A 144,179-nucleotide genomic window follows, 5' to 3' on the forward strand; every position below is an offset into this window, starting at 1 on the left:
GTCCAGTATCTAATGTGACATTCAATGAAGCAAGGACATGTGAGCCATGGTCCAGAGAAAAACAGTACAGTTAAGGAGAAGGTGAAGGTTAGGCTTACAGCTGGGGTTTGTGTTTGTTTGGTTAGGGTTAGGGGTAGGGTGAGGATTAAAGTTGGGGTTAGGGTTAGGGGTAGGGTGAGGATTACAGTTGGGGTTAGGGATAGGGGTAAAGTCAGGATTAGAATTAGAGTGGATATGCGGCTTAGGTGAGCTTGACAGTGAGTGTGAGGTTTAAGGCGAGGTTAAGGGTTAGGGTTTTAGTTTGTGCTAGGATTAGGTTGAGGGGTACTGTAAAGAAGCAATAGCTGATGTCCCCTTTTATACTCTAGTCCTGAAACAACTGAGAAAAGGTAAAATGGTAAAGCAAGTAGAGAACATCTCACTGTTAATAATGAAAGGTGATGCGTTGGATGATGCCTTGTTCCTGTGGTCAGCTGTTCTTGCTAGCACTCTCCTCCAGAGTTAGACAGACTTACTGTAGCAGACGCCATTGTTCAGCTGAAGCTGTGCTTGACCATATGGGAGCACAGTGATGACTCTCTGCCTCCCTGCTAGCAACACCTCTGTGCTTTCCTGTTTTATGGCATCTGAAGCCTCCGAAGCTTAGCCTGTCATTTCACAGGTGTAGCCCCAAAAGCAGGGGGTTTTAACACCTCAGGGCAACCTTCCACCAATGGGCAATAGGCAACAGCACATCAATGCTTCCAACTTCTGTGCTAGAGAGACAATTCTGAGGTGGATACTATATTGTGCTTTTAGGGTCTCATAGGATTTAGCCCCCGTTACTCTCAGTGGTGGGTAGCCCAGTAATTCTCCATCACCTTTCCTTTTCGTCCTTGTCTGACTACCCATACTTCCTTATTTTGGCTTCATGGGGTCAACTGCTGGCACTCATGTCTTTAAAAAATTTTTATTTTTGGCACTCATATCTCTGCCTCAGTCATGCAACTTTGTCAAAAATCACTGTGGCATAAAATGTAGGTCTATTTCAGTGTACATCGATCCATGTGTCTGTCCTTCTGCCTATACCCCACATGGTCATGATTGCTATAGCCATACACTAAGACTTAACAATGGGAAGAGTAATTCCTCCCAATTTGTTATTTTCAAGATTATTTTAGTTAGTCTTCAGCTGATACCTTTACATATAAATTTTAGAGTAATATTGTCTGTCTCTATAAAAAGCCTTCCTGAGATATACATAGGATTGTGTTAGACCTCTTTGTTATTTTGGGGAGAATTGACCTTAATATATTCAGAATTCCAATCCATGAACACGGTATATCTTTCCATTTATTTATATTCTTTGATTTATTTTACTGTCCTTTGTAGTTGTCAGCAGACAAGTTCTATACATATCTTGTTGAATTACACTATAAGTATTTCATTTTTGAGCAGTGATTGTAAGTGATGTCACATTTTTAATTTTGAAGTCCACATGTTCATTGCTAGTATACAGAAATTGTGTGTGTGTGTGTGTGTGTGTGTGTGTGTGTGTGTGTGTGTGTGTGTTAGTCTTGTATTCTGTGATCTTGCTAAATTCACTTATTAGTTCTAGGAATGTTTTTTATAGATGCATTGGGATTTTCTACATAGACAATCATGTCACCTTCAAATAGAAATACTTTTGTTTTCCCCCTCTGATTTATATGCCTCTTTTTCCCGTTTCTTGCTCTATTGCACTGGTTAGACCTTCCAGCTCTATGTAGAATAAGAATGGTAAGAGTGAACATCCTTGCATTTTCCTTAACTTTAAGAAAAATACTCGGTTTTTCATTACTAAGTATAATGTTGGCCATAGAGGCTTTTTAAAAAAAATCATGATAGGTATTGAATTTTTGTCAAGTGCTTTCCTCGCATGAATTGATATGATGGCATAATTATTCTTCTTCAGTCTGTTAATGTAGTGGGTTATACTTACTGATATTCAAACCTGAGCCAGTCTGGCTTTTTATATGTTGCTGAATTCTATTTGCTAATATTTTGTTAAATATTTTGCATCTACATTCATGAAGATTAGTGGCCTGTAGTTTTATTTATTTAAAAAATGTTTTTGGTACTGTCTTTGTCTAGTTTTGGCATCAGGGTAATACTAGCTTAATAAAAGGAAGTGGGAGTGTTCCCTCCCCTTCTATTTTCTGGAAGAGATTGTGTAGAATTGTTGCTAATCCCTCTTTAAACATTTGGTGGAATTCTTTAGTGATACCATCTGGTACTGGAGATTACTTTTATGGAGTATTTAAATTACAAACTTAATTTCCTTAATAGTTATAGGGCTATTCACATAATCTATTTTATATTGAGTGGATTGTTTTAGTTTGTGTCTTTCAAGGAATTGGTCCATTTTACCCAGGTTTTCAAATTTATGTGTGCAGAGATGTTCTTAGTATTCCCTTATTCTTTTGATGCCGAAGGGTCTATATTAATATTCCTCTTTCAGTCATGATATTGGTACTTTGTGTCTTCTTATTTTTCCTTTGTCAATTTTATTGATCTCTTCAAAGAATTATCTTTGTTTATTAATTTTCTGTACTGATTTTATGTTTGTAATTTACTTGGTTTCTGCTCTTTCTTATTTCTTTCCTTTTCTTGGCTTTGGGGTTGCATTGTTCTTTTTCCAGGTTCTTGATATCCATTATCTCTTCGATAATTGACTTGAGACTTTTCTTTGTTTTTATATGTATGCATTTAATGCTATAAATCTCCCTCTTAGCACTGCTTTAGCTGTGTACCATACATTTTGATATGTAGTATTTTAATTTTTATTCACATCAATGTACTGTTAAATTTCCTTTGAGATTTCTTCCTTTACCCATGGATTATTTGCAAGCATATTGTTAGTTTTTTATATATGTATATATCTTATTACCTATATAACATTAATTTTATACATGTAATTATAAATTATATGTATGATCTTTAAGGGGAAAAAAGGGAGATACCATTTCTACACTTCACAGACTGGTGAAATGATACCATATCTCTGTCTACTGGTGGTATCATTTTATCAGTCTGTGTGAGGTGTAGAACATTATCTCCCTTTCTTGCCCCTTAGATATTTTCCTATTGCCTTTCTGTTACTGATTTCTGTTGGATTCATTGTGATCAGAAGATACATTCTATGTGATCTCAATTCTTTTCAATTTGTTGAGATTTGTTTTTTGACCCAGGAAGGGATCTATTTCAGTAAATGTCCAGTCTGTACTGAAAAAGAATGTGTAATCTGCTCTTTTTAGGTGAAATGTTCTAAAATGTCAACTAGATTCTGCTGATTGATGATGTTTTTGAATTCTTCTATATCATGTTGATTTTCTGTTCATTTCTACCAACTGCTGAAAGAGGGGTATGGAAATATCCACTATATTTTTGGATTGATGTATTTCTTCTTTCAGTTTTATCAGTTTTTGTTTTTCACATTTTGCATTTTTTTTTGTTTAGTTCATACGCTTTAGGATTTCTATCTCTTTTTGGTGGATTGGCCTTTTTCTCATTATGTAATGTCCCCCTCTTTCCATGATAATTTTATTTGTTCTAAAATCTACTTTATCACATATTGATATAGCCACTCCTGCTTTCTTTAAGATTAAGGTTTGCATGATATCATTTTAAAAATTACTTTTACTACTTATATTTGAAGTGATTTTCTGGTAGATAGCATACTAGATGGATCATGTTATTAATCCACTCTGCTAATCTCTGCCTTTTAATTGATATATGTATATCATTACATTTAATGTAATTATTGATATTTTAGGGATTAAGTCTGCCATTTTTTTCTGTTTTTTTCCCCCTCAGTTTTTCATCTTTGTTTTTCCCCCCCTTTTCTGTATATTACTCAAATATTTTTTAAAGTTCCATTTTGACCTTTAATGTTTTTGAGTATATGCCTTTGTGTAGATTGTTTAGTGGTTACTGTAGGTATTTTATATATATCATATATATCTTATCACCATCTACCTTAGTTGGAGGTAGACTTAGCAGTTTAGACTTCTTTAAAGGGGAACTAATATTATACAGTTGGATTATCTTTACATAGTCTGTGGTATTTGTAAGTCAGGTCTCATTGGTTCCTCTGACAGATGAGAATTCCTGGGTTCAGTGGCTTTAAGCATCTTGTCTAAGCTCACCACATTTGTTTACAGCACTAAGAAAGCAGGTAATAAAATTTTTTGAGTGGATGAGTGAGTCAGCACCAAATTTCTGATTTCTTGACTAGCAGAGGTCTGTCAGATTTCAAAGTTCCAGCCAGAGAATGTGGAGGCTCTTCTATTCTGCCAAAATTGTAGAACTTCTGCCACTTTTCACAAACAACCCTCAGGAGCCCTCGCCAAGCACAGTAGTCTAATGGAAAATCATTTACTGGTGCTCTCTCCTCTTCTGTCGATGTTTGCACTTATTTTATAAGGCCTTCAACATTTAGAAACGTGAAATACATGGTCTAATTGAGTGCTAATGTGATACCCAGGCATTTTTGCAGTGAGTGAGCTCGGGATGGGGTGCATCACCACCCCTTGACCATTCCCAAGGGAGGCAGTCTCTCTAAAGTAAATTCTAGCCCACCTGGTGTGGCTCAGTGGTTGAACATTGACCCATGAACCGGGAGGTCAGGGCATATGCCTGGGTTGCAGGCTCGATCCCCAGTGTGGGGTGTGTAGGAGGCAACTGATCAATAATTCTCTCTTATCATTGATCTCTCTCTCTCTCCTTTCCTCTCTGAAATCAATAAAAATATATTAAAAAATAAAATTATGCCAGCAAATCACTGCTCAGAGAAATCCTGTGATTTGCTCAGAATCCCCCAGCTACAAAGTAAAGCCAGGCCAACGCCCCATACTTTCTTACTCCAAATAATATATTTTATTCTTACACTTCGTTTCTGTATGTGGAGCAGTATGTCGGACATTGGAAAGGTTTTCATGAAAATATAAAAATTATTACTAAGAAAAAAGATTACATTTCAGTTTCTTGAATAATACATTTATGCTGAATACCTCGTTTCTGGCATGAGTTGAATTTCATTTTTATTGTTATTGTCAACATTGGGCTTTCTATGTATCATTTCATTAAATTCCCACAACCCTACGAGGAGGCCACTATGACTGGCCCCATAGTACAGACAGAGAAACTAAGAGTTGGAGAACTCCAGCTCAGGGAGAGAGCACCGAAGCCCAGGTAATCTGACTCAGGCATCTCATTCCTGTCCCCAACTCTCAAGGTCACACCTGCAACTGGTTCAAAGTAGAACCTCAACTAATCACCTCATTCCCCTTACTCTATGGCTCTTTCCAACCCATTTTGCTTTCCAGCACATTCCCAAAGCTGGCTTTAGCCTTCTTCTGGCTAAATAGCAGTTTAAAATCTTTAGTCCGCCAAAATGCAAAATGTGTCCCTACCTTTAATCATTTGTCCTGACCTTTCTCATTGGTTAAATGGCAGTGGTTGACATTGGACCCCACCCGATACCTCTGCACTGTTTGGACTCCGGAGAAATGCTTGCCACAGTGACAGGTGTCCTTACACCGGTTGGTGCCATGCCTCCGAGCATCACACAGCCTTCCATTTGGAAGGCACTGATTTGCAGTGCTTCCAGGCCTCCAGGCACAGATTAAATGCAATTACACAATTTATTACTGTATAATCGTTATATACCTAGGGCTTTCCAAACAATAAACCCTAAATTGCATTCCCCAAAGGTCAAAAGCAATTTTTCTTATCCTTGCGAAGTGCTTAATGAATTTGAACAGAACGGAATGCATACATATGAGGAGTAAATGAATATGGAAAAGAACTGGTTATATTTTGAAATGTGAATTGATCAAATTCCTGATTTAAAAAACTCCATCCATTCCCTGGATTTATAAGAAGTCTGCTGTAGGGAAACATCATGCTAGACCATGATGGTTTTATTGGTTTTATCAAATTTAGATCATCTAGTATAACCTGCTCATGTGTCTTAGTCAGCTTGGGCTGCTATAACAAACACCACAGACTGGATGGCATAAACAACAGACATTTATTTCTCACAGTTCTGGAGGCTGAAAATTCAATATCAAGGTGACAGCCCCAGTGATTCCTTTTTTTTTTTTTGGTTACAGATGGTCATCTTCTCGCTGTTCCCTCACCTGGGGGGGAGGGAGGCACCTGCAAATACCATCACACTGGGGGTTAGGGCTTCCATATGTTAACTTTGGGAGAACACAAACATTCAGTCCATAACACCTTGGAATAGATGAGGAAACTGAGGCCCAGGTCCTTGAAATGGCACGAAGGCAGGAGCACCAGTTAGAGACAGTTCCCCTACTCCTACGTGGAGAGCGCTGTCTCCTAGAAGGGTACAGGGATTGAAGAGAAGAATATTGAAGAAAGGCCCTATTTTGGAAAGGAAATAATGGATTCCGAATGAGATGGAATTATCCCTAGGTTTCCGCAGATCTCTAACTGGAGAATACCCTAGGGCCGTGGTCGGCAAACTGCGGCTCGTGAGCCACATGCAGCTCTTTGGCCCCTTGAGTGTGGCTCTTCCACAAAATACCACGGCCTGGGCGAGTCTATTTTGAAGAAGTGGCGCTAGAAGAAGTTTAACTTTAAAAAATTTGGCTCTCAAAAGAGATTTCAATCGTTGTCCTGTTGATATTTGGCTCTGTTGACTAATGAGTTTGCCAACGACTGCCCTAGGGCAGAAATGGAAAATATGGATCACGTGCACTAGCCATTCTCCTATCTCATGCCTTCTGCAGTCACTGCTAACATGCCCTTTGCTCTCAATCTCTATGCAGCCTCAGAATCATGTTTGCCCCAATTCTCTAGTTGCTCTTATGGAACCCTTAGAGACAAGGGGTGAAATTTGCGCCTGGGTTCCAGACTGAGTAACAAAACACTGTGTTTCTGGATCACAATTACATAAACACTTGCTTCAAATTCTTCCCTCCTGGTTCCTACTCTGGCCTTTTGCATTTGCTTTTGGATGGTCACGGTTGGCCTGTTCCCTTCACCTCATGGCCTCCCGACTTTCAGAACATCATATGCTCTTTCGTCCAGCTTTGAGGAATTAAAATATTCATTCCCTTTGGATGAGTCACTCTTCTCCTTATATCTTAAATGCTGTGATAGCAACTCTGCTCAAGTGATGGAAGTAACCCTCTCTCTCTCTTTCTTCCTCTCTCTCTTCCTCTTTCTCTCTCTGTCTTCCTCTCTTCCTCTCTCTTTCTCTCCCCCTTTGTTTCCTAGTGAATAATAAGAGGGATTAACAATCAACATATGCAACAACATAGATGAAAGAAGCAGATAAAAAATAGAGCGCATGCTATTGGACTCTATGTCTACGCAGTTCTGAAAAAATGCAAACCAGTTTATAGTGAGGAGAAGCCAGATCATGGTTTGCCTGGGACTGTGGATGGGAGTGGGGAGCACAGAAGGGGAGGGAGGAGAGGGTTATACAGGGGCACCATGAGACTTTTGGGGGCGATGGTTAAGGTCTTTATCTTCATTGTGGCGCTTCTTCCACAAGTGTATACATTTGTCAAACTTTAACGAATCGTTAGATCCTTCTAGGGTTTGCTTTTAAACTCTGTGAAGCAACACAGAGCAACATTTTATCTAGGGCTATTTTTCCCCATTACTGAGGCAAAACTATTCCAAGTATTTTACCCAATACTCCATGAAATATGAGATTTTCCACTCTGGCTACTGGGAAAAAGAATTATTCCTGGCCCCATGTCAGCCACGGAGAACGATCCCTCTACTTGCTTTTCCCGCTGGCCTCTGGTACTCTCCTCACACCCGTGTGAGGTTAGTGCTCAGCTGGAGTACTCAGCAGTACGTCAGGGGGACTGGGCCGGTCTCTGGTGCTCCATCGCTGAGCATTCTGGGCTCCTGTACTCTGTCCTCCAAACTCCAGCCACTTTGGTTTCCCCACGTTCTCAGCTCCATCGCCTCTCCTCAGTGAGACCACTGGGCTCCTTGTCCCTGTCCCAGGAGCTGGAATCTCCCTGCAGACAGGGAGCTGGGCAACTGGAGGGCTGCCTCATCACTTCCCTTCTCTCACAGATCACTGTCCTTTATTGTCTTATGTCCAATGTCTCCAAAGATGCTGTTTCATATGTAAGTTGGATTTCAGATGTTTTAGGTGACAGGGCAAGTCTGGTCCCTATTGCTCCACTTTGACCAGAAAAGGATGTCTCTTTTCCCTCTGGATTTATGAAATGAGTTGAATCATTTGATGAGGCATTCCCTTTGAGTTCTGCTCCCAGAAATTGCCTTTAATGGCACCTCTTTCTCCTTTTCTGTCCCCACCATTTAGAGAAGACAGTTTGGATATTGTACTAAAAATCTTTCTCTTAGGACTGACAATATAAGGCAGATTTCTCAAACTGGAGGCCTATAGACTAGATCTGGCACAAAGATGTGTATGTGTGTGCGTGTGCGTGTGTGTTTGTGTGTGTGTGTGTGTGTGTGTGTGTGTGCGCGCGCGCCTGCCCAGTCCTTAAAAAAATGGACTTGATGTTCAACAGTGAAGCACTGGAGTTTTCCCACGGGGGTGTGGCTTTCTGGCTTCTCTTGGAAAGTCCCAATAGCTGACATCGTTGGCTCATGTTCCACTTAGTCCCACTTGTCTAAAGTGCAGGAGCAGCTCGGCTGGTGGGGCTGTGGTTGAGTGTCAACCCAGGAACCAGGAGGTCATGGTTCAATTCCTGGTTAGGGCACATGCCCAGGTTACAGGCTCCATCCCCAATAGAGGGCATACAGGAGGCAGCCGATAGATGTTTCTCTCTCTCTCCCTTCCTCTCTCTCTAAAATAAATAAAAACATATTAGAAAATAAAAAATAAAATAAAATGCATGAGCAGCTGCCCCCTTTTGAAGGGCTACACCCTGTCCTTTTTAACGCCGGCCTCCTCGGGCGCCCACCCTCACCTCTGTTACTTGGCTGGCCCCAGGAGGCATGAGGATCTGTGGCCCCCAGTGTGGAGGTGAAGAGCCTCCGTTCTGGAGTTCCAGGGGTCCTACTCTGGCATTTTGGTGACTCGCTGCGGTACTTCTCTGTGCATGTTCTTGATGCTACAGACACACTTCTTGCTTCTTCTGTGCCCCAGGTAACGAGCCCCTGCTCCTTGCAGGTTCTTGCTTCGTTACCCACCAGGTTCTGCTTCCTTTGTGCTCCGTGCTTTGGCGTCAGAGCCCACCGCCAGCTGCTTTGCTTTCACATATCTCCCATCCAAGTTTCCTTTAGAAAGACTTTCTGATGGATTCAGTGAGTCATCATCATCCCTTTTGGGCAAGTGCTCGGCACCAAGAAAACTCAGGAAACTAGAAGCCACTAAACTTATGTTTGAAATATTTTTGTTATTGATTTTTAGAGAGAGAGGAAGGGGGGGAGAGAGAGAGATAGAGAGAGAGAGTGAGAGAGAGAGAGAGAGAGAGAGAGACATTGATGTGAGAGTAAAACATTGATTGGCTGCCTTCTGCCTGCCCCTATTTGGGAATCAAGCCCACAACCCAGGCATGTGTCCTGACCAGGAATTGTACCAGCAACCTCTTGGTGCATGGGACAATGCCCAACCAACTGAGCCACACTGGTCAGGACTCAAGTGCCCATTTTTGAGCTGATGAACTTGACTCACAGTATTACAGGTCATAAGATCAGCTTTCTTCAAAAAGATGCTGGGCTTGCCAGGTACTGAGAGCAGAACAGATTTCTCTGCGCTGCTACCTCTAGTTCACTTTGTATGCCGCCTAGGACCTCGGACGTATTCAAACAATAACTTACAGTAATGATGCTGACAACAGCAACAATAATTACTACAGTAATGACTACCCTTTGCGAAGCGCTTACTATTTTCCAGGCATCGTGTTCAGCACTTTGCACACATTGGCTCCTGTTATCTCGTTGTAACTCTCATAGTGAGGACCATTTTTTTGTTTCCATTTTAAGGATGAGGAAACACTCCCAGAGAGATTAAAGTGACTTTCCCAAGCTCACGTTAGAGTCAGGAATGAAATTCAAACCCAGACAGATCTGATTCCCAAACATTTTGCCAATAGGCACAGAGAGAAAACCAAGTGTCGACAGGGGGTGTCCCTGGGACCACACCTGTGGGGCAGGACTTAGGATGCCGTGGAGGCTCCTCCGCGGAAAGAGGGAGGCCTTTGGAACCGGAAGTGGGACAGGCACTGGGTGCAATCAAAGTGGCTCCCATGAAAGGCAGAGGTTTCGCATCATGGAAACATCACAGCTTCTGTGACCGCGGACGAGGGTCCCAGCCCTGCCATTCACTGGGTCCATGACCTTGTGAGAGTTCCTTAACCTCTGTGAACCTCAGCTTCCTTTTCTTAAAATAGAGGGAACAGTATCCTGCAGCAATAATTACTCTGGAGAGCTGTTCAGAGGGTGCAAGGAGCTAAGACATGTCAGTTTCCTGGGACATAGCGGACACTCCATACATGCTGCTAGGTTTCCTCAGTCCTGGACCTGCAATTCCTCAACTTTCCACGTCTCTGAAAAAGTTTGGAGCCAAAATAAATCTGGAGGCAAAAAATGACCCAAATGGACACGAGGCTACTTACAATCTTAGATGAGCTAGATTTGATAATGGGGTCCTGGGACATATGCAATATACATATCATATCCTGTCTCCATGGCCTGCAAAGGTCTGTATTCCTGAAAGTCCTCCGGCCTCAAGGATTTTTGGATAAGGGACCGAGGACGGGTATTTTAGTTACTATTATCCCATATCTGCTTCCTTTGTGGTTTGCTGAGTCCCTGCAGAAAGAGCTGCCTGTCTTGTTTAGTTTTCCCCCACCCCTGCACGTATGCCTGCGACGTGGTGGGAAATGGATAAATGCGTATTGATGAAATGAATGAGACGATGATAGGGTCTTGGTGATGAAGAATAAAAATGGAGTCCCAGAAAATGAGAGAGGGAAAGTATGCGTTCCTCCCCCCTCTTCTTTCCTTTGGTCTTTTAAAGGGTTCCGAGCCTCTGGAGGGGCCCCTCATTAACCGGGGAGCGGGGGGAAGGGCTGGAAGCCGCCCAGAACCTGGAGGAGGCGCTGGGGGAGTGGAGCTGGCAGCAGTGTCTGATTCTGAGCCGGAGCCCGGTTTCCTTTTTTGGAGGCCTGGCTCCCTCACAGCTGCTGCGACCAGCTCTGCAGCCAGCATGCGAGGGAAAGCTGGGAAAATCCCACAAAGTGATATTGTATCTGCTTGTGGTCAAGTCCGGACTCCAAATTTGGACAGTGGAATTTGGTGGGAAAATGGGAAATGCATCAGGGCAACAGAGGGAACCTAAGATTTATCAGTACGGCAAGCAGCTATTTCCAGAGGAGCCAGCACGTGGTGGTGATATTTCTGAGAAGGAGGAGGCGGGGGAGGGACCCACAGCTCACTGCTGAGCTGATCAACCTGTTGAAATCTCTCAACAAATGGAAACATCAGCGCTGTTCCACGATACGTTCCTGATCGCCGACACCAGGATGGACAAGGTGGCAAAGTAGGCTGATGAGTGAGAGTAGGCGAGATAGAGTGTATCCTTGGATTCTTCTTTATTCATTATTGTATTATTTTCCATACAAACGTCTGTAAACCTACTTTTGCCCCACCCTGTGTATGGACATTTAAAAAGCATGAAACCAACTGATTAGAACATAAAACTACTAGAAGCAGTCGAAGCAATTGTACTAAATGCCAAAATTGCCTGTTGCCAGGCTCCTGTTTAAAGCTATTGAGCTGTATCTCAATGAGAGTTAGAGGCCAGAAATGGCCAGCGCAGGCCAGGAAGGTGCTTAATTGCCCTCCCAGGGGGTTTTCGGTAGTGAGGCCATCTGAGACTCGAAGCGTAGAGGAACACCACCCCTCTCCGGCTCACTGATGTTGGATCTAACATGGAACCTCTCTGAACTCCCATCTTTAGTCTGGTGAATGGAGCCTCTATCACATCTTCCAACTGTTCCAGTGCAAATAGATTGTGCCTATGAAAGACCTTTGTCACATGCTATTTAGATGTGGTATTGAAGAGGGATCTAGGGAGGCCAATGTCAAAATAATTGGTCTGCAGTGTTAGAAATGTCCTCGTGGGCCATGCATCATTAAGCCAGAGGTTGCCCTCTCCACTGCTGGCTGAGTTGGGTTCACAGTGTCTAAGAACCAGGATAAGTTACGTAAAGTTCTAGAATTCTGGTTTCGATCAGAAGCTCTGGAAACACTGATCATCATTCCAACACAGACTCAGTGTCCAGAGAAAATGGGGGGAGGGACAAGGACTTTGGGGAACCCCAGAGGGCACTGCAGTGTATCTGGAAGGGATCTGGGTTCATCCTCCCTCACTCACAACATCTGCGTAGCCCATGACATTTGAGATTTTGACCTTTAAGGTGCTGGAGACCTCAGTTAAGATGCTAATGATTTTGGAGAAAGTTAAAACATCAAGTAATTATGAAGCACTAACATCCTAATTGAAATCTATTGAATAACAACAACAATAACAAAGCAAACCAAAACATACCTAGTTCTTTAGCTAGTACAGGGGCCAGCTGGGGCTAAAATGGGCTGAGAGTTGAGAATTTTTGCCAAAAGTCCGTTTAGAATTCTAAACAGTAGCTGCGGATTGCTGACTGGGCAGTGGAGAGCCCACACCATCTAGGCTTGGGCCCAACAAGAAAACATTGTATATTAGCTTCATACCAGAAACTCATTTAAGAATTGGAGGAGAATTAACACTTCAAACCTGTAGAAGCCTGTCATTTTTTGCTGCCACCTACACACACACACACACACACACACCCACACACCCCTCTGGCCTCATATCACCCACTTCTCTGTGTTTCCACCAACCACAGTGTCTTTCCCCAGCTGTCCTTGCAAAAACTCTCTACTTCAGAGCTCCTAAATTATTTCTGTCCTGGGGACCTTTTTGCTAGTTAGGCAAAGCCTGTGAACCTCTTTTGAAAATAATGTCTTTAAATGTATCGAATCTATCTAATAAAAGAGCAACATGCTAATTGACCGTACCTTCACGACACCCACCAGCCAATCAGGAGTGAGTATGCAAATTAACCCAACAAAGAATGGTGGGTTAATTTGCATACACAGGCGCCAAGTGGCTGGGGGCAAGGTGGGATGCTTGCATCATCACCATGGCAACAATGCAGGTGTTCCGCACCACCCAGCTGCTCCAGGCCTCTAGGCAGTGTGGGAAGGCAGAAAGGCAGCTCTGGCCAGAGCGAAGGTGGTGCCAGCAGCCAGAGGAAGGAAGGCCCATTCTTGCATGAATCTTCGTGCATTGGGCCTCTAGTAATATATATTCTAATAAATGAGAAATAATATGTATCATGATACATGCTATCCTATGGACCATATTATTCCACATGTATGCTCAAATTCAAAATAAAACCAATTATATTTAAATACAGTCATCAAAATATCTTAAAAAAGCATTTGTGTTACAGGTATGTGTGGGCTTCTTTATTAACACACCCAATAACAAGACCTAGTAGCAAGTTTAACAACTACCATAATTCCGAAGTGGTAATGGGTATAAATGGCATTGTGTGGTATTTGCAGCATGGGAATGTGATATGAAAATATCTGTGATTTCCACAGATGACAGCTACAGTTACTGTTCATAGTTCTGTGGTTGGTTGCTTACATTCAAACTTGAAGGAAATGCCAAATTTCAGAGAGCGATGCATGCAAATGAAGAGGACCTTGTATTCCCAGCCAAGTACACAGAACCTGCCCCTCCCACCTCCCCCTCCCCCCGCCCAAATGCTCTTTCTCAATTCTTGCCTTCTGTCTAAGAAGTAAACCATTGGTTTTAGGGTTAGTGTTTGTGCCTTGCTCCATTTCTACACGTATGACCTGGGCCATGAAACTTGACTGTGCCTGGTTTTCTTAACTCTTAACTGGTAACAACAAGGCCATCATTGGTGCTATTGTTCTGATACAGTCTCCGCATCCTGACCCCATCCTCTCTATGGAGTCGGGGCAGCGTCCCTTCCACCTGGTGCAGTTGGCTGGCTGCTTTGCATCTGTAGGATTTAGTGCTGGGTTCACACATCTCAAAAGTGCAGGACAGGTGTTCAACCACCTGGAAGTTCCCAGCTGGACGAGGGGCTGTGTGCTTGCATCATCTGGCTGAGTGTGGGTGGGGATCCAGCTTTACCTTAATGTGAAACTACTTCAGGGAGCCACAGAGGAGCAGCCTGGCTCTGGCTTGATGGTTTCGGCCACAGTGAGCAAGAAGAAGGCTCATTTTGCAACAGGCATCCATGAGCTGAACTGAGGATCAGAAATTCTGGGCATGCCTCGTTGTGCAGATGGTACAAAACAATTAGCATGGCATTGGCTTAGTTTAGTTCATTTTAGGCTCTCTTTTCTTTTTTCTTTCTTTGTTCTTTTTTTGTGGACTGAAGGAGGAAGGTGGTGTGTGTGTGTGTGTGTGTGTGTGTGTGTGTGTGTGTGTGTGTGTGAACTGTCCCCCCTGTTTGTGGGAGACCTGGGGTAAGAAGGCTTCATGGTATCCCTTGCAGAAATCCATCCCTGCCCCAATCTCGAGTCCCATGGAGACACCTTGTCTTAGTCACATCAGGCTGCTATAACGGAATACCACAGGCTGGGTGCTTAAACAACACATGTTTACTTCTTACAGTCTGGAGACTGAGAATCTGAGATGAGGGTGCCAGTATAGTCGGGTTCAGGTTGGAGCTCTCCTCTTGGTTTACAGACGACCGCCTTCTTGCCTTCTTGCCTTCTTCCTGTATCCTGTGGTTGTGAGACAATCCTTCTAACAAGGGCATCAATCCCATTCATGAGAACTCCACCTCCCCAGGGCCCCACCTCCAAATACCAACACATTGGGGATCAGTGCTTCAACATATGAATCCTGGGGGCATGCACACATTCAGTGCATAGCAAGCACCAGGGGAAGCTGGAGGGACTCTTTCCTTAAGGCACTCTGTGAGACACTGAGATCCAAGTGTCTTTGCTCAATGCCAGTTTCCTTATTCCTGGAAAAGAAGGCGAGGGAGGCAAGGAGTGCCAGTGGAGATTGGGTGCCGTCTGTGTTCCTGATGCATTTGTATGCATCTTCCCATTTAGTCCTCCTTCCAGCGCAGTGGAGTAGGTGTTTCTCACCCCTACTATACAGTTAGAAAACGGAGGAGATGGAAAATCACCTGTCTGCAGGTCAGTGGCAGGGGATGAGAACAGAGTGGGGTTGAGGCATTTTTTTCACCTGGGGATTCACTTATGCATGGGACGCACCTTCCGCCAGGCCCTTGAAATCTGGCAAAAGCATCGGAAGCAGCCCCCTTGTTGAGGACACAACCCCTGTCCCCTGGGGCACTGGCAGGTACAGTGGTGAGGACCCCTCCACTGGCTCCATGTCCAGCCTGACTGAGGTCACCTGCGAAGGTGAGAACACAGAGACGCCAAGTACAACAGAGATAGCCTTGTTCAAGAGCAGTGCGAGGTCCCTGCTGGGGTCTCCTGGTCACAGATGGTGACATTCTGAACGGAGCTGAAGTGCGGTGTGAGCGAGGAAGGCAGGAGAGTAAGAGATGAGTGACTACTGCCCCTTAATCTCGTCTGTGCCCAGGGACAGGGGAGGGCACCCATCACCCCTTACCTGGATGCATTACTGTTTGGTGAATTTGATAAAGGATTTAAAATTTCCCTCCAGTTACTTTGTAATAATTTTTTACCTGAAGTGGTAATTTAAGTGAGTCGATGTGCAGATGTTTATAACAGTCTTTTTAAGTCATTCAAGCCTCCTTTCCTCGTTCTCTCCCTCTTTTCTGAGCATTTCCTTCTTCTGGTCTTCCTTGTGGCTTTGCCCATTTCCTCTCCCTCCTGCAACCCGCGCTCTCCACCTTTTGCTCTCAGACTTCCTTCCATCTGAGACCCCCAGCAATCGCACACAGCGTCAGTTTGCTTCCGAGTCAGGGCAATGCAGATAAAATATGAATGGGCTTAGGAAATCGCCTTCCACTTTCATAAAAGAAAAAAAAAAAAGTAACATCGCTGCCAGGTCACCCAGAACAAGTTCCAGTTCCCAGGAGCCAGGGAAGAGTTTCCCAAGTAAAAAATCAATGGTTACGAGATTACACATTAGTCCGGGGGAGAGCGCGCGCTCTGTTTTCCCAGGGAACATCCATCTCGCTGCAGCAGTAGTGGCGCAGACAATTTGCCGCAGTGAAGTTGATCTATAACTGTTTTAATTAAACTTCTGACAGCCGGTTGAAGCCTTTTTTATTTTTTTGGATGTATCCTATCCATCTTTTCTGTCTGTGGACGGCCATGCCTGGGGAGTTTAACCTACTAGGAAGGTGTATGTTAAGGCTCTGGATGCATTAACCAACTAGGAAGGAAGGGGCATACATGATTTCTGCTTCTTTTAAGTTCTCCAAGCTCAAAGTTCCAGAAAAGAATCTCTTAATAAATGTTTGTTGAACATGGAAGTTGACAAAGATTGCTCTGGGTCTGTGGTGTGAAGAAGGCGAAATCTGAATTCAGTCCTCCTAGGTCGGTATTGGCTCATATAAGTGGTATGCTTTTGGGCAAGATACTAACACTTTCAAGCTTTCCTCCTCTCTCATTCATTCATTCATTTAAAATCCTCACCCGAGAATATTTTTCTATTGATCTTTTAGGAAGAGAGAGGGAAAGACAGAGAGAAACATCGATGTGAGAGAAACACATTGATTGGTTGCCTCCTGCAGGAGCCCTGACCAGGTCCTGGGCCAGGGAGGAGCCTGCAACCAAGGTACATGCCCTTGACCAGAATTGAACCTGGGACCCTTTGGTCTGCAGGCCAATGCTCTATCCACTGAGTAAACCGGCTAGGGCTCCTCCTCTCATTTTTAAACGAGGACAATTAATACCCAGCTTTATAGGATAGTTATGCATTTAACACCTATGTCTCTGCCATTGTTCACCAATATTTCCAGGTTGCACAGTTCATGGGCTATTCGTTGGGGACATCATTCCTCTTCATCAGCCCTGCTGGAATGATCTGAAGTAAAGGACAAAACATATGCCTTAAGGACATAACCCAGAGTTTATCAAGAGTTCGATATTAAGCCAGTATTGACTTGGAAAATTCTGGGTAACCCATCTGTCCACTTAGAATGTCTCTCATTCATTCATTCATTTAAAATCCTCACCCGAGAATATTTTTGCCACCGAACATTTTCCTTTCTCCAAGTGGGCGTGCGAGACTGATATGGGTGCCGCATGTGGGCTCAGCCTCTCCCTTCTCCTCTGTTGAACCTGTGATGTCATCAGTTGCCTTTGCCTTCACCAACCATCATCTCATTCCCCCTAGCCTCCATGCCTAGTAGCCATTATAATTTCAATTTTTACCATCTGAGACCCCATGATGCTATTGTTGTCCAAGCAAACAAGCTCCCCTAAGGATGAATTAGAGGGAGGGGACATGACTCTTTCATGGTCTTTAACTCTCTCTCTCTCTCTCTCTCTCTCTCTCTCTCTCTCTCTCTCTCTCTCTCTCATTTAGCTTCTGCCTTGGATGCAAGGTAGCTTTCTATCCCCACTGAGTCTTACATGTTTCTCTCTGTTCTTTCTATGCTTCAAGAAGAGGGCACAAAATTACACATGTGAACCAACCGTGTAACTGTGAAGCATTCTATGCTTATAAGACGGTAAAATTATTAACTCGCTGTCTCTTCATACCGATGTTCTTGGCAGGGGAGGATACAGAGGGCGATGGGAAGGGCTTAGACCAGTCTAATCACAGCAGGGAGAGTTGAAATAAAAATAATTAAGTTAGATGGCCAAGGCAAGACGGAGTGCCTTTTCCATGACAGGTTTTATGTTAGGCAGAGTGGGCACAGAGAAAACTAATCTTGGTAACTGTCCTTGAGGTGATCCAAGTTTCAAAGGGGAAACAGACACAGCACACCGTAAAAATGCAACATGAAAGGGGCTGTCCAGGGTGAGTGACATCGTGCCACGGGAAACCCAAGGGCAGAGGGACGGATGTTGCTCTAATCAGAGGTGGGTGTCCAAGTCTTCCCAGAGGAGGTGCAGGAACATAGGACTCAGGGAGATGGGAGCTGGTTTCTTGGGCTCACCACAGTGTTCCCAGCACCGAGATAGTGACTGGCACATAGCAGATGCTCATAAAAGCTTGTTGAAAGAATAAAAGACTGATTTTGAACTATGACTTGGAAAAAAGAAGATAGCAATGACAGACTTCGGGAGGACATTAGGACAAGGCATTTCTGCAGAGGGACTCAGACTTCTCCAGCACCTGCTAAGTGGGGGCTCCTCCCCTACCCTCCCAATTGCTTTCTTAAGCAACCATATCCTCACTGCAAAGAGCAGGATTTGACCCAGTGATTGGACCAGCTCTGCTTTTATCAACCAATTCCAAACACTTGATATCGCTCCTTAGCTTGAATTTCTGGAACATTTTTGGAATTGGATTCTGAGAGTTATTTGAAGAACCAGGGAGTTAACTGCCTTTCCAGGATCACCAAGGATGTTAACTTGGCACTAGCAAAAATCCCACATTCCTTGTGGTTACTATAATTCAAACTCGTGGAAGCAAGCAAAAGATTATACAACTGAAGAGAGCCAAGCTGATGGTCAGTGCACCAAATGCAGAAGTTTGATTAAGCACGGGCTGTATTTTTGGCTGTTGGAATTACAAGAAAAATTCAAATCAAATCAGCACTTAATAAAATACTTGTTGAATAAATGAATATTGCTTATGTTTTGTTGCCCTACAGTTTGGGGTATTATTATGAGAAGGAATTGTTGTATGATAGAGCGTTATCATTGGATTCTGACATGTGTGTGTAGAAGCAGGGATTGTGGAAACAATAACAGAGGATTGGCAGTTTGGAGAGGTGACTTGCAGTCCCAAATGTCCCATGGTATGACTTTGGGCTGGACCCTTATCCCGGAGGAACCTAGATTCTATCACTGTCTAAACAGGAGTTTCTTCTGGCTCAGATTTCATGATCCACCATCAACAGTTTATGACTCTTTCTTTCTATATTCCCTACCCCCAGTTTGTTCCAGCTTAGAGGTAAAGCCTGTATTTCCATTGCCTTTTGGGTACAAGGTGTCCTGATTTTTTTACCTGAAGCAGAGAATATTCTAGACACCAATGCTGGCCATTGATTCTCAGAAAGAGAAGCTTATGCTCAGCGTATCAAATCTGGATTCAGTTCCTGCTCCAAGATCATTCACATGCGCTGCTACCCAGGTCCTTCCCCACCCCCTGGGTGCCCTGGCAGAAACTGTGCAAGGTGCCAGCCCGGTCTGCATCACACTCCGACGCCTCTCTGCCTGGGTCTCACCACGCAGCTGCTGACCAAGAGAGCCCGCGAGCCTCCTAGCAGGGCTCTCGTTGGGCAGGGAGCTCCCACGGTGTGTCAGGATTCTATAACTCACCCTCCAGGAGGATCCAAAAGAGAGATAAATTGTTTGGTTGGGAGAAATGAAGCGCGGATTGATCCTATCTGTTTTAATTTAGCGCAGGATGGCTTAGGCTCCTCCAAGGAGCCGATGGGCTATTGATCTGACAAGGGGATCATCAGAGCATCAAAGCGGGGGGCGGGGAGGGCGGTGTGGAGCGCTTGGGGCGTTGCCAGGGTGGCCTTCTTGGAATGAAAGCTCCCCCTTAATTGCGCAAGCGAGCGCCTGCCTTTGCCTGCTATCAGGCCTGATTGGAGCAAGCGCTGGGGGGTCTGGACCTGGCAGAGCACGGCGTGGTGGAGCGAGGAGGCCCCGTCCTGTGCCGGGTTTGTGGGCAGAGGGATGAAACTGGCAGGGGGAGGGAGATGAGCTGAGGGGGAGGGATGTGAGGGCAGGTCCCGGGCTCCGGGCGGCCCCGTGGAAAGATGAAGATGGAAAGGGGACAGCTGGAATGAGCATCAGCTGGCAGGCCGCGAACACCCCAGGGTCGCTCTTTTCCTGCTTCCCTTTCCTTTCAGAGCCGTTCCTGCGCCCCTTCTCCACGTCTGTTTCGTTTCTGCCTCGTCTCTGCCCCCACCCTCTCCCCTCTTACCGCTGCAGGCACCCCGCGATGGGCCTGGTGACACTGGGGTTCGGAGGCGCCAGACCAGAGGTGTGTGCCGAGGCTGTGTGTCCAGCTGGGTCAGGGCCCCGGGGTGAGGGGGCCACACGGCTCCCCGCTGTGCTGAAGCTCTGTTTGGGGCTGATGGCGAGTCAGGAGCTTGCTGCTGCGGAAGCTCCCAGATGGGTCAGGCGGAGTTCCTGGGATGCCAGAGTGACTGCTGTGTCAGGGCGCCCTGACATGGACACCCAGCCAAGGCCTGAGCATCAAAGGGCAAGTGGAGACAGAGGGCCCAGAGGAAGGGCAGATGATTCAGAAAGTGACACTTGGCCTTGACTTTTGCACCCTCCCTTTGCCTGACTGGCATGACCCTGGGCTCCCTGACTCCAGGTGTGGGGGTAGGGGGTAGGGGGAGGGAGACCTCTCTCTGAGGGTAGGGATGGCCGCAGCCCCGAGAGCTCTGGGCAACTCTGAGGGGTTGGCCATCAGACTTCTAGGTTCTGGGGAACCGGCAGTGACCTTACATCCTAACTGGGAGAGAAGAGCAATAAGAAAAAAAGATTTCTTTTAAAGATACTAATACATATAAGATTGTTGATTATCATGTGAAGGTCAAAATTAATCTCTAAAATGCAGCAAAGGCCACACCCTCTGAGTACTTATTCAGGGTCCCTTCCCTTTCTAAACTGGTCTTTTCCGGTTTTTAATTCAAGTTTATGGGTGGGAAAACAGAGATAGGACTAAGCTTACACACTCAGTTTGGACTTTTCACATAGCAGAGCCTGTTTTTGCTTCCATTTTCTGTTCATTTGGAGGAAAATAGGATTTTTGATGCCCGAAATGATAATGATTTCTTTTTTTTCCATCGAAGAGAAATATGACTAGGGGAACAGCGAGGTTCTTGCCACGGTGGAAAAATAATAAAGTATATTAATAGCTGAACAAATGGATCTTGCTGGGAAATATTTTAGACTTTCAATGGTCTCACGGAGATAGAATATTCCTTGAACCTAAAAAGATTTCCTTTTTCCTTTTGGGTTTTTTTTTTTAAACAAAAAGACCCACATGCCTTTCAGTTACAACTGCCAGGTCATTTGAAGTGAAGCTGTTCAGACCCCAGTGGAACGGAGGCCCTGAGTGCTGGGGGCGCTGCAGCCCACACATGTGTCTGTCGCAAAGGCCCCTGGACTGACCCCCCACCCTGCTTCTCCTCCCTTTTTCACGTTCCTGTTCGGACTGGGGCCCAGGGCTTGTGATCTGTGGCCATAAAACAACGATTCTTACAAGAGAAAGAATGAGGACAGACTGTGTTTCATCCATGGGAGTTGACTTACTAGGGAAGGGGATTTCCTACCTCTGCTTGCAGGCTCCTTGGTCTGAGGGAAAATGCAAAGCCGGGCCTTTTGCTGCCACAGACCTGGACAGAGTTTCCTGTGTGATACAGGCATCTGGGGCAGCTGGATGCCGGGGAAAGAGATTCTGGACTCCACCGATCTGGTTTGAGTGTTGGCCCCGAGCTGTCTGACCTTGGGCAGTGCCTGGGTCTGGGGTCCGCAGAGGAATAGGACCAACACATCTAGATCCTGCTGAGAGAAGTCCTACTGTCTGCAGCTGGGAAGCTGGTTGTGTGATCAGGCCTGAGTCTGAAGGCCCGGGACCCAGGGGAGCCGATGGTGTGGGTCTCGGTGTGAGGGCAGAAGACCAGTGTCCCAGCACAAGTGGCAGGAAAGGCCACATCTTCCCTTCCTCCTTCTTTTATGTTCTACGGAGACCCTCGAAGGGTTGAATGATGCTCATCGTAATGGGGAGGCCCATCTGCTTCACTCTGTCTACCGACTCCAATGCTGACCTCACGCAGAAGCACCGTCTCAGTCACCCCAGATAGATGCTTCCCCAAGTCTCAGGGTCCCTCGGCCCCTGTCAGGTTGATACACAGAATGAGCCATCACACACAGGTTGCCTAACCTTCCTTGTCTTCCGTTTTCCCGTCTTTAATGAGGGAAGTAATAGCCCCCCATCTCTTGTGACTGTTCACAAGATGAATGACTTTACATGTAAGGGTCCAGCACATAGTAAACGTGATACGTGCTAGTTCTGAGTTACTCTGGATCTCACTTTTGTGACTCATGAAATGAGGTAAACCATGATACCTTATATAGCTCAGTTGTTTAAATGTCATGGAACAACGCACCGTTTTAGAATTAGTAGTATATTAAGTAAATGGAAACTATGTAGCCCATGTAAGTTTTTTAAATTTAAACTTTCCCATTTAGACAGTTGGATTTTTTTTTTCACTGATTTAACCAGTATTCAATTAAGTAAAACAGAAATAACCTCCAAATTGACCTTGATCTATTTTAACATGTATTGCTGGTGGTTGGTGAGATACTTCAGAAGGATTTTTATTTAAATGTGTTATGTAAAAGTCAATACAGTGCATTAAAAATTATGAAAATACAAAAAATGAACAAAACAGCACATTATTTCTTAGTAGACCTGAGAGGTAAGGAAGGCCCCTGTAGAACACTTACAGATAGACTTTAGGAATAATTCAACACAGTATAATCCAATCCTATCAACTCCTTCACTGCATATCCACTAAGCATCAGGTACTGCATTTAGCATTTAAATTTTTCTGCCCCTGAGGAAGTGTCCTAAATTTTCTGTGATTTCAAAGAAAGCTATTCCACTACGTGAATGGGGTTAGAATCATAACTTTTTAAAGTCCAAAGAGAACTCAAAGGTGAGTTCACCCAATCTTTCATGCAATTAAAAATTCTATAATATCATTTATTCATATGTCGACTTATTTGCTCATTCACCCTGCAACTCCTGAGTGAATCCTGTATGTCACAGATGGAGGAGAACAAAGGTTAAAAGGACATTGTGTTGGTCAGGAAGAGAGAGAGAGAGAGAGAGAGAGAGAGAGAGAGAGATTTTAATTGTAGAGGACGAGTCCAAAGTTGGCAAAGGAGGCAGGCAGGCTGGAGACCCAGGGAGGAGTTTTCAGTTCCAGTCCAAAAGCAGAATTCCTTCTTGCTCGGGGAGGTCAGTCTTTTCTCTTAAGACCTTCAACTGATTGGATGAGTCCCACCCACATTATGGAGGGTAACCTGCTTTACTCAAAGTCTGTTGATTTAAAATGTTGTCATCAAAAGCATAACTTCACAGGAACATCTAGAAACATGTGTGACCATATATGGGTACTGTGGTCTAGCTAACTTGACACATAAAATTAGTCATTACAGACACCATTCTTGCCCCTGACAGCCTTATCATATTGAGTGAGATACATAATGAAAACAACTTACTGCTCTGTGTAATTATTGTTTGTGATAGGAAAGTATTCCAGGTGCCTTGGAGAGTGTCAGGGAAGACGACTCAGAAAGTGATTGTGCAAATTGGATCCTGAAATTTAAGATATGTAAGGCTTGGCTTGGCAAAATTGAAAAGGGGCACAACATATGAGAAAACACAAGTACTGGAAAGGAGAAATGAACACACACACACACACACACACACACACACACCCCACTATAATCACAGTATGAAAGTCGAGGGTTATCAAAGACAGTCTGGCTATTGTGACACATCATAATTTATATTAATCATTGTATTAATCATGACAAGTTAAGAAAGCTATCTTGTCTCCCATAAAGCGCAGGTCCTGTGTATTGAACTTGCTTTATTTAAAAATATCCTTTCCCCAATGCCTAAATTTCTACCATTAGCGATACCTTCCTTTTGCTGTCCTTTTCTTCCAGTATGAATTCCATTTCAAATAATATGATGTCTTTTAATGACAACGTGCCTGACAGTGCATGAACACTACATCTAAGTCTCGTAACTGTACATATGAGATAACTTTATGTCCACATGAAAAGTCAGAAGACTGAGAATTTCAGACAGGTAATTGCTTGTCTACAGTTACGTAGGTATTAAGTGGAAAAGCCAGAATTTGAGTCTAGGATTTTCTTGCTCTGTTTTAGCTGCACCAGGGGGTTACAAGAAAGATGGCAGCTGGATCCCAGCAGTTAACTGAAAAGAGTGCAACAGGTGTGTGCGGATGCACATATACCTGTTTGGCAGGTGGGGACTACAGTGAATTGTAGAGCCAGAAGTTACCCAAAAGGGCAGGTGTTACTCAGCCCCGGCCAAATGTCCCCCTTGGGAAAAGCAGGCCCTGTGTTGCTGGCTCTCCAATTTTCAAGATAAACTGGAATTCTTTTTTTTTTCTTTTAAAATATCAATTCTCCTTATTTTTAAGTGCTGGCCCCAATACATAAAAACACCACGCAGGCCAAATAAAACACACCTAGTGGCTGGGTGGTTCCCATGAGTCACCAGTTTTTGACTTTTGATCTATAGTATTATTCCTCCCAATATGTAAATGTTTCTAACACATTAGCATTGTAGCACCTCAGAGTGCTTAAATATGTAGGAATAATATTTGTGAAGCCGAACGTGGTCTCGTATGACTTGCATCATAACCATGTGAGGCAGGCAGGGGAATGATCATCGTACTCCTATTGTCCTTGAAGAAACGCAAGCTAAAAGGAATGAGCAAGCCTGTCCTAGTACACGCACGGTGGAAGAAGGACTCATGTCCTCCAGGCCGGCGTCGTCCCCACTGTCCTATACAACTTTCTTCAACACTGTTCAGGGGGTATGAAATTTCAGATATGCAAGGAGAATGAGTGTTAGAGTCCGCTGTCAGCACTGAGCCTGTACTTAACAATGCTGTATTGTGCACTTGAATTTTTAAGTGGGTAAATCTCATGTTACTGTTTATACCACAATACAAAATTTGTTTAAGAATTAAACTAATCACTATCAAAAACACAAGAGGAAAACATCCATGGCTTTTCACAGGCTGGTGTTTGAGGAAATTAGAGAAATGGAAATGCAGAGAGAAATGGCCAAGAATCAGAACCAAGCTGGAGGTCAGGTCTTGGTTACTCTTTGATTCCCTAGAAAGGTGTGGGGTGTGGAACACCCAGACTCTAGCCTGGTGTCCAAAGTGGGCATCAATCTAGGGTCGGACAGAGTCTCCCTGCTTACCGTGATGTTGGAAAGAAACCTTAAGATTCTCTGATGATTCATTGGTTGAATACATATGCTTAACAAAGCCTCATGTCTACCTCTCCAGTCCCATCTCCTGTCACATCCTCTCTTTTCCATGCTTCAGCCATTCTGGGCTTTTTTTCAGTATTTCATGCCCTTTCCACTATTCTACCTTCTTTGCTGTTCCCACTTAAAGGTCAGTGCTTGTTGTCTTAGTTTTCATGAGTAGAGTATAATCTTCTTGTTGTGGAAGGCTTTCCATGAATTAGCTTTTCTTATTGAGGAAAACAAGTGACCTGCTTTTAAATAAAATTCAATAAGTTGCTTGGCCCAGGTCAAGTTGACCAGACTCCCTAACAGGCACGAGATATTGCCATGCTGGCTAAAACTGTGGAAGTGCAGGGTATGGGCCCAAGGAGGAGTAGAATCCATGGGTCAAGTCGAACAAAGAGTGGTGATACAATCTCTGAAGCAGACACATGTATAATTTACATGTAACTGGATGTGTCTGGCTCTCTTCCCTTCTAACAAAACATCTTCCCTGCCCTGGCTTATGATGGCTTAATTGCTCCACAAAGTCTGGTTTCTCTCGTACTTGACAAAGGTGAAATCCACACACAATGGGTCAGTTAACCCAAACTCCACCAGTATTGCACAGACTTGTGCTGTGCCTTAGGGACATTAATTCACTAAGAACAACGGGATAATAACATCTTACATTTATTCAGCACTTTTCAGCTTATAAATATCCTATATATTGATACATGCGTAAATATCCTGTCATCCTTACAAAAGCCCAGGGAATTAAGATCGTATAGACCAAGAGTGCTTAGTGGGTATTCCTGTACTCCCTACCATGAGGTGGTGTTGATTCAATCCAGGAGGAAATAGTGAAAGACTCATAGCTTCTGACCTCAAGAGCTCTTATTTATTGGTAGATATAACAGTGTAATTAAATCATTGCAAAAGAGTTCTTGGAATGAGTTCAACACACAGGGGTGCTGGGAGAACTTAGCAGAGGTGCTCCCAAGTTGTAGAGTCTTGGTTCCCAAATTGTGGTCATAGATCAGCAGCATCAACATCACCCGGGTGTTGATTGGACATGTAGACCCCCACCTACCTCATCTCCACTGAATGGGAAGCTGCCTATTAACAAAATGGCCAGGTGATTTATTTCCACATACAAGTTTGAGAAGAGTTGCTATAAAGGACACGGGGAGGGATATATACTATATAACTTTCCCATAAGGGGTGACACCTGAGGTGAATACTGAGCGATGATTGGGACCTACTCCAGGAAAAATGGTGGGCAACTGGAGGAAGGGACATGCGTTTCCAGGCAGACAGAGCTTTAATAAGAGAGACTGGAGTGGCAGCAACTTTGAACATGAGGTGAGCAGGGAAAAGTGGGAAAGGAGGCTAAGTAAGTGGATCAGCTGTGTTTGTTGTGAGTCATAGGCAGCTCTATACAATAGCAACAGATTACATTTAGGAGTCTTCAGGGCAACCTGGTGAATCATGGCTCTGGTGACTGGAAATCCATGGTGGAGGGAAGAATTTACTATATGGCTCTCTAAAGAGCCATACCCTGAGGAAGGATGCACTTCCTAGCTCTACCGTCCCTATGGTCAGAAAGCCCTACAAATTACCATTGATCCCCCAACACAGTCTGCCCATATTACACCCTCAACAGTCAAATTCATTCTTTTCCAGGATTGCTAGGGTTTGCCGTTTAAAGGCTAGTATTGAATTGATTCAAGATGGGGATTAATGGCTAACCTCATGCCTTCCCCAGAAGACCAGCTCTAATGGTGTTCTGATTTTAACAACAGTCAGTTACTGCATTTCCCTGAGTCATTCTCCCCGTCTCCTGAAGATATGGTTTGGCAGAAAATCTCTCAAGTTCCTTTGTGCACATGTCTTGGAGTCTGTAATGAGATGGGAGAAGATGGAAATTAGGATAAAACTATGGATAAAAAAGTGAAGCAAGATGATGTTACATTAAATTTATGATGTGACAGGGCAAGCTCATTTTACTATGTGAATAATGGTTAATCACTGTTTGAATCAGAGACTATTTACTAGCTGGTTCTCATAAATCAGGGTTGGGGCATAGAAATATTTATCATGAGCTAATGTCATGTGACTTTAATACAGGCAAATATTTTAATAAGATTGAAGATTCTTAGACACAATGTTTTAAATGATGGCAGACCTCAAGGCACTAAGAGAGGAACCTCAAGATACTGGAAATCAAGCAATGCCCTTTAAAAATTGAACTTTAATGATGTCCATCCTGTTTCCCCAACATGGTCCCTCTTGCTCCCTCCACCCTTTGTAGTTAAGACATTGCCAGATTTATGGCATCTGGGTCATTTTCTTGACTACTTTCTCTATTGTATACACGCTATTAAATGTAATTTATGAGAGTGAGGAATGCATTCTAAATGTGAATACTTTTACAACTAGTAGGGTGGATCAAATGAAGAAGGCTGTTTGAAGCACTAAACAGTGAACCTAGAGTATTAAGATTTAATGTCATTACCAAAAATTGCTGTGTGACCTTGATTAAGTCACTGCTCATCTCTTGTCTTCATCCATAAAATGGAAGGGACTGGGTGATCTAGCCACTCTCTGTCCCTGCCCAGACTAGTTCATCTCAAGGATGTGACTTGGTGCCATCACCCATGTACATACAAAATATACTCTTTTGTGTGTGTAGAGGGGCTTGGTTGTAAAAGGGAAAAGTGATAATGGGTCCTTACTAAAAAGACATGTGAGGTTGCGTTAAGTTTCTTGAAAGGTGGGCTTTATCCAGTGTAATATTCAAATGCTAATGGGAAAGGATCTTTCAAAATGGGATTTTATGTAAGGAGAATGCAAAGGTTAATAATGTAAGATATGCCCAGAAGAAGGCAGGGGATGGGACCCAATGTGTAAGAGGAAGGAATGGTCTTGGATAAGGGAAACTGCTCATCTATTATGACGGGAGGAGAGTTGGAGAAAGTGATATAAGGCTTCAGGACTGTGCTTAACAAAAGCTGCTGAAAGAACCATCGGAGAAGCAATGTTCTTAGAGGAGCGCTAGGTTTCCGTTAAGGAAAGCAAGTGGAGTGAATGATCTGAGAAGACATGCACCGGAGGGCAGAGTTTTCTGATCATGGGGCTGCCTTCCTAGAGGGCAGAGTAGAAGTGGAGGGGAGTAAGAAATAGAAAGTCAAGCCCTGAGGTAATGGCTCGGGTTGGAATTCAAAGGCATTGCTTTAGCTTGGAACTTTTACATAAGGAAACTGATATGAGAGGCAAGATGGTGTTATTCCTGATGGAGTATTTGTGGAGAGTGGGCCTTAGACACAGTGGATGGAGGAACTGAGTTAGTAGGCTTGAGAAGCTCTCAGTCTCAATGTCAGGGCTCATGGAAACATGAGGGCAGGTCATCCCTCTTCTGGTTTGTGGTATTTCGCCTCCTGAGATTAAAATCCTTTCAGCTTACCTGCCTTGGGATACCATATTCACCCATCTGTTCAATTGTTCAATCATTTCTAAGTAAGACTCTATAGGTCATAAGTTCATTAGATGGAAGTTACAGGAAGTTTGCCTTTAATTCAACTAAAAAAAATACCCAATAAATTTCTCCCACTCTGTTCCAGCCTCAGTGGCATTTTCAGTGTTATGGGAACAATCCAGGTTTGTTCTCTGTTTTTGGTTCCTATCATTTTTTTGTTCCCTCTGTCTGGAATGTTCTCCAAACCTGCGCATGACCTGCTCCTTCACTTAGATGACATTTTTGCTCAATGTCACCTTTTTAGAGACTTAATTGACCAGCTTATTAGAGCCCCATTATAATACTGCCTTCTCTTACAAAGCTTTGTTTTTTCTTGTAGTCTTGTCATAGCTTTTTATTGTCTGTCTCGCCCACTGGAATGTAAACTCTATGAGGTTAGGAACTTTGTTTTATGTCTTTTCTTACCCACATGCCTAGGAGAGTCCCAATGTGCAGTAAGCACTCAATAACGGTGTTGTTTTACTGCTTAGTGAATGAATGAACAAACTGGAGCTCTTTTATAATGTACTGAATTACCTCCTGTGTAGGTATCCAAGCTGTCGACTGATCATCTGTGAGAGATTTGTCAAGATGATTTTTGCATTGGGTGGGAGGTTTGGTGAGACTATGTCTTAGTTTCCTTTCCACTTTAGTCTTTTCGAATTCATCCTTTGCCTATGTATTAGAGATATTTCTTGGACAACTGGAAACAATTGTATGAATTGAAAGAAATGCTTGAGATATTGGTAATAATTTTTTTCTAAAGTCCAAGAAAGGAAATGAAGGGTTGTTCTCATCCAACACAAAAGTCATGACTTGCTCTGGCCAATGGAACACTATCAACTGTAAAGTATATAGAGACTTGCAAAGTGCTTGTGCCTTGTGGCCTGCCCTGTCTTGCTGATATTGGCAGCACTGTGACGACAGCCTCTGCCAGCAGTCAGCTACCTGCTAGACAGGTGAGTGAACTCCTCACCAGCAGACTGCCAGTGCCTTAATGAGCCCAGTCAATGCATGTGAAGCAGAGATGAGCCATCTCAGCCAAGCTCAAATGACTCAGCCCCAGAGTCATAGGTAAAAAATGGTTATTGTTTTAAGTCATTAATTTTGGGATAGTTTGTTACACAGCAAAGGCAAACCAATGCAAGTATAGAAGAGTTCATTATTTCATAAGAGTCGGGGGAGGGGGACGTGGGAAAATCCAAGGCAGAAAGGGAACCAAGAAAAAAAAAATAGTGCCTGTAAACACCAATTGTAATTGGTTTGCACAAGAACCACCCAATATTTCTCTAATGAAAAATAAATCAGTGTATCTATCATCTATCTATCTATCTATCTATCTATCTATCTACCTACCTATGTTAATTTTAGTTTAGTTTTGTTTTTGTGAAAAACTCCAGCTACTTGGTATAATAAACTAAAAACGCTTGAAATGAACTAGCAAGACTCTGGTTGGCTTGGAACTTTGCAAATTACAGGGTCCATGTCATAAATGACCATCAAGAGCATATGTAATAAAGCTAGCTGAGGTTTATTTGTAGAGGAGGTAATTACCATTTATTAAATGCCTCTCTGAGTCTGCTCAACAAAATGAGATAATTTGCTCATGTGTAAACAACTTTTTAAAGTAACAGAACTAGAATTTTATTCCCAGGAATTTTTCCATATGGGTAGTCTGGGATTTTTCCTCTCCAAGCTGTCTGCTGCACACAATCTTATAATGAAGAAGAAATTGGTTCTCCTTTGTTCCACTCTCCTTTTCTGATAGATAGATAGATAGATAGATAGATAGATGATAGATACATAGATAGATACATAGATACATAGATAGATACATAGATAGATACATAGACAGATAGATAGGCATCTACCTGGTTTTGAGTTTGACGTCATTAGCTCTACCTGAGAAAGTTATATAACCACAAAAGGCCTCATTTTGCTGAGTTTTAAAAGGAGATTGCTTTCTATATCAAATGATTTTTACCTGGCTTATACGAGAGAATGACATGTATGAAAAATACTTTGCAACCTGTGCCCTGAAGCCCAGTAGACAGATGAACTGCCTCAGCAGTTTCACCACTGGCTTCAGGTCCTTCTTCCTCCATTATCAACTCTCTGTGCCTCAGTTTCCTGATTTGCTGAGAGAAGACAATACCATACTTACCTTGTATGGTGCTTGGTTGAGCAAATGAGGTAAAGGGTATAAAGAGATTAGAACAATAACTGACATGAAATGGGCACTCAGGACATGAGGGCTGTTGTTTTGATCTTCCTCCTCCTTCCCTCCTTCTCCCACCTCTTCCCCATTAGGTACCATCACTGTCGTTATTAGACTGAAATGTGTGTTGACATGCATATATATTCACAGGGTGTTTCAGCTTCATGGGAATTTAGAAATCATGTAATAATTTCTCCCATTTTATAGAAAAACAACAACAACAAAAATTAACTTGCCTAAGGTCACATGGCTGGTCTATAGCCAAGTCTCGATGCTGAGCTTATGAATTGCTCTATTAGTTTTCAACTATTTATTTATGAAAAAAAAGAAAGAAACTTCAATGGAAGGTTAGATTTTGAAATCTACTCAGCAAATGAGGTTTCTGTTTGTGACTGGATGGCAGTGGAAATGACAAGTACCATAATGGTTACATGCCACTGTTGAAACCAGAACATAGGCCACCAAGCTTAGAAAAGGCCACATGTCAACAACCCCCTATTTTTCTCCATTCCAAGATCCAGTCTTTCAAGTTATATATCACCCCGGAAAGGCCATCTGTCTAAAATTGCTTCGGCTTGGGAAAGAGGTTTTAGGTCAGATGTATTACTCTTATTCCACTTGAACTTTATTTTTTTCCGTCTCCTCTTGAGATCTGAGACTCCGTGATCTTTGTCACAATTCATGATCCCGAGAAAATTTGAAAAATACTTACGATATAAAAACCAGGAAGCAGAACCTTTGTGTTTGTAGCTCTGGAAAATGGACAGAAGAGAAAGCTGGGGAATCTTCAGTATAGATGGGGACAGAGAGGGGTTTTTTTTGCACCCTTGTAGGGACGACTTCCCTGCCATGCTCCGAGAGCTGCCCACTCCCCAGCCCACTCGGAGAAGGTGTCCATGATGCAAGTCACACTCACTGCTTCTTATTGTCTTACTAGAGGCCCGAGGCATGAAATTCGTGCAAGAGTAGGCCTTCCTTCCCCCGGCTGCCAGCACCGGCTTCCCTCTGGACCCGGGAGCCGGGCTTCCCTCTGGCCGCTGGCAGGCACCCGGGACCAGGGCTTCCCTTGCAGCCCTGGCTTCATCCAGAAGGTCGCCTGGAAGGACGTCCGGAAGGATGTCAGATCTAATTAGCATATTATGCTTTTATTATTATAGATTTACACTTTTCTTCTCACTTCCTGCTCCCTCCAGGAAGGAAAGGCTGAGCATTATGATCAGTCTGGGGGAAAGTGTTTGGAGTAAAATTGAGATCAGAGAATAAACTCGGTGCTGGTTTAAAGCATAAACTTTGGAGTCCTTGGAGCTGGGATTCAAATCATATCCTGCTCTGCCCTGGAACTCTCCCAGCCTTAGGTTGTGCAAATCAGGGATCATAACCCAGGGTCCACTCAGCAGATTGTTGTCAGGAATATATTTTTTAAAATATATTTTTTATTGATTTTAGAAAGGGAGGGGGAGAGAGAGAGAGAAACATCAATAATGAGAGAGAATCATTGATCAGCTACCTCCTGCACACCCCCCACTGGGGATCGAGCCCTCAACCTGGGCATGTGCCCTGACTGGGAATCTAACAGTGACCTCCTGGTTCATAGGTCGATGCTCAACCACTGAGCCACACCAGCCCGGCTGTTGTCAGAAATAAAGTGAGTAATGTGCACCGTTTGAATTGCAATGACAGGTCCATGGTAAGACTACAATTTACCTACCCTTAAAGAAACAGACATTCATTCCAAAGGCACACCCAGCCATTTCTTCAGACCCAGCCAGTTCTCGGACAGTAGCCACAATGGAAGGCACTGTCATTTTTCTCTGCCGCGAAGCTGGTGGGGAGGGCAGGGGGCCAGCCCTGTATCTGCACCGGCCACTCTTTGCAATGGGGCAAGAACATTGGAAAGTGACAGATCGAGGGGAAACGGGAAGTCAGGGAGGCCTGCCATCTAAAAAAGACCTCAGAACGGACAGGGAGGAAATGGGTGTCGGCTGCGGTGCTGACTGGGGAGCCTTTTAATAGAGCCATTTTCCAGGAAAGGGCTCCAGTAGGGAAGTTCCCTGAACCCACACGGGAGCACTTCAGCAGCAGGGGTTGAGAGCAGCTCTCTCTGGCTGGCTGTGACAGCTCATGGGCAGTGTCTCTCTTGTCAGTTTCATACGGCTGCATTTCTCTGACAAGCACCAAGCCTGGCTAATGTTCATTGAGAACTTACTGTGTGGCGGGTGACTATCAAGCATTTTAAATGAATGCATTCATTGAAGATACAGTTCCTACATCTGCTCTGTCCCAGGCATTATTCTGAGTGCTGGGGACAGGGAGGGAACAAAAGAATCCTGGTTATCACAGTCCCCAGCCACCGTCAATATCTCCTACCAACTCTAGTAGTAATTCTGTTGGTTCTTTTGGGTTTACCAGGTACATAGTCATAAAACATAGAAATAATGAGAATCTTGCCTCTTTCTTTTTAAAAAAAAATATTTGTATTGATTTCAGAGAAGAAGGGAGAGGGAGAGAGAGACAGAAACATCAATGAGGGGAGAGAATCATTGATCGGCTGCCTCCTGCACACCCCCTACTGGGGATCTAGCCCACAACCCGAGCATGTGCCCTGACCGGGAATTGAATCGTGACCTCCTGGTTCACAGCTTGACGCTCAATCACTGAGCCAGGCTGGCTGGACTCTTCCTTTATTTTGAGCTTTTAATTTCCTCATTTCCTAAGTCAATCCTGTCCAATGACATTGGGGCTGAGCCGAGCTGGAGCAGTGGGTGGGGTGGCATCAAAGGGTCTTAACTGTGGGGAGAGATGGGAGGCAGAAGCTGGAATACAAGTCAAATCAGAGGACATGGGGTTTCCACTAAGATCCCAGAACCTGGAAGTGAAATGTCACATGGTTTGGGAAACATTGGATGCCTTGAAAAGTATCCCATACATGGAAGGTGTATTTGGGAAGTTGCAGAGCGGGGGGTGGGGGGGGGGATGTCTCTCTCATTTGTGGGCTGTGCGATGCATTTTGCATAATTCTACCATCAGGCTTTCCACACTATAACTGTAAACATTTTTTTCACTTGTCATTCATATTTTTTTTTTCAGACAACATCTACTCACCTGTACAGTGAACTCCTGGAGGGTAGAAATTATGTTTCCTGCTTCTCCATATCCCCCATTGCTAGCAGAGTGCCTGGAAAAGTGTAGTCGCCTGGCAAATGCTAGCTAATGAATCGCCGTTTTGCTAAATGTGTGAATGAATAGATGCATAGACAAAGCCAGGCATTTTTGTTGGATGTTGAATGAATGAACAGAGTCATAACTCCATTCAGTTTTTCATGCCTCAAAACGGAAGGACTAAATGAGGCTGAGACCTTACTTCTCCTTCCCTGGGTTCAGAGTTGAGGCAGCCAGTGGGTCAAATGAGCTGGCTTAGTTCCTCTGTCGGACTTCCTTTCTTCTTTCGGGATTGATGGTGTGGTAGAGACTTGATTTAGCAACAATGTCTCCTCTACATTTTGCTCAGGAACTACTGTTCTTTGGAGGTTGAATTCCCCACCCACCTCTTTTTTTTTTTTTTTTAAAGAAGACTGAACAGATTTGCAGATCTCCTTTCACTAGCAGTACTACCCAAAGCTGTTGGTCCTTTTTAGGGAATAACATCAACTTTATTCAAAGGCAGAGCATCAGACATGGGAATGGTGAGCCTGCTGTTTGCAAAGATTATCACATAATGATCTTGCAATTACTTGCTATCTCTGGATAGTTTACACACACACACACACACACACACACACACACACACACATACACACACATTTATATATAAATATATAAAGTTCAAGTTTAATGCTTAAATTGAGGTCTCACGAATTTCATCAAACAGTAGGTTTACCTGATTGCATTTAATTTGTCTTTTTTTTCCCCTCCAGAAGGACCAAATTATTGAGACTTTAGCACCTTGTAGATTTAGCCTCCAACTCCGAGATGGTGAATATAGGTTCTTTTTGGTATATGCCGAAAGTGGCTGACTGTGAATGGCTGTGTTATGCTATGGATGGCTGTGTTTTGAAATATACTGAGGTTGTAATCTGGGCTTCATGCAAAAAGTTCTACTGTGGTTCTGGGAAGAAGGAAGTGTGGCTCATATACTCCGTGTTTATTTATAGTCTATGTTCTAACACGTGAGGACAGGAAATGTTTCCCAACTCAGTATCACCCTCCTCCCAATCTTTTGGTCACCTCGGCCCACAACGATATCATTCTTAGAACTCCTTCAGCATGGCCTGTCTGACCCATTCAATCACAGCTTCCTAAGTCTTTTATGGATCTGGTCAAGCATGCATGTTTTGTCTTCCCACATGGATGTTATAGAAAGTGTGCATCAGTGGAAGCCTTCAATGAACTTGAAGGGACTCAGAATCTTCACTTTGCCATCTAATGCTGTATTCATTGGAGGAAGTCATTTACGCTCTCTAAGACATAGCTTTCTCCTCTGCAAAAAATAGTCACATGCCTAATCGGTTTGGCTCAGTGGATAGAGCGTCGGCCTGCAGACTGAAAGGTCCCAGGTTCGATTCTGGTCAAGGGCATGCACCTTGGTTGCAGGCACATCCCCAGTAGGGGACATGCAGGAGGCAGCTGATCGATGTTTCTCTTTCATCGATGTTTCTAACTTTCTATCCCTCTCCCTTCCTCTCTGTAAAAAAAATCAATAAAATATATTTTAAAAATAGTCACATAACTGAGAGGGTTAACGAGATAATGCAGTAGTTAGTACACAGTAGAGTCTCAAAGAATGTTGTCATGGTCACCTTGAAGGACTGTAATGACTTCCAGACTTGTAAGACAGGATTGCAATCTCTTCGAATGGCCATTGGGAACACAGAGGATACTGCTTGGTAATGGTCTTTGATTATTCCGGTTCCTTATATGAAGCCATTGGTAAGGTAATGTAGCAAATGATTGTTGGTATGTATGCTGGTTCCACTGGTGCAACTGTCCTGGTAGGAGAATGTTTTAGGTTATCTTAGCCAAGTTCCATTAAGCATTCACTACCTTAACATTTTAAAATCTGATTCTGTGCTTACTAAGCTGTCTGCTGATTCTGATTTCTGCTTTTATACAACTATAAAATAGTCTTATGATGAGGACAGGAATGTTCTGGTCACCATGACAATTATTTGTAACTGCAATTTACTAAATTGGCAAAGGTAGGACAGGCTGGTCACGAAGATGCGAACATTACAGTTTCTGTAATGATAATTTCTCATTGCATATTCATCAGTTGTCATTGTAGCAGTCTCACAAGCTAGACTAAGGCACAGCTTTCAGTACTGGCATCTTTAAAAATATAAATCTACAAAGCTGTGGACCAGACTCTGAGCTGTGGTGAATTTATTAAGGTACTAAATGCAACACTGAAGAATTTTGTAGGGCAGACTGCTGCCTTTCTCCCTTAGTGTATCCCACATAGACATTGGCAGAGTTTCCTGAGATCTTTTTCTTCTGGAATGTCTACAGGTCAAAACTCCATGAGGTCGTGGACTATGAATTTGTTGACTCTGTGTATTATTTTCTCTCTCTGGAACACATTTCTTCTATCTTCTCCCCAAGGCCTGGGAGGATGTGAGAATCAAAATTGATAATAGATTCAGTGTTCCAGGGATACTTTGGGAATACAGTGGTGAATAAGATGGACAAGTCTTGCTTTTATGAAGCTTGCATTCTAAGAGGATGGATCTGGAAGTACTTTATATTTTCAAGAATGTTCTACAAATGTCACTATTATTAGAACTCAACTCTGATGACTCAGTTTAAATATTGAATCTTTGATACCATCTCTGGCTCTCGCAGGGAAACTGAAATCCTTTTCTGTGCTTCCCCCAAACCTCAAAGTCCCTTTGAACAGGATGAGCACACTCCATGTTTTGATTATCTATTTACATGTCTCTCTTCTCCATTACTTTCTAATTTTATTAAAGACAAGAACTCTGCCTGGTTCCTATTAAATCATTGGCAGCCAGCACAGTCCCTGGAAACATAGTAGATGTTATCATATGTTTTCAGTAAAGTGTAAGGGTCAGATTTTAGTCCTATTATGGTCAATGACCCAACTATTTCCAAACCATGGCCAACTAATCACCATCTCACCTATGGGATTTTACATAAGGAACAGGCAGTATTGAAATAGTACTGAAGGAAGTTGAATAAGTACCTGATTGCCCTCAGCAGAAGGTTCTTCTGGCCAAAGCTGGAATGAAGTAGGTGACTTAGAACTGAGGCCAACGTGGGACCTATTATTGCTGTTGTCACCCACCTACTACCACTCAGATACCAAAATTCAAACCAGAAGACCAGGGCATTCAGTTGCATCCACAGAGAAAGGGACTCCAGGCCCCAAGCATATTCCCAAGTCCAAATACCCATCTGGCCAGATGGGATGAATGGAGAAGAGAATAAAGAAGAGTGAATCAGCACTGTGAGTGGCTAGCATTGCCCTCGGTCTGAGACAGGCAGCCTGAAAGAAAAGCAACTCCAAGTCTGTAATGTTAACACATCCCCCACAACTCCCGTCACCCACCAATCAATGGCTCTGACAGTCACTGGTACAATTACCAAACTTTCTTGTCAACGCTGAATCCCTCTAAAAGGACCACTTGAGATTTCTCTCGGCCTTGCCTGTTTCAGGATATTTTACCAATCCCAAGAAAGCCACAGTAGCGGCAACCGGTTCTGAGTGGGCTCCTACTAACGTCACATGCCCCAACCCACAGCCCGTCATCTCAGGCCCTGCCTGAACTCCTCTTGCCTCCTTCCCCGTGGGTTCCTTTGGAACCTGAGACTCTGTGGAACGCAAAGCGGAAGGATCATTTCTGTCTCTAACCTCTCACTGGGCTAGGATGCAGTTGTCCATACAACCTCTCTCAGCACAGTCCCAGCAGACTGATCCATCAGTTGTGCTGGACTCAAAGGGCGGCCAGCTCAGGAATGGTTTGTTGGCGCTCCCTCTTTTCCTGTCTTAAGCTTTGGGGAGCTATGGAAGAAGCAAGTCTAGCTCGGGAAGGAAAGGCTAGGTCACCCTCCCCCTAGAGTTGTTTTAATTAATTAATAATGAGACCAATATTTAATGGAGTTCCCAAACTCATCTGTACATTAGGATCAACTGGGGATCTTTAAAAAAGATCGCCTGGACTATTTCATTCCCAATCTGTGGGGATGAGATGCACCTAGGTAGTGCTACTTTTTGAAGCCCTCTAGTGATTCCAATGTGCAGATGAGCTAGAGACCACTGAGCTAAATGAACACAAAATTAAACCAAAATAAATATTCCACTGCAAGTCTTAATTAGAACATGATTGTTCAAAAAGGATGGAGAGAATATAAGTCTGTCATCTTTGCATATGATGCAAATAGAAATATACTGACCACTGACTTAAGAAAATTCTGTGGAAAGGAGGGAAGAGACATAAGTGTCTGCAGAAAGCCTTGAGCCACTGCAGAATAATGTCTGTCATCAGGTGCTTTCCCAGGGTGACCTTTGGCATAGACAAAGGAAGGGCTGATTGAGAAACATAAATGCTTTAGGGTATCTGTGGCTCTCTTTAACATTTGGAAATACCCATTTTTGACTCACCTCCTATACTTGGCATTTTAACTTTCATTAAAAATCAGTTGATAAGATCTCATAGCCAGGTCATCTGCTCTCAAGTCTCCATGGCAGCTGGCTGCTCCAAAGAAGACATTTTAAAGCTGAATGTTTAAAAAAAAAAAAAAAAAAGAGGGAGAGAGAGAGAGAAAGAAGTAGAGAGTCTGCAGATGACATTTTATATTTGTGGACAGGTAGTTCTGAGAGGAAGAAAGGTCATTTTATCCACCCTACTGCCTTTGTGAAACTCTGAGCATAGTTATAATTTGTCTGATTAATGCTTCAGATACAAAGAATGCACACTGTTCAGGGATCTCTGACTTCCTCCGTTATTGAGTTTGGAAATTAGCATGGGAGTGAAAAGAATTTGAGTTTTAAATTCAGCAGAAGCAGAGGTCAAATGTAGATATTTTCCCCCTACTTATTAGACTTGTAACTGTGCAAAAGTTAACCCAAAATTTAGTGTGTTTTTTTAGCTTGTTTGATCATTAAAAAAATGACATTGTATAAACATCCAATAGGATTGTTAGGAAGACTACTTGAATAGTGCGGCTGAATCGGTCCATTGTGTAGTTCAATTAAGCAATGGTTTGTTCCCTTGTCCCTTTGTTGTCACTCTTTTCCTCACTCCCATGCCTCATAAGAGTGAGTTGATGAACTTGCAAAGTAGTCATTGGACAATATGAACCTTGCACAACTAAATATGAAATTATGTCTTCTTTTATGTTGCTTAAAATAATGTCTCAGCTTTATAATTGTTATGTGCTATAGGATAGAGTAAAAAGAGCACAGTGCCTTTATATAGGAGGTCCCCGGGTTACGTCAGAGATCTTTTCCTATGGCACGACGTAACGTGATTTTCGCCGTAAGTGGGAACCCACCTATATAAGCACCTACATCACTCACATGGAGCACATACACAGCAGTAATGAAGTGACATGGTAAAAAATTAAATATAACAATTCCTGACCTTTACTTGTGGTAAATATATAAAAAATATAAAGCACATATGTACATATGTTGAAATGCGTAACTTTTTTTTTAATATAAATAAATGGGAGATGGCAACACAATCATGAAACAACGTACGTCGAGTCTGACGTAACCCGAGGACTGCCTGTATTTTAAATAAATGAATGAAAGAGTACGGTATTGTATTGTATTGGGACTTAGGAGATGAGGGATCAAGTTCAAGGACTACTAAGTGGTGAGACACTGACCAAGTCATTGCCTCTCTCCAGGACTCATTTTCCTGATCTGAAAGACAAGAGAGTTGCAGAAAATGATTTTGGCTATTTTGCTCACCTCTAAAATTCTGAGATTTGTTAATATGTGAGCACTATGTCCCCTCTGACCTATTCATCTATGACTATGTACCTTGTTCATTTCTCAGACAGGGTTGCATGCAACCCATCATGTATTGCAACCAGCTACTTGCTCCCAGATTGGGCATGTCCCATCTTCCATGTGGAAGGCGGTAAGAGAAGGGGTTCACAGCACAGGCTCTGGAACCAATGTGCCTCAGTATAAGGTCAGGCCCCTCACATCCCAGTGGCGTGACCTTTAGCAAGTTACTCAACCTTTCTGTGCCTCAGTTTTCTCATCTGTTCAGTGGGGTTAATAATATTAGTCTTTGCCTTCAATGGTTGTTAGAATAATTAACCAACTCAATCCTTACAAAGCACATAGCATGCTCAATAAGCGTTAAGTCTCACTCCCAAATTTTATCTTTATCCAGCAATTAGCCCAATGTCTGGTAAGTACATATTTGTTGAGTGTATGAGTGAATCATTTAAAAATATGCCTGCAGAGTATATGCCTTATGCAAAGTACGGTATGTAGTTTCTGATATGTAAGACTTGGTTAGGTAGCCAGAACTCAGGAATTCCTGGCAGTTCTGAAAACTCACGAGTTTGCAAGACATGATGGAAGCCAAGAGCATTTCATCTGACAGCTTGTCATGGTTCCATTTGGAATAAGTCAGCATATAAGGAAAAACCTTGGAATTCACACTCCTGGCTGTTCCACCCATGCTTGTTACCTTTTGGGGCTTGCCTTGATCAGAGTCTTACTGCAGTGGGGGGTTGGGGGGGAGACTGAGTGTGTCTTCATTAGGATAGGACTGTGGGCATCACTTTCCTGGGGGATACTGAGTTCCTTCTCCTCATTCCTAACCCTTTTCCCCAAGTTCATTTAGTTACATCTGCTCCACAATGTATTCAGATCGCTGGGGTCCCTTGCCAGTCTAAACATGTGGATTATGGAGGAGTTAGAAAAGTCTCTTAAAAATAACTTTATAGAGATACCATCCACATTCCATATAACTCACATATTTAAGTATACAACTCAATGAGTTTTGGTATATTCAGAGTTGTGCATCACCACAGTCAATTTTAGAACATTCTCAACTCCTCAAAGAAACCCTATCTATGCTCATTAACAGTCCCTCCCTGTTTTATGCGACAACTCTGCAATCTAATCCTATCTAATAAAAGAGTAATATGCAAATTGACCTTACCTCCACTACACCCACAAGCCACATCCACAAGCCATGCCCACCAGCCAATCAGGAGCAAATATGCAAATAAACCCAACCAAGATGGCTGCGGCCACAGAGAGCAGGAGGGAGGCTTGGGTTTCCCCAGCAATGGAGGAAGCCAAGCTTTCTGCCTGCCCTTGCCGGCCTAAGCGTCCACTCAAGGCTACAAAGTTTCAATTATAGAAGATAAATAAATCCAAACAGAAATGGCGGCAGTCACTGAGCTGGAAAGAGCAGGAGGCTAGGGTTGCCCCCGGCGATGGAGGAAGCCAAGCTTCTGAAGCCTTGGCCTGCCTTGGCCTCTGCTCCAGGCTACAAAGTTTCAATTATAGAAGATACATAAATCCCAACAGAAATGGCTGCCTGCCACGGAGCAAGCAGGAGGCTTGGCTCCACTCCAGGCTACAAAGTTTCAATTGTAGAAGATAAATAAATCCCAGATACCAGGACCTCCGCTTGGGTCGCTGGGGGGTGTGGCCAGCCTGCAAACCACCACAGGCCCCTCACCCAGGCCGCCCCACACCCCAAGGGAACCCCCACCCTGATCCGGGACACCCTTCAGGGCAAACCAGCTGGCCCCCACCCATGCACCAGGCCTCTATCCTATCTAATAAAAGAGTAATATGCAGATTGACCATCACTGCAACACAAGATGGCTGCCCCCATGTGGTCAAAGATCTTGCCCCCATGTGGACACAAGATGGCCACCACAAGATGGCCAGCAGGGGAGGGCAGTTGGGAGGGACCAGGCCTGCAAGGGAGGGCACTTGGGGGTGATCAAGCCTGCAGGGGAGGGCAGTTAGGGGTGACCAGGCCAGCAGAGGAGGGAAGTTGGGGGTGACAGGGCCTGCAGGGAAGTGCAGTTGTGGGGGGACCCAGGCCTGCAGTGGAGAGCAGTTGGGGGGGACCAGGCCTGGAGGGGAGGGCAGTTAGGAGTGACCAGGCCTGCAGGGGATGGCAGTTAGGGGTGAACAGGCTGGCAGGGGAGCAGTTAGGCATCAATCAGGCTGGCAGGGGAGTGGTTAGGGGGTGATCAGGCTGGCAGGCAGAAGCAGTTAGGGGCAATCAAGAAGGCAGGTAGGCGAGCAGTTGGGAGCCAGCAGTCCTGGATTGTGAGAGGGATGCCTGATGGGATCGGGCCTAAACAGGCAGTTGGACATCCCTCGAGGGGTCCCAGATTGGAGAGGGTGCAGGCTGGGCTGAGGGACACCCCCCCCCTCCATGCACGAATTTTGTGCACCAGGCCTCTAGTCTTTTTATAAAGTGCTCCAGGAATGTGAACCCTCAGTAAGCCCTCCAACATTTACTGAAACTCCTCTGAATGAGATGCTCGTCCAGGCTCCAGTGATGGGGAGGGGAGAGACAGGCAAGCAATCCCAGATCTCAGGGACCATATGTTCCCTACTGGGGTCTACAGATGGGCTCTACATTCAAAACAAAGCAGAACAAAACCCATGTTGGAAACAGAAGGGAGCAGGAAGACGATGGTGATATTTCTACTTGGTGCCAGGCTCTCTGCCAGATCGCTCTGCTAGTAAGTAGTGGACTGGAATCTGTCTGACCTCAGAGCCTGTGTTCTTTAAAAGAGGGCCTGACAGATACAAACTCAGCTGAGTGAGACTATTCGATGTTTCACTTTGGCCAGCTGTGAAAATCCCTGGATTTGCTGCCTCCCAAGCCAGCTGCCTCCTGAAACATTACTTCCTGTTGTTTCTAAGAAAAATATAAAGTAAACAACCCTAAGACCTTTGGTTATCCGTCGCCAATGTGAAGTCTTTTCTGCCCTGGATACAGTCAGCTTAACCAATGGCATCTCTGTTAGGGGAGCGATGGGGGTGGGATTGGGGAGAGGAGAGTCAAAGGGTAATTGCAGTGACTTACATTTCTCCTTTTCCCTGCCATAATCCCGAGGATTTAAGTTCTCCAACAAATCAAATTCGGGTTGAGTTGGGACCTTCTAACATGAAAAGCCAGGTTTAAAAATAGCTGTTCATGCTCCGATGACTGTAAACAAACAGTGGAGAACGGAGTCGAACGAAGGGCAACAGACATTACGTATCCCTGCAGGAATGCGGGATCTCGCATAAGCAGAGTAGCCTTCGTGTGTATGGGCTGTGCCTTCACTCTCTATTGCCAGCAGAGTTCTTTGGGGGAAGAATCATCATAAAACGTTAGAGCTGAAAAGGGCTTTGTAACTCATGTAGACTCGCTGCTTCATGTTAGAAATGAGGGTGCTGAGCCCCAGAGAAGGGCAGTGGTTGTATAGTTTGTTGGTGGCAGAGACAAGGGGAAAACCTAGTTCTCAAGCATCCCCAGTGATACTAAAACATATGGGAACGGCATTGGCACGCCCGTGAGCTGATTTGCTGATGACTTAAGATGCCACTGACACTGGCTCAGGGCAATGGGTATGGGATCAGGGCACCTGGACTTAAGTTTCAGTTCTGCTATTTACCACGTGGCCAATTTAATAAGTTACTTTTATGGGGGGAATCGTAGTATCTTCTGCAAGTTGTTGGAATGGTTAGGTGGGACATATAAGTAATTCTTTAAGTCACACTGGATGCCTGACAAATGTCCTATGTATTTTCTTCTGACTCTTGCTTTTCTCTTCATTGAGGATGTTTTACATGCCTTCCCACACTTCTTTGAATCATTAAATAGGAGCTTAGAGAATTTGACTTCAAGCTGTGGGATCTTGAATTTGTTCATTAGCCTCTCTGAACATCATTTTCTTTGTCCTAAGGTGAAAAACATAATAAGTAGTTTTCAATGATGTTGTGAAGATAAAAAATAATGTACATAAAGTGCCTGAAGTAGAGGGGGGTCGATGTGGAGGACAGCATCTTCTGTGTCACTCCAAACCTCTTCACCCCCTTTGATAAATTAATCTCAGAGTTTAGGGCCATAAAATAAACAACAGAAAGGATTATTTCCCCCAATGAATCATATGTGTATTATTTCTGGACGATGAGTCATACGACTATTTTTTTCCCTTGGTTTCTAGGAATATTAGAACTAAGTGTTGCACACAGCTATACAGCTATTGCAGTGGTCGGCAAACTCATTAGTCAACAGAGCCAAATACCAACAGTACAACGATTGAAATTTCTTTTGAGAGCCAAATTTTTTAAACTTAAACTTCTTCTAATGCCACTTCTTCAGAATAGACTCACCCAGGCCATGGTATTTTGTGGAAGAGCCACACTCAAGTGGCCAAAGAGCCGCATGTGGCTCGCGAGCTGCAGTTTGCCAACCACGGAGGTATTGTATCTTCCTAAATTCTCTGTATATGAATTTTTCTCTATCAGACACACACACACACACACACACACACACACTCACACACTCACACACACACACACACACACATACACACACATATTTGTACCTTGTTTGAAAATTTTCAGTCTGACTGCTTTTATTGTAAGCGACTTCAAACAACGCCTTGCCAGAACTATAGAATTAAATATGAAATTATTAGATAGATTGATAGATAGATAGATAACCATTCTGGATACCTAATTTGAAGAAAAAAGTGTAAAGTCATGATAGAAAAAAATAACCCTCATGAAAGAAGCACAGATATAATTAAAGCAAAAAGTAAGAAATGTCACGGGCTTTTCCGCAGGTGCTCTTAAAGGGGAAGTATTACAATTATGACCACTATCAATAGTGTATCAACACACGTGTATTTTGCTGTCAGTTTACTTGATAGGAAACACCCATAAAACATGAGCCCTTGCTTTTCTATTATCTGTCATCTTGGAGAGGCAGAGCTAGGATCCAGGTGAGTCCTCTGAGGTCAGAGATGGGGTCTCTCCTACTCATCCTTAGGACTCTTCCCCTAGGGCAGTGCCTACAACATGGCAGATACTCAGAAAGTATTTGTTGAATGAATTAATACTGTTGTGTGATCATTACATAGCAGACATTGTACGCATGGACATACATAGATGATCATATTTAACCTTCATAACAATCTTTTGAATCAAGAATTCATAAGAATTACTTCCTTTTATAAATGAAGAAACTGAAGCACAGAGGTTAACTAACTTGGTGGTAGTGTGTGGCAGAGTCCATGCTCTCAGCCCAGCGTAGGATGAAGGAATAAATAAATAATTCATTTCCCCTGTGCCGCCAGGTATAGGTCGAGAATACAGAGGGGTCAGGATCAACTGGACCAATACCAGTTGGTTACAAAGAGTTACTTAATGCACGTGCTTCTTAGTGGATAGGCAGAGGCGTGCCTGAGGGCGTCAGAAATAAGCACACCGAACAGTCTAAACAACGGATGTGTCAAATTTCATTCAACATCTTCCTTGTGAGCCTGGATGTGATGGATCTGCTATGCACGCAGCAGTTTTTACCTGCAGATTTCTTCAGTGCGGCACCTACAGGTGTGCCTCCCAGGTTCATTCTTGTATTCTGTTGTCCACTGCACCATCTCTGTGAAACTAGGGGATTTGGGAGAAAGCTGAAATTTATCTCCATGGCAACCAGTCTTGTGTAATTCATTCATTCATGGGCCCATAAAAAGCACTAAAATTAAGAGACTGATATGAAAATGAGTGTAATTGCGCCTAGTTTGAGGTTCCTTTCCACCCTGTAGCTCCATTTTAATTTTACCACCACGTAACTTTGCGGTGTTGGACTGGAGTTCTGAACACTGATCACTGTGGCATGTCGGTTTACCAGGGGACCTCAACAGCACCCTCCCATGCTATTCGGGGAGCAAAGTGTCATTTGGAGAGGCAAGGGTTATCCAGATTCTCGCTGCTCTCGTGGCGGTTTGGGGGACATTGTTTGCAGTGAACAAATGGAAGTCACAGCAAGCCGGCAAGGACTCCCTTCTCAGTCACCTCGCCTAGTGCGAGCTGCCAGTAACCCAACAGAACATACTGCGTAAAAACGTTTCCTACTCTCTCAGATCTCCAAGCCATCTGACAAACCTTTTGTCCACTGCTTTTGCAAATGGCAGCCTGGCTCCTGAGCAAATCCTCAAGGGGAGAAGCCGCTGACAACACCGAAGTTTCCGAGATCGTTTTCTCTAGTAGATGAGATGCCACGCAAGCTGGAGAACCCAACACGGGGCCTGGCGTGGAGCAGGGGGTGGAGTCGGGTGGCATGGAGGGCAGGCATCTTTGAATCATCATCGTCACGATATTAAGCACAAAGATGAACCGTTTCTCACTGAGCCGTGCAGACCTTCCCTGTAACAATACGTGTTCCAGCTTCCGTGACAATTTCCCTTTGTAGCAAGGTGACAGGGTTCAAACCTCAGCTCGACTGACCTTTAATTTATAAGGGGTGCAGGCGCTTTCTCTCCCCAGCCGCGCCGTTCTACCCAGGAAAAGAGTCAGACATGAAATCAGAGCGTTCCCTTAGCATCAAGATGGGGAACTGATTTCTTCCTTCACAACCTATTTCCTTTAAGCGCGCCTGGGTGCCTTTAGGTACCACGCGTGTTTGCAGCAGGGTGACATCTCATGCCGTTTTCCAGGGAAAGGCAGCCTGTGGTGCAAATGGGGTGCTCCGAGGAGGGGAGCCTGGTGGGCAAGCTGTTCACTCTGCAGGTCCTCTCCTGGGGACAACAAGGGCAGCCACAGCCACCACTGGGAGAGAGAAGGCTTCCCTGGCCCAGTTGGTTGTTAACTGGGGAGGGTACTGCCATGGCAAATGAATAGGGCATCCATTCTGAGTCAGAAAAACCCAGGTTTGGATTTGGGGTTTCTCTGCTATTAGCGGTCCTGGAGCAAGGCCATCAGCACGCCCATCAGGCTCCGTTTGCCTTGGTCTAACGTGCAGATGACGCTACCCATGTCCTGTGGGAGTGGGAAGTGACTCAGCTTGTGTATAGTAGGAGTTCTCTGGTGCCCTGTGATGCTCCACCTCATGGGGTGAGCAGGTTCCATCCCTTAGCTCTTGGGACTCTTGACTGCTATCAGTTCATAACCACATCCCTTTGCACTCTGTTGACGGGAACTGCCTCATCTAGAAACTTCTGGGATGCTATTCTCTCCTCCTGGGTCTGGAGACGGTCTTGGTCAGTAGCCTACAGCTAATGACCAGGTGGGAGCACTCTGTTGTCATTCATACTTCAAAGCACCCCATGGGGTCAGGCCGAGGTCATACCTCCACCAACTCATAACTTTGCCTGACTTTTCCCCTGTCTATCCTGAGAGCACTCCTGCAATAAGTTACTACCTTAAGAATACTCAGCTCAGGCTCTCTTTTAGGGAAACTGACTGAGATAATTCATAAGCACTTGCCATAAAGCGCATACTCAAAGATTGTTAGTTCCTCTCTCATCTGACTTCGTTCTCCCAGAAACTGTTTCTGATTATTAGATTTGTTTTGCTTGTGAGAAATTACTAGAAAATAATAGAAAGTTAAAAAAAATTCTAAGTAAATAAAAGTTACTTTAAAAAAGTAAAAAGGCAGGCAACAGATTCTAAGTTATTTACCATACATATAATATAGGATTTCTGTCCAATATAATGAATTACAAGAAAAGGAATAATAATAATAATAATACTAATAATAATAATAATAAACAGTGGAGAATATGGTCCATTGGTTTGTAGAAAACTGGAATGGGCCAATATATACATGAAAAACATTTTATCTTCGTAGGGAAAAATGAGAGCTTGAATCCATTCCATAGGCAAAATTTAAATGCCTGATAATATTAGTGTTGGCATAAATGTGAAGCAAGCATGAACTCATACTTTCTCGTGGAAACATTCGTTAGCATTAATTACCATTTGGGATTGCAACATCCTCTTGCAAAGTTGGCCTACAATTTGAATGGGTACATTATAGATTTGTTAAAAAGTTAGAATTGTGATCATTTCTCAACCATCTTCTCCTTTAAATAGTACAGCTGTTGGGAAATTCAATGGCATGCTAATTCCTGGCCTTCAGCTTTTAAGAATTTCCATTGCACCCTTTTCTCTCTTCTTTCTTTCCCAAACTCATTTTTATGGACTACTGGACTTCCTCACAGAGGCTCAATTTTAAAAAATATGTTCCCACTTCGTATTCTTTGTCCTTTGGTTCCACGGTCCTGTAAGTTCATTCGATTTTACTTTGCAGCTCTGCTCCTGAATTTTTTATTTTGACGGTGGAGTTACTGGTTTCTAAGAGCTCGCCACTGTTCTCTGCGTGTTCCTTTCCCCTGGCAGGTCGTTCTTTCTGGAAGCCAATATGCTCTATGCTATCTCTCCAGATGTTCTATTACAGTCTCCCAGGTCAGTACTTAGACTTTTATGTAACTCCCTGCTCAAGTCATTTTGCCTATCCCTGGTTATGTCTGATGGTCTTGAATCTAGAGTGACCCTCTTTGATTAAATATAAAACCCTCATCTTCCTAGGCATGGGAGAGGGGTCCTATAATTCCAACACACTCTACTCAGTATTTCCATCAGTATTGCTGTCTTTAGACCAGCACCCAACTGCCCAGGCCTTCCATCATTCCTGATGCTGGTAAATGCTGAGCCTCAGGGATTCCACAGGCCAAACTGGCTCACTTCTTTGGGGTATTTTCATTGATAGACATTTAGATGGTAACTTTGTCTAATCTGCTGAGTCAGTTACTAACTCTCTACCCATTTTTACTTTTCTGGAATATAGCTGAAATCGCTGATATGCTGGTGATTCCTCTTTTGGTCAATTTATCTTGTATTTCTTGTCATTCCTTTGCTTTCATTCTGGCTGGGTTTTGTGTAGAATAAGTAATAAATGTCTGTGGTCTATTCACCATTTTTTTTTATACCTGAAGTTTCCCTTAGGAAAGTAACTTCATTGATTTACCTTATAATCTAAAGGAGATTTTTAAAAAGGATTTTTGATGGGTAGGATATGCCTTCGATTCTCTAAGTCCTCCTGAATGGCTGAATGTTTTATTTTAACCTGAGGAAGATACTGGATGCCCAAGTCATCTTAAGCAGACAAGACTTTCACACCGCACATGTTTTAATGCTCTGCTGTTCCTGCCTTGATATTTCTAATATTTTTTAAACAAGGACTCACGTTTTTATTTTTCACTGGACACAGTAAATTACAAAATGGATCCTTCTCTGAAATGTGAATACCCTGATGTCTAAATATCATTTGTAGGATCACATAGTCTCGGGGCTATCAGCTCAAATGTTCCTTTTAAATTTCCTGCCTATAGCCAGGCAGCTGCTGCTGGCTCATTACCAAGGTTGACTTCTTAGCGATTCCCTTTCCCTCGGAATCTCTCCGACAGAAAGTCCATTCTTACCTGAAATGAAATGCATAGCCTTCATGTTATCTGTGCTCATCCTATGTTTTACATATATACTTTAGTAATTTACTACGTATGTTACAAAACAAGTATATATTTATGTTTATTAAAAAAGTCATACAATAATTAAAATATTAGACAATGTTGAAAAGCATAAAATTATTAACTACGAATCCTTCTATTGAAAATTATTAACTTGTTGCCATACATTTTTCTTTTCCTTTCCTTTCCTTTCCTTTCCTTTCCTTTCCTTTCCTTTCCTTTCCTTTCCTTTCCTTTCCTTTCTTTTCTTTTTGTTAATCCTCACCTGAGGATATGTTTTTTTTTCCCATTGAGTTTTAGACAGAGTAGAAGGGAGGGGGAAGAGACAGAGAGAGAGAAACATCTATGTGAGAGAGACACATAGATGGTTTTCTCCCACACGTGCCTTAACCAGGGATGGGGATCAAGCTCGCAACTGAGGTATGTGCTCTTGACCGGAATCAAACCCAGGACCCTTCAGTCCAAGGGCCAACACTTCAACCACTGAGCTAAACTGGCTAGGGCCACGTTTCTTGTCAATCTTTTTTCTATGCATCTATAGTAATAATAACAGTGATAAAGATGATAGCTGATTTATTCAGTGCTTTTGATGGGCTAGAAACTGTTCTGAATGTCTTAAATTAATTATTGCAACTCACTAGATAGACAAATATAATTAGATATGGGTACACACACACACAAATGTTAAGATTAAAATGTATACCCAGTTTTTTGCTTTGTTCCACTTAGTATTATATCATGAGCACTTGTCCTTGAAAAAATATAAGGAAATTTAAAACAAAATATTGTTTCTTTAAGGATAGGTAATTTTTTTTAAAAGGTCATTTCATTCCTTTTGCAGAGAGTGTCAAAACATGTGACCTTGGCCAAAGCCACTTTCCTCTTCAAGCCTCAATGTCTCCTTTTGTAAAATGCACATACTATGTTATCTGCTGCGCCTACACTACAGGATTATGAGGGTCAACAACAACATCAGCAATAGTTCATCGCTGCCCCTGCAACTCTACTGTGTTTCTGGCTCATACATAGTGTTTCATTTATTATGATTATTTTGCCAATCCAAAAAAAGTGGTGAAGTCTTATTTTCCAAATGGGGAAACCGGGGCTTAAAGATGTTATGTGGCTTTATGTCACCTGCTATAAGAACTCTGGTGCTCCATTTAAGAAGCATCCATGGAGAGATGAAAACATTGAAGTCTGTGTGTACCCACTCAGGATTTCTAACTTTTACAAGGCTAAGGAAGAGAAAGAATACATTTTCACTTTTGCCTGGCTTCCCTTATTTATCTCTTGCCATAGCCTCAATTTTCTTGATATTGCCCTCAAAATCCCTCATGAGATGTAACTTGAATGACTAATTGGTGGGAGCCTACGATGGATGCAGAGTTTACTCTTCAACCTTCCCTTCTGTTTTTGAACTTTAAAAGTGCAATGATCCTTTTTTTTTTCCTTGAAAAACCAACATTTTTATTCAATCCAGGAAAGGCCAAAAGAAAAGATTTTCTTTGTCCCACCAGTATAGTACAGCTAAAATATACTCACAGAAAATTGGTAGCACAGAAAAGAAAAATAGGTTTTTTAGCTTCATACATCAGCCATAATGTTAGTATTATTTTATGTTAAGTATTAATGGTATAATTTTGGATAAAAGTACATGTGCAGCTCCAATATTTCCAGGATTGTTGGGAAAGAGGTAAGCAGAGTATTCCAACTTATAATTTTCTATGAATATTATTATTTGGGAAAACGAGTATAGAAATGCACTAACAGTAGCATTGCCAGTATTTTGAATCCAAGTCATGGTGACATAAATAGTGGCTATAAAGTTCAACTCATACCTATAGAGAAGATAGTAATCAAGTTGGGAAGAGAAGATAGTCCCAACCGATTGAGCTATATAGCTTTTTTCTCTTGAGTAAATTATATCCATCCATCCACCCTCCTATCCATCCATCCATCATCCCAACATTTGTCCAACAATTAATATTCATTCAGTCAACATTTATTGAGGGCATCCAATATTCCAGGCATTAATGCCAGGTGAAGAAAAGTCCCAATATGCTTATCCCAGGAGATGTTGTGAAAATCAAATGAGCTAATGTAGATAGAAAGGCAATCTGTATACCTTGACATGCTATTAAGACATGAAGGATCATTATGATCCAGTCTTTAATATTACTGCTTTGTAATCCAGTGTCCTGATATTTTTCAGCCTGCTGACAGGCAAGGATATTTCTCAGGACTCCATAAGCCTGCAATTAAGAAACTAGAAACACATTCATAAATACACAAGTTGACTAATTAATCCCTAATTAGTTAGCAGATTGGGTATTGTAATCACCCTAAGATATATTGGTTAATGTCATGGAATGGAAAGAAGAGTTTTGTTACATTATATTATGTCAAAATTTGCATAAAGATTTCATTAAAATAGTTAATGGGACCTGCCACTTCTGAGCCATGGCCAGCCAGCCAGTCAATGGCAGTTTGGGCATCAAATTAACAGAAGATCTTTTAATTCAGTAAAACAAAACAAGTATTTTATACACTTATATTATTTCAAGATTTGTATTGACTGCTCAGTAATGAAATATAAACATTATTAATTTGTCTTGCATTTGAAGAGACTAAAGCACAGAGAGGCCAAGAAACGAGCCCAAGATCATACAGATGGATCCTTGGTAGTCTAGAGTTATGCTTGGCTTTCAAATTGTTCTTTTCTAGACCTTTGCTTCACCCCAACTGCCTAAAAGGAAATCAACAATTAGATGGTATTTCTGCTGTCATTTTCACTTTCACTGTGTTATGATAGACTTGGGTGTTCTTACATTTATTTGTTTTTAATCCAAAGTCTCTGTGGCTTCCCAAACAATACCAGAGAAAGTATAAAAGAAAAGTAAATGGTTTCCACATACATTCTTCTTCAACTTTTTAAAAATTACATTTGTTGGGTTGACATTGGTTAATAAAATTATATAGGTTTCACTGTACCTATATAATTGCATTGTGTGTTTACCACCAAAAGTCAAATCTTCTTCTGTCACCATATATATATATATTTAACCCCCTTTACCCTTTTCTACCTCTCCCCCAACCCCTTTTTCCCTCTGATAACCACCATACTGTTATCTGTGTTTATGAGTTTTTGTTTGTCTTGTTTGTTCATTTGTTGCTTGAGTGAAAGACACTTGGTTATTCTTCCCTTTGAAGTTGCATATTTCTTGATTCATTCCTCCTTGAAGTATTTCAAGAGATCAAAAAGAAACACTGATACCTTGAGTAAGTTAAATGGTGCTTTGGTTTTAGCTCCTATCTCTATATATTAAAGGCTAATATACAAAGTGTCTCCTTGGGAGTTCGACCGGGAGAACGGGAGTTTGATTGCTTGCTATGATGGGGGCTGCATGGAACATGGCGGGTGACCAGTGGTGGTGGGGCACTAAGGGAGCAAGGGAAGGAGGAGGCAGGGAGGCGGGAAACCTAATTGGTCCTGATTGCCCGCCAGGCCTAGGGACCCTACCCGTGCACAAATTTCATGCACCAGGCCTCTAGTTGCTTCATACAGCTTGAATAATCACTGGTTTAACACAACTCCCCCCACCCTATCCCAGAGGCAAATCTTATCATTGTAAATAGAACTGTTGCCTGAGGGCCCTGACTTCCAAGGTGGCTTATTTCCTGGTTCCAGGATCTGGTCCTTTGGTTTTCACATTTGGAAATTTGAATTATTCATGACTTGTACCCATGCTAATCAAATTAGAGGAGATAAATGCAAACACTGCTGTACCCACTTTTTCATTTAAAATGAAAAAACGTTGGTCTGCTAGCTTAAGATTCTTGGGACTTTTGATGAACATGTTTCTCCTAAAACAGCAAGTCAAAAAATCTGGGGTTTCCTTAATGCACGTAGGGTGTCTTAATGGCTCTCAATGGTGCATCTACATTGGATATAATCCTCTTTAAAATAGAGAGGTACCTGTTAAGGGAGCTGGATATTTAACCTGACCAAAAATTTCTTCCTTTGGACGATGCTGGAAATTCAATTATTGCTGCTGTACTTTGTGACCTTGCATCGATACAGCTGGTGGTGGCAAGGAAAGTCAAGCCAGGACAGTCCCCAGTTACTTGCATTAATACTGGCATCTTTTTATCAAGTCTGCTTTCCTTTACTTTATTATTTTTTTAATTTTTGTTTTTCCATCACCATTTGTGGCCCCTGTACCCTCTTCCACTTCCACCCATTCTCCCTCTCCCCAGCCATCATGACACTGCTGTTTCTGTCAATGAATCAAGTCTGCTTTTCTTTAAGGTCCCAAGGGCGGGGAACATCTGCCCTCGGGCCGTATCAGGCCTGCAAAATCATTTGGTCTGGCCCTGCCAGGGCTTTAGGCATGAGTTAATTAAATGTTTGACCAAATATAACAGGCTAATTTTTAAGTTGACAATTTTGTATAACCCATGAATGATGTCATAAATATCCAAATGGCCCTTGGCAGAGAAAAGGTTCCCCATCCCTGATTGCTTTTTTTTTATTTTTAATTTAGTTCTTCAATATTTTACTTGCTTTGATCTTTGAACCGATCTTGGGTTTCTCAGCTCCACTCTTGGTTCTCTCTAGGACTGTGTCTTTGGCAAACAGTTTCAGTCAATCTTTCTGGCCTTGACATTCACCATGAAGATCTAACTTTCCTCCAATGGCCCACATAACTGGTGTCACGCTCAGTTCCTACTAGTTAGGCGTGCATAGAGAAGGCAGATATTTATTGCCTTTCCTTTCCTAAACTTCCTCTCACACAAGACCCACTTTATTTAAACATTTTTTCTTCATATACATTCAGATCGTTGACTTTATTTTTTTTTTTTTACAGTTAAGAGGGACATTTGATTAGATTGCCAAGGTCTTATTCCTTCTGTCTTTGCTCTGAAAGATGAGTTAGTTGAACATAGGTTCCTGAAGATATCTGATCTTTTTCATTACATGTTGATTTTATATGACTTTATCTCAGAGTTTAGGGGTTCCTCATTTTTGCCTTTATACCATTTAATAATTAGAACATTACCTTTTAGGATATTCCTTTGCACTTTAAAGTGTTTTCATGCTCTTTTTCTCATCTCCCAATAGTCCCGTGAGGTGGAGGTTACCAGGAGGGAAACACCTCATTTTGGCAACTTCTGGATTTCCCCTTACATCTGTGCTTTCTTGACTTGGCTAGAAAAATCAGAGAAACTGACATAAGCCACACAATGTCTCTAAACAAGGAGACTGTTGAAAAAGCAAGAGAAACATAAAAATAAAAATACCCAATTTACAGGGAGAAAGCTGGGCACGTGTTGCATTAACTTCAGAAGAAGAGCCCCTTGGCCAAAGCATGTGAACTCAGAACCTTTGCCAAGCAGTCACTCATATGAGGCGTTGGATAGACACACATCATTACCTGGTGAGCGGCTGGCATATGGCTGTGCTTTCTGGGCCCCTGAAAATCCCTGGAAATGCTCTCTCAGACTTGTTCCTCAAAAGAAAAATAAATGGTTCTTCAACAGCCAAGGCCTGGCTTTGATGGTAATGGCTGTGAGGCAGGCCTTGGCCCCAGACACTCGCGCCTGTCCCTACTACTCTCACACCACACCTGAGCTCAAATGAGATGACTTCTGAATCCTCCTTTCCTCACTGCTTCTTTCTCTCCAGGTGGCTGGCATCTACCCTAGTTTGGGCCCCCTGCTCAGCTGAAGTGATTGGTAATGACTTTGGGGATGAGTGTTCAGAGAATCCTCCTGCCTCCCAAAGGGAGCCAGTACTCCAGCCTTCTCAGAAGCTCTGCATGGCTAGCTTGCCCCTCTGCTTCTGGTTTCCTTCCTCTTTTATGCACAAACACACTATTTAAAACACCCTAAGAAACAATCAACTTCCTTGGTCTTACCACATCCCTTCTCATAAATCTTCCTTTGTTTGACCCTCCGTTGTTTGTGGATACCAGGCTGAGCATCCTGGGGATGGCAGCCTTGGCCTCTCATGATCTAGCAGTGAGCTCCCATAGCACGTGGCCTCAGTATCACTTTCGGAAAATGTATTCCTTGTTATGTGTGGTGCTACTTGTGTGTGAGCATCTTCTCTCTTGCCCGCCTTTGCGCCACTTGAGAATTAGATGTACATCGGCCCGCCTGACTGAACCTGATCCTTCTCTCAGCACCAAGCAGAGCACCTGACTCAGAGCAGATGCTCAGCCAATATTTGTTGAATGAGTTTCATGAGGAACTTTCTCCATTCTGGGCAAAGCTGCAGATCTGGCATTGAATGACTGGCCTGGATAACTACATTTCTTTTTCTTGCATGTCCTATTATTTGGAGAATATTTTTAGAAAGCAGAAAAGTATGAAGAATAATAGAAACAAAGTATTATGCACCCATTATCTCAAGCTGAACCATCAGTAGCGTTTATTAATTCTTGCTTCACACTTTTTTAATGAAAGAAATAATACATTGCAGATAAAGATGACCCTTTGCTCCAGGTCTCCTTAGAGGTAAGTAGTATTATGAACCTTCTGTGAATATATTTTATCTTTCCTTATACTTTTACATACAAATATATGCACCAACTGTTTTACAGCAGAAGTTAAACTATGGCCCATGAGACAAATCCAGCTCATGACTCATTTCTCTAAAGTCTGCAAGCTAAGAAAAGCTTTTACATTTTAAAGAGTTATAAACAAAAGATAACAACATAAAACAATAATATGGGAGAGATATCATGGATGGCCTGCACACCCTAAAATATTATTTGTCTTTTACAGAAAGTTTGTCAACCCCTGATATATAATATTGGCTTTGTTTTAAGCTATAAAGGGGGTATCCTACAATCGTTCTGAAGCTTGCTTTAATTTTCAGCCCTATATTTCTTGAATCTGTACTTGTTCATACATGTATTTGCCTTAGTCATTTTAGTGAGTGCATAGTATTTCATCATATTAATATAACATTGTTTTTATTCATTCTCTTAGTAGATGGCAGTTACCTGATTTCCAACTTTTCACTATTAAAAAAAGGCAAGAAACATTCTTGTATCTCATGAACATGAGAGTTTTTCAAAGGATACATTTCTGGAAGTATAATCATTGACTTATAGGGAATGTCCATTCTTAAGAATTGGACAGAAGCAAACTATTCTTGGCAGGAGTTATAAATATTTCAACACTTACCTTCATTTTGAGATAGATTCATTTTTTCTTATTTTTAAAAATATACATTTATTGATTTCAAAGAGGAAAGGAGAGGGATAGAAAGATAGAAACATCAATGATGAGAATCATTAGTTGGTTGCTTCCTGCACACCTCACACTGGGTATCTAGCCTACAACCTGGTCATGTACCCTGACCAGGAATTGAACTGTGACCTCCTGATACATAGGTCAATGCTCAACCACTGAGCAACACTGGCCAAATTTGAGATAGATTCTTAATCCTTGCAAGCTATTGTTCTCCCATTGTCCCAGCAAATGGAAAAGACAACCTCTGCCCTAATGGCCTTTAGTGTTCTATTGTCTTCATTTAATGGAAAAATATTAGAAGCAAACACCCTCTCAAGAGCTGTTAAATGCTGAAAAATGAGAGTGCTGCATCTTTACAGAGGACTTCATGCAAGGACAACAAGGCAAGGATATCAGGAAAGACTCCTGGCAGTCTGAATAGAAATGACGCACGCAGAAGGCCATCTCTGAGGGACTCTGTCAAAAGAATGCTGAACCGCATTCCACTTCAAACAATGTCTGGGGACAGGTGTTCTGCTCTGTGGCAGCTTGGCCCACTGCGCAGTTTCCCAGGTGCTGTCAGATAATTCTGTGGTCGGGACCATCTCCCCCAGGTCCAGGACTCCAGGAGCAAAGACTGACAGACAGGACCCCTAGGAGGTCGGTTGCAATTGCACTGGAGGAGCACGTATGAGCACTTAGTATGGGACATACCCTGAGCCAGAGACTGGGACCCCGGCAGGGATACACAAGAAAGATAAACAAATGATGGAGGCTCCCTGTTTTAAGTTCCTAGTGGTTGAAGTACTGAAGGGCATGAGGTCTAACAGTTGCATAGCTCTGTTGGGATCTCCTGGTCCATGTAATGTCACATGTGACATCTGGCTTCATTTGACATGCAATACTGGAACCTACTTCAGGAAACACCCTGACAGCCAGCAGCTGTTAAAATCCAAATACAAATCAAGATGAAACCAACAACTAACCAAACAACCAAACAAGTAAAGCCCAAACCATCAAGAAACGCAGGACTCATCCCCTCTAAAGGTGATGCTCATCTGGAAACTTGACAATTTAGCTAGAGCCAATACATGAGGGAAAAGACACCTTGTAGTTTTTATCAGTATTAATATGAAGTAACTGGGTTGCTCATTATAATTTTACTAGAGGCCCAGCGCACACGAAATCGTGTGCGGTTAGGGTCCCTAGGGCTAGCCTGGCTTCCATCACATAGCCTCTGCCTCCCTGCGATGCTACGTGAAGCTCCTTGCCCTGGACGCTCCAGTGATGCTTGCGGCCCCTCCATTGCTCCACAAAACTCCCCCCGCCTCGCCCTACCACTGCTCCACGAGGCTCCCCTGACCCGCAACTTCTCCACGAAACCCCCCCGCCCCGCGACTGCTTTGCAAAACTTGCTGCCGCCTGAGTGACTGCTCTGCTAAGCTCACGGCCACCCTGTGAAGCAGCCCGCCACGGCCGCTCAATAGTCCCCAGTCCCCCCCACCCCCGCCGTCAGCCCCCACTTCATGGTGAGCAGCTCGGGGGCTGAGGGAGAGGGGTGGATCTAGAGGTGCTCCATGCACTTCATGGTGACCGGTGGCCCATTGGGTCATGATGCCACCTAGCTCTTTATATATATTAGGATTTTTCTCTGGGCCTTCTGCATCCAGAATATGCCCCATCATCTGCTAGGAGAAATGTTTATGCACCATGAGGCTGCACAGAATAGGAACAACAGAGGCCAGCACAATGTTCTAATTTGGACCCAATCTTCCCAGGGCAGTAATGCTTCCCAGGAGAGCATTGGACATTTTTCTATCACTTTCACAAGTAATCAACCCCATAATAGCTGGGTGAAGAAGGCAGAGGGAAGAGTTTGTGTCCGTGTTACAAAAAAAACAAGAACACACTTCTCCATTCAGGAACGTTGTTGAGGACTGACCAGTACTATGTGCTGGGCTCTGGGAATGCACATATGGAGCAGACAAAAGCCCAGTGACCGCAATCCAGTAGGGAAGAGTGTTGCAGTTCAGTTGGCACACACTGGTGTGACTATGTTGGTTGGCAACATCAGTGAGGACTAGTTAAAATTCCTGCCATGCCCCCTCTTGAGTCTTTTCAGGATTCCACCTGCAGATAAGCCATTCAGTAGCAGTTGCCTAACCAAGTAGCAAGAACTACCAAGAGGTAAGGACTGTGTGTTCTGAGAAAAGGATGCTCAATTCTGGGAAGATTTCCGGAGGAAAAGAAGCAGAGTGGTACTACGGAGGATAGGCAGGGATTCACCAGCTTGTCAAGGAGGAAAGGACATTCTGAGAAAAGAAAAGAAGATGTGTAAAGGCTGTATGTAGGACCTCATGGTCCCTGTGGTGAACTGCATGGAGTTTGTCCATGCAAGATTTTTGCATGCATGTAACATAATATATGTATACCAAGTGTTTGTCATGAAGGAGGGACCATACCTCTTTTGTGGCACAGCCATTTCATACCATGCCTGAAATATGGATGCTACCAGCTAAATCTTTATTGAATGGATGATTGAATGGATGAGGAGGTAGTAGGAGATGCAGCCTGGGAAGATGGGGCCCCATTTGCCACATTACAGAACTTACTTTATACCTTATTCTGCAGGTGACATTATTGGTGGGTTAGTGAAACTGGAGGCAGTGAATAATTAGGCCATGGGAGTAGGGATCCATCCGCTTGTCAATTCTGAGAAAAGACAGTAGAACACACAGCTGGCAGTGACAGCGACAGCCTCCAGCATCACCCACCCCTCCACACCCTCTGCTTTTGCTTTAGCTCAGTTTGAATTTCAGAGCAAGCCTGGCTGGTTCTATCTCTATTCCATTTTCATTCACTGAAGGCTCTCCCTTTCTTTCCATTCTCATCAGCACAGTGAACTTCTTACTCATCTCTCATGACCCAGCTCACATGTCTTGTCCCCGCTGTGAGGTATTTAGGAACCGATGCCTCTTTTTAACCATTTTTTTAATCCTTTTTAACCATGATAAAAAATGGTCATTTCAGAGGGTTCAATCTAATATTTAGCCAACACTCCTGGTAAAACTCCGTGGGCTCTCATGGTACCAATACAGCTTTCTTTCCTGGCATCAACTCGAGGCTATTGCTAATTTTTATGAATTTTCCATCCATGACAAGCCTTAGAAGCCAAGTGCTAGTCACATACACATTTGTAACCAATCTCAGTCCAAAGTACAGTGCTTGGCCACAGCAAATGCTCTGTAAGGAGTTAAAAATTTCAGTCTAATTGTAAAGAAAGAACCAATGAATTGGTAAGTGGGAGGTTGCCTGGGAAAGGGCTCTCCAGCCGCCAATGATGGAGCCAGAAAGAGGGGATGGCTGTAATCGGACTCAGTTAAAACCTGTAATAAACTGAGTAGCTTAGGAAGGGGCACCTCTTCCTTGAACTAGAATTTAAACGATGAGCCTGTTTTATACGCACTGTCAAAGGAGGATTCTTTTGGATCCAGAGCACCTTGTGAAAAGAAGCTGCAACCCTGAGGGTTTTTAGGGTACCAGGAGAGACCCAGCATGGATTTCTGCTGCTTTGTTCAGAAGACGTTTGTCTGGACCATCCTGTGTCAATTCACACATTTTCTCCATGTCCTATAGGGAGCAGAGACGCAAGAGGACTGAGCAAGGAGACTGCATGCGCCCTGATTCTCTTGTATGTCATAGCCTTTCTCCCATGTCCATTCTCCATGTTTCCCTTCTACCCCAAAGACTTGGTAGGACGTTTCCTAATAGTCTTCTCTTTCAAGTGAATGGAATGTACCTTCTTCCTTGGCACCGTGTAAAGGCATTAATTGATCATAGAATTTTTTTTTTTTAAATCTAGGTGGGATCTAAAAATCTTTCCTGGCAACCACAACCAGATGTGACATAAAAACTATTTTTACTCTGTTAATTAGAGTGGAATTTTGGCTAAATATTAGGTTGAACCCTCTGAAATGACCATTTATTATCATGGTTAAAAAGGGTCAAATATTAGGATTCCATACAGTTCATGCTGAAGAAATTTGATAGCTTGACTTCATGTCCCAGAGTTCCCTGGGTAGATATGCAGCTCAGATCTCTTGATATGCTTAAGTAAATGCAGTACTTAAATTACAGCTTCAGAAGCTGATCTGAATAGCCCCTCTTTTATATATATATATATATATATATATATATATATATATATATATATATATATATATATCATGCAATCCTATAAGCTGATGTTTCTCAAAGTCTGGTCTGCCATAAAGAGTTTTGCAAAAAGTACCAAGTTGGGTTTTATTTTCAGGGGATTAGGTAGACAAGTCAGTGGTATCATTGGAAGGGTTCCAAGAATCCTGCCATAGAAATGCATCCTTTCATGCTGAGGCATTGTATCCCCAAAGGAGTCCTCACTACCAAGCAAATATCTAGAGAGTTGACGTAAGCCATTGACCATTGACGTAAACATTAACCATTGACACTTAACACGCATTTGTTACATAAGTAGATCAATGTTTTTTAATGGGGGTGACTATGCTCCCCCCCCCCCTCAGAGGATATTTGGCAATGTCTGAAGATATTTTTTTATTGTTACAGTTTGGGGGGGTGGCTACTGGCATTTACTGGGTAGAGGCCTGGGATGCTGCTATCCTATAATGCATAGACCAGCCATCTAACACAGAATTTTCCCGTCCAAAATGTTAGAAGTGTGGAGATTGAGAAACTCCAGCACAGTTATTTTAGAGGGAGCAGAATGGAATTTGGCAAGGGACAGACAGATGGCATTTGTTATTAGAAAGAGGCAGAGACATAAATCTGGAAGTTGGGACAGTCTCCAAGATATGCATATCTGGGTGCTCTGGGATAAAGGCCAGCTACAGGGTGACTTTCCCTGGAAGCAAACTGTTTGATGTAGTTGAGCAGGCAGGTTTATTTGGGAGCTCCTTTGGAATCTCTGATTTAGACCAGGCAGAGAGAGAGGTGGAGCTGTGAGGCAGCCTCAGCATAGATTTAAGGGGCACCCATGGGGAGCTTTGAAGAAAGAATGTCCTTTCAGAGCCATCCCTAGTTGGGACAAGAGGGTTAAGTAGGTCAATCATTGGATTCAAGCTTTTTCCAAAGGGCCATAACTTTGGGGGCAGGGCAGTCAGGTCCTGAGGGAATGACACTCCCAACAGCTGGGGGTGATGTTGAAGTTGTGTGTGTGTGTGTGTGTGTGTGTGTGTGTGTTGTGGTGTGTTGTTGTGTGTGTGTGTGTGCATTGTGTGTGTGTGTGTGTTTGGGGTGGTGTTGGAATTTGTGTATGTGTGTTGGGGGTGATGTTGAAGCTGTGTGTGTGGAGGGGGGGCAGGGCATGAGGTTGACATTGGAGAACTAGGAGGAGAGGGGCTGGTGTTCCCATGAATGGCAGAACTCTTGTTCCTGGTCTGGGAACTCCAACTTTGTCTGTGCATTACCCACCCCCACTCCACCACCTGTTCAGAAAATCTTAATGACCACTCATTTCAGGAGCTGTAACTGAGAACCTTTAAGTCTTAGGAATTTTAGTGAACTTATGGGGCTTCTGAGCGGTAAAATGAGTAAACGTGATGTCATGCTTTGATCCCCACGACTGAGATGTAAGACTCAGGAAACTGAGCCAGAGAGAATGTGAAAGGAGGGAACACCCCGCAGGCTGGGTCTCATTTGATATGCATTCAAAAGGGTGCAGGGATGGCATCTCCCAACCCAAGAGGCCGTTCTTCACTGAAAACTGTGACTCGCAGAGACATCCCATTTGTTAAGACCAGTTGTATTCGTTTCCTATGATGTGTAACAAATTACTGCAAATCTATGGGCTTAAAACAGCACCCATTTATTATCCACAGTTTCTGTGGCTCGGGAGTCCAGGCTTCACTTAACTAGGTCTTCTGTGCAGCATCTCACAAGGCTGCAATCCAGGTGTTGGCTGGAATGCATTCTCATCTGGATCTTGGGGTCCTCTTCTAAGCTTATTCAAGTTATCGAGAGAATTCAGTTCCTTGATTATAGGAATGAGGTCCTCAACTCCTAGGCACCAGCCCTCTCTATAGGTGGTTCAAAAAAAAATGGCTGTTTGCTTTCTCAAGGCCGGCAGAGAGCCTTTTTCTTGTTTCAACTTTGTTCTGCCAGGAAAGACCTGGCCACTCCCTTAAAGAGCTCACCTCATACCTGGTAGGTTCAGCCAAGATAATATCCTTTTTGATCAACACAAAGTCAACATGTTAGGGACCTTAATTACATCTGAAAATTCCATCTCCTTGCCCTGTTGTATTGGTTAGACGCAAACCATAGATTCTCCCTCATTCAAAGGGAGGAATTTGTATCAAATGTAGGTACCAGGGAATGAAGACCTTAGAATTCTGCCTTCCATCCCAGTGGATTCTAAAACAAGGTGTATATTTAAGTTGCTCATGCCCCATTAGGTTTCAGGGACACATGTGAGAACCTCCATTTATACCTCTTATTGCATTTATTTTAATTTTTGTATAATTTATGATGAATATAACCTATTAGAAAAGAGGTAGATGTTTATAATTTATAACCGCATCTTTTGAAAGGTGTGCTTTTTAATTTTTTTTTAATGGGGATGCTGCTGACTTAAATAGATGGTCTGACAAGCCCAGTGTGACATTGTTTTTGAAAATACACCGGTGAAGCAAGATATGGAGAAGGTTCTGAGCATATTTCACAGTGTTAACTCTTCACTCTGCCAGAGCCACACAGGAATCCTTCTTGTCTCTTCACCATGAACAGCTGGTACATTTGCTAGAGATAAAACCCATAAAAATGTGGGTATCCCTGAGACAGTGTTCCCCAGGAATTTCTCACTTAAAATAGTGCACACCCAACCTCCAGTAATTCATTAGAACTACCATTTAAATGTTCCTACCAGTTAACAGTTCTCAGAGTCTCTGCTTAAGGTAAGGAAGTTTTGCTTGTGTCTCTAGATTTGCCTGTTTCTCCAAATTTTGGGGGTGGTAGTTTGCCCTGCAGCCTCGGTTCTCTGAGGGGTCCAAGGATAGTCATTAATTTGCAGTCTCTGCAGCTCCATCCAGCTGTAACAATGGGAGTGCTGAAGTTGAAATCATTAATCCCGTTTCTTTCTTTTTTTTACACTTATTTAATATGGAAACAAATCTGGAATCAGAAAGGTCTAGATTGACTTCCACCTCCACCACTTCTTTCCTCTGTGATTTTGGGTAATAAAGTCATTTTAAGGATTTGCATAGAGGTATGTAGGTCAGCATGTGACCTAGGGCCTGGCATAGAGTGATTTCTCCGTAATGGCTGGACATGACCTCAAGGTTTGTCTATTCCAAATCTCCACCTTATGCTTCAATCTCCTCTGTACTATCTTCGCTAAGATGCTATCTAGCCTCTGTTTGGAAATCTTTAATGAAATGAAACTCACTAACTCTCAAAGAACCTCTGGATGGTGCATGAGCCGGTGCACAAGAACTGTTGTGCGTCGTGGTGCAAAATGAGACCTCGAGACAATGTTCCCAGGGCTGGGTGGGGCATGATGGGAAATAAGAGGCTTTTCACAGGGCAGATCAGTGGAGGGTTCATTACCAATTGGAGCTGTATCTTGTAGGAGAGCTAATCTCCTAACATTTGCTCATGAGTCTGAAAGGCATTTTGGGAGAAATAGCAGAATGACAGAAAAGGACCGAGAAGTGAAACCAAAGTGGAGAAGGAGGAAGGAAGGGTGTTAACTGCTGAGTGAGGGATGACTATGGGGTTTTGTATGTTCTGGCTTCCAAATGAGAAGATGTACACAGATATTGCTTTGAAATTCTTTCCTAGGAGTTAGTTTGAGATTAGAAGTACTTATCCTTGGTCTGGCCACAACGTATTCTCTGTGTTGCTACCATAGCCCCCATGGTAGACTGTTAGTTGCCTACTATACCTGTGATCTCCTTTCCTGCTGACAGAACTGTAGTTTTCTGTGGAGCAGTGATTGGTCTGAGCCTTGCAATGGATCATAATTGGCCTAAGGCTAAGCCAGTTCCCCTCTTCCCAATGCCCCTTGCAGTCAGAGATTCCATGTGAGTAGCCTGGCATGAGGTGGAAGGGGAAGTTGTCCAAAAGGTGCCCAGAAAAGCCTCTGATTCCCCAAACAAATAGGACTTGCCTAGAAGGAGGATCTGCTAATTAGACCCACAGGATCCACCTTGCCAAGGTCTGCTTCCTGAGTGCTTGTTAAATGAGAAAATCAAACTAATTAAAGTCACTGCTGATAAGGTATTTTATGTATAGCTTACAATATTGCTAATAATATCTCACCTTCTCATAATGTGTATTTTTTATTTCCCCCATTGCCTCCTTATACACTATCTTCAATCCCCCCTTCCCCTGCCTTGAAACTTGCCCATTCTGACATTTGACATGGAGAGCAGCTGCAGGAGGGAACAGGTTGATGGGGCTCATTTCCATATATTAGCGGTGATACGCAGGTTATCTCAGAGGCACAGTCCTAGAGTAAAAGCAGACACTTTCCTTCTGTGACATCCTAAGTGGTGTATGAGAGAAAGAGAAAGAGAGAGAGGGGAGGGAGAGAGAGACACAGAGACAGAGAGAAAGCACAATACCAATACTCATTGGGAAGCAAGACTTGGAAAACATGAACTTAACTAAGGGAGTAATGTAGAGTCCATAGCTAGAGTGGTGCCTATTTATAAGATTCAAACACTAATCATGGTAGAAGACCTTGGATATAATCACGATAAGGCCCTGCAATGCAGATTTCAGCAGGAGCCATCCTGTTTCTTGCATTGTAGATCAGATTGCCCAAGGCCTCTTCCCTCCCCCCTTGGATTCCTAAGGAGCATAAGCTCTCCAAGACATCATTCTGGCTCTGAATTCCTGCTGCGTCTGAAGTTGTTTATTTTACGAATTCCCCTGCCTTCATGAAGGTGCTGTCTCTTTTTCCATTGATCAGTAGCTAGAGAAATACGCCTCTGTCCATGATTTTCAGACGTAAAAACAAGGAAAAAAATCACAGAACTGTTCAAAGCATTTGAATATTTGGCTTTTACTGGAGGATTGGGGGAGCTGAGGTGTTTACCTCAGCAACATGTGTGACATCAAACTAAATTAAATGTTTAATTTGGAGATACGTGTCAGGTGATGAGGGAAGACCGGGAGTTTGAACTCTTATGGGAGCCAAGAACAATGGAAATAATACCTAGATGTCTAAGAACATGAATGTAGAGATTATAGACATTGTACCTGGAGTGTCTGCCTGTCACACACAATAAGCAATGGCTTTAGATTTCCCTTGAGCTCATCAGTAAGCCAGTAGTTAATAACAAGTTCACTCATTAGCCAAAACTAGATGGTGTCCAGACAAGTTAGGTTGTGGCTCCGTGAGAAGCAAGAAGGGACATGTTATGTACTTTTTAGAACTATGTACATTAAGAACAAATCGAAAGCTATGGCTCTTAAAGGAAGTGTAAAACTTGGCCACCTGAACTGGTTCATTTTCCCAAGGGTCAGAGTAGCGCAAATTCTCTTTTTATTGTTATTGTTTGGGATGGGGAGGGAAAAGAGGGGATACTATAGATTTAAAAGTAAAAAGAAATAGCATCTTTAACAACATAACTGATGTCCAGTCTCTAGTTCAATGAATCATGTCATTTAAGTAAGGCACTCTAATTATTTCAGGTTGAAAATGATATTTCGAAGGTGTTTATTTCTAATTTGTCACCAGTTTTTACCTGATTATTTTAGTGAGCACCTGCATCCTCCCTCTAGAGTTGATGGTTCTTTTGGAAAAAATAAACATCTGTTAAATACAAGACTTAACTAAAAGAAACAGACACTCACAAAAAAGATTGACTTGATGTTATCTAGTTCAATATCCAACTCTTGGCGTGCCTTCTGATGGTGACAAGACAATGTCCTTTGATGGTAAGTTCAATGAGGCTCCTGCATGTGTGAAATGAAAACCCTCGAAATAAACAACTGAGTCTAATGGGTGTGTTGGCCTCCTTCATGTAACTTCTCAGAATATAGTCAAAGGGGTATCTGATCACTAACACAAAAGACAAGGGTGGAGGAACCTGAACCAGATGAAATACATGGAGCGCTCTCTCTCTCTCTCTCTCTCTCTCTCTCTCTCTCTCTCTCTCTCTCTCTCTCTCTCTCTCTCTCTCTCGCACCTGTTAGGTAAGCAACCATCTACCACAGCCAGATGGAGCCTCCTGTTAACAGACTTCTTTGATTGCAGAGAAGTTCCTGGGGTCTCCTTGCATTTTCTCTTGCTTTGTGTTCCAGTTCTCAAACACTTTTGAAATATTGGGGTATTTTTGGCCCTCAAGACACCTGCTACCATTGCATAAATGAGCAGTTATGAGATATTTAATGGAGAGTAGATGGTGACAGTGAGTTTATATACTTCTGGAGCACAAAACTTGACTTCATTTGGTTTCCTTCTGTTTCAGCAAGGCCTGAGTAGAAAAGACACAGTCCTGCAGACTAAAGCAGACCATCTAGAAGTTCCAAATAGAAAGATGAAATGAGTCACCCACCAAGTTGTAAACATGTTTACTCACTTCTCAATTGAGTCTCCAACTTTGTGATTTAGGACTAACCATCGTGTGCCTCAGGTCCACACTAACTTAAATTTAAATGGATTTCTTGAAAAGAAGCAAGGGATGGAGGAGGAGGAGACAGGAGAAGAAGGAGAAGGAGGAGGAGAAGGACTAGAATTCAGTTTCTTATTTGAGGACACTAGTGATTTTTGCCAGTTGTCATGGTAACTTTCCCTTCCCATTAAACCACCAGGAATCACTAGAAATGAAGGTCACGATTTAGAGCCAAGTCTTAATTCTATGTCGAGAAGATGAAATCTGACCAAGCACTTGCATAGCAGCTGCAGAAAACCCGAGGGTGGGGTGGGGGTGGGGTGTAAGGTCTTCGGTCTCTTCCCAGGACTTCCTGGCTGGGGGTTACTGGACTAGACCCTTCCCTTTTCCGGGGCTCAGTTTGTTAATCAGCAAATAGGGAAGCTAGAACGAGATGGGTTCCCAGGGCTCTTTGGTGTCTCAGCAGAAGGAGCTGTCATGAAGGTTTATACACAGGCTCTTGAATGCAGCCTGAGAAACACGGTGCTGGGCAGCAGATCCGTGAACACCATCCTGGGAGAACTCACTGCAAGACAGTGCACATGGGTTTTCGTTTAAGTGCTATCTTGTTGTAAAACTATGGTATTCATGGGTTATACAAAGAATTGTGGCTTTTAACATGTCTCTCATGTGTTGGAGAGTTTGTTTCCTACCTACGCCCTTTCTCCTGGAACGTGAGATAATACTTTGGTCTATGAACAAGTTTAAGAGAGACACCAATGTTCCCTCTCTACCCCTTGGTGATTTCTTGTGTGTGTGTGTGTGTGTGTGTGTGTGTGTGTGTGTGTCCCTCCTTCTCAGTGCATTGGGAAAATAAAGAAGCCACAAATAGTACCCTTGGCCTCCCTGGAGGAACCTGCTAAACAGAATGCCACATTTTCCTCTTGGAGAATTCGACTTGGGCCATCTTGTGGGGATTTACTGAGAGCCAAGGCTATTCCTTCAAATATTAGTTTCGGCCTTCACCCTGGCATCGGCTTCCTCTTGGCTTCTACTCTATTCTTGCTTAGAGCTCCCTTCAAAGCAAAATAAGGGTGTAGAAAGTCTTTTGGATTTTCCCCCTAGGGAATACACTTAGGAAATGTTACACTTCTCCTCGGTCTTCGGGGGAGTCTTTGAATAATGTAACTTGCTATGCTTACAGTTGGCATCTTATTCTTGCTTTACCCAACTACCTGCCCTGTTTCTCCGAGGCAGGAGCTGGATTTTGAAAGAAGTGAATTGTATTCAAATGAGCTGACAGCAAAGTCGGATACTATCGTAATGGAATCAAAGAGACTCAAGAAGTGAAATGTCAGTGTTGAAACACTTTTCCAGCCATACCCTCTTGGAGCCTCAGTTTCTTCATCTGTAACATGAGCAGATTGTGTTCTATGCTAGGTCAGTTTCTAACCTTTTGCAGATTTATTTTAAAAAGCTACATTAAGAACATTAATATGATTTTGGATATATTTAGTTTGTTGTCTTTTAAAGGATCAGGCTAATTACCTCTGGAATATTTTAAATCTCCAAAGACTATGGAGTATTACATATATATATTTTTTCTACTTCACCAAGACTAGGGCATGTACTTGGAATGTTTTGAACATCAACCGGTTGTGAAGTCACTGAATGATCGTCCAAGGTGCTTGGTGGATATTTAGGGTGGCATTACTTATGCGCCTGTGTTTCTGGCTTCTAACTGGCAGAGCACACATAGTCCTACAAAGCCTAGAGGGAATGAAACAATCTGCTCGGTGAAGATGGCTCCATCATTCTGCATGTTCAAGGCTTCCCAGTAAAGCTGGTGGCTGACCACCAAGCCCAAAGCTGATTTCCAATTCCCTCTAAATATAAACTTCTGCATCTGACTTGACAATACTTGGATCTGCAAAATAGCGTCTATGTGTTCCCTGCTTGGCCTTCATGAAGGACCTATGGCATGAGGCGTATTCACAGTGTTTGGTAGGATGAAGTATACAGGAGAAAGGATTGCTTGGTCTTTTCAGTGAAGTGGCCCTACCTTCTGTTAAAAAAGGCTCAGTGGATTATAGACATTTCCTATGTACATTAGCTCGCTGCTCCTTTCCCTGGAATGAATAATGAGTATGGGGCAGAGGGCAAGAGCAGGTGAGGCAGAAGAGAAATGCCCTCCTTCATGGCAATGGGAAAATGAGGAATGGCAGGCCCAGTCAGAGGCTTGGGGTTGATAGGCCTGGGCTTGGGTCTCTGTTCCACCATTTATTAATTGTGCAACAGGAAGCGATGTTTTCTTTGTTGTATTTTCATCATTTTACCTCCCAAAGTCTAATTTTTCCACATCTACGATCTGAAGAAAATATTACCCATCTTGTAAGGTTCTTGTGAGAATTGAATAGAACCATGTAGATAAACTAATTGGTTAAGTAACAGGCATATGTTCAGTTCTCAACACACAATAGCTATTTCCATCATTATTTAGCAAGACATGTCACTGTCCAGGGATTCAAGAATCTCACCTAAAAATGAGGTGATACAATATTCACTCGGGTCCTTCCAAAATCTAAAACAACTATGATAGGATTTCCCAAACTTATTTGTCCACAGAAAAAATTAAAAATTATTAAATACTAATGGAACCAACAGTCAATCTTGAGGCTATAAGTATTTGATGAGTAATAAACCCTGGATCATGTTCGAACGTGTTGAAAAGATGCACCATCTAACCTGTGATCACCACCTGTACGGTGCACAGTAATGTACTGGTCAGCGCTTCCTGCTATCCCCGGCGCATAAGCCAGGGACCCCAGGCAATTTCCTTTTATTCTCTGGGAAAGCACACCATTTCTTATAGGACAATGGCAGTTTTAATGATGTAGATGCATTTAGATGTTTGTGTTCTCAAAAATGCAGCTTAAGTCCTCTTTAAAAAGAACAACTTGCTGGTATCCATTTTATTTTGTGAAACATCTATTAACATCCTGTTCCACAGAAATGGATTGGCTGAACCTCACACCCTGGCTCAGGTAAAGCAGTGTTTTTCAAATGCTGCCAGAGACTCACAGCAAGAAATTCATTTTGCCTTGCAAAGTAGTGCACATGCACAAATGCGTGTAATCAGAATAGAGTATTTCATGATACAATGCCCTCTTCTAAAGCCAAGCACTCTATTATTTCTATTCTATTCTATTCTATTCTATTCTATTCTATTCTATTCTATTCTATTCTATTCTATTCTATTCTATTCTATCCTATGCTATTAATTATCTTATTTAGTGTACTGCTGATCAAAGCCCACGACTTTGATTTCCAGACCCACTAATGGACAGTGCTCTCAATTTGAAAAAGGCCCAGGGATTAAGCTAGGAAATTCATGGGGTTTGTGGCGCTCCTTTTCCCAGGTGGGGTCCTTCTTATATTACACTTCAAGTGCATTTGAAATGGAACCTTCTCTAGCCTCCAAAGAGCCTACGGAAGGGGCATTACGGAGGACGGGTCACATTGCCCGGCGTGACGAGAGACAGCTGCAGACTCCCAGGCTCAGAGGAGGGAGGAAGGTGAGGAGGCTCACGGCTCCTTTGGAGAAAGGCCCAAGTGTAGCAGGAAGAGAGTTTTACGGCTCTGCCTTCTCCTCTGGGGCCAAGAAGAACTGGTGCTTGCCTGTCCCTTCCCAGGACTCACAAGTCTTTTCACAGCCTGGCCATCGCCACCACCCAACCTTGTCCCTCTCCCTCTTCTCCTGGCAACCAGCCTGCACCTCACTTTTGTCCAAACGTTTCCATGTGTTTATGTCTCAGCTTGAAAACACTCCTTGTTCCTTTCCCTGCTAATGTCAAAATCGGATTCCTATTGATCAGTCATATCTTCCCTTGAAACTTTCCTTACCAATCCCCGAACTCCAACCTCAACCCTCATACCCAAGACTGAAATCTCTACCCATGGCATCTTTTTACTTTCCCCATTATAACACATGTTGCATTGCATTTAACTATTTTTCTTTCCACTCAACTGTAAATCCCTCCTAGAGAGCCGGAGCTGATCTCTTTGTATTGTTTGATCTATACTTCCTACCACAAACCTTCGCCTATTATCATGTCCAGAATATTTGTCAAATAAGTGAAGTTATGAACATATTTTATAAATTGCTTACTGTTGGCTGGTATTGCTTACTATAAGCCATCTGATTTAAAGTCTACCACGTCCTTTAATAATCACGACAAAACTGTGAGGTAGGGAGGGGAGATATTATTTGCTGCTTCTAGATTAAGAGACCGAGGTTCAGAGAGGTGAGGTGGCTTTTCTGAGGTTGCACAGCTGGCTGGTGGAGAAGGGTAAGCATCTAGGCTTTGGGTTTTGAACATAGCACAGTTCATAGCCATGGGGCCTCTTGGTGGGACCCATTCTCACTCATGACCTTCAAAGTCCCAAACAAAAGTCTTATTGATTTGTCCTCCTTATCAGAAGTTTCTGTTAGAAGTGTGAGCAGAAGTGCCCAGACACAAAACCTTGGGTTCAAGACTGATTCCACTTTACCCATCATGATGACTGCATTTCCTGCAAATTCTAGAAGCCTTGAGTGTAACAGAGGGATTTCAGAAACAGAATTTCTCCTTCCAATTTGGTTAACGCTGACATCTGATTGCATAGCATTTGGAGCAAGAGTTACCTGCAAACATTAAGGAGATGAAATGTGTTGTGTTGACTCGCATCCTACATCAGAAAAGTTCAGATACATAAAGAGATGCTTTTGTATAATTCATGTTATTTACTAGAGCGATTTTAGTGGTCCTTCGAACATCATTGTGCTTTCGACTATAAATATGCATTCAGACCCTTTCCAAACCACTAGTCATTTGCCCAGCAGGCCATAAAAACCATGTATCATGTAACCATGTATTGGGATGAAATTTCAAAAGCTCTCCATTTAGGCAGCAGGCCTTAGTGGGTTTGGGGAGCTGTAACATTATCCATTTAATTATACATTTGGACACACTGAAAAAAAAAAGCTGTATTATTTACACAATTGCCTGTAATATCTCTCCAAGCTGTTAGACCTGAGTCAGAAACCATTAGAATGCTAATCAAGAGAAGAATATGAAATCTATTTCCTTGGTGCAACTTCAGCAAGTTTTCTCGACATTTTTATTTCAGGCACATGTTTCCACCCCAGGAAGTGCTGTCTGAAGGGGCCTCCCATAGCCCTGGGGTGGGGGTGGGGGTACAAGACTGCTAGTTTAGGATCACACAACACAACCTGCCCTATTTCTCAGAGACAATGTCTGTACAAGGCGTGAGACCTTATATTCGAGGAGGGCCAGATGGTTGGAATGGGGAAATTATTCTATTCAGGGAAAGGAATTGCTGAAGGAGATGTTCCTGCCAGGGACAGACATTGCATTAAGTATTATGGTTTAGATGAACTACCTGAGGGATACAGAGAATGTCTCTTTCTGGATCCCAGACATTCTAGAGTATGGTAAGGGAGAGGCAGGTGTGTGGAAGCAAACCTAGAAGTCTACATATTTCCCCCCCCAGCCCCCCCCAGGATTTTTGAGCACTCTACCAGTGCTGGCTACACAGAGTTGAATAAGAAATAGTTCTTTTCTCAGAGGAGTGCAGCCTTTAGAGGGGAGAGGCAGGTAACGAAGCAGAAATTAAAGCAGGTTGATAAATGCTCCGAAAGGAGAATGAGGACACCAGAGGCATTGCCCAAGCCCAGAGGTTTTCAGAGGCGGCCTTGCTGCCCCCAAGTGCATTTAGGGCCTCACCGTTCAGTTTCCTTTCTCTCTGCCTGCACCCTGCCCACCCCAGCAGGTTGGTGTCTTGGATTTATGTCTAGGACTCTGGAAACGGGGTTTCCCTTTGCTCAGAGGTGGTGAATCGCTGCTTGTCTCTGTGTGTGGCTTCAAACGCTCCCTGACTCGCCTTCCACTCGGAATATTCCACTTTGTCCTTCTTTTATTTTTCTTGAGGTAAGTTTGCAGGGGCTTGATGCTGCCAGAAACGGGAAAACACAGAGAGCCTGACATGAAATGAGACCAGAGAACTCAGACCACTCCCCCATCTAGTGTCTGACTGATCTCCTTTAAGCAATAATAACTAAGAATGACTTTGAGTGGCCAGGCATTTGCATAATAGATAGACTGTCCCTTTGTTTTTTATTTGGTTGTCATGCTCACTGCTTGATATTGTTACAGCAGCTGATATTTCCCATATTCTCTTGATACAAAACAGGTCTAGATAGGCTTTGGTGTAACATTTAGGTGGTTTGATTTACCGAAGCATAATTTCCTTCTATGGAAATTCTTGGAATACCGAAGGAGACCTGGACTGTGGTCATGATCATGCCAAAATCCCTTCTTCATATCTCTAATTCTACTCCAATTGTTTTGGTACTGAGACACAGCACTAGTGATCTCAGCAAAATGCCCTGAGCTGCCCAGCCAGTGTGGCTCAGCAGTTGAGCATTGACCTAGGAACCAAGAGATCACCAGTTCATTTCCAGTCGGGACACATGCCTGAGTTACAGCTCAATCCCCATAGGGGGCATGCAGGAGGCAGTCAGTCAATGATTCTCTCTCATTGTTGATGTTTCTGTCTCTCCCCATCCCTTCCTCTCTGAAATTAATATATATATATATATATATATATATATATATATATATTTTTTTTTTCAAAAAGGAACTGAGCTTAGAGTAATGGCATATGTTGACTCATGATGGGTTACAAAGAGGTAATAGGATTCTGGGGGCACCTACTATACATTTTACACAATTTAACATTAGTGAAGAGTAATTGCTCTTTCACATTAAACATAGCCCTTGAGGAAATCTTGGTAGACCATGGATCTGTCCTTTCTAGAAACTTCTTTGAATTTAAGTGGTTTTGCCAGCATTGAAATTTGTTTTTTGTGGATATTTTAGGGCTTTGAAAAATCAATGAATGGACCATTAAATGGACCCTTCATTTCTACTGTTACATGCATCCTACCATTCCATAACCATCGTATATAATGGAAATAATTTAAGAACTTCTCTAAGGCTCAGTTTTCTCCTCTGTATCATAGAAATAGTAATAACCACCTTGCAAGGTAGGATTAATAAGATGACTTCAGTAAAGTACCATGTCTCTCTCTTGTATATAGTAGGCATTAAACACATGGCACTGTTTTAATTACACTTTGCTTATCAAATAGAGCCCCGGGTTCACAAAACTCCATTGCCAACTACAAATGATTTTGGTATCCAACATTTTTTCTCTTAATTCTGCTCCAAAGGAAGGAAGGAATGAAGGAAGGAAGGAAGGAAGGAAGGAAGGAAGGAAGGAAGGAAGGAAGGAAGGAAGGGGGAAAAGAGGGGTGTTAGACAATACTAGGAACAGAGAGAGAATTTCAAAGTGCGTGAAAGGTCACATTTCTTTGCACAGAAATCTGTTCCGCTTATCTCCTGGGCTGCTGGGCAGGCTGGCTCTGCTGTAGGGATCAGAACTCCAGTGTTTATTTGCGTCCTCCTCACTTCAGCCGCAGCTGCTCCAGTCCAGGAATTTTATAGCAGGAAACATAAAGTGCCGTTGGATCCGGGAACTTTAGAGTCCTGGGTGGAATTGTTCCTTCTTAAAAAAAAAAAAAGGAAGCAAAGAAAAAGAAAAAAGTAAGAGGGTGACAATCAGCTAAGGACTATTAAGTTTCATGGCCGTGATCTGATCATATTGCATCTACTCTTACCAGTTCTTAATCACTACAATGTAATAACATCTTTAAAATTTATTGAGACAATTAGAAGCAAACAGTTCTTTTGACCCTCAGCTCGTTCAAAGTTACATGATGCTGCAAGGGAGAGTGGGCAAGAGACTGCAGTCCTTTTCAAAGTATTTGTAGTTTCAGGTCCATTTTAGATTTCAAAATGCCATGGGGAAAAGGGAATTGGATTGTAGGATCAAGAAACTAGAATTCTGATCTCAGCTTCCCCTTTAAATTGCGAGGTGATGTTGGGGCTGCAGTGTGGCTTCATTGAGCCTTAACCTTCTCATAAGTAAAATGGGACTAGACCTAAGGTCCCTGCCGTCTGTAAAGTCAAGGCCAAGACTTGGATTATAACCCAGATTTATCTGTCAAATCCACATGCTGGAGGATCAGCTGTCCCTCAGTGGGCACTGCGTGTTAGGGAAGGTTTCTGTTTTTATCTGGTTGCATGGGTGAAGGGTAGACATAACTGCTCCTTAGATAAGGCTTTGCTTGTTGAGTGTAGGGAACAGGGGATGTGGGGTGCATCATAGTCCCGGGAGAGGGTGGCTCAGCTGAGTCTAAACACAGACGGATGGAGAAACACCACCAGCAGCCTGGGTTCTCGCTTGCAGCCTGCACTGGGTGTAATGCCTCCATTGCTCCCCTTCCCAGGCCTCAGAGGACTCTCACAGGGTCTCTCCTCTTTTGGAGGTCACTTTATGCAAACGAATGGGCTATGGACCCACTCCATGACCCTAAGCAGATTTTCTTAGCAGCATAAGCATCTATTTCTTCATATATGGAATGAGAATAATAATGATTATCGGCTGTATAGGAGCTTCAGTAATATAATGCATATGGCTCATGGAAAAAAACCCTCAAAAATATCACCCTTTATTATTATCACTAGAGGCCTAGCACGTGAAATCGCATGTGGTAGCCTGCTGCTGTTTGCAGCCCCACCCACCCACCACCCCACCGCGCTCGCTGCCCTGCCCATCCACCACCCGCCTTGCTGCAATCGGAGCCTGTGGGCAGCAGGGGAGGGACCGAGAGGTGCTCAATGCACCTCATGGTGACTAGTCATTTGGTCGTCCTGGTCGTCATGGACACTGGCTTTTTATATATATAGATTATCCATGTAATATGATGACTATGAATGAAGAGGGATGCCTGTAGAGTCACAGGTAGGAGCTGGCAAGATGAGCAAGAGGCCAAATGCTTGAGAAAAGGCAACCTGGGCAGGGGTAGCAGCTCGTGCAAATTTGGAAGGGATGAGATAACACACTGTGTTGAGGGATCTCTAAGTATTTCTGACTCTGGAGCTTAGGATATATGTTGAGGACATAGAAGAAGAAGCAGGAAAAATGGGGCAGGATCAGGTCTAGATAGGCTTTGGTTGCCAAATATCTCAAGTCACATCGGTTCCTTCTGCTTATTTGCTAAACCAGGAGGCACTGTCGGCATAAGAATTCTCAGCCGCCCCTGACTGGCCATTCAACATTCCATGGGCCACTCCACGTGTCAGGCTCAGTCCGCCACCAGCAGCACACTCTGCTCCTTTACAAGGTGGGAGCTCTCAGAACTGCATGCTAAGAGCATGTGAAGGATGTAGGGGCTATGCAAGTACAAATATTTTAAAGTGTTGCCTCATGGTGCCAAATATTATGTTAAAAACAGGATTTGCATGCCACCATCTAGACATTTTAGCCCCATAAAATATGTGTATATTTGAAATGACAGTAACAATAATACTAATGCTATACTGGTAACCATCTTTTGAACATTTACTATGTGCCCCTGAAAGAAACACTATATATATATATATATATATATATATATATATATATATATACACACACACACACACACACACACACACACACACATACATACAGTCCCGTTTAATCTTCACAGCAACTCTATAAATATTGCTATTATTCCCACTTTATAGATGAGATAATTGAGCCTTAGGATGGTTAAGAAATCAGCCTACAGTCATAAAATTTACAAATAATGGAGTTAGGACTTGAATTAGGGTCAACCAGGTATTTTGTTTTGGACATGCTAAGGAAGCAATAAGATTGGGAAATCTTGCCCTGACTGGTTTGGCTCAGTAGATAGAGTGTCGGCCTGTGGACTCAAGGGTCCCAGGTTCAATTCCAGTCAAGGGCATGTACCTTGATTGTGGGCACATCCCCAGTAGGGGGTGTGCAGGAGGCAGCTGATTGATGTTTTTCTCTCATCAATGTTTCTAACTCTCTATCCCTCTCCCTTCCTCTCTCTAAAAAATCAATAAAATATATATTTTTAAAAAAGATTGGGAAACCTTGATATCCTGGAAAAATATGCAGAAAATATTTATAAAAATATAGAGACAGGCAAAATGCCAGAGGGGCACATTCAAACATTTGTTTTTTGTTTGTTTGTTTTGCTAAAATGCTAGCTTGATTAAATTCCACCTTGTGGCTTCTTCTCTTATCCTTCATGCCTTCATCTCCTCCATATTGGCTTTAGCATATCACTATATAAATAAGGAAAGAGAGCCCCGCCGGTGTGGCTCAGTGGTTCAGCGTCGACCCATGAAGCAAGAGGTCACTGGTCAATTCCGGTTGGGGCGCATGCCTGGGTTGTGGGCTGGATTCCAAGTAGGGGGCGTGCAAGGGGCAGCTGATCAATGATGTTTCTCTCTCATTGATGTTTCTATCTCTCTATTCCTCTCCCTCCCTCTCTCTCTAAAAATCAATAAAAATAGATTTAATAAAATAAGGAAGAGAGAGAGAGAGAGAACCTGTTATAGTCACAACAACCGGTAAGCTAGATGCATAATTTCTATGTTATGAGAAGAAGATGGAGACTTAGAATAGGGACTTCTCAAGGTCACACGGTTGGCCAGAGACTGACCTTGGATCTGAACCCTGACTCCAGGACTCTTTCCACTGCAGCATGCTGCCTCCTCAGAAGTCGTCATTATCACAAACAGCTCCATTCTCGCGGCCAAGCACCTTGGTTTCTCCAATTCCCAAATTTTCATTTGAAAGCAATACCGGCTCCACGGTGCTGAAAGCTGATACCACGGTTTCTCAAATGGCAGAATTAAATTCATTACTAACGCTTAGAACTCAATTCAGGTCTGCTCAGCCACCCACCCGGGGCTGAAGCGGGACACCTATAATCATCTCTTTATTGTTTGCTCATTTTATGGGGCCCTAACCTCCCCCACTTCCCTCCCTCCCGCCATCAGGAATTCACATCGCGGAGGCTCCTTTGTGGCCGCCTGGGCAAGCATCTCAATTTCCAAACATCTGGCCGGTTTCAATCACGGAGACTCTAAACACACCGCTCCTGGGCTCCAGTGGTGGCGGCGGGGATACCTGGATTCAGGATGCAGATCCAGTAATAAGCAACCAGAGGGCCTCTGCTTCCTTTTGTTCGTGAAAACCTGGATTTATCCTGCCAAGGCTGGGCCGGACAGAGGGCAACATGAAAACCAAGCCGGCGAGCAAGCTCAATAAAAGGGGCGGAGCTGTCTTCTACTTCCCTCCACCCCAGATTTCCAGTTAGACCGCAAGAGAACAAGACGCAAACAGATCTGCAGAGCCTTGAAGCAAGAATGGGATGTCCAAAGCAGGGGAGACGTGTCTGATCTGAAGAGGGGATGACAAGGAGAAGCTCTGTTCTTTTTTTTTTACTTTAAATTTTATTTTTATTTTTTAAATATATTTTATTGATTTTTTTACAGAGAGGAAGGGAGAGAGATAGAGAGTTAGAAACATCGATGAGAGAGAAACATCGATCAGCTGCCTCCTGTACACCCCCTACTGGGGATGTGCCCCCAACCAAGGTACATGCCCTTGAAGGAATTGAACCTGGGACCCTTGAGTCCACAGGCCAACACTCTATCCACTGAGCCAAACTGGTTAGGGTGAAGTTCTGTTCTTTGACGAGTGCCTTATCTATAATAATAAAAGCGTAATATGCTAATTAGACCGGACGTCCTTCCAGACGACCTGCTGGACAAAGCTGGGGCTGCAAAGGAAGCCCAGGTCTCAGGTCCCAGAGGGAAGCTATGCCAGCAGCCAGGGAAAGGAAGGCCTACCCTTGCACGAATTTCATGCACTGGGCCTCTAGTCCTTAATAAAACGTTATCACACACGTGGAGAGGGTAATGAGCAGAGACTCTATCGCCAGTGGACGGTGTTCAAATCCAGCTCTTCCCAATTATAAGCGAACACACTTGGTGGGTTGCTTAACCTCTGGGTGTCTCGTTTTCCTGGGGATGATAAGTACTCTGCTACCTCTACCTTCCGATTAGGATTTTTGTAAGGACTAATAAGATAAGGAATGTGACATTTGAGGAACATGCCTGCGACGTAGACATGCCCAGTTTGCTGTTATTATTTCGCTTGCTCTTTACAAACAGCCTGCCGAGGAGGTAGAGTAGAGAGTATTTCCATTGGAAATGTGGGGAAATGGAAGGTCACCGTGTTCAGAAGGTTACTGCGCCAGTACTAAGTCATAGAAGTAGGTGGTCATCCCTCATCCCCTCACTTGGTCCTCCACTCCCTGTGCATTGAGCTTGCTATGTGCGAGCCACACTGGTGGGGACGCAGAGATAACTCCTGACGTGGGGGTTTCCTAAAAGGCATCAGAAGGTAATAATTGCTGCCAACGACCCGAAAAAGGCACTGGCTTGGAGGAAGCCGGAAGTGATTTCGGTGGTGTGGCTCGGGGAAGATTTCAATGAGTAAATAGCAGGCATTTTCTACTAAGCCAAGGGCTGTCAAATGTGTTTACGTGAAGGAACAACCGAAAGTTATGAAGTTTTGCTGTTCTTTGGGAAACACCTTGAACTATTGATCTATTCAATTAATTAAGGGGACACTATGACATTTATATTATGCCTGGAAAGTTTAGTGATTAAAATTCCAGTCTTGGCATTAAATTCTCTGGATTTGAAGCTTGTTTCATCTCTTACAGGCTGTGTGACTTTGAGTGGATTGATGACCCTCGCTGAGTCTCTGTTTGCAACTCTTTTGAATGGGGAGGAAGGGGTCAGTCAGATCTGCCACTGTGGGTTAAGTGAGACGTTGCAGCACTTCCCAGGCATTTTGGGGCTGTGTCCTCTTTTTCTGAGAATGTCCATTGACATCCTGCAGCTAACCTGTAGGGCATCAACATGGGAACTGGCTCCATGTTTTTATTTTAAAATGTTTGTTGTCAGTTTTTCTCGTGGCTGTGCCTGAGGAAGGGGAATAGGCCACAGAGTCCTGGGGCTGCAACTCCATCTGCCCAGTCACGGGCAAAAACAACTTGGTGTTGGTAAACTTGAGGCCTATGAGATGTGCTTATACACTAAAACCAGCCGATGAATTTTTAAGTGGTGTCTATTACATGCTTATGATGTGTTAAATATCGTTGTAGATACCCCAGAAACAAGTGATTAAGCCAGAGAAGGCCCACAGAACCATAGAACTTATATTTTAGAAGAGTGACAGATAAACAAATACACAATAAGTTAAAACAGTAACATATGCTATGGAGGTTGGAAAAGAATGATACTACCACGGAAATGGTAATAGTAGTGATAATATAGGCAACAGGAGATGGCTGACTAAATAATAGGCAGCCGTGTGATCAAATTTATTCACTTGTCACGTCTTTTTTCATGGAGCAACTATTAACATTTCCTCGACTAGTTATATGTGGGTTATGGTTTGCCAACCATTGCTATTCATTTCAAACAAACCGTCTCCAAGCGCAGCCTTCAGTATGCCTGCCCCTAGCATTTGGAGGGCCCAGGGCAAGAGGACAAGTAGAGGCCCACATACCATCTGTCTAAATATTTAAATATTACCGACCGAGCTCATAAACCTTTAAATCTGTCCTTTTCCCTTGACAAATATAATGTCATAACAACCTGAAGGCCAGGTTTGGATTCAGAATTCTCAGACTTTTAGATTTTTCTGGGAAGAACTGCCTCCTGAGAACCACTCTCCTTCTTGTCCCCAACCCCTCCCCTGCTCCCCTTCCCCCACACAGAAGGGACTTCACAGGAAAGGTGAGAACCCCAGTCCATCCCAACAGACAGCTGTCTCTTGGACACCTCTTGATGAGGATCATGGCCAATGTGGACCAGACTTCTGGGTACTCAGCGAATAAAGACACATAAAGCAGCGCTCTGATGTCTCAGTTATTTTCAAAGTCTTTCCACCCCTGACCTTGCATGATTTGGTTTCTGGGGCTGGAATTTGGATGATCTAAAACCTGCACAAAGTTGATACTATGCTCTGCATGGACAAGATGTTTTGTCTAGAAAGAAGTGTGTCTTGTGGGAAATTCTAAACAATGGCCTAGGAGAACACAGAATCAGGAAACATTGTATAGACATGTCTTGACAATAATATTAGTAATTGATCACACAGGGCTCTAGGATCTAAACAAGTGTCAAACCTCAGAGCAGGTAAGAGTAACCAAGCTCAGAATTATGGGCCAAACATTTCCCTTCCTTGGACTTCAGTTTCCTGCGTGAAAATGACACTCTTTGAATTCTAGGTCCCTTTCCAGCATTCTTCTGTTATTTTTTAAAAATAAATCTTTATTGTTGAAAGTATTATATATGTCCCTTTTTCCCCCCATTGCCCTCTCCCCCCTCCCCCTAAGCCTTCACCACCCATTGTCTGTGTCCATGGGTTATGCATATACGCATATGAGTTCATTGGCTGATCTCTTGCCTCCCCTCCCCCTCCACCTCCCCTCTGAGTTTTCACAGTCTGTTCATGAATCTATGTCTCTGGGTCTATTTTTGTTCATCAGTTTATGTTCTTCATTAGATTCCACATATGAGTGAGATCATGTGATTTTTATCTTTCTCTGACTGGCTTATTTCGCTCAAGTATCACATGATCTCTTTGGTTATTTTATGTGATCTTCAAGAGAGTTTGTCTCCAATAGAAAGCAGGGCTTACTAATAAGCCAAGGGTCTGAACAATGGGCAATCGTTACATATGATGGTCTAGTCTTTTACAGTTTATGTAAAAGGTTTTGGAATGAATTATCTCATTGAATTTTCATCCCCAACCGGTGACGCTGGTATCCTTTTCACCATTTGCCACGGAAGCAAACGAAGCCAAGGGAAGCTCTGGGAATGACCCACAATCTCTCCACCTCTGAGTGACAGATGCAGGTCTCAGATCCCTATCCTGGCCTTTCATTTGAAAGCAGGTTTTGAAACCATTGCATTTGGGAGAGATGGTCTGGCAGGTGAAATCCGTTCTTTCTGAAGGAAGAGAGGGATCAGAACCAGCACAGTGGTCGGCAAACCGTGGCTCGTGAGCCACATGCGGCTCTTTGGCCCCTTGAGTGTGGCTCTTCCACAAAATACCACGGCCTGGGCGAGTCTATTTTGAAGAAGTGGCATTAGAAGAAGTTTAAGTTTAAAAAATTTGGCTCTCAAAAGAAATTTCAGTCGTTGTCCTGTTGATATTTGGCTCTGTTGGCTAATGAGTTTGCCGACCACTGAGCAAGCAGAAGCAGTTCTCCGATGACTCACTAGTCGCCTTAAGGAGGACTGTTACTGCAGACGGGACAACAGGATTGCAGCTGCTGCCAGGACGACACAAGGGTGCACGTCCCAGGCTGCACTGTTGTCTCGCTTTTGCCAGAGACACCCAAGCTCTGGAGTGCTGCAGCCAACAGGGCACTTTCCCAGCGCATTGGCTGTAAAATGCATAAAAGCCGAGAGCGTGTCTCTGAGCTCTGCTTCTGTTCCAGTCCCTGAAACAGACTGCGTGTGCAGCCGGGCCCGTTGCCCATAGCATCCTACCTGCCACACCGGGAGGCTCCGGTTTCCAGGACGCTCTTCCATGTACACGTCCTGAGAACACAGGCAGAAAACACAAAATATTCCCATCTATAAGGATCAAAGGAGAGTGGGAAAAATAAAAGAGAGATAAGGGTTGTGTGAAAAATGAAATATGCGAAGCAATATAAAGACAGCAAACCATAAAGTAGATTTACTGGGGATGAATCAGATAAAGACAGTAAATTGCCTGACTAGTTTGGCTCAGTGGATAGAGCGTCATCCTGAAGACTGAGGGGTCCCGGGTTCGATTCCGGTCAAGGGCATGTACCTTGGTTGGGGGCACATCCCCAGCAGGGGGGGGGGGGGTGCAGGAGGAAGCCAATCGATGTTTCTCTCTCATCAATGTTTCTAACTCTCTATCCCTCTCCCTTCCTCTCTGTAAAAAAAAAAAAATCAATGAGATATATTTTTTAAAAAGACAGTAAATTAATACAAGGGGAGGGAAGAGCGCTAAGTTAATCAAATGGAAGCACACACTGTAGGGATCAGATCTTTCTGTGCCCATCCACCAATGATGGGCAGCAGGGGTGTATCTGTGCCCTCACCACACTGTTCCTGGGGCTCAGCTATATGGATCAGGAGTTTGATGTCTGCTCCTTCCCTTAATACCTGTATGACACTGGGTCAGTTCATTAAACTTTTAAGCCTTAGTTTCTTTGTCCAGAAAATGGGGACGATTATATCTACAACACAGGTGTGTGTGTGTGCATGTGTGTGTGTGTGTGTGTGTGTGTGTGTGTGTGTGTTTATGAACATGAACATATGTATTATACACAAACTGGCTTACATCATTGTCTGAAACATAGTAGGTGTTGAACTCACCTTTTCACCATTTTCCCCTTAATTCTGTTCTCTCTTCCTGTTTGTTTTTTAAATCTTGCCTTTTGGATAAAATCCAAAATCCTTACTATAGTCTACAAAATTCTTCAACATCTAGTCCCAGATGACTTCAACTTTATTGCTCATTACTCCTTGCCCTGAACTAAAATGGTCTCACACCACCTGACTCTCCATAACACTTTACAACTTCATTTATTCTAATCATTCATTTATTTCTTTACTTATTCATTCTTTCAACCTACTGAAATGGATGTGTTTTGACTTCTCCAGATATGTTCTCCACTCTTCTCATCTTCTCTGGGCCCTGACACTGTTCTGTAAGGACTATATTAATGGGCCTCTTTGCCTGTTATATCTGGTTGGGTTTTTTCCATGAAGGGTAGAGATCAAGGTAGGATGTTCTATGGACTGAATAAGTCTCCCCAAAATTCATATGTTGAAGTCCAAACTCTCAATAGGATTATGTATGAAGGTAGGGCTTTTATAAAGCAATTAAGGTTAAATGAGGACATAAGTGTGGGGTCCTAATCAGACAGAAGTGGTGGCCAAAGAAGAGGAGAAGGAGAAAGAGAAGAAAGAAAAAGATTGAGGAGAAGGAAAGAGGAAGAAGAAGGAGGAGGAGGAGGAGACGGAGAAGATGAAGAAGTCGAAGAAGATGAAGAAGAAGAGATATCTTTCTCCGTGTGCATGCACAGAGAAAATACTATGTGAGAACATGATGAGAAGGTGGGTATATCTGAGCCAGAGGGAATGTTCTCTGCTGACACCTTGATCTTGGACTTCCAATGTCCATAACTGTGAGAAAATAAATTTAAGTCACCAGTCTATGGTATTTTGTTAAGGCAGCTTGAACAGACTAATACAGGACCAGACTAATAACAATATAACACACACAATAATAATAATATACCGGTAGTATATATATTCTTAAAAGAAAACATGTCTGAATCAAATGCCATAATTGAAGAAATATATATGCATACACTGAGTGGCCAGATTATTATGATCTCTGAATGCATAGTTGGCCACTCAGTGTGTGTGTGTGTGTGTGTGTGTGTGTGTGTGTGTGTGTGTGTGTATGTGTGTATGTATGTATGTATGTATATATTCAGGCCTGGAGCATGAATTTGTGCATGGTTGGGGTCTGGCCAGCCTGGTCAGGGGGAGGGGACATGGGCAGTTGGCCAGCCTGCCTGCTGGTCGAACTCCTGGTCGAGGGGACAATTTGCATATTAGCCTTTTATTATATAGGATATTCACTGAGTGGCCAGATTATTATGCGTTCAGAGATCATAATAATCTGGCCACTCAGTCTATAGTTGATAATTATATATATTTTATCCATGCTGCTTGGCACTAAACAATATTATGATAGATAAGGCAGACATGCTTCCTGACTTTATATAATTCATGGCCCAGTGGATGATTCAGTCATATATTTATGGATTTTCCTCACTCGGTTCACCCTGTATGTATTTATGGGGAGTAGGAAAGTGGGATTAGAAGACTGTTAGATCAGAAATACCTGGGTTTCACCAATAATTCTGCCACCTACTGTACAATTTTCTTAGCTATAAAATAGATTACATGAGATCACATATAATCATTGAACAAATAATTATTGAGTGCTTGCAAATGCCAGACTAAATGATATAGAACACTGAACATAAACTGACATATCATCACTCATAGAACTCATAATACAGTCAGTTAATATAGCGACTGAAATATATTAAGAACTCAATAAACTTTACTTCTTATTATATTACCTTTATAAATGTTATTTATCTTATGATTTACATGTTTATTTCTCTGTTATTATAATTTGCGGCTTATACTCTACCAATCCTCAAGGTCATAAATTGTTTTATTCATTTCTGTATTCCCCCATAGTCTTTGCAGTTCCTGGTGAATTAATGAGTAAATGAATTAAAATATTTTAATAAGCACTATTATTCCATGAGCTATTTCCATGGGTAATATTACAGATATCCACATCTAAAGCTTTTTACCAAGACTGTTGCCTAGTGAACCAAGTATAAGCTTATTACTTTTTATGAGTACACTAGAGGCCCGGTGCATGAAATTCGTGCACAGGGGGTGGGGGAGGGGGTTGTGTCCCTCAGCCCAGCCTGCACCCTCTCCAATCTGGACACCTCAAGGGATGTCTGACTGCCCGTGTAGGCCTGAACCCCCTAACTGTCCCACTGGGGATTGGGCCTAAATGGGCAGTCAGACATCCCTCTCACAATCCAGGACTGCTGGCTCCCAACTGCTTGCCTGCCTGCCTGCCTGATTGCCCCCAACCAATCCCCTGCCAGCCTGATCAACACCTAACAGCTCCCCTGCTGGCCCGATTGCCCCTAACTGCCCTCCCCTGCTGGCCCGGTCCCCCAACTGCCCACCCCTGAAGGCCCGGTCACCCCTAACTGTCCTCCCCTACAGTCCTGGTCTCCTCCAACTGCCCTCCCCTGCAGGCCTGGTCCCTCCCCCCCAACTGCCCTCCCCTGCAGTCCTGGGTCCCTCCCCCCCACCTATCCTCCCCTGCAGGCCTGGTCTCCCCTAACTGCCCTCCTCTGCAGGCCATCTTGTGGTGGCCATCTTGTGTCCACATGGGGGCAGCCATCTTTGACCACATGGAGGCGGCCATCTTGTGTGTTGGAGTGATGGTCAATTTGCATATTACTCTTTTATTAGATAGGATGACCTTGTCTTAAATCTTGCTCACTGTTGAGAATTCTACTTCAAATCCATGCAATTGCCTAAGGGGTCAATATATATGACCCAGTCTAGTGCTTGGCACACAGTATAGATTCTTCAAAGGCTTGATGAATTGAATCTAACTAAGAAAATATCATTTAGAACTGATATATAGTGTCCAGCTCTATAAGCACTTCATGCTGGTTTGCTGTCTTTTTCTTATGCATACATGTGTCTATACTCATTTCACCCCCTCTCTCTATTCCATGCTTATTCATTTCTCCCTCCACCATCCACATCAGCATTTCAATTTGCCCAGGTGTGCTTTGCATTTGACATAGGAATCTGGGTGCTATACCCTGTTTGGGGCTAAAATGGATTCAACGTCCCCTTCAAATATGTAGGCAAGAACATGTCATAAATCTCCCCAGAGATGGAAAACTTCCTGAAATGAGGGAGAGGGGGCTTGCACATCTTTGTACAGCTTTGATAACTGAAATGTGTGTGTGTGTGTGTGTGTGTGTGTGTGTGTGTGTGTGTACAGAAGAAGGTGTATGAGTAAGTAGGCATGAAAAAAATCCCTTAGTGGAGAAATCTGAAAGGGATGTTACCTTGCCCTTTCAGGCATTTAAGGAACTCGTCTTTCAGAAAGACAGCTTTTTGGCAATGAAGTTCAATATACTTTACTTCCTGATGAATGCCGCTCTATTTTGAACTTTTTTCTAAGTTTGGCACCAAGACACCTACTCAGGTAATGGGGAGGTGTGACAGTCACCCCTAGCTAGTGATCCCATTGCTAACACTGATGACTATTTGTGAAACAGTTTAAAGGCAAGGATTTCTGTGACTAAAATGAAGAAGGAGAGGAAGGAGGGAGAACACAGGTGAGGAGAAGAAAGAATGGGAGGAGAGGGGAGGAGCAGAAAGAACAGGAGAGGTAAATGGAAATTGAACATGTAAACGCTCTAGTCAGTTAGGTTGTCTCAGGGAATTTCAATGGAAAATAATAAAACATTGGCCTCAATGTCTAGGTATTATACAAAATGTTCTTTCTTTCTCTAAAAGAGTAAATGGCTTTATTTTTTTATTTTGACTATAGAAGTGTTTAAAAGAGAAACAACATTTTAAAATGAAAAGTTTTTAAAGTAGAAGGAAATAATAGGGGCTCATCATTTTGCTAACTTGCGATGAAAATTGTTCAGTCTACTGGTGCCCTGTCTGTCTCTTCTGCTTATTCTCATCACGCTGTAGGTGCTATGAGGTTAGGGACCATGTCTGTACAATTCATAGGGTTATCTTCAATGGTTAGAACAATGGCTTGCACAAAATACATAATACACTTGTTCTGTTGAATGAGAGAATGAATACATGTGTATGCAATGTATTTTACAAAAATGAGAGCTTAGTATACCCATAATATTGCAACTGAGTATTTTATATTTATAATATGTTTTGTGCATTTTGCCATATCAGTAAATGGACATTTACATAGTTTTTAGGTACTCCACAGTGGTCTACATTTGGCCTCCGTGGACATATAATACTTTATTAAAGTAGTCCTTCAATGATGCATATTAAAGCTGTTTCCATTTTTCATTATTGCAAACAATATTGCAATACATATTTTTGAAAATACTTTTGCTATTTTTAAATTATTTTTATGGGATAAACTCCTGGACATGGAATTGTAGGATATAAATCACATATTCTTTTAGCATTTAGTTCATATTGCCAAAGAGCTTTTCAAAAAATTGGACCGTTTTACCTTTCCATCAGTCCCAGATGAAAATATATTTCCTAAACAGTTGTGATTAAAAGATAGGCATCGCCAACCTTTTAAAATAAGCATTTCTACAACTATAGGTAAAGTGGAACTTTCTTTTTAATCTGTTACCCAGCATTCTTTTCTTTCTTGTTGCTATTTGCATTTCTTCCTTTTTGGATTACTTTTGTATCCTTTGACCTTTTAAAATCCACCTCTATATCTTTTCTTACTGATTTTAATCTATTTTCTATAGATTGAGAACATTCATCTTTATATTATCTCATACATTGCAAATATTTTCCCTTCTTCCTGCCATTTGCTTTCCAGGTCTGTGTCTAACAGTGGCCATGGCGCCCGGGCTGCTGCTGGTATTTTTAGTTTTGGTGTTGCTGTTGGTGATGTTGTTTCCTGGTGAGGCCGGTCCTGGTGTTGTAGTTTTTAGTAGTGATGATGGTGTGCCATTTTCTTTCACAAAAGTTTAAATTTTACCAGTATTTCCTGTTATTGTTTCTGCCTTTGGTGTTCCCTCCCCCTGCAAAAAAATACCATTGCTATGACAAAGCTAGAGTTGAAAAAAACACCATATATTTTGTTCTAATGCTTTTATGATCATACACACACTCACATGCATTTTACTATTTTGCATATATATTTATTTTTTAATTACACTTGAAATTCAATAGTACATTAGTTTCAGGTGTACAACATAATAGACATTTCTATAATTTTCGAAGTGACTCACCCAATATGTTGAGTACCCTTTTGACACCCTACATAATCATTACAATATTATTTTTTTCTGAACATTTTCAATATTATATAGTATTGGTTTTGGTGTATAGCATAGTAGTTAAATAATCATATACTTCACAAAGTGTTCCCCCTGATATTTCCAGGACCCACCTGGCACCATGCATAGTTACCATGATATTATTGACTGTATTTCCTATGCTGTACTTTACATCCCTGTGTCTGTGTTGTAACTACCAATTGGTACTTCTTAATTCCTTCACCTCCTTCACCCCATTCTCCAAAGACCCTCTCCTCGGACAACTACCAGTCTGCTCTCTGTCAATGAGTCTGTTTCAATTTTGTTTGTCCATTTATTTTGTTCTTTTGAATTCGCCTTATGTTTAACTTTCTCTGTCTGACTTACCCTCACTCACACGCATTTTAGTTTTAATATAACTGGAATTAATGAGGTAAGCATCACTCACCCTCTCAGACTAAAAGACAAAGCTGAATGTGTTGCTCCCTATTAGGAGGAGCTGTGCTGTTGGGGGCACGGTGTCCCCAACCGGAGCAGGCAGTGCTCTCACAGGTGCTGGGGAAGTGTGTAGTTCAGGTGCTGGTGGGTCTTCAGGCGTGCAAGTCATCTGGCATCTGCATAGGGGGGTTAGTTGGGGTAGATTGCTGTGGCGTGACACCTAAAGATGTGTTTCTTAGAGTGAGTCAGTTACTGATAAGCTGTCTCTGCAAAGCCGTGACTGTCACTGATTGATTGGCTTGGAAAAGTAGGTTCACAGAGAGACTGGTTGTTGATCAATTCAACAGGTTTGAAAGCAGTTCTGGTAGCTACCTGTTACCATGGCTACAGACAAATCAGTCTTCACCTACTATTATGGGAACTTTTACAATTCTCAGTGGGGATCTATTTTTTTTTTCCTAAGCGCTGCAAAGGGATGGGAAGATTTTGATTGTGTTTAAATGTGTTTATTTCTTTCTACAATGTGAGTTCCATTCACCTTGAGGGTGAATGCCTTGTTTTCTCTTTACTTCCAGTCCTGGAACATAAAAATGTTTTAATAAGGTGAATTCTGGAAGCCAGGCTCTCAAACACGCAAACATACTATGGCCATAAACAACCATTTGAATGATCATGGATTCATAGACTTTGAATTTTGACACTGGGAAGATTTTTATCAAAAATCACCGACAAACACTGCTTCACATTCCCAAAGATACTCCAGTTGTATTTGAGAATTCAGACAAAATCAGTGAGAATCAGAAACATTCTGATGTTTTCCATCATCATAACAGCCAACATGATTCAGTACTTATATCAGTCAGTATTCAGTCCTTTAACAAGGAATAGAAAAGAGATCTTCAAATAACCTTTTGTAGTACTTACTATGTTTCTCTTTTACAGACCAGAGAACCAAGATTCAGAGAAGTAATCAATGAGTTACATGGGGACTGGGGTGAGGGATGGATAGAATTAATATTCATGTAGTGAACATTATAAAGTTTTCCAAAATATGTAGTCCCAATTTTCAACCTGGATTATCTCATATTGACCTTCTGTAATTGCAAAGTATTTAATCGTAGAGAATGCCAAGGAACTAAAGTTAAGTGGTGCTCTGTGCCAGGCACTGGTCCATCCATGACGCAATTTCATCTTTCCAATAGCCCCGTTTGGTGGCTATCACCATCTACTTTTTATACATATGGAACCTCAGGCCAAGAGAAATCAAGTAAATTGCCAAAGGTACACAGTGGCTGAGCCATAACTTTAAACATAATGAAGCTGTTTAATTCCAGTGAATAGATTATGTTGTTCACCCTACTCTTCTTGTGTCTGATAACAAAAGTGATACGGTAGACTCTGATTTTTGATGAGCCGACTTAATCATGAGCTGTCTTAGTTAAGAGGATTTCAGGAATGGGGCCAAAACCTTACCTCTTTTTCCCCCCCATAAATTTAACCTATAATCTGAGTTTGACTGATTCGTACAAGTTCTGTGACAAGTCTGAAATCCATTTCTGTACAACTCAACCCCTCATGTCTTTGTTTTGATTCCTATAAAGAAAGTGATGACTTTTCTAATTCACGTTATATTATTTTCTGATCCAATCATGGTCTTGGGGATAATTAATCACTGGATGTTAAAGTAGAAAGAAGGTGTGATGAGCATCCTAAGTTGAGGAGGATGTCATTAACAGAGTCTTCCCATGAGAAGCAGTAGAGAGCCCTGTGGTTCTGGGGTTCCCACATTCTTATTTTAGTCCTCTGCATAGCCTCTGATTGGCTCTTGATGGCTATACAGTTTATTCCAATAAATACAGTACTTTGCCAGATGTCATATTGCAATCAAGAAAATGACACTAAAAAGTAGTCTAGTAATATCGTGGTGGTCACTAATTTCAGAAGAAAAGGTTTTACTATGTTTTGTGGGATTTCAATCACTCTGGCAAAGTTAAATGTGTTATTCTCATGAGGTCTTTTAGAGGAAGGGTGATAGTTAAGCTTAGGAGGATCAACAAGTGCAAGTATCACTAGCGGCAAGTATAGGCTTTCTATCCCAAAGTGACTACAGAATGGTTTTTGTTCTGCACAAAAACTCCATCACTAGAATGAGCACACTCGATAAATATTTGTTGAATGAGAGTTAGGTACTCTGAGTCCTTTCCCTCAATCAGCAGCTCTCTTCCTCTGTGTAGGTATTTGCTGTTTTCATCTGGAAAAAGAGGAGGTTGAGTAACCTTTATTCAATATTCAGTAAGTGCTACCATTTTTAAGACACTTCTGAGAAAAGGGAAAAAAAGATGAAAAGAACAGATTTCTGCACCCAGAGGCCTCAGAGTTTGGTTGTAGAGACATATATGCTGACAAATAAATAAAGCACTATAGTAATTCCGTTGGGAGACGTATGAACTACAGGGCGGAGGAAATGCTTCATTGCCCAAGAACTAAGTCAGAGAACCTACTTGGAGAAAGTGATATTTAAGTTGGAAATAGGAGAGGAATTATGAGGATATATGAAGAAGTAAAAAGGAGAGAGAGTTGGGTTTGTGGTGAAATAAGAAGGGCTTTACAGAATGTCAACAGAAGATGAGTTTTATCTTTAACATGTAAGTCGTTCATATTTATTGAGTGCCAGCATATGTGAGCCATTCAGCCCAGCACTGAGGATACTGAAAATTAAAGAGACATACCTGGCCTCTGTTGTTACAAAGATTCTTATAGTCCAGGATGGAAAAAAAAATTAAGTCATTCCAATTGATTGTGGTGAGGACAACAGTGGAAAAATACAGGGGGATTTGGCAACATATAACCTAGTGAACCTGATTAATTTGGGGGACAGCTTATACAGGTAAAAAGCTGGAACTTGAAGAATGATTAGGAACCAGCCAGGCAGAAGGGACACAATAAATGGAGATTTCAAAAATGTTCAAGAATGATCAAGAAACTGGAATATCGATCAACTAGATCTTAGAGTTTCAAGCAAGGTACTTCATCTGTGAGAGATGAAGTTGAGGAGATGAGCTAGTCAGATCACAAAAGGTAGTACTAGCCATATCCTGAGTATTAGTGAGCATTACCACAAAGAGCTATGGATGCCAAGGAAGCATTTAAGGGCATTGAGCAAGCAAAGAAAAGCATTTTGCTCTTTCATCCTTTGGCATGGCTGAATCTTTGTATCTAGCTGCAGGAGCTAAATGATGGAGGAGGTTATAGGGCACACATTCTGGCCTTGGAGAGACAGGAACCATAGTGTTACTAACCACGGGGCAGCTAAAGTCAGCTTCCCTGCTTCCTTAACGCCTTTGCATTTATGATCTCTCACAGTTTCATGAGAAAGTCAAGGGAGAGCGTTATTATCCCATTGGGCAGAGGAAGAGCCCGCATCTCTGGCTGGTTCAGACATATGGTCAAGGTTAATTAAGTGCTGTGTTGGTTTTGTAGCGAGGCAGCCCTAGGCCTCTGGCCCTCTGCCTTTTCCACTGCGTTTACTGTGTGGGTTTCCAAAGTCCCACGCAAAGCCAAGTATTCTCTTGAAAAATTGATTTCTTCTATTTCAGGCCTCACAATGACACAATCTTTCATCCCTGACGGCTCAGGCTGTTCTTAAAAATACTTCTACCATGTAACCAATGAAGGCAAATTCATTGGAGGGAGAAGTCCCCCTATGTGTTGTGACATAAGGGCAGTTCTGAAAAGATATTACTGACCTTAGAAGTCTTTCCAGACTTGCCTCACAGAATTATGAAACACATTGCCTTTACGTTTTAATTTGTTTGCATGATAAAAGCAATATAGACAAGAGGAGTCAGATCTCGGCTTTTATCAGCTATCATCCAAGCCACTGATGATTCTTCCACCATGGCAGGAACCAAAGGATGGAGAACTTGTAGCCTGGCCGGTGTTGCTCAGTGGTTGAGCATCAACCTATGAACCAGGCGGTCATGGTTGGATTCCCAGTCAGAGCACTTGCCTGGGTTTCGGACTCGATCTCCAGTGTGAGGTGTGCAGGAGGCAGCCAATCAATGATTCTCTCTCATTGATGTTTCTATGTCTCTCTCTCCCTCTCACTTCTTCTCTGAAATCAATAAAAATATATTTTAAAAAAAGAAAACTTGTAGACAAGCACAGCTTGGTAAATGGGAGAGCTGGAAAAGACCACAGGCATCTTGTTGTTTGCTTTCCCCATTTTATAGACAGAGAAATTGAACGTGTGAAAGGGAATGTGATAAATATAAGGTGACAGGTTCCTGAAGCCTGGGCTTGGCTATACCCTGGCGTCCTGCCCCCTGGCCTGATTGTCCCTAATATGATGCTTGAACTCACTGTGTGCCAGGCACTGTCCAAGTGTCTCAGATATATTAAACATTAAACACTCATAGGAACCCATGAGGGAGGTACTATTATTATTTTACATGTGAGGCACAAAGATATTGAGTTTCTGAAACCATGAGCACTTCGATTCTCAATGTACTCCAGCTTGTACCTTGATGAGAAATCAAATCTCACAAACTGAGCACAGGACTAACCACAAGCCAAATGTGGCTGAAAAAATTAAAGCATGCTTAGGCAAAATTAACATAGATGGAGTGTTCAGATTGGGATTGGTGATAATTCCAATCACTCTCCCTGATACATCAGCATGGGAGGTGTTATTTTAAGTGTAGGGTCTCTAATTTTACGGTGTGCATTGGTCAAGTGGCATCACATTGGGAAGCATAAGCAAGCTGGGGGCAGGATCTGAGATTTATGTCCCCCCAGGAATGGTGGAGGAAGTGTGCATGCTTAACACGGGGAAGAGAAGACTTACGAGTTGTGTGAGGTGCATTACCTATCATTGAAGAACAGCTGTACAGTCAGAGAATTGATGCTTCCTGCCTTGTTCCAAGGCAGTACATTTCTAAGGCTGGATATTTCACTCTAATAATTGGAACTGTCACACAAAATAGAATGGGGTGAATCATAAAAAAAAGCAATAAAGTACCCAGCCAGTATTGCCCAGTGGTTGAGCATCAACCTATGATCCAGGAGGTCATGGTTAGGTTCCTGGTCAGGGCACATGCAGGCTTGATCCCCAGTAGAGGGCGCACAGGAAGCAGCTAATCAATGATTCTCTTTCATCATTGATGTTTATATCTCCCTCTCCCTCTCTTCCTCTCTGAAATCAGTAAAAATATGTGTGTTTATTTTTAAAAGTGAAGTTCCATGTCTATTGATGTATTCAGTGGAAGTTAGATAAAAATTTCCCAAGAATTTTTTCAGGGAGAGGGGAATGGTCAGATGGGGGAGATAAGAAAGTAAATTTAGCTCATGTGATCATCCAGTTTCCATGAGACTTGGAGAGTTTGGGAAATCTTTTGCAAATGTGATGTATTCAAAAATCCCTTCCCAGTCCTGGAATGTATATTACTGTAAACCAAAGATGCCTAATAAAGAGGAGCTCTGCTTTCCAGCATGGAAAGCATGATGCCTAGCTTCAGCTGATGGAGTGAATTAACCACCTCTTACTCCTAGACATAAGGCAGCTTCTGCAGATGGCTGGGCTTCACTTTTGTGGGTGGCAAAAAAAGAAAAGGAAAGCTAGCTAGCATAAAGCAAAATACATGTGGTGGCAACTAATGGAATTACTTCTTTTGCTGTTGGCCTGGTGTCTTGGGAGTGGAAGCATCTCTTGTCAATGGTGAATAGAAGCAGACATGAGTTATTATTATGGTCTCTGCCTCATAATTTCTGTGTCACCAAGATGTACTCTGTTTATTAGTGCACTTAGAAAGCTTCGGAATATTAGCCACATAAAGTCTCTCTCCATGGATTCTATTACCACACTCTTCAGTTGTTCCAGGAAACTGAAACTGGAGAGTCATATTTCTGGGGAGGAATAGCTCTCAGCTGTGTCCTTTCCTGGTTGTGTGGTCCAGTGGGAACGTTTTCTTATAGGTCATGAAAGCAGGAGTGATCCCCAGCGATCCTCGGGTTTATCTCCCTGTGCCCTGTGTGCGCATTTGAGAAACTGAGACCCAGGGAGAGGAGGGGACCAGTTCAAAACTATGGAAGACATTATATATTTGGTTTTCCTGTTTAACATATTCCTAGTTCTGTGAACTCACTACTCTGGGATCCCTCTGACCTCCTGTGGGGGTTCTAAACACATAGAAGAGGGTGAAGACAGTAGGTGGTGATCAGCTGACTTGTGAAACATGGAATGGCCCAGTTTCCACAGGTCAGAAAAGTCTAGGCATCTTGGGGATTGAGCAATAAAAAAAAAAACAGTGTAAAAATGATTCTAATTCTATCAAAGCTCCTCAAGGAGGCTCTGGTTTCTAAACTTCTCTCCATTGGTAAGAAACATAGTAGACGGTTTTCTCAAGTGAGCACAATGAGCCACAGTCTCCTCATCTGTAAGAGTGGGAACTAACCTTGCAGGATTGTTGTTAGGTTAAAATAAGATTGATTACATAGAGCACCTAGCACTGTACAGGGGGACCTTAGTCCCCTCCCTTCTCCCTTCCTTACTTAGAGATGGAGAGCTGTAGCTCCAAGGATTGGTACAGTACTCTGGTCTCTGCACGGTGGTGGGGGTGGAGCAGGTTTTTGGGGAGACAGGAGCAGCTCCTAATTCTAATCTCTTCATTAAGATTTTTAAAAAGCTCCTGAAGGACAGGGATCAAATAAAATCATTTATTTCCCTTACACTGGCTCCCAAAGCACTGAAATGAAAGTCAAAATTCGATAAGGACCCATGGACCTTACATGTCAGAGCGCTGGTTACCCCTCTCCTCATTTTCCTCTTCCCCTACTAGTCTTACTGTGTAGACTGAGAACAAAGACAGTGATCAACAAGTGTTTGTTAGTGAGTTATCTCCACACCTCTAGAGGGACTCAGTCAGTGGTAGTGGAATAGTTCATTAAAGCTAAAATTCTTCAAATTATTTTTATACCTCCTAAATTATTCAAGGATTAAAAATTGGTAGCACCAAAGACTGGCAGGGCTCACTGAAATTAATACATTAATGGTCTACTACTGGTTGGTGTGCAACTGGTCATTGTTTTGCAATTGCAATTGGCAATATGTATCAAGAACCACAATAAAGATAATATCCTTACACAATGGAATACTACACGGCCGTAAAAAAAGAAGGAAATCTTACCCTTTGTGACAGCATGGATGGACCTGGAGATTATTGTGCTAAGTGAAATAAGCCAGTCAACAAAAGACAAATATCAGCTGGTCTCACTTATATGTAGAATCTAATGAACAAAATAGAACCAGAGGCATGGATCCTTGAAACAGACTGACAGCTGTCAGAGGGAGGCAGGAGGAGGACTGGATGAAAGAAAATGAAGAGATTGGCAAAGAATATATACGCATAGCCCATAGACACAGACAGTATTGTGGTGATGGCCAGATGGAAGCGCAGCAGGGCTGGCTGGAGGTGGGCAAAAGGATGTGTGGAATGGGGACATCTGTAATAGTGTCAACAACAAAAATAAAGTCAAAAAAATAAAGTGCATTGTTAAACAATATCCTTTGATCTAATAATGCCACTAATAGGATTTTATCCTAAAGGAGGAAGCTAATTGAAATAAAAAGGCCATGTTAATAAAGAAAGCCTTTGCAAATTCATATATAATTATAAAAACAGTGAAACATTTGGATGGTCCAACTAAGTAAATTGTTTTCTCCATTTAATGGAATGTTATAAGTAATTAAATATAATAATTTTAAAAAGAATAATAAGACATTTTCAAAATAATGATAAAAAACAATATCAAATAGTATCTCCACTGTGATAATAATTGTATAAATGTAAATTTATCTGGACAACAATAGTAGGTACTTAGGAAAAATAAATATTGTTGCATTAGGTGATGGAATTATGCTAGTTTAAAATCAAGTATATACTCATTTTTATCCAAAGTAAATATATCTTTCAAAAGAAATGAGCAATAAATTAATAAATAAGAAAATGTTACTTATTAGAAACAAATTTTAAGAACATTTTTAGTTTTATGATTTCTATTAGAAAAATACCCCCACATTGCTTCTCCCTATTGCTTTATGAAAGTGGGGAGACACTTTAACTATTCTTCATATGGGAGGTGGAGTTGCATTTCTTATTAGTTTTCTTTGTAACTTTATTCTTTCCTTTTAATAAAAAATATCCTCTTCCCAAACTTCACCTCTAGTTACTCATCCTCCATTGTTTTGTCTAAATACCTATCCTCTAAGAAGCATTCCGAAGCCCTCCTCAACTACTGTTCCACTGGTTTATTCACAGAAGACTTAAACATTTTTGAATACTTACCCATTCACCCACTCATCCACCTATCCATCCATCCAACAAGGATACTAAGCTTCCCTAATCTGTCAGTGGTCATTTGGAATTTAAGGTATTCATCTGAGACTTCAAGTCTCAAAGATTTTGGCAAGAAGGAAAAATGACAGAAACCTGTTGTGTCTTTACCATTTTTTAAAAAAATTGGTTTTGGCCACAATTCTTGGTGGAGCATTTGTCTAATTTAACTATATTTCTCATATTACCATGAGCCAATAACCAAATGAATTGCCTTTATTGCATTGAAGTTGAGCTTTAGCATTTTTCCAATATCTGGTGAAAATACCCATTCACATAAACAGAAACGCCATAATAGCTACATGTGGAAGTTCTGAGGTAATGTCTCCTTTCTCAAAAAAGCTTCAATTTGGAATTTTCCAGAGTGACCCATGAAACAGTCTGAGATTCTTCACTCCCATTGGCTCAGAGGAGCTCAGCGAAAGCAGACAGGAGTGAGGTTGAATGGCTGCCATATTCCAATCAGGGCAAGATTTCTAGTCTCTGGTTCACAAAAGGATTCCTAATCACAGATGGAAAGGGAAATAGCAGAAGTGCTCTAGGGTGAGTGGGTGGGGAAGAAAGACGTGAAATAGCATTTGTGGAGTGTCTACAATGTGCCAGATCTATACATATGGTTTTTTGTATCACGGTTCGTTCTCAAAAGAGCTATGTGATTTCTCAGGAGGCTCTTAACCCATTTTATAGAAGAGAAAATGAGATGTAAAAATAAAAAAAAATCACCTTGAGAATAAAAAGCTTAAGATTGTCCAACAAATAATTAACAGAACCCATCACTGCCTCAGAAGGCAGTTTATAATAGTGACACTTGATGTAAGTGAATGTGTTTTGGCATTGAGACCAAATGTAAGCTAGGTGAATAGATAGAAAATGAGTAGATGTTTTATTGAAGAACGGGCTAGCTCATTCATTTTACAAATCATTTCATCCTATCCTTTATATGTCACACCTGTGAAGGTATAAATCTCTTTACCTGAAGCCCTTGATGTCTAAATGCCTTATTTTCCAACTGTCTGGAGGAGTTTCCTGGCCGCTGATTCCTCTTTTGTCTATTAAATATCAGGAAGGCTGGAAGGGTTAGAAAAATAATGTTGATAGCTCCTCAACCAGTGACTGATTCAAGACGGTGAATAAAAACCCCAGCTCCTTCACTCAGAGCGAGAAGACCTTGAGGTGTGAATGCTATGCCGATTCCCAGGGTTTTCAGTGGGACTAAGCGCTAGGTCTCTCCAGTCATAACTGGCTCGATAGCCTACTCTTTAAAGGTTGCCTTCCTTCTTCAGTTACTTCCCCACTTGCTTATGAGTGTTTGTTGGTATCATCTCTCAAACAAACTGTTTGCACTCAAATCTTTGTCTCAGGACTAGCGTCTGGGAGAACCCAGACTGAGATGATTCCATTTATAGGAAGTGTATCTCAGGCGTGGAGTCTGGAGTGGTCCAACTTGCTAAGGCTGCCAATCATCTCTGTACCTATGAATCCCAAGTTACATGTTGAGAACTAAAATAGGTCTTTTCTAATAACCACATCTCAAGGTAGATCAGGGAATGTCAAATAACAGCCCATGCACCAAATCTGGCCTTCTGCCTGTTTTGTGTTTTGTTGTTGTTTTTTAATTGTCAGAAACTTCTAAGTTAAAATTGATTTTTATGTTTTTTTTAAAATGTTTTTATTGATTTCAGAGAGGAAGGGAGAGGGAGAGAAAGAGGGAAACATCAATGATGAGAGAGAATCATTGATTGGCTGCCATCTGCATGACCCCTACTGGGGATTGAGCCCACAACCAGGAATTGAACTGTGACCTCCTGGTTCATAAGTCTATGCTCAACCACTGAACCCACACTGGCCGGGCTGACTTTTATGCTTTTATATAATACTACAAGTTATATAAGTTATTATGTAAATTATGTAAGTTGCTACACACACACACACACACACACACACACACACACATATATATATTATATATATTGTTATATAAGTATCCTGAATATTGCCTTTTGGTCCTTAGAAGCTAAAATATTTAATGTCTGGCCATTTACAGAGTTTGCGAGCTCTTGAACTAGATAGACAGTACTAGTTGGAAATCCTACCAGTTCTTTAACCCTCCCAGAATTGTATTAACCATGTCAATTATGGTGTCTGAAATCAGGAGTGAGCAGAAGCTTACTGAGACAGAGAGTAGATGTAAAAGAGATTGCAACCCAAAGATCTAACTAAACATGACTGTCTGCATACTGTGAATATTCTGCAGTCATGTCTTCTTCTCCATTGTAACCCCAGAACTATTTAAATGTACCCAGTAAGATTTGACTAACATTGAATAATTAAATCAATGCAGTTGCTTTTTTTATCCCATGCTCCAGTGAAACATCTTTTGACTGGCTTTTGTTGCCATTTAATTCTTATATTGTTATGCAACTCTCTATGAGTTGTACCTTGACTCCCCAGTTATATTAGAAGATCCAAAGAGTAGAGCAGTGATGGAGACACCTTTATATGCTTCTTTTCATAGATCCTAAAGTAGTCATTAAATGATGATTGAATATTTGCTAACACACACACACACACACTAGTGGCCCGGACCGGGTCACTAGTGTGTGTGTGTGTGTTAGACCCATGGATCGGGCCTAACCAGCAGTCGGACATCCCTCTCGCAATCCGGGACCTCTGGCTCCTAACCGCTCACCTGCCTGCCTGCCTGATGGCCCCTAGCCACTCTGCCTGCCAGCCTGATGGCCCCCAATTGCTCACCCACCAACCTGATTGCCCCAACTGCTCGCCTCCAACTGCCCTCCCCTCTTGGCCTGATTGTCCCTAACTGCATTTGCCACCATGGCTTTGTCTGGATGGACGTCTGGAAGGACGTCTGGAAGGTCTCCTGGTCTAATTAGCATATTATCCTTTTATTAGTATAGATTACACACACATACAGATATATATTTGCTTTGTAAGAGGACCTACAGAGTATATTTATAGTATAGCATATTCTTATCAGGGCAGTATTTTCCATAGAGTATAGGGCCTTTGCCCTGTACATATCTAACTCTATCTTCTCAAACTCTTCCCTAAAGATGTTATATATGTACAATATTTGGTGAGTTTCCTTTTTTTTTAAATCCTTACCTAAGAATATGTTTAGAGAGAGGAAGGGAGATAGATAGATAGAGAGAAAGAGAGAGAGAGAGAGAGAGAGACATCGATGTGAGAGAAACATCCTTCAGTTGCCTTCTATATGTGCCCCAACAGGGGATTGAACCTACAACCTAGGTATGTGCCCCTGACTGAACCTGCAACCTTTTGATATATGGGATGGTCCTCCAACCAACAGAGCCAACCAACTGGTTAGGGTTTAGTGACTTTTCTTATCCTTTCTCATCTCCTTGGTGAATTATTTTCACCTCTTAAGTTTAATAAATTGTCTCTGGGACACAGTCTTGGGCAATTCTATTCATGTTGACACTCAGTACTAATATTACAAGAACATCTCTAAAAATATTCCATCATTCCTGGAAATAATGGTTCATTTGTCAAGACCAAGTAAATGTTTTGTTCTTGGGAATCAATACCTACAGCAATGATTTGCAATATGACAGATAGTTGTATTACTCGACACATACCTTCTAAAAGTGATTTACCTTTAGACAGCACCATTATCCAATGTTTTAGTGTTATGGCCCAACAGAATTTTTGGAGCAAAATGGTGTGATAGGATATTTGTGGAATGCTCTCAGAAGGCAGAGTCAATCCACAAGAAAATTCACATTTGTATTTTTGTGGCATTTCGAGGTCGTGGCGACTTTTCTGGTAGTCTTCTTTTCTGTGGGTTCCTGCAGAACTTGGTTTTGCACGTGCCAGGGCATGGCGTTGCTCCCTTATGCTCAATCTCATTGTTTCCAACTTATTTATTCAGATGGCTCTTGGGCACATCCCGTACAAAGCCAACCACAAAAATGAGCAGTTGCTGTGTGTAAAATCCACACATTGTTATATAATCCACAAGACAGCACCAGCATGAAATGCTGTTAATATTCAGCTTCAAGCACAGTTTTAACACTTGTAGACAGCAAATGTGCTGCTGGGGTGTCCAGTTTTGCATTCGCGTAAGTCCTGGTAGAAACGGAAACTTTATGAGCTGGGTCTATTGCACTGAAATTTTATTATGCCTGTTCCATGCTGAGGTACCAGGGGGCAGGGATTTAGACCACATAAAGAGACAGAGCCAGCTTTGCTCAGAGCCCTTGATTGGTTCTGCCATAATCCAGTGCTCTGAGGTATTTAGTTGTGCGCTTATTATGGCATAGTGTCCACTTCAAAATACAAACCTCAAAATTTCTGCTGCTGCATCATTTACAGAACTAACTGTCATCTCTCTCAGGGAACATAGCACCATGCCTAGAAAAGCCATTTAAACATGGCAGGTAAAACGACCACAATAAAATGCACGAAATACTAAAATAACTGATTGGAAGAAGAAAATTGGGGGCATTTGTTAAATTACTTCCGGTACAATGTATACCTCTGTCTCAATTATCCTGATATTTTGAGATAAAGCCTGTGTGTGTGAGTTTCTGTGTCTCTGTGTGTGCACACACGCATACGTCTTTCACTTGAGTGATTAGAGTGTTTACTGTCAATCTTTCCTCATGTAAGCTTGCATAGACGAACCAGGCTCATTCACTAAGTGGCCAGAGGACTCGGAGCAAATGTTAGCTTTTGAGGTACTCAGACCACTTGTATTAGTTTTCTACCACTATGGGACAAATGGCCACTAAATCAGTGGCTTAACTCAATACCCATTAATTAGCTCACAGTTCTGTAGGCCAGAAGTCCAGCATGACACACCTGGGTTTTCTGCCCAGGGTACAGCAAGGTTGAAATTGAGGTGCCAGTTAGACCTAATTCTCATCTGCTGGTTCCAGCAAAAAACATCCTCTTCCAATCTCATTCCGGGAAGAATTCATTTCCTTATGATTGTGGGACTTAGGTCCCCATCTCCTTGCTGGCAGGCAGCTCTCCGCTTCTACTGGCCTTTTGCGTTCTTTGCCATGTAGCCCCTTCCATCTTTAAGCCAGCGATGGTGTGTCAAATACTTCGAGTCTCGGACTTGCTTTTTCGCTGCCAGCTGGAGAAAACTCTCTGCATTGAAAGGGCTCAAGGGTTGAGGTCAGGCGCACGCTTGTACCCACTTTATATTAAGGTCAGTTCATGTGAGACCTTAATGACATCTGCAAAACCCCTTCACAGCAGTACCCGCATTAGTGTTTGCATAAATGGTGTGTGCGTACACTGGGGCCAGGAATCTTGGGGTCCACTTCAGAATGTCGCTTACCATACCAACAAAGTGAACAAACAAAAACTAAATGAAAATAAGTGAAAACCAAATAGAATATCCACAGCAAAATACGGCGATGAGAATTGGGTTTGGGCGGAAGGAGACATGCTGTGGTTTTTGAAGGGACCTTTAGCTTCCTGGAATCACGCTTGATATTACGCATTGTGAGACTGGTCCAATGCGGACATCAGTAGGTGTAAATTACAGGCTGTGTTTTAGTTTCGTCTTCGTGTTTCATGGAGTCCTTGTTCGCTCCCTCTGATTGGCCCTGGACACATGTTTTACCAAATTCCTCCTCTTTCTCCACTTGCCTCACTATTGTCATTGTTACCATTTGGTCACTACCGTTTGTTGAGCACTTATTCTGTTTCAATGTGCTGTGTCGCGTATGTCATCGAATTCCTTCAATAACTCTTATTCAGTTATGACCATGCCCGTCTCATAAATTCATTTGGCTCTTAAGTGGCTGAGGCTGTGATTGTCTGACTCTAAAGTCCATTCACTTCACCTCAATATTTTATGTGTGTCTTTTGAGAATGGGAGAAATCCAATTCATTCAGGAGCATGTGTCGAAAACACAGGATTAGAACTCGGCACCTCGGACTTCCAAGCTCAGCCTTCAAACCCTTTGTATGTAGAGTCAGTCCCTGAAGACTCACCCCACCCACCTTCTGTGAAGGTGGCTCTTGTGGCCAATGACACATTCTGCAGTTATTTCCTCTGTCACTCTTAGTTAGCTGTGAACTAAGCGGCCAAATCATCTTAATGAAATTGGTCTCTAAATAATGACTTGTAAACTTGCATGAATCAGGATCATGTGTGCTGTAAGACGTTTTTTCCTCTCTTTTCAAATCGAGTTTCGCTTCCACATTCTCAGTAAAATGTAACAATAGGATGCTCTGTTTCAAGTTAGTCAGACCCAGCTGCTAGGAAAATAATATGTTTGAGAAAATTGACTTGACATTTGATGGCCTTACGATCCTTCTGACAGGATATAATCAACTCATTAGGGAGAAACAGAAGCCTTCCTTGTGCCGCCACTTATTCTGGGCACGGCTGGCACTCCCTCCAAGTGGGGTGGGCGAGCTCTCAGGGACACCGGGGCCGGCAGGCAGAGTGACCGAATTTGCATTCTCTTCCTCTGTCCACTGCCGTTGGTCTGATGAATGGGAAACGTGACTTTCTTAGCCAACCATTTCTTTTCTTCTTCCTCTTTCTCTCCCCTGAAGTCTAAATTTGTCACAAGGACTTGGATTTTGAAAGATCCTCCCAGCCGGCCTTCTCCTGGGGAACAGCTGGGACGGCTCTCTTGGGAGAGTGATTAGAAGCAGGAAGTGCAGTTGGGATTCCTGGTTTCAGTTCCCAGGCTCATCCTGCATTCTCTGTGGGACTCACTCCGGAGGGCTCATCCCAACCTCTTTGCTTAGTTCCCCACCATAAAATTCCAGCTTCCAACTCCCTGCTGCTTTGCCTGTGTGAGTCCCTGAACAGAGGATGCTGAGGAAGGGAAAGAGAACCATTGCTAGAGTCTAAATCTCAGCTCCTGAGGACCTAGGAAGTGGTCAAACTTCTGTAGGCCACTTTTCACATCTGCAAAATGGGACCATTTTGAAAAGATACTGTGAGTGTCAAATGAGGTCACATATAGAAAACACCTAAAAGAGCTATTGGCATGTCTCTTAAATTGTACAACTTTCTGCGGTTTCTGTAAGTCTTTCCATTCATTCATTCGGTAAAGGTGTGCTTGACATGGTTTTCAAAAATGCCTGATAAGATCATCATTAAATATTAAATTGAATCATTACTGTGAGGATGATTTATATGCATTTTATTATTTTCAGTGTACCATGCTTTTTATTAAGGCTATCTCACTTAATTATGTTTAACTCACTGCATTGTTACCTTCATCAGAAGAGGAACTGTGTCTTTTTTTACGTCATCATTGTTGCCTGAAAAATCTAGAATAGTTCACAGTACACAGAGGGCATTCCGTAGACATACACCCAATGAGTGAATTAAGTAACTAATGAAATGTCCTTCCAAATCTTTTCCAATCTCTGTGCTTGACTTCCTCCTCTATGCTTCCTACCAGGACCAGCAAACTATAGCCTGTGGGCCAAATGCTGCCTGCTGTCTACTCTTGCAAATAAAGTTTTATTAAAACACACCATGCTCCCTCCATTACTATTGTCTATGACTATTTTTGCATTACAACAGTGGAATCCAGTAGTTGTCACAGAGACTATATGGGTCACAAAATGCAAAATATTTACTACGTAACACTTAAAAAGAAAGTTTGGAGACCTCCCCATTTACCAGACATAAAGTGATGCTTGCAGAGTGCAAATCTAATTATTTCATTATTCCTACCTTAAACCTTCAATGACTTTCAGTTGCTCTTATGAAGAAGTCCAAGATTCTTCTGCCATCAAGTTCATGATCTAAATCTTGTTAACCTCCACAGACTCCTCTGCTCCCCTCTCAGACCATGCATTCTTTCAGGCTGTCCAGGGTGCCAGACATTTGCATAAACTATTGCCTGTGCTGAGAGCAGTGTTCCTTCCCATTTCTGCTTGGTACCCTCTACTCTTCTTTCTTGAATTTGCTTACATGACATTTCTTCTGGAATGCCTTCTCTGAAGATTGCTAGCTAGGTGAGGAACCCTTGGTCTATGGTCTCGGTCCATTTTGCACTTTTCCTGTTATATCACTGATAAACACTTTGCAAATAATGATGCAACCCAAGTTCTTAAGAATAATTCTATTTGACGATAATCACTCTGTGGATACACTAAAAACCATTTAATTTTACACTTTAAATGGATTTAATTCATGCTGTATAACTTATATCTCAACCGCTCTCTTAAAGACCAACCCCGAAGAAGGGATATTATTTTTTTGTATTTTACAGATGAGGGAAATAAGGCCACAGAAAGCATAGTTGATCAAGCCAGGATTCCGATCAGACCAGAGATGATTACAAAGCCCATGTTTTGCCATTATATGTCCTTCCCGTCCAAGGAAATGGCCCCCATGCATATCCCATTGTTTAATGTTAACAATGAGGACCAGCAGGATCCAGAATGGTAAGTGTTGCCCATGAAGGCAACCACAGTATATGGCCCTGGCACACTGAGTCCTGAGCACTTAGATGAAAAGCAAGGGAATGGAAGAAGGAAGTGAGAAAGGCGATAATAATCTCGCAACTGAATAGGAGTATTGTTAGTCTTAAGGAGGTTGTGTGATGAGCCTGCATTATATCCCCAGTTGAGCAATATGGGACCAGAAGCTCAGAGAGGTTAACTGGTATGGGCATCATACATCAAAGATTGGTTTGGAGTTTTCCCGTTTTCTCTCTGTGATAAATGGTATAGAAAAACAATGCCCTTTATTGTGGCAAAATTTACTCACATTGTTACAATTAAATGAACAAATTTAAATGAAAAAAAAAATAGCTCTCAGCATTTTCTCATCAGCTTGGTAATTTGGAATAGGACACAATACATAAGTTTTATTTCCTTATAGAAGGGATGTTCTTTTATAATGAATATTGCAAGTGGCAATATTTCCAATGCTGCAAGCGAGTATCTAAATATGCGAATAGATTTAAGCTATTATAAGGACAGTAAACACAGCTGGAATGTTCCATGACACAGGCCCTGCAACAATTCTTTTCATCAGGAATGTTCCACATTCACAATCTTATTGTTCTCCATTTCTAAGCATATGTGTTCAAAAATAGATTCTCACTAAGTCTGTGAAGACTCACCCTTCAAGGATTGAGATCTCAGATGTTCTTGGCACATACTGTTCTGGTGATATAGGCAAGAGAGTTGTGTGTTCCAGGCAGGTCATCCAGTGGAACCTTCTGGTAAGCTGGTTACCGCCATGAGTGATAAGAAAGAAGGTGTTCGTTGTTAAAAGCCTACAAATAGGATTTATGGTCTCAAGAGATATTCCTGCCAAAGCCCTCAGAAGAGGAGCAGGTGCTTACAGAAGGCATTTTAGCTCCCGAAGTCTCATTTGAGCCTTGCAAATTTGGAGATGCATATTACTCTCTCTATTTTATAGACAAGGAAACTGGAGACCAATGAGGCTATGTAGGTTGGCCAGTCTCACAGAGATGTAAGAGGCAGCATTGGCATTTCAAGTCTGTCTGAAACTGAAGACAATGTCCTTAATGAGTCAAACCCATGACCTTCCCACTGCCTCTTGAATGCTGTGACCACAGCAGTGTCCTGGGTACCAACACTCTGAACAATATGGGATGGAAAAAAACTGAATCAGTATCCGGACCAGAAGCACACTTTCCACCTTGATGTCTCTGGTCAACTTGTTTTTAAAGGAAACAGCCTTGAAGAGGAGGAAAACAGACCTGGTCCCATCTCTGCCACTAACTGTATGTGACCTTGGGAAAGAAAGTCACTCCAGCACTCTGAGCTTTGATTGCCTCATCTTGTGACATGGATCTACTAGTCTTCCCCTGCTGATGTCACAGGAGTACTGTGAGTGCTAAGTAGAGTCTCTGATGTGGGAGGACAGTGAAAACATGAGATATACTCGATTCATTCAGGACCATGACTCAGCAGTGACTCAGAAATCTGAGGGGTGATGATGACCATTTCTCTGACCTCCTCCGTGCTTTATTTCTGTGGTGCTGTGCCCACAGCCTCTGCCCCATGTGTCAAGTGCTTTCACCTGTACTCCCAATTGAACTATTCAAATACAAACATGCAACTAGCAGTATCAGAAGCCAACGGATTAATTCTAGGACATTCGTAATTGACGATCCAAGTCTCACAAGTGGTTCTGCATTTAAATTCGCTTTATAAAACTGGAGTTTATATTCGGGAGTCCCATTTGTGTATAAGCTTCAGGGAGTTCATAGAGCCTCTGAAATTGCATAAATGTTCCTTTTTCTTGGTGGAAGCTTCAGAGTTTCTTCAGAGCTTTAAAAGACCTAGTTAATCTAAAAAGTTAAAAATTTGTGTTAGGAGAGTCCAGTTTCATGACCACGTGACAAACGCCTAAATTAGAATCTCTAGTCACATCTGTTGCTCCTCTCTCTTAACCAACATGATAGATCAGCGGGTCCTACCTTCTGATATCTCCCAAACTCTAATTTCCCCCAAGCCTACATCTGTAGTTGAGACGTTTTTCTTTATCGTTGCCATGTGACTTAAAATGATAGAAATGGTCTTCCTGCTTCCATTCTTGCTACCTCTGAGGCCATCTTCAGTAGTGTCACAGTTACCCTTCCACAATACATATGTCACCTGTCACTACCCTGCTTAAAACGGCTCCTTAGCATCCATCTTCTGTGTAAACCCCAACCCATTCATGCTCTAGCATGGCCCTCGAGGACCCTGGCTGCCTGGCTCCATCACACCATTTTAACCATGTGCACCCTCCTCCTCCTTCTATGGACTCTATGAGCTGTGTTTTGGGTGGTCCCACACTGTTATACTTGGATTTTGCTGTTTCCTCGGTCTGGAATACCCTTTTGCCTCTACAGCTAACAAGCTCCTTTTTAACCTTGAAGGTCCAACATCACAATGTCACCTCCATTGGGAAGCCTTCTCCTCATCCCCATAACTCCCCTGCCCCCTAGAATAGTGAGTGACTCCTTCCTTTATGCTCCAAATCTCATTTATTCCATGATCATTTCCACCAAATTATATTTCCTTAATTCTGTAATATCTCCTTCCCCTACTGTATTCTGACCTTCATTTGTCAGAGATAACCAGGATGAACAAGACCAGTCATTGACAAAACAAAAGCTCAGAGTGCTATTGTTTATAAAGAAATGTTTGTTGAATAAAATAGAAATAATTTACCAATTTATGTTGATGAAGTGGGCAGCACTACAGACAACAGGAGTCCATGTGAAGTTTTCACCATGCCTGACAAATCACACCTCATAGCGGTTACTGCTTTGACCCATGAAATAGAAGTAGGTCAATAATTGTATAGTGGATAGAATTGGGCCAATGGATACAGGCAAGCATATTGAATAGGGAGTTAGGAATCCTAAATTTTAATATTATCCCTGCTACCAACTCCTTAGATGGCTTTGGCCAAACCAGTTCTCATCTAAGTGTCTCAGTGCTCTTAGTGAGACAACGCTGAACCAGACAATCTCTCCAATCACTTCTAGCACTCACATTTTATGAGTCTAAGAAAACAAACCACAACCCTACATTCTGGGCTGGTTTTCTGACCCAGTTTGGCAAAGACAAGTGGAGCTATGACAACTACCTCCCCTCAATAATAAAACGCTTCTTTTCGTTCTAGGGCCTTCAGTCAGGGTGTAGTGGGGAAGTAGCATGTTGGTGGTATTGATCTGGGATTCTGTAAAGATACCTCAATTGTGTGCAATGCTGGCATGAGTGTCTAACTTCCCAGAAGAGATTTTATGAGGCTCTCCTGAGTCAAAGCTCCCCTGCCCTGCAAGATCACCCAGAATTATGACTCAAGCTTGGTAAGTTAATAGGAGGGTCAAGAAGCCAAAAGGCCATGTCGGGAATCAAGATCTTAAATCAGGACTAAACCCCAAATCTGGCGTGAGGTCCTGGAAGCATATAAGCATGAATCAAATGTCCTTATCTTAAAGACAATGGACAGAAAGAAATTTTTATTTATGTGTGGTGGACTATTTCTCCCATGATAAAAAACAAAACAAAACAACAACAACAACAAAAACAACCAATGCTACCCCAACAATTCAATTAAAAAAACAAAAAAAGAAGAAAAAAAACATCTTGGTGTAGTGAGAGGAAAATTAGCCCTGTTTCAACCTGCTGTGTCAATTCCCTTTGTCTCATCACATAATATCCCTGGGCCTCAGTTTCCCCATCTGTATAAGGGGAACAGCATTACTTCTCAGTGTTATCGGAAGAAACAGAGATGGGTCTTTATATGTGAAAGTGCTAGGTAGGTGGTGAAATGAGAATATCCTTGAAGAGGTTGGTGATACTGGAGAAAAAACTAAAACAAATCATACCCTCTCTCTAATTTTTGGCTCATTATATTGCTAAACCTGACTAGTTTTTCTTCCAGAGGTGATCAGTCTGGAACTTGAACTTGAGTTGCTTAATCTCTGAAGAAAGAGGCAAAGAGTGCTAGAACCCAGAATATGTAGACCTAAAGTTATAGTGATTACTAAACATCAATACTTACTAGTGGTAAAGTCCATTAGCAAATACTTTTCACTCTCCACCAGACATGGATTCCAGAAGACAGTAAAAATAAATATTTAGTTGCTTTGGGTGAGTTGTATATTTCAACCCATATCAAGATCACAGGTGTAGGGGCCTGGAATTGGCCTCTGTAGTCTATTCAGCCTCCCTCCCAAATCCCCACCTGGCATGACTACTTTCCGTCCAGTCATGACCACCTGTATTAGTTTTCCAGAGCTGCCATAACAGATGACCACAAACTGAGTGGCTTAGAGTCTAAGCCTTAGACAACAAAGCTTTATTGTCTCACAGTGTGGGAGGCCAGAAGTCTAAGATCAGGTGTTGGCAGGGCCGGGTGACCTCTGAAGGTGCTAGGGAATAATCTGCTGATGGCCTCTATCCTAGCTTCTGCTAGTTCCTTGGTTTGTGGGAGCATAACTCCGTTGTTCACATGGTGTTCTTCTCCTTGGGTGTATGCCTGTGTCCAAATTTCCCTTTTCATAAGGAAGATAGTCATATTGGATTAGGAGTCTCCCTACCCCAGTATGGCCTCATCTTAACTACTTACTTCTGCCACAACCCTATTACCAAAGAAGGTCACATTCTGAGGTGCCTTCTCTATAATTTGAAATATTTGAGAGACAGACCTAAATGAGTAAAGGCAAGAGAGGTTATAATTCTTAGACATCTATCTATCTATCTATCTCTATCTCTATCTATCTATCTATCTATCTATCTATCTATCAAAATTAGCCGGGATGCCGTAACAGTTATGACCGGTTCAGGAAGAGGCTGCACATGCAGATGGGCCCAGAGCGGAGACACAACACACAGGGGGCCACCCTTGCTGGGAGACAGCGCACCTCTGTGTGTGAGCTGCAGAGGAAACACCTTTTCTTACAGCTCATTGGCTAAGCTCCCTGTACAATCACTCACAGTGTTCTTGGTAACTTGGGTAATAAAAATCCAAGAAGATGATCTAGGGTTTTTCTACTTCACTCCTGGAAGAAAAAACGAAGGTCCGCTGCTGGAGGGGCTAAGAACTCTCATATCCTGCCCTAGCTGGTTTGGCTCAGTGGATAGAGTCTTGGCCTGCAGACTGCAGGGTTCAGGTTCGATTCTGATCAAGGGCATGTACCTAGGTTGCAGGCTCCTCCCTGGCCAGGGCCCAGGTCAGGGCTCATGCAGGAGGCAACCAATTGAAGTGTCCCTCTCACATTGATGTTTCTCTCTGTCTTTTCCTCTCTCTTCCATGCTCTCTAAAAATCAATGGAAAAATATCCTCAGGTGAGGATAAGAAAGAAAGAAAGGAAGAAAGAAAGAAAGAAAGAAAGAAAGAAAGAAAGAAAGGTCATATCCTATGAAAGAGACATCTTGAAAATGCCTAAAGAAAGTTGTCGTTTTTTCATGGTGAAGGGACTGGAGTCCAGGTTGATGAAAACACCTTGGTGGTTGTGGCGGCTGGCAGTGGTAGTAGCAGCGGGGTGATGGGGGTGGTGCCTTCCCCTGATCAGCTGGTCACCTCCTGCAGAGGGAGGCCAGACTGTGCCTTAGTCTGTCAATAGGACATCCTCTGAGGGCTCCCAGACTGTGAGAGGGGGCAGGCTGGGCTGAGGGACCCCTCCTTCCCCCCAGTGCATAAATTTTGTGCACCGGGCCTCTAGTGTATTCATAAAAGGCACTTATTATTTTATTCCACAATAACCCTCCACAGTGGTAATTCAGAGCTCTATGTAACAGATATGAAATCTGTGGCTCAAATAAATTATGTAATGTTCAAAACCCAAGATTGGGCTGAGGTCTTCCTTGCACCATACTGAAGATGCTTCCTGGTATACCACCTTGTTTCAATTAAGAGGGAAAAATCTAAAGTACCAATAGTTTCCAAGAAAGTCATTATATTCCTTTTTGTGTTTGTAGATTATACAGAATCCACTGTAGAAAGGATTCTAGGAACAGCTAGTGGATCTATATACATAATTAGCTTATATAATTTTTAATCACTGTTCCTCTTTAAATGGTTACTTTTATTATTTGAAAGTAGTTTGGTCTTTTAAAGAGCATATACTTGAAATTAACTTATATAGACCTGTATTATAATTCCAGCTCCGACATATTATAATCATCCTAACCTTATTGTGAAAGGTATAAAAAGAAAAGCATTTGAAAGTACCTAGCACAGGGCGTGACATATGGAAAATTCTCCATGAATGTTTAAATGGGCTATAAAAATAGTGGAGAATTAAAAAAAATAATGAGTTTTCATTTTGTAAAAAAAAAATGTCAGACTCAATCTCCTCATCATACATATTAATCTTACTGCTTGAGATGGTCATGATCATTATTGCATGAGGTAATTTGAGATTCTGTAGGATACAAGGTTCCATGGAAATTTCCAGTGTCCTAAAACTTCATAGGGTTGCAACTTAAAATATGAAACCACTTGGAATGGATGGAAAGCTCCTCTGAAATCTAGTATCTTTTTTTCATTTATGAATTCACTTGCTTTAAACAAAGTGCCAACTGTATGCCTGGAATGTTATTTTGGTCTCCCTCTGTCTACTTGAAGCAAGATATTCTTTAGACGCTTTTTGAATTTTAGTACTTTCTAAACTTATAATTTATTTCTTTGATCCATCATTTATAGTGTCTAAAATGCTCATTTAATCATATATTACTGCTTCAGTATTTCATGCATTTATCCAATCACTTTGTCATCTAAGAGATATTTATTGACTACTCAGTTGTGCAGAATACTCCGAGGGGAGAAAAAAGGTGAACTAGGAATGATACTTACTTGTATGGGTATTATTTTTGTCCACCCAATTCAGAATATCTGTAGCCATTCTATAACCACAACAGATGTTAGTCTGCAGAAGCCAGCACACAGGGAGACCATGCCAAGAGAAATGCAACCAAAGCCATTGTATTACACCAACTCTGAAACCTGCCTTCTCTCAGCATTTCTATTCACATGACCTTCATGAACTAGTTCCATATAATATAAGCCAAGTTCAGTGTGATTTTCTGTTATTTGCAGTCCAAGGTAGGTTAATTGATATACCTACTCTTATCTCTTGCATGAGACCTAAGTTCCTGAAGAATAGGAAATGGCTTATGAGTTCAGACACTGATTGACACAGTTTAGAGCCTATAGTGGGTATCCAGAATTTGAAAACAGATACTTCTGATTCCATAGACCAGGATAGCACATAGAATTAAAAATCGTGATTCTTACTGTTTTTAGGGTCATACCTTTCAATGACTGGCAAAAGGTATTGGCCTGAAAAATATATATTCTTTTATGTGCAGCAACTGAAATGTGTACATGCAATTTCAGGGCTTCTTGAGCCTTTTGAAGCCATTCATGCTCCCAAGGACCACTGCTAAGTATCCCATTCCAGGTGATGACTTCTGTCTACAAATTTCCCCATTCCCTACAGTCTTCGTTGAAACACACCTAATAGGAAAGGGGAAGTTCCAAACTTGTGTAAAAAAAGCTATTGTTTTCTACTTACTAGTTAATATCATCCTTATCTATTTATACTTTAAGCTATTAATTTTTGAGAAATTCTATTAATTTAGTGCCTGATATTAATAAAATAATTTTTTTGGTAAAGGAAGATAATCTTCAAAATTTGAAGTAACCATGATGGAACAGGGTGATATATATGCTCTGTCTTGGTTTTTATAGGTGCTTTAATTTTCATAAATTCTTGTATATTAGTAGTAACAACAACATAGCAATGAGTGTTTGTATCATGGGTTTTAGTCTTCACAGCTTTTGTCTCTAATTTATTCCAACTCAACAACCTTATGTGGTAGAAAGAGTGGACATTTGTTGATTTATGACTGTCCAACATCCATTAATTTGAGGGACCTAACTAGCCCCCATTTTCATTCTCAGTGGGACTATAAATCAATGTCCCTGGCCATCCTCATAGAGGACTAGAGGCCCCGGGAGGCTGGTGCAATCTCCTCCCTCCAGACTCTCATACTACCTCAAAGCAGCCAATGGGTTTGTGATCTATACTTATTTGACCTGGCTCTTTCTCCCTCAACTTTCATGTTTTGTAGGTGACTCACAGCAGGAAGAAGGGTCTGACTCCTTCATTCCTGGTGTGACACTCTGATGAGATGCTAGAATACTTTGGTTGCCTTGATCCTATCCCGATCTCTGCGTTCTTTCTAATCCTGGACACTTACCTACGTCCAGCCTCCTAGCAATACTTACTGGATGATTGAATGAAGGCATGAATGAAGTAGCGGAGCTATGATTCAAAGTCACTTCTGGGCAATTCCAAAGCTTGTGTATCTAACTCTACCTATGATATGTAAGGTCACTTCAGAGCCCCTTCTCAGCAAGAGAGAGACCTGCCGCAATGTATAGAACCCATCATGGGCTTTATCTTCCCCAGAACAGCATTTGGCCACCTGGATTTGCCACAGAATGTGACTTTCCCCTGTGTGTGCACCATGTTCTTTCATACTGCATCTCTTGTCTTGAACTGAATGCTCATCAAATATATCTTTGCATTCCACTTACAAGTGTTCCTTTTCAAGGCACTGGAATCCTAATGGTCATTGGGGAGGCCAGCCAGTCATAATGGGGTGTATCACCGAAGAGCACTGATTGCGTTATCAACTCCATGAACTGGAGATCTGGACATTGATGTCTGTCCTGTGGGCCAAGTGCAGTGCTAGCATCCCTCACCCTCTGGGGCGTTTTCCATCCTTAGCACTTAAGATTCTGTGAGCTGCGTAGGCTGGGGTTTGATTTGACGTAAAGAGTAGGTGAACTCAATAAATAAAGGCGATTTCCCACTCTTACTGTTTCATTTCCAACACAGCCCCGGCCCAGACATGGCAGAGGCCATCGATCGCGGACACAAAGCTGTGACTGCGGCGGCCGGAACAGGGTGATATACATGCTCTGTCTTGGCTTTTATAGGGCAGCTGTTTCTCAGAGGATCAAGCTCAGGTATCGAGAGTATGAATTATGAGGTCTAATCAACTTGGTCATGCTTTGTGGCCTGGGAAAAGCCCCAGTGTTTCCCTTTTATGATTTGAGAGTGCACTTTTGCAGCCTGCGGAGCAATTAGCCAATCTTTGAAATGCATACCCTGCAAACGCAGCGTGTCCTCGGAGAGTCACCACGACAGGTTACTGTGGGAGGGGAGGCCCTAAGAGGGTCCCCACAGCAATTGTCTTAGCTCTGGCTGAACGGCCTGCAAGGCAGTGGAAAAACTGACTGTGAGAGGAAGGAGATAAGACTTCCAGACAGACAGGAATGTCAATCCATCATGGCTGTTCCTACCCCAACAACATCACCAATGCTTGAAAGGGATTTCACAGCATGAAGACCTAAAGGTTGATAAAGATCACGCCATTTACTTTTCTTTGAAAGTTCAACTATTTCTCTGATTGTAGCGTTGGTTTTGTCAGGCCCACCCTTATCTTTGTGTAAAGGAAGCGAGGCTCTTGGAAAGGGTTGAGGGAGACCAGAAATGGAATATCCCTCATGTCCAAATGAGAACTTGAGCCAAGGAAAAGTGGGAACTCTGTGTTACTGGTGTTGCTATTTCTCCCAGTACATTTTTTAAATTTATGGAGATAAAATTCATTTAATCCAAAATAACCATTTCAAGCAGGACAATTCAGTAGTATTTAGTACATTCACATTGTTGTGCTACCACCCTCTCTATCTAATTGCAAAATATTTTCTTCACTCCAAGGTAAATCTCCAAAGCCATGAAGCAGTTACTCCCCATCTCCCCCTCCCTGAAGCCCTGGAAATCTCCCACCTGTTTTCTCTTTCTATGGATTTGCCTATTCTGGATATTTTATATAAATGGAATCATATACTAGCGATACATGACCTTTTGTGTCTGACTCACTCTCTTGTACACATTTGGGGAAACAGAATTAAATTAGGTGACTTCATGTCAGGTGAAAAGGTAACTTAGCTCCTTAACTCTGGTTCCAGAGAGCCACAAATTATTACTTTTTTTGATATGAACAAAAAAGTAATACTATAAAACAAAACTATTGTCAATAAAGTATTATTGTTCTTAATATACAGTATCATCATCCACCCAATTTCCAAGCTCCAAACTTAGGCATCAGCCTTGATTCCTCCATTTCCTTCAGCTCCAGCATTCATCAACTACTAAGTCTTTGTGAGTCCCTAAAGATTCTTCAATGTACTAATGTTTCTCTAATATACCCTCATTTAAAATTTTTTCAAGACTATTATTTTCTTTCTGAACCACCAAGATAGCTTTTTAGTTGGTTTCTTGAACCCCTCTAGCCCACTTTGCAAGCAACTTTTGGGGTACTCTTTAAATACACACATTTATCACCTTATTAAAAAAACTTACAAGTTTAAAAAATATATTTTTATTGATTTCAGAGAGAAATGGGGAGGGAGAGAGATATAGAAACATCAATGATGAGAGAGAATCATTGATCAGCTGCCTCACTGGGGATCAAGCCCACAACCCAGGCAGGTGCCCTGACCAGGAATTGAACAGTGACCTTCTGGTTCATAGGTTGACGCTCAACCACTGACCTATGCTGCCTGTGCAAACCTTTCAAGTTTTTGCTGCCTTCAAAAGAAGTCAGAACTTGTGTAACCTGACAGGCATGTAACTCTAGAGTTATCCCTCTTCACTCTCAATCTTTCACAGCTTCCTTGCTATGTTCCCTCCATTCTGAACTTCTTTCAGGTCCCGATTGTATCCTGCTTTTTTGTGCTCCATAGGATGTGTTTTACGACTTCCTATTCTGGGAAGCCCCAGTCCCTCACCCTTCTTCACCTGCATATCCCCTACTTTTTATTTTAGGATGCAGCCTAGCGGCTGTTGCTTCTAGGAAGTCTTCCCTCCACCTTCCGTCTCTCCAGCACCCCCAGTTGCCACTCTTCTTTGCTCTCACCAATGCTCTGGAACCAGACTTTCAATTGCTTATTTTGGTGCCTGTCTCTTCCCTGAACTGTACAACATTTGAAGAGAGGGATCATAGTTCATTTACTATTGATTCCTCAGTGCTTCACGTAACACCTGGTTCTAGTTATTGATGGATCATAGATTATTGGGAAAGCTTAATTGACAGGTCCTGAGAGGTCAGAGACCAAAGGTTTTACTATATAAGTCCATGACCTATGATATGATTCTTGATCAGTTGGATGAAAGAATGCTCATGGAAGGTTAAAGACTAAATGTCAGAAAGTTCTTGCTCAGCTGTGCTGGAAGAAGCAGCATCTGAGTAGTAATAGTTTTGGTCATTGTTTCCATTGAGACTATTGTCTGAAATCTGGCCCTGCACACACATGCAATTATATTTTTCCCTTGTGAAAATTTTATAAGACTTAAGAGTTGATTTAGTCATATTCTGGACTGGCTTCCTGACCTCACTTTATAAAATTGGAAGAAGAGAATTGAATGCAACAGCCCTAAAGGAAATTTACCCAATGAAGCCCAGCTTATGCCAGAGTGGGCAGGCAGTTAAATGTGTCTGTGTGGTCACTGGATCAACCATCCTTGAGTTGGGGTTTGGAAGACCATCTTAAAGGACCGAGACTGATTGATTTATCTGGCCACCCAAAAGCCTCAAATGTTTTCACAAGTTTTGCCCCCATGTAGAATTGGTCACTCCCATGTATGTTAACACAGCATATAATATAGAGGCCTGCCATGGCATTATCATCATTGTATGCAATTAATCGGGAACATATCTGTCTCTCTTTGAGGATATGGGTTGCTTCTCAAACTCTACTTTATATCTCTTGTATGTAGCATAGAACACTGTGCAGATTAAATACTTAAAGTGGTATCTTTAATCACACTGAATAGTCACTTATTCCATAAGAGTGAAATTATGTCTGATTCTTCTCCTTTCTCTAGTGCTACTGTAATTTCATAGGACTCTCAATTATTGCTATTATTATGTCCATTAATAAATTTACCTTGCTCCATAAGGATGACAGTATTACTGATAACATGCTATCTTCCAAACTCTGAGTTTAATTGTGATCCTGTATCAGAGATGATCCTGGGACCAATGATCATGGTTCTACTTGTTAGCATTCTGTATCCTCAAAACCCCATTAGAAAGTATGTATTATTATGAACAAGTCAATACAAAACACACATTTATTGTGAAATTATATGAGTCTCATATATCAAATTCTAGTTGAGACTGATAAAAATGGTTGAAGTGTGAAATCAAGGACACTCTACTTTAGCAATGACCAGAACTCCAAATGTCTGGTCCATTTGATCACTGTTAGGCCTGGAATCTAGGGCCTTCTTTGTAGGGCACATTGTCTTGGCTTAGTTGTGCCTCTTGGTAAAGAGTTTTGTGTATTTTTTTTTAATCTCAGTGATACCATTTTCTTGGAAAAGATAAAGATACCTCTTAGCTTGGAGTTCTATACTTGTGAGACAAGGAGCTTTATTCTACCCCTGGGACTCTGAGGAGATCAATCAGAGAATGTCCCACCTAGCCAGTTCAAAGGAAGGAGAAAATCTTCCCACATTCTTTACTCTGACTCTGTTTCCCAAAAGATGAGCCCAATTATTTGAGTGAGTCATAAAAAGTACTCAGAGTATCATACTTTAAGTGTTGTGCTTCCATATAACAGATTTTTATTTTCCTGGAGAAAATCAAGGTGGAAAACAGAAGAATAGTGATGATTTAAAAAGGGGAGAGAGAGCTGTAGGACATAAGTGGCAGTGAAAGAAGACCTAGTCACACAGCCATGACACTATATAACTAACAAATCATCTTACCCCTTGGAGCCTTAGTTTATTCAGCAAATGCAGAAAATTGCACGCCTGACTTTTTTCTCCTAAAGGCCTATAAAAGGAGAAATAGAAATGCTATTTACTAAAATGTGCATTATTATTTTTATGTATTTTAAATGATAAAATTGTATAAGATAGCTCAACAAAGAAACTACTTCAACTGCTCTGAGGGACACTTATCCATGGCATCTGCCTAAGTAGGGAGAACATTTTAGGGCTCTCAGTTTAATTGAGCTTCTTCATCCTGATTATGATGGGTGGTCTAACCAGAGAAGTGTTCGAGAAAGGAGTGCTCTGGGCTAAATGTTTTTGTCTCCCCAAAATTCATGTGTTGAAATCATGAACCCCAATGTAATAGTTTTAGAGATGGATTAGGTCATGAGGGTAGAGCCCTCCTGAATGGGATTAGTGCCCTTATAAAAGACTCCAGAGAGCTCCCTCATCCCTTTGCCTTGTGAGGACACAGCGAAAGATGGCCATCTATGAACCAGGAAGAGATGATCCTGGGAGCCCTCACCAGACACTAAATGTGCCAGAATTTTCTGGCATCTTGATCTTGGATTTCTCAGCCTCCAGAACTATGAGAAATTTCTATTGTTTATAAGCTACTCAGTCTATGGTATTTTGTTATAGCAGCCTGAATGGACTGAGAAGGAGCTAGTCCTGCTTTCTTTCTCCTCCTTCTTGATTCCAGATAGGCAATGACAAAAAATATCCATGCCACGTTAAAACCCTTTGCACTCGCTTGCTTTTTTCTCGATTCCTTTATTCTAATGCTAACCGTGTCGAGTCACACTCGACATCCGAGTGCAAAAGGTTAATGGGTTTCACCATTTTTCTTGTTGTCAATTTTATACAAGTAATGACTTTCCTTTTACATTACTGAGAGAGCTCTTTCATCTTTGAGGATAGAGACTATATGTATCTCTGTACCTTAGTTTCTTCATTTATCTGATTGGGCCAATAATTGCCATTCTTCTTACCTTAAAGGGAAGTTGTGAGGTCTCCAGAGTAAAGATGCTTTGAAAAATGGAAAGCAGTAATTCAGTGTGAATTGTTTCTCTTTACTTTCTCTTTTACCATTGCACAGTAACTAAGAAGAATAGAGGAAGTAATTGTTGAATGACTTCAACGATTCAAATTTCAAAGGTAACCTCTCAGTTAGATTGCAATGGCCATTATGATTCTCAACAGGTGAACAAGGCTGATCAGTTCATTCACTGCAAGGTTAGAGAAGGAGAGCTGCATAATCGCCCACTTCTTTCCCATGATGAGACCAATGCTTTCTCTTAATTAAATCAACCACTGTCTTCTTCCAAATATACAGACCAATGGGCAACATTTTACTTACAATAGATATATAGCAGGTTTCTTAACTTGGCACTAGTAACATTTTAGGCTGTATAAGACTTTGCTGTGGGGACTGTTGTGTGTTGTAGGATGTTTATCAATATCTCTGGCCTAGTGGCCAGTAGCAACTCCTCTTCCCCAAGTTGTGAAAACCAAAAATGTCACCAGACATTGGTAAATCTGTCCTTGGGACAAAATTGTTCTTGCTAGGCCACTCCTAGCCCAAGAAATATAGTTCTTCAATTGAAAATATGAGTGAATGAATGAATGAATGAATGAATGAATGTAAAAAGAAGAAAAAGACTTGAAAGGGAGTTGTTGTACTTCATCAAACAAAGTCTCTTACATTCTTTATTTTTTAATATTCTAAATTAGTAATAGAAATAGAGGAAATACATACATATGTGTATCTGCTTTCCAACTCTGCATGTACACACACACACACACCACACCTGACCTGCAATTTCAGGGATCTCAATATTCCTAATTACAGCATTGGGAATATGGATTGAGATACTAAGGTACTAGGGTAGTATACAAATCAATTGTTAACTATCTGTTGTTTCCTGGAGTCACTCATGTAGCAACTATTATAGATTACCTACTAGGTACCAAGGTCTGTGTTAGGCACAGGCTGGTGGATTTAAACACATGACTAGCTATCTATAATATGAAGTAATACAATATATGCTGCTATAATGGAATTAAGTACATATTTCTATGAGAACATAGATTAATTCTCAGGGTGTGGGCGGTTTTGGAAGGATTCTCTGAGGAACACAAGAAGTATCCCACAATTAATCATTTGTACAGGTTTTCCCAGCTGTGTGTACTTCCTAAACAATCTATCATTTGTTTATGTTATTCTATAATTTTTAAGTGCTAAGCCTTATCTACTTAATTGGTTCTCTCTTTTGTGTTGAGAAGTAGCAGGAAGGCTATTTGAAAGGCATTGTGTTTGGTATGCCACATGCTATGACAACGAATAAAACAGACATAGTCCCTGCCCTCGAGAATTTAAAGCCTGTAAAGCAAAATTCTAGGCTTTTTCCTTCACTCACTTTATGTATAACCTTAGGTAAGTAACTTTATCTCTCTAAATCTCTGTTTCCCCAGGTGTAAACTTAGGAGGTAGGATGAGATGATTTCAATGAGTCAGCATCTGACCTTCTGTTATTCCACATTTATTTTATCCCCACAGACTTTAAATCACTAAGTCCTTAACAAAAAGTCAATTCCTATTTGGTTGGGGGAAACATAATGAATGGAAAACTCATCCTATTATAGGCCCAGGTTCTGAGACATGGCACCACCTTCTTGGGTGACTAGATGTATCCATTGGAAAGTAAGGGAGCTTAGAGGAAATGAGAAATAAAAAATGTGGAATGTCGGGTTCTGAAAATACTTATTCTGTTAGTGCTGAGGCTCACATCTGGGAACATTATTTTAGTCTTACAAGGTTCATTCCTGTGTAGGATGTGTAAGTAAAAGTTCTTTATCCCACAGATATGAACCAAAGATATCACCCTAATAGGTGATTTATAGCTAACCTATTTTTCTGCCCAGCAAAAAATTTGAATATTTGTTCCTCTGGCAACAACTTAATTACCACTAATGTAGTATAAATAATACATAATAGTTATAAATCATAGTTATAATTCTTGACCTGGATACTGTATACATTATCGAGCTCTTTCTCATATAGTATCTCATTTATTCCTTCTAATGATAATATGATAAAAGTTAGGCAGGGGTAATAATTCCTATTTTACAGGTAGGAAACTGAAGTTCAGAGAGGTTAATTAACTCTTCTGAATTATCACAGGTAAGAAGTTGCAGGGCATGATTCTAGTCCAGATTTATCCACAGAAATATTCAAAAAATGAATAAGAGGACACAAACCACAGAAAGCCACAGTGAGATAAAATGTTTGCAATACACATGCTAACCATGAGTCTACAAAATATATAAGGAACTTCTACAAGTCAATAAGTAAGAGATAGAGAACTCAATAGCAAAACACTTAAATAGGAATTTCCTAAGAGTATATCCAAATGACCAACAAGCTTATGAAAGATTGCTCACCTTCATTAGTCATCAGGGAAATGAAAACTAAGCTCACAATATGGTATCACTGTACATATACCAAAATGATTCAAATGTAAAAGATAGAACATATCAAAACATGTTGAACAATGGGAACTATAATTAGTTGAAACTAACTAATAGGAACAATGGTAATTTAATAGGAACAATAGTTAGTGAACATTTTGAGCAATAAGAACTCTACACAATGATGATGGGAGTGTACATTGCTGTGTACAGCTATTGACAAAAATAACATACAAGAATTTTTATAGAAGCACAATTTATCATAGTCCTAAACTGGGATAATCTAAATATGTATTCATCCATAGAAGGATGGACAAATAAATTGTGATAGATTCATATAATGGAGTATTATATAGCAGTAATAATAAAAGTTAAAACTGTAGTTAACAACATTGATCTATCTTATAAATGTGGAGTGTAATGAAAGAAGTCCTGAGCAAAAGAGTTTCTACTGTACTCTTATTAGTGTTAGAAATAAGGATACTAGTTACCTTTTGATTGTGGTGACCAGAAGAGTGTACAGGAGGTTCTGGGATGCTGAAATGTCCAATTTTATAATAGGGATGCTGGTTACATAGTTTGATCAGTTTGTGAAAATTCATTAAGCTCTACACTTGTGGTTCATGCACTTTTCTGTATGTATGTTATTCTTCAATAAAATTTGACTAAATCCAAAAAAGAACTGAAGTCACATCATGAGTATCTCTGTATGCCAAAAAGAGAGATGATCTCATGAAAAATTACCAACAAATTTGGGACTAGCTTATTTAAGAGAATACTAGTAAAGAAATGCAGAAGCATAAAAGGAGATATATCAGCATGTGAATGGACCACCAGCTCATATGAAGAAGGAAAGCCTCAAGTGGGTTAAATAAATTGCTGAAGGTCCAACAGCTCATAAGTGGTTCAGCTGGAATTCCAATCCAATTCCTTTTATTCTATAACTCATGTTCCTTCAAGGACACTGTCCCAGCAGGCAATGTTTCACTTCAACCCTAAAACAGTGAACAATAGGAAAAGCAGAAGCAGGTAAAAAGGTAGATGCCATTGAGAGCAATTTTAAGTATTGCCTTTCACCATAACCTCTATGAGGATATAGTTCTTATCTATCTTGTTAGCTACTCTTTGACCAAGAATAGCTCTTTAACTGAAAGAATGAGTACTTGAGTGAATGAATGAATGAATGAGTGTGAAGGAAAGAGAAAACAGAGTTGGGAAGGATGTCATACTCCATTAAACTAACAACAAATTTGGGACTAGCTTATTTAAGAAAATATAGTCTTTGCTTTTTCATATTCTAAGCTAAGAAGTAAATAGAAATACTAGTATACAAATGTGTATGTTTGTGTGTATGTATTTATACATCCCCCCTTCTGCCACACACACACACACACACACACACACACACACACACACACACAGAAAACACACTTACTTGGCCTCCAACTTCAGGGATCTCAGTATCCCTAATTACAGCTTACATCGCCGGCTACACAGAAGCACTGCTGATTCCAGCCCTGGCAGGATTCCTGTTTAAACATAATTCCCAGAAATCTTAGGCAGCTTGCCATGGTAAGGAAACAATTTACGTCAGATTTTGAGCAGGGGAATCCGTCGAGGGTGGGGAGGAAGGCGGGGGCGAGTCGTTAACCATGGTAAGAGTGAGGCTTTTCATGGACCCTACAGCTCATCATTATTTCCCTGATTCAGGATAAGGACAAAGCAGTTATTATGCCTCTTTGGCTTACTATTGCCTCAACAGCTCTGCTCTGAAAGTCAATGGCTGCCTGAAGATTCCTTTGGGGATACCAAAAGAGTCTGGCTATGATGCTAAAGAATTTTCCTCTCTTTTGCTGGCGGCCTAGCTGGTTTGCCTTAGCTAAAAGATTTCTTTTTATTAATGATGGATGGCCTTTAATGTTCTGTTTAGTTCATAGACTGGTCTTGAAATGACCTGAGGAATGATTTAGTCCAACTTCTTCTCATTGCAGGAATTATTTGTATAACAAAAGATCCTTCTCCATTCGATAAATATTTATTCATCATGGCAGATATTATTAGTGTTCTACCTAATGCTTGACAACTCTTCATTTTTCCTTGTTGACAGCACTCTCATGGCTTTTTTTTTTTTTTTTTTAGTGGAAGCATTAGGTCCACATCCAAGCAATAAATTTTTATTGGTGTACGGCAATCATGATAATCCTATTCTCACTCTTTTAGCATTCTTGGAAGCCTAATGCACCTTCATTCTGGCCAAAAAGACCCATGAGAAGGAAGTTTTCCTGCAGAATTCTTGAAAAGGTTTTGATTTTCTGATAAAAAGGGACAGATACACTGCAATGTCCTTTACATTTTTTTAAAAAAATGTTTTTATTGATTACTTTAGAGAGAGAAGAAGGGAGAGAGATAGAGAGAGAGAAACATCGATGAGAAAGGAACATTGATCCACTGCCTCCTACATGCCCCACCACTGGGCCCTGACCAGGAATCGAACCAGTGACCTCTTGCTTCATGGGTCGATGCTCAAACACTGAGCCACACCAGCCAAGTGCAATGTCTTTTTTAGTTCTAGCCTTAAATGTGAATGTGATAGTTGCTACCTTGTGATCATGGAGATAATGGCAAAAAAGCTATGACATTATGGATCTCTTAAACCAACCCAGACAGGTTGTCATAAAGAGAAAACATGTCACTGTGCTCTTTTGGGGGGCAATAAATATATGCATTCAAGATAAACTATATTCCAGGTACTGTATTAGGGAGGACATGTGGTAGACATAGAGGTGATGGTCCAGATTCCCCTTTATGGAGGACTTGTTGCCCAGCAGTGAGGGATAGGGATCAGCAGACAGCCTCCAGTCTTCAGCTCCTTCAGGTTCTATATCAGCCCTGGAGAGCCACCTACCTTGAAGTCTCATCTTTCCTTGAGTGGGCTACATCTGTGACTAACTGAGGTAGGGATACACAGTCACAGTCATTTGGGGCCAGCGTGGAACACTCTGATGGGCAATACTTACTCCAGAGCTCCCCTCCAGGTTGACTGAGGGTTTGTTGAGCTGGCATTGCATCAATGGCCTTGAAAAGCAGTAGCAAGGAGAAACACTCCCAATGGGCAGAGTTTAGGCATTGCATCTGGTCATCACTTTGTGTGAAAAGATAATTGTCCAAGGTTAAAATATATACGAACACATGGGCAGTGGCAAATAGTCTGGCAAACTGGTCAGTGATATGGAAGGAAAAAGATTGGAAGATCAGGGACAGGAGTTTGGATAGCGGCCTAAGGATAAACATTTGATAGTAGGCACAATGTACCTTTGTATCACAGGTGGACAGCCACCTGGAAGTGTCTACCCTGGGAAAGGCCCTAAATAGCCAAGGACTAGTAGACAAAATGACTAGTCTAGCAGACGTTAGTCAGCCTCTGTCATCAGGCACCCCAAGTTTAGCATGACAGGCATATGTGTGATGGGCCAGGGTAGCAGAAGTGAAGACTGCATATGGGCCCTGCAGCATGGATTCCACTGACCAACGCTGATCACCTGCTGACAAGGCATCACCCTGGATAGCTAACCTGCCAGCAAAGGAAATGAACACTGAGCGCCTGCGATAGTTCTTGAGAAGACCAACTAGCTACTTGATTGCAAGTTAACCAGCTCAGGGTGGGTCAGTGGGTTTTACTCTCAGAAACAGACACGATATTTTGGGTTTGGATTTGTCTTTACTGCCTTGGGATTTAAGCTATCACCACTGTCTAAGACAGGCGTCCTCAAACCCCTGCCTGCGGGCCACATGTGGGTGTTTTTGCTGTTTTTTGTTTTTTTTTTTCTTCAAAATAAGATATGTGCAGTGTTCATAGGAATTTGTTCATAGTTTTTTTTTAAACTATAGTCCGGCCCTCCAACGGTCTGAGGGACAGTGAACTGGCCCCCTGTTTAAAAAGTTTGAGGACCCCTGGTCTAAGAGCTTACAGCATGGTCCAACAATGTGGGATTCCCATAAAACATGGCATTGGACGAGCAGACCCACTTTATTACAAAGGATACCTGAAAATGTTCTTTCTTGTATTGAGCAACAGTTTACTCTACTAACGCTGTACCTCTCAGTGTCATGGTGCTGACTTGATGGTATTATTTTATAAATATAGGCTCATAAATGTATGCCATGCATTCCTGGCCTGATCTCCTGGGTGAATGCTGGCTGAACTGCACATTTGATGATCTTAAGCCAGCTTTGGGCCTTTAGAATTATAACTCTGTCTTTCCTGTCCATTAAGAAGTGTGTACAATCCTAATGATTAATCAATAAAACCAGACACTGATTGTTAGGTCAGACTCCATTTTATGAATGAAATGTGGAGAATATAATAATAATGGGAACTAAAGAGTTCTTGTTTGTCATCATGTTTCCCCTGTGGGGATGTTCCCAAGGAAGGTCACGTCAATATCAGTAGCTTGCTTACTGAACAAGTCAGTAGACTCCAAAAATCCTTTAAAGGCTGTTTTTTGGAACCTAAATAGGTAAGTTGAAAGAGCCCAGGTTTGGGGAAATAGAAAGATCAGACTTTGATTCTCAGTTATAGCAGTAATTAGAGCAATTTTCTCATTCTCTCTGGACCTCAGTGTTTTATTCCATTACAAAGGGGTAATGATTTCTGCCTTAAGGATTCTTGTGGGGGATTAAATGGGATTTCCTGGCACTCCAAACACAGGAGTCTCCATTTTTAGGGCATCAAAATCCTGAGATTGGCTTCCTCTTCTTCCTTGGACTATATTATTTGACCTTGACCCAATTTCCATCTCCAGGCAACCACATGGATCTGTTAACATATCTTCCCTCAGAATGTCCAGTATCAATTCAATAGATAAATCCCTGACTGTTCTGGGTCACCTTTGAGTTATGAAGATGTACGAAGTGACTCTGATTTAATTTAGGTGATCTCCAAGTTTCTTCGGGAACATAATTACATGTCATGTCTTAGGAAGGACTACTTCTGGATGGACTGTTTATTACTCACAGATTGGTTTTAGTCACTGCCAGGTACCTTTCCTCACCTTATTCCAAATTTTGAGACTCAATATATTCAACAAATTCTTTTAGAATACCTAGGATGTGCCAAGCACTATGTGACGAGTTGGAGATGTGCATGCTAATAAGATCTGGTTCCTGGAGATGAGGTGCCAGGAATATAGACATTCCATTAAAATAAAAATGTGATCAATGCTAAAGCAGAATTATAACTAACACTTTTATGTCATTTTCTGAATCACATCTTCTTGAGATGCTGTAAGGCGGAAGCCCAATTTCCTGTTATCATGTTTTAAGGAAGAAACTCCTAGGAGAGAAATGAATTGGAATCGGAACATTTTTGACTTTTTGAGCCACCCTCCTCTCAAAAGAAGCACCTGATCTGAATGTGAAGTTTGTAGCTTTTTTTTTTTTTTCTTTTCGTCCTCCTTCTTGAAGCAGGCCTATCACTGCTGAGTTTCTACCGAGAGAAAGGTTTAATGTAAGGAAGATAGTGGTGGTGGAAAGGGTGTATTTGGAAGCCTTACTCTGACAAAATGTTAAAGCACTTTATAATTCAGCTTCAACGGTAATAAAACTTCGTTTTGTATTCGTTATTCTGACTCCCTCCAGACAGTTTTATTCTCTCTGCAGTTATTGCATGCATGTTCTCTATGAGTCAAGTAATTCGTGTTTGCTTTTCATGTTATTCAAATGTCCTGCATCCTTGCTGATTTTTTTTGTCTGCTTATGTCATCAGAACTTGAGCAAGGTATGCATTCATTTCTGCCAAATGACTGTGAATTTGCCTATTTTTCCTCTTAGTTCTGTTACTACTTGTTTTATGTAACTTGAAGCTATATCAGGTGGACACAAATTTAGAAGTGGTACATTTTCTCATATGTCGACCCTTTTATCAAAATACTGCACTTTTTTTTTTAATCTGTAGTGATGTTTGTTGCTTTAAAATTACTATATGGGCTATTAGTATATATAAAACTTCTCTTATTAATGCTTGCATTGTGTTTTCTTAAACATTTACTTTCAAGTTCTTTATATTCTTGTATTTAAGTTATCTTGTATTAAGTCTCTTTTAAGAAGCATATGGTTGGTTTATTTTTTATCTATGCTGTTAACCTTTACTTTTAAAATGGAAATATTTAGTCCATTTACATTTAAAGTAACTACTACTATTATTTTTATTTAAATGTACTTTATTCTACTAAACTCATTTTTTTCCATTTTTTGCCTCCACTTGGAGTAATTTTTAAAAATTTATTTTTATTAATTTACTATACATATGTTCTTTCACTATGTTTACATTATCCTAAAGAATTCAACTTAATTTTGTTCTACCGTATTGAGCTGTTATTATCTAATATTTTAATTCTACATATACTTTATATACCATGAGACATTTCCATTTATATACTTAATATTCACTTAGATTTACCCACATGTTTACAATTTCAGTTGCTTCTCATTCCTTCCAGTTTTTCCTAGCACCCCTCCTTTTCCTTCTTCCTGAAGAACTTCCTTAAGTAATCCCCTCGTGTAGGACTAAACATGAAAAATTCATTATTTTGTCTTTTACAAATATCTTTACATTTCACCTTTATTTTTGAAAGATATTTTTACTGAGTATAGAATCTCAGTTGGTAGTTGTTTTGTTCAACACTTTGAATATGTTATTTCAATTTTTTTCTGGCTCCTATATATTTTTTATGTAGTCAACTACCACTATTTCTAGTGTTGATGCTCATTTGAAATTATCTATCATCTATCAGTCTATCATATTAGCTGCTTCTAAGATTTTTCTCTTTGTCAGTGTTGGCAAATTTTTGACCATTATGCTTTCAAATATTATTTCTTCTCCATCTGCCTCTCTCTCTCCCCACTCCTCCTGGGGGTCTATATATGCTAGACTTTTTTGCTGTGTATTAAATGCCCCTTAGACTATTTTCTGTATCCCGTGTCTCTCTCTTCATTTTTGTGCTTATGGGTCAGAATTTTTTTAATGATCTATCTTCCCAGTTCAACATTTCTCTTCTGAACTTTGGAAACTATGCTGTTAAACACATGTATCGAATTTTAAAATTTCAATTGTCTTATTTTTCAGTTTTAGAGTTTCCATTTTATTTTTTATAGTTTTTAGTTTTCTGTTAAAATTCTCCATCTTGATATCTGATTTATTTAACATTTCAAGCATAATTATTTTGACGTCTGTGTCTCATAACTTCTATATCTGGCTCTCTTGCAAGGCTATGCTATTTTTTTCATCTTGTCTCTTCATATGCCTTATAACTCCTTTATTGATCACAGGACATTGTGTATGAGTGGTATCTTTTTCCAGAAAAGATTTATTTTGTTTCTGATAAGCCATTTGGGTAAGAACACATATTCTTAATTTGGTCTGAGATTAAATGGAATCTGTTCATTCCTTCCTAAACTGTTAGCCCCTCTTGTGTCCCAATAGCTAGAAGTGGGAGTGTTATGTTTTCCTGGGTCAACTTGAACTGAAATCAGAGGAAAAACTACTAGGACTACTTACCACCCTTTAACAACCAGCACAGAATCCAGGGACTGGCAACCGGAGGGAACAGACGTAAAGATTGGCTCTAGCCCTGACCAGTTTGGGTCCCAGGTTCGATTCCGGTCAAGGGCATGTACCTTGGTTGCGGGCACATCCCCAGTAGGGAGTGTGCAGGAGGCAGCTGATTGATGTTTCTCTCTCATTGATGTTTCTAACTCTCTATCCCTCTCCCTTCCTCTGAAAAAAATCAATAAAATATACATTTTAAAAATAAAAAGATTGGCTCTAAATACACATAAAGTTTGTAGAGATTGAGTCCCTTGGTGTTTTGTAGCAATTTGTATTCTAATTGGCGTCTATAGCTAAGTGGCTGCTTTGTTTTTAGGCAGAAGACTATTTCATAATTGTTGCTTCATAGGCTTTACAAGAAGTTTCAGGCCTGAAATTGACTTAATCAGGCACAGCTCTAGTGGGACAAGGTTGCCCTGGAAACAAGCATATAGAGCTTTTAGGCACTGGTGGGTATAAGACTTTTTATCATGTTTACATAGCAGGAGGACAAAAACATCTTTCTTACAAATGGATACTAAGAATAGAATCCTATCCTTCACATTTCAATTACTACCTTCTGGTAAGTATCACCAGATCACTGACTCCAAAATCTGATACTCTTTACATTCTATTTTGTGTGTGAGTGCGTATATGTGTATGGATTTTTAGATACAATACTTATTTATATATTTATTTTATTTATAAGCAGACATATATTTATATTATATATCTTTACATTTTGTTATCTATATAAATATTCATATATCTTCTCCCATTCAGCTTGGGGTGAGGGACAAACAAACATATGCCTCCCCACCCTGGGGTGGGGGTGGAGGGCGATGACACAACACCTAGGACTCCGTGCACTTGAACGCTCCAGCATCTTTCACTTCAGCTCTTTATACCCTCAGGTTTGACCACTGACACTCCGGCTTGGTCTCCCCAGCCTTCATCTAGATTTACAATCTGCCAACAGGAACATTTTGAAGGAAATACACACTGAATGCTAAAAATATAACCTATGAGTTTAGTCTTATTGTATAAATTGCTATTCAATTTCCCTTAGGTTTCTCTCTTTTCTCAAGTGTTGTAGTGCGAGCATTTGTTACTTTTGTAACATAATTTTCATTTTTTTTAAAAAAAACAACAACACGTGGCGTTAAAAGGATTACCTCCAAATGGGTCCTGAAAGTCTGTTGAATGATTCAGTTAAGTACTTGAGTTGTAATTAAATATTAAAATTATTTTGTCTTTTAAAGTAATAATTAATCAGCCCTCATCCTCACCACCTCTTAGTTTTCTGACAGTGTCTCAGGAATGGAATGTTATGCTTTCTATGCAATATTGCTTTCAAATCATATCCGAAGCCTTTTAAGGTTAATGTAGTACTTTAGGATAGACAGAACTTGTCTGTTTCAAGTGATGTCACCCAATAATGTCCACTCGTTTCTGCCTTTCTTCTCCATTCGGTTGGCTGGAGCCCCGTGGGGCTCACCCAAGGCTGCTAACCCGGAGACTCAAGAGAACTATCCAAACAGTATCCTCTCTTTGCAGTCTAAACGGGAAAGAAAATTCACAGGCAAAGTAATAATAGGTGTGCTGTGCGCGCGAGCGTTCTGAGAAGGGTATTGTCTGCACGGAGGAGCTGTGGTTTTGGCTCCGTGGCCGATGACCAGAAGCCTATGAAGTTCAGGTCCAGAGAAACGGATTTGTGCCACCGCAGGCTCCTTAGGGCTGATGCTATCCTGGTGCTAAAAGGGAAACCTTATGTTCACCTCGGGGCTGCCAACTGTCCAGCCGCCATCCCCATCCGCAGTGGCAAGAAATGCTCTGAATCTGGGCTAGAGAAAACACAGCCAGAGCCAGGCGAGTCAATGAGCCTAATCATGATAATGCTAATAATAGCGAACTTTATTGAGTACGTACTGTGAGCCAGCACTGCTGAGAGCAGTCCATGCCTCATTCCATTTAATCCTCGCTACCATCATAGAGCCGGAGCTGTTATGACTGTTTTGCACGTAAGACATGAGGCTCAGATGGATTAAATGATTTGTCTACGGTCGCTCAGTGGGAAAGTGGTAGGACTCACCTCTAGGCAGCTGCCCAGGACCCCCACCTCTGGCTTTCCCACCTCTGAAGTCCAGCCTCTCAGAGGGGCATTCTGGTCCGTCAGGCGGTGGCTCGGAGCCTCCCACTCTCTCCCCAATCAGGGCCTCCTCTCCCTGTCACCCCACGATGCTCTTCTCTGCTCCTACCAGTTCGGGCTCCACTCCCTGAGCACATCTTAAACTTCTAAGATCCTTTGTTTTTGCTCCTTACTTGTGCCTTACAGGTACTTTCCCTTCTGTGCCAAATCAACTTTGCCCTCTATCAGTTCTTTGTGCAAATATCACTTCCTCTAGGAATCCTCTTCCCCCTTCCAACTCTTGGCCTCCTTAACTCGGTTCTCTCAGCACCAAGCTCATATTTTAGCACAGAGTTCAACCAACTATGGTCTGTGGACCAACTCGGGGCTGCTGCCTGGTTTTGTATGATCTACGAGCTAAGAATAGTTTTTATATTTTTAAATACTTGGAGGGAAAACATTAAAAGAAGAGTAATATTTCGTGACACATAAAAATTATATGGAGTGCACATTTCAGTGGACATAAATAAAGTTTTATTGGTATAGAGCCATATGCTTTTGTCTATGGCTGCTTTTGTACAATGGCAGAGTTGAACAGTTGCAACAAAAGACATATAACTCAAAGTCTAGTTGTTTGCTATCTGGCTCTCTATACAGACAATTTGCTAACTCCTGCACTAGAGCATTGTCATGTGATGCTTCAGAATAATGGGCACCCATGCATTGCTGAGTTTTATACCACATGTGCCAGCACAGGGCCTGGTTCTCAGGAGACAATTAATTAGTGAACATATGAAATGAAAGTGAAGTGAGTGTAAAGAAAAGATTCTACACCAAGAACCAGGAGTCTTGGACTCCAGTATCATTTCTGTCTCTTACTGTTATCTGTATCCATCAGCAACACTCAAAGTTTGATCAACAATTTTCATAAAGGGATAGTGATTCAGCAATTCAGAGCTGGTAGCAGCCAACTTGTTACTGTCTGTGGACCAGACGGGACCAGAGGTGGAAGCAGTTTCAGGGTTCCTGACCAAGAAAGTCATGCAGCGTCGGCCACCTTGGGAGTGCCTATAGTCTTCCATAGAGATGCACAGCCAGTGATAGAAACCTGGGAAGGAGCCAAGGAAAGAAATGCCCTGACCTCAATCTCCTCCCTCTTCCCATCTTCTGCTGGCTCTCCCTGCTGGTGAAAACCGCCCAGGCACTGGTCCTCTGTCAATGTCATGTGTGGACGTTGGCCCCTGTAAGGAGAAGCAGGATGAAGAAGATAGTCACTGGAGGAGCAAGGGGAAGATATCCTATGCACAAACTTAGTGACAAGTCACCTCTATTCTTCAGGCTTCGCTTCTCTTCACCCATAAAATGGGCAAGTTGGATGATAACATTTTATAATAACAATAACTAAAACAACAACACTAATAAGAGTTCTTTGTTGAGACCCTATTATGATCCATTCATTCATTTTGTCAAATAGCCTTCGGAATAAGTAGCACCCCCATCATACAAATCTGGAAAATGAGGCTCAGAGAAATGTTGCACGATACTTGTTCATACTGCTAATAAATTGCCCCATTTGAAAGTACATTTTCCTGAAGTCCCTCTCTCACTATTATTTACCATAACCCAAATCTAGTTGCCACTGGTTGGGGCAATAGTGTTTTGGGGCTTCTGCTGTCTTTCAAATGAAACTCCTTAGGCTACCTGGTCAGCTCTTCTGGATTCACTGAATTCAAACTGCCCTCCCTGATCTCACCTCTAGTTTCCTTTGGACACCAAATCCAGGCACGGTTCCCCCTGTACCTCCCTGAAGGATCAGACTTGCCAACAAAACATGTGCCCTCCCCCCAGCACAACCTCACCTCTTTCTTGTTACTATCATAATAGAAGACTTGGGACCTCCTTCTGGTAATAGAGACCTCATCGGTAAATTTAGCCTGGTGACAGATGTACCAGTGTTTTCCAAGAAACACATTAAACACCGAACATTAATAGGTCTGAACCCTGGTATGTTTATTTATTTATCCTGAGCAATTTGCTCAACAGTGGAACTCTTGTACATCATAACATGGATGTGATTTCTTAATTATTCATGCCATTAATAATTGAACCCATTAGTAACACTGTAATACCATTAATAATTGAGTACATAAAATGGAATTCTCTGGAATTAATTTATTATCATTAATTTTCTGTGCCAGATCACCAGAGCTCATTAGAATGGTGGTCAGGTTCTGCGCATCAAATTATTTAACTAGTCATCTTAAGAGGCCAAGGAATTGTGGAATTTACTTCAAGCACTTCCTTTCCTTGCCATTACCATGCCTCCTTTGTCCTTCCTCTCTCCAGAAAAGGGGAAAGGCTTCCACAGAATTCAGCATATCTCACCACTGGCTTATCCAATGGAGCCTAATGATGAGAAGGCGGGAAGAACAATGCCAGTGGGACTCCAAAGCCTTGCAACCAACTGCTCTGAGAGCAAAAGTCCTCCCAAGCAAGGTCCAGGGCTCAGCCCCATTCCTGTCATAGATCCCAAGGACTGGGACTGCTCCCCTTCCCTGATTAAAGCTTTGGCCACCGTTCCCTCCTCCAGAATCCCTCTTCCTCAAACTGACAAAAAAAAACATATGCCTGTCTCCCTCCATCTTCCCTTGATGTTACCCCCAAAGATGAGCCAATTGACTCTTCTAAGAATTTCAGACCCAAGGATAACAGAGACACTGGAAGGAGAGAAGAGCTTGCATGCAAGCTCAGTTCTTTTGGTTTTACAGAGCCCCAATCCTCCTGCAAGGTATTGAAATTCATTGAACCTAATTTCCTTATCTACAAAATGGCTCAGTGCCTACAGCAAAGGTAAGAGTGGTTGCCATGGAGACACTGCATCACATGCCCATTCTAGGAAGGTCCTGTTGCCCAGGTGAAGAGAGGGTGAGCCTCCAGATGTCAGCACCTTTAAGGTCTGCTCAGGTGTGAAGAATTGCCAACTCTGAGGTCACAGCCTTCCCGGGTAGGTAAGTCCCACATCCCAGCATGGGTCTCTGGGCAGCATCCAACCCCATGGGCACATCTTTAAAAGCAGGAACACTTGCTCTTAACATCTGACAAGACCAATCCTTTGTGAAGTTTTGGGTGCAATATCTGGAACAATGGACCACAGTGATTCTGCTCTTCCCCCCCTCCCCCACGCCAGCTGAGCCAAGTACAGCTGCCCACTAAGCCCACTGGGATCTTCTGACAAGAAAATTAATGTGATATATTCCTCCCATGAACTCCCATAGCGCTCCATAACTTCCTAATGGTGCTTTCCACATTCCAGCTAAAGCGATTGCCGAACTTGTCTTCTCTCTCCTGGACTTTGAGCCTCAGGCCCCATGACAGTGGCTGGCATATTTTTGTGTGAAGAAATGAGGGAATGGATGGCGCATTGCAAACTGCACGTCCCTCTCTTGTGTGCCTTAAAATTTAAGAGAGTTCCCAACTAAAATGGGTTAAGCATCTGTGAAAACCTGTGACATCAAAATCCTAGGTTCTTTTCCTGCCTCCACCTGAAATCCTAGGATCTGTTTTGCTTAAGTCTCAGTTTTATTTGGGCATGAATAAATCGGCACACTAGACAAAATCGCTCTAGTAATTATTTCTAGGTGAAACCGAGAATACTTGGTGTCTCTGTTTAAACACTGTCTCATCCAGTCTTTGAAATGATCTCAAAAATGTGTCAATATTATGATTCTAACTTGTATTGACGTTTTCTGATAAAAAGAAATAAACGAATGTATTTTTAAAAAATATATATTTTTATTGAATTCAGAGAGGAAGGGAGAGAGAGAGAGAGATAGAGAGAGAGAGAGAGAGAGAGAGAGAGAACATCAAAGATGAGAGAGAATCATTGATTGTCTGCCTCCTGCATGGCCCCCACTGAGGATTGAGCCCACAACCCGGGCATACCCTAACCGGGAATCAAACCATGACCTCCTGGTTCATAGGTTGATGCTCAACCACTGAGCAACACTGGCCAGGCATAATAGCTGATATTTATTACTGGTGGATTGAATGATTCGGTTAGCTTTTTAAGGTCTTTGAAAATTTTATCTGTACACACTAAAGCCTTTTTCTCTTGTGTCCCTGGAGGTATGTATAAGCAGATACAAGCATGTGCTCTAGAATGCATATTGTGGCTTCTTTTCCTTCCCTCTGACCTTGTTTAACCCTCCTTCTGGATTTAGTCTTCCTGATGAACCAGAAGGGAAAAATTCATAGTACCACCTGGTTGCTTCAATGAAGGATACCAAACCCTCGAGATAGAAATCGTCTTGTCCCTGATGAAACTTATCAACTATTAATTAGTGCACTCAATTGACCAGGGATCCACCTGCATCAGATATTAAATTCTATAGGGAAAAGAAACATCTGGGACTCAGAGGCCCTTGAATTGGAAACTCTTTGCCTTCCTGTCACTGAGGTTTGAAATTGGGTACTGCTCTATATTAAGTTGAAAACTCATTTCCAACTTAAAACTTTAGGTCTTATATTAGCATGTGTTGTCATCTAGCATACTAACTGATGACTCACTCATCTGTTTATTGTTTACCTCCCTCTAATATAAATACATTCTATGCATTTAGGAATGTTTGTGAGGAGTGTCTAGAACAGCAAATGTTTTATTTGTTGAATGAGTGAATTTCTGAATTTTTAAACTTGTAAAATCTCAAATGGAAGGGATCCCCATTGCCATCTAGTCTAACTTGCTTCAGTACCCCTCTAAACAGCTATCACTGTGAACATAAATCATTCCAGGAAAAGGGGCTCACTCTCTTCCCGAAAGGCAACCTTTGCTTTAATTAATCATGCTTTAATTGTGGCATAGAATAAGCTTACTCACAGGAAAGTGTTTGCATAACATACCTATTTTTGTATTGGTTACAATGGGTTGATGCTTACAGCTACCTCAAAGAGTTAGTATTTTACATGAAGTTAAATTATTACAAACATTTTTTGAATCCCTCCTATAAGTGATTTGTTTACAATAATTTTAATAATAGCGCAACACAGTATTCTTTAGTGTACCCATTATCTAGATGAGCACAATGAGCTTCAGAGTGAGTCTTAAGACACTCAGCTAAAAAGCAGAGAATTTAAGTCTACTATTGTTATTATGCTAATTGCAGAACACTTACACAGCTTGCCCAATGCTTTAACAAATTTATCTCACTCAAAATATATTAGCATACCATGAGTAAGGGGTTATTCACCGTGAAACTAGAGCTCTGAGTCACATTCAGGACGATAAAGAGTGGAGTTGAGCCCTAGCCGGTTTGGCTCAGTGGATAGAGCCTCGGCCTGGACTAAGGGTCCCGAGTTGAATTCCAGTCAAGGGCACATGCCCTGGGTTGTGGGCTTGATCCCCAGTTAGGGGCATGCAAAAGGCAGCCAATCAATGATTCTCTCTCATCATTGATGTTTCTATCTTTCTCTCCCTCTCCCTTCCTCTCTGATATCAATAACAATATATTAAAAAAAAAAAAAAAGAGTGGAGTTGAGTTAAAACAAGTTAACTGGATATAAATTTCATATTTTTTTGGCAATAATAGCAGCACACCACTATAAAAAGTTGGTCTGAGTCTTATATTCTATCAACTCCTTAAAATGATATTTATTTTAATCAATTAACAAACACATTCCTATCATAAACCATGACTGGAACTGAAGGGGTAAAGATGAACAAGGCATAGACCCTGCATGATATGAGTCCATTACTCATTGGAGAGAAAGGGACATTCACAGACAGGTTCAGGAACACCATGGAAGGTAGTGGGGATTGGGTTTCATGCTGGCTTTGGAAAATCTGGGCAGGGCAGGTGCTTCGTCTTGCGAGTCTTTGCAGTTATTTGTGAACACATCTTTCTCCCAACTACAGTGTCACTATCTGGAGGAAAGGAATGATATCTGGGCATTTTGACATCCTCTTAGCATGTGGCACAGAACTTTGTCCAAAGCTGGAGCTGGCGATGGTGGTATTGTTGTATAGCACAAGCTGCTCAACTAAATCAATAACCCTCCATACAACCCTACATGTGGTAGGTCTAGGCCGTTGTGAAAGTGTCTTCATCCAAAAAGGACTTCTTGAACTGGCTAGGTGACTCTGTAGAGAAGTGAGCCACCAAATGAGGGGCTGAGACTCAGAGAGGTAAGGTGGGGCGAGAGACAGGGCCAGGTAACTGGAGCTACAGGTAGAGGGCTCCCAGTGGAACTTCTCATAAACTTAGGGAAGCACTGCAAGGAGACATCATCCCTAGTGGGAATCTTCCACCAGAGGGCACAATGACCAGAGTATGTCTAGGCCCTCCTCAGCTCTGGGAGAGCCCAAGGCAGCCTGGTGAGGGAGAAAGAGAAAAGAAAGAAAGGAGAGAAAAGAAGCTGACCTTGCATATTTCCTTCAATGCAGGGCCCCAAGCATGAAGCAGGGCTCGACATTGGCATGGAAGGCAAATCTTAAATGTATTAGTGGGTGGTGTTATGTACTAGACTGGATACTTTAATTATTAAAATGAGATTGTTTTCTTGCCTGGCGATGATTAGAGGATATGTTATTTTCTAGAATATATTTTTATTGATTTCAGAGAGGAAGGGAGAGGGAAAGAGAGATAGAAGCATCAGTGATGAGAGAGAATCATTGATCAGCTGCCTCCTGCATGCCCCCTACTGAGGATGGAGCCTGCAACCTGGGCAAGTGCCCCGAACCAGGGACCCTTCAGTCTGCAGGCCAACGCTCTATTCACTGAGTCAAACCAGCTAGGGCTAGAGGATATTTTAAAATCTGAGATGATCTGGAAAAGTTAAAGGCCTGCCTCTAGAAGTCCATCACACAGGTTTAAAGGGACAGCTAACAGAAATAAGAAAGCCGCTTTCTGTTTATAGACTCTTACATAGCATTGATGTAATACAGATTACACAATTGTGAGTCTGGCTTTATCATTTAGGGTTATAATATGATCACTTCCTCACACTAAAAAAAGAAATTCCATAACGATGTCATGGCTGTATAATGTCCCATTTCAATGAATGTGCTTCCCCAGTGATGGGATGTTTGGGTTGTTTCAAGTAATTTATGTTTTATACTCAAAATTGTTGCATGCACAGCCATATAAGCCAACTGAAATGAGTGAAGTTGAGTTCTAATTCTTTTTTCATGAAGCACTGGATTAAGTGAATATTACTGCTCACCCAGGGGAATGGACCTGAAAATTAGATTTTCAAGAAACTTGGGCTTCTTTCAAACAAGGGGCTGGTTGTCCCACATGAATTAACCTCAGAAGGATGCTAGACAGGAAATGGGAGGAGGTGCTTGGCGGCTGAGAGCAGGGCTCTCAGGTATCCCAATTAGCTCAGCTGTAAGCTCTCATAGAAAATAGCAAAGATGCCCAGGGTTTAACAATGAGCAAAACCCCTGAATTACTGGTATTTTGATTCTAGGATAGATAGTGTATGTGAGTTAAGAAAATCCCATTTCCCCCAAAGTCATAGAACACACCTGCTTCACTGCGCCTAGGACCAGCATTATTTCATTAGGGCTATAAAATACCCTTGACCGGTGAGCAAGACAAACTCACTAACCCATTTAGCAGGTAAGGAAACTGAGGCTCAGAACATTTCCAAACACACTCTATTCACAATCTTTTGTTTGGTAGCAGTGCCTGGGGACCAGACTCAGGCCTTCCCTCTCCTTATCTACCATCTATCCATCTATCTATCTATATCTATTCTTTTTTTTAAAATATATTTTATTGATTTTTTACAGAGAGGAAGAGAGAGGGATAGAGAGTTAGAAACATCGATGATAGAGAAACATCAATCAGCTGCCTCCTGCACACCCCCTCTACTGGGGATGTGCCCGCAACCAAGGTACATGCCCTTGACCAGAATCGAACTTGGGACCCTTCAGTCCGCAGGCCAACGCTCTATCCACTGAGCCAAACCGGTTTCGGCTCTATATCTATTCTTGACACTATTTGCAATAGAGCTGTCTGCCCATATCCATGGTTTCACTTTCTATTGTTTAGGTCCGCGGCGGGCAAACTGCGGAAACTGCGGCTCGCGAGCCACATGCGGCTCTTTGGCCCCTTGAGTGTGGCTCTTCCACAAAAATACCACGGCCTGGGCGAGTCTATTTTGAAGAAGTGGCGCTAGAAGAAGTTTAAGTTTAAAAAAACTTGGCTCTCAAAAGAAATTTCCATCATTGTACTGTTGATAGTTGGCTCTGTTGACTAATGAGTTTGCCGACCACTGGTTTAGGTTATCGATGGCCAACCACAGTTTGAAAACATTAACCATTTGCACACCATAAGCGTTTATAGTTGCAAGCGACCAACCTTTTTTAATTAAATTCAAAATATTGTACCAGTTAACTGGTTAAATGGAAAAATCCTAGAAATAAACAATTCATAAGTTTTAAATTGTGTACCATTCTGAGCAGCGTGATGAAGTCTCGCGAGTCTTGGGAGTCTCGCGAGTTCCGCAGCATCCCGCCCCGGACGTGGCTGTTCCCTTTTCCGGCGTCTTCCCTCCGCTTGTAGCCATGCTATTTATCAGATCCGTACCCTGTCGGGTATCTTAGTGCTGGTGTTCAAGACACCTTGATTGTACTTCGAAATGACCTCCAAGTGCGAGAAAAGTGATGCCTGAGATTCGGAGGCGCCACGGAGACGCCGCCAAGTGCTTCCTGTAAGTGAAATGGGGAAAGTTCTGGACTGACTTAAGGAAAGGGAAAGCTAGATGCCGAGGTTGCTCAGATCCACCAAACTGGGACGAAGGAAAGAGAAATTTGTGCTGTTTTGCTGTCACACCTCAAACTGCAGAAGTTCGGCCAGATGAATGATAAGTGCTAGTTAAGATGGAAAAGGCGTTAGAACCCTAGCTGGTTTGGCTCAGTGGATGGAGCCCTGGCCTCGGACTCAGAGTCCCGGGTTAGAATCCGGTCAAGGGCATGTACCTGGGTTGCAGGTTCCCTGGCCCTGTTTGGGTGAGGGTAGGAGACAACCAATCGATGTTTCTGTCCCTCCCTCTCCTTTCCACTCTCTCACTCTCTCTAAAAAAGAAAATCAATGGAAATGTATCCTCGATAAGGATTAACCAAAAAAAAAAAAAAGAAGAAGAAGAAGAAAAGAAAGAGAAGGCATTAGATCATTAGATTTGTGGGTAGATGACATGAACTGAAACCGTGTCCTGACGGAGGGCAGACATTGAGCCTGAACGAAGACTTCAGCAAAGGGTCCCCTGAAGTGAGGGACACGGAGCCATTGACAGCAAGTGAGGGACAGTGTAACACGGACTCAGTATTGGGTTTGGCATGTTATCCTCTCACATCATCACAAGAAGAAGAAGGGTGAGTACAGTATTTTGAGAGGGAGACAGCATTCACGATAATTTTATAGCATATTGTTATAATTGTTCTATGTTATTATTGTCAGTAATCTCCCTGTGTCTAATTTAGAAATTAAACTTTATCACGGGTATGTATATATAGGAAAAATGCAGCATATACAGGGTTTGGCCATCTCTGTGGTTTCAGGCATGGAATGGGGGGCGGGGCGGTCTTTTAAACATATCCCTCGTGGATAGGGGGCTCCTGTAATCTGGTGTGTGTGTGTGTGTGTGTGTGTGTGTGTGTGTATGTAAAATCTTGATACGGTTTTCAGTAATCTCGGACTGGAGTGGTTTGCTTGGATAATGAAGGCCTTGGAATGAGATGTGGTCTGATTTCACTGGTGCAGGGCATGTTATACAATTCTTCAAATTCTTGAATTTCAAGCCAGAGCCGTGCATTGAGCAATTAGGGCTACTCAGTGAAGTATGGCATCGCAGAGGGAGAGAGCTCTCTTCAAAGTGCTTTTTAGAATACACAGTGTTTCCTTCCCTTGATGAATACAGTGATCTAAGCGTTCCATTATTCAAACATGGGGTGAATAATAATAAGGCGCTTGGCTGGAACTATTAAGGAGGGAAATACACTGGGAGGGGTTTATAAGCCTTTGTATTTAAACTTGTTCAACCTCTCTTTTGGAGAAAACATTCCCAAGACTTGATTTGCCTCCTTTGCTGCATGGTATTTTCTTTTCAAAGGTGCAGGTCAGTGTTGCTGAGAAATCCTGGCTGTCTCCAGGGTAAGAGGCAATGGGTTATGGGATCATCAGAAATAAAGACAGGGAATAGTTGCAAGGCTATTCCTTTGTCCTGTGGGGACAAATGCTGGATCCCACCCTCTAATATGTTCCTCATGTGGTCTAGATGAGTCTGATTTCAGTGGTGGGTGTAACCAGAGACCTTTGCCCTCACATTCATTGCAAGCGGCTGTGGACAACAAAGTCCACTCGAGGACTGACGGGGAGCCCTCTTGGAATGAATGTAATCCAAAACCCATCACTGAGTTTTATTAGAACCAGGGAAGGCGACAGCACCATTGGTCACAAATCCAAAGAAGCTCAAGGAAACCCACGCGCTTCGGGGACTAATGCAAAGCTGTTGCCAATGCCAGTTTTTTATTCCGCTTTGACTGAAGGCAGGAGAAAGTGCTAGGATTGTTGAATTAGGGCCACTTACTTTGTTTTGTTTTTTGGTGTTTTTTTTTTTTTTCCCCACGCTTCTGGAAAATGTGACCACAAAACCTCAGACAGACAACATCTTCTGTTAGTTTCAATTTGACACGTGTCAATTAAGATAACTCAAAACACGTACGAACACTAAGTAGCACTTAGCTTTAGCTTCATTTGTTCCTTTCTTGGCAACCCACTTATTTTTTATTATTTTTTACAGGAAAAGGTAGATCTGAAAGAATTAATGGAAGGATCTGTAGACCGAGAGTCACAAGACATAGGTGCCAATGTAACTTTTATCAGTTAGTGGGATGTTAACCCCAGGACACATTTTGAACTCTGAGCCATAGAAATAGCGAGGGTGGGCATAAACAATCTGATGATTTGGGGTCCAGCATGTCCAGATGAGAAAAAAATGTTACAGATGAGAAAAAATTCATGTGTTTCACCAAAAAAACAGACTTAGCAGGTATGGAGCTAGACTACACTTCAGCACTGAGACTCAGTGCCTGTGCTGAGTCCACTCCACAGTGTTCCGTCCCTAGAACAAACGTAAGTTTTCTAGATTGTGCCATTTAAAGAGGATGCCTCCATCTTACCCAAAATCCATGACAGGTTTTAATACATTTTAGATTTTGGAGTGACCAGATCAGATTTGAATTTTTAGAGGACATTAGCATTTCCATGTGATGAATGCAATTGAAGGGCACAGGAATGGATTTGAAAAGGCGAGTAAGGATGCACTTATGTCGGTGGCTTTAACTAGAATGAAGAGGATACAATAAAAGGTAGAGAAAAGGGGACGAATTCGAGAAGTGTTTAGGGAGTATAATCAATCATTTATAGTGATGTGTTCCACATAGGATGAGAAAAAATCATGATTCAAGATTCAGTTGCAAGTTTCTGTTTTTAATAGCGTTGGATGGTAAGGAAACTAGCAGTTACCCATATAGAAAACCCAGGGGAAAGAGCAAATTTGGGGTGGAATAGTCACAATAACTATGTTGTTTGGCATTTATTAAGCATTTACTGTGCACCAGAGACTGTTATTAGTGTTTTATATACATCTACTCATTTAATTTTCTAACAACTCTGAAGTATATACAGTTAGGAATAGAATAGTTTATATAACCCACTCAGGGTTCTATAGCTGGTCACCTAGCAGGACAGGTCTTTCAACACAGAAGTTCTGATCCCAGAAGCCTTGAGTTTACTTACTACCTAATTGGAGGGTCGCTGTCGGAAGGCTGAGTAGAAAGCGAAATGCATAGTTCAGAAGCTCAGAAGCTAAGTCTGAGCAAGAGAGATAAATCAGGGAGTCATTGTATTAGTCATGGTAGGCTGTGGAATCTCAGTGCGTTAACA

This window comes from Eptesicus fuscus, chromosome 19 (assembly GCF_027574615.1).
Source record: "Eptesicus fuscus isolate TK198812 chromosome 19, DD_ASM_mEF_20220401, whole genome shotgun sequence".
Lineage (NCBI taxonomy): Eukaryota > Metazoa > Chordata > Mammalia > Chiroptera > Vespertilionidae > Eptesicus > Eptesicus fuscus.